This window comes from Trichosurus vulpecula, chromosome 6, assembly GCF_011100635.1.
Source record: "Trichosurus vulpecula isolate mTriVul1 chromosome 6, mTriVul1.pri, whole genome shotgun sequence".
Lineage (NCBI taxonomy): Eukaryota > Metazoa > Chordata > Mammalia > Diprotodontia > Phalangeridae > Trichosurus > Trichosurus vulpecula.
The window spans coordinates 64,272,519-64,416,697 of NC_050578.1; the positions used below are offsets into that span (position 1 = coordinate 64,272,519).

Here is a 144,179-nt window from a genome sequence, read left to right on the forward strand (position 1 = left end):
CTATCCTACTGTCTTGGTCTTCCTTCAGGTCTTCCTAGCAGCGGGATCTCTGAGTCAAAGAGTGGACATTTTAGTGACTTTTGGGAGGGAATTCTAAAATGTTTTCCAGAACAATTAGACAAATTCACAGCTCCACCAACAATGTATTAGTGTACCTGTCCTTCCACAGCTCCTCCAACACTGTTTCTATTTTTTGTAGTCTTTGCCATTTTGCTAGTTACAGCGTAAAAAGTTCAGAGTTGTTTTAATTTGCTTTTTTCTTCTCAGTGATGTTAAGAAATCTTTCATGTGTTCATTAATAGTTTGCAGTTGTTCTTTTGAGAACTGCTTGCTTATAGAGTAGCTGTATTTTGGTAAAGCAAGAATTTAATGCTGGAGACCTTATGGATTCCAATCTTATAGTAACTGGGACTCAGTGTCTTTTGATACTAACACAGTAAGAAACTCACTGTTTTTGCTTTTCTTCACCAGGCAGCCTAAGAGGACTAAGAAGATAGAATTGTGTCAGCTGTAAGTGTAGGGGACACTGTCCAGAGTGACTTCCTGCAGTTGCCCACCTCAATGACAGTCACAGTGTCTAGCCTCAAAAAATCATTGTGAGAACCTGGCTGACTTTAAACATGAAATTCCTTCACAGTATTGAAAATAGGATTTTGGATTTACCGAAAATGCAATATAAACCTTTTGAGGAATAAGTATTGCCAAAAGTGGGCTATACATGCATATTATAAATTTAAGACTATATTCAACTTCTTCAGGACAATAGGGTAGAAAGATCTTGATTCTGCATTCCAGATCCTTTCCCTGCTACCCTTATCCCAACTTGATATCATATGCCTGATTTTCTTGATCCATTTCTGCAGTTGTTATACATTCCCGTGCAAGGTTAACTCTTTTAATGGGCTAAAGTCCATTAATCTTCTAATCTAGCAAAACGTCTTACTCTTGCCAACCTCTAGTGATAAGAACAGAAGAAAAAATGTACTTTAGAATGAGTCAGCCCTCTTTAGACATTTCACTAGCTATTTACAAAACTCTCTCTAGCCTGGTAGTCCAAGAGACACTCTTCAGCACTAGTTAATACAAAAGGGAATCTCATTGCAGTGACTTCTTATGATGTATTTGCTTTTGCCTTTATGTGAACAGAATTAAATGAGTCCACAGATCTTTCTGGGGTCTTTCTGTTGAGAAACTCTGGGAGATTTGCATATTTTTCATTTTTCCCTTAGAACAGTTTTCACAAAATTATCTATTATAGTAAAAAAGAAAATCTATCAAGGACCATGCCAGTGAATGTCATTAGTGCCTTCTTCCCATCTGCCTCCAACCTTCTGCCCTCTAGCCTCCAATTCTGTTGAAAACTGAAGGCCCCACCCCTGTGACCCTGGACTTTGATTGGTGAGCATTTCACCACATCTTGCCATCACTGTCACTTCCTGGCCCTCTCGGTGCTTTGCTACCTGCATTTCTGCCCCACTCCCCACTCCCTCTCCAGCTCTGAGAAGAGCAATCAAATTAACACCACCATTCCTACCAAGTACAGGCTGGTCAATTGGCCTGTGAATCCAGTCACCATTCGGGATGACTCCCTTGTCCAAAACAATCCTCCCTGGCCACCACTGCCCTTAGAGGTGCTGTCACCTGTTAGAGTGTTAAGTTCCTCGAGGGAGGGCAGGGAATGTCTCCTTTGCTTTTATTTGTACTGCCAGCACTGAGCATAGTGACTGGAACATAGAAAATGCTTAATATTTCTTCTAAAAAAATGTATCTCTTTCCCAACTTCAAACGTGTTAATTATGGAAGGAGATAGCATTTTCACTTTTAAAGGCTGGGCAGGAATTCAGTGGGCATGTTGGGGGAAGAGAAGAGGGAGAGGTCACTCAGAGCATAGCCAACAGGGTGAAAAAAAGAGTAGAAATAGGACAGGGGAGATAGACTGTGTAGAGAGGATAGTGAGTATTCAAGTTTAACTAGAGAAGAGCTTCTTGACCTGGGGTCTGTAAATTTGCTTTCTTTCTTTTTTAAAATTTATTTTCTTTTTAATTTATGGAATAGCAAAGGATTTCCATAACATAGTACAATCTACCATGTACAATTTGCCACGTCTTTTAAATATACAACAAAGTTATCATGTAAATTTCTTTTTTTCACTTTTTTCTTCCCTCCTCTCTCCAGATGGCTACCATTAGATACAAATATATATATATATATGTAAAATTTATATATATATATGTGCATATACATACACACACACACACACACACACATATATATATATATATGTATAACTATTCTATACATACTTTTGTTTATCAGCTCTTTCTCTGGATAGCATCTTTCTTCAAATGTCCTTTATAGTTAATTTGGGTATTTATAACAATCAAAATGAGTTATTTGCTCAAGATCTTTCTTAAAACCATATAACTATTACTATGTACAATGTTCTCTTGGTTCTGCTTGTTTTGCTCTCCATTATTTCGTGTAAGACTTTCCATGTTTTTCTAAGATCATGGGGCTCATCATTCCTTATAGCACCATAGTATTCCATCACAATCATATACCACAACCTTTTCAGCCATTCACTTTCTTAATATTTTGACAACTATTTCAAAAGTAATTGGTTTCCTTTGTAATCCTATATACTTTGTGCATTTAAAAATATTATTTTGGAAAGGAATTCATAGTGTTACCAGACTACAGTACAGGACACAAAGAAGGTTAAGAACCTCTGAACTAGAGCAGAGCACATGAAAGGGAGTAAAAGAAAGAGGTTGAGCTTTCCTTGGTGGGCAGTGGGATTGTGCAGTAGAGGGAGATAATCAATCTCTACATAGGGTAGTCAAATGTGCCAGGGTGTGGATTGGAGTGAGGAGGGGTTGGAGAGGCAAGAAATGTTAGAATGTTAAGAGTCCAGACAGGTGTCCATAAGGGCTTGGACTAGGGTGGAGGTGGTGAGATTGGAGGAATGGATGAAAAATAAACTGGTTTGGGGAACTGTTTGTATATGAGAAGTAAGAGATAGAAAGAAGTCAAAGATAACACCAGGCTTCAAACATGGAAGATGAGGTGAATGATGGTACTGCCAACCAACAATGAAATTAAGAGGAACAGTTTTGCAGAAAGATAATGAGCTTGGTTTTGGACATAAGATCATAAGATTGAAAGGACCTTAAAGATCATCTTGTTCAATTGCTCATTTTACAGATGAAGAAAATGAGGGGATGAAGATGTAAAGTGGCTTGAGGTCACACAGATAGTAAGTAGCAGAGTTAGGATTCAAACCCAGGTCTTCCAATTCTAAGATTAGAACTCTTTCCACTCTGGCATATGTTGAATTTGAGGTGCCGGTGGTATATCTAGGCAGAGATGGCCCATAGGTGTTTGTCTAAAGCACTGAGAAGGGGCAGGGCTGGACATCAAGATGTGGTTATCTACATTGAGTTGATGGTTGAGTCCATGGGACCAAATGAGTTTGGCAAGGGAGAAAGTACAAAGAGAAGAGAGGAGGGCTGTAGGCAAAGCAATGGTGAACACCCAGCTTAAGGGGTCAAGAAAAGAAAGAGGGACCAGCAAAAAGAGGGAGAAACAGCGTAGTGTAGCAGAATGGAGATGGGACATAGGAGTTCTGAACCTTTTTATATCATGAGCCCCTCTGGCAATCTGGCTAATGCCATAGACCCTTTTCAGAATAATGTTTTTAAATGCATATGACAAAAATACACAGAGTGGCAGCTAGATAATACAGTGGATAGAGCACCAGCCCTGAAGCCAGGAGGACCTGAGTTCAAATCCAGCCTCAGACACTTACTAACTGTGTCACCCTGGGTAAGTCCCTTAACACTTGCCTCAAAAAAAGCCCCAGCCACACAAGATTACAAAGTGAAGCAATTATATTGAAATAAAAAATGTAATTTCTCTCATCTAGCCTCACAGACATACTAAAGTCTATCCAGAGACCCTTGGAATCCATGGACTCTAGATTAAGAACCCAAGATTTAGTCAAAAGACGAGTTCATGCCCCAGCTCTTCCAAGGATGACCTTGGAAAAGTTTCTTTCCTTTTCTGAATCTTGGTTTCCTTCTCTGTAAAATGAGGGGCTTGAGGAGATCTCTAAGGGATCTTGCTGCTTGGACATTCCATGCATTCTGTGAGGAGGAGCAATTAGAGAGGCAGGAGGAGGGTATTTCAGAAGGCAAAAGAGGAAAAAAAGTAGTAATCATCAGTTAGTCAGCAAGCATTTATTAGATGCCTACTGTGTACTTTACACAGTGCCGAGCACTGGGTAACAAAGAGAGGTGAAAGACTCTCCTTACTCAAGGAACTCACAGTCTAAGGGAACAGACAACATTGCAGATAATCAACAGAGGGAAAGTGCTAGCATTAAGGGGGATTGGGAATGATTTTTTGTAGAAGGTAGGATTTTAGCTGGGACTTGATGGAAGCCAGGCAGGAAGGATGAGGAGTGTTCCAGGTTCAGGAGACAGCCGATGAAAGTGCCCAGAGTTCAGAGATGGAATTTCTTGTTCAAGGGACCTCAAGGAGGCCAGTGCCTCTGGCTCACAGAGTAACTGGGGGTGCTGCAGAGAAGTTAAGAAGGATCAGAATTGGAAAGCATGTCTTTGGATTTGTCTGTTAGAAGCTCCTTGGTGACCTCTGAGGAAAGGCTTTCCTCAGAGCTCTAAGGCAAGAGCCAGATTTCAAGGAATTAAACAAGGGGGTGATAGGACTATTTATAGACAGCTTTTTAAAAGAAACTTCACTGTGAAGGGAGGATTGATTTGATTTCATGCTTTTCTGGGCACTTAACATCATACTTACATAGACCAGTGAATTTGGGGAGATTCCTATATCGCTTGGTATAATGGCATTGTGCAAGATTTGTTATATGCCTCTCTGGGAACACTGAACTCCTGGAGAGGATGATAAGCAGGGGAGTGGGTTTAATTTGAAATAAATACTGCTCCTTTTGTAACTGAAAAAAAAATGACTTGCACATTGGGGATAATGAAAGTCTGGTTTATAGCACCTGGGCATTGGGCAAGCACTCTGCCAAGCTATGCCTGGGTGATCTATCACCTCCATGGAGGGGTGATCAGCCCCTCCCATCTTCAAGAGCTGCTCAGTGGAGAAAAGCTATGCTTGACTTCACATAGGAATAAATGTCTCACACATGTCTGGGTCATTGGTACCACTTCAGTGATAATTCTAAGGATATGCGCCTGAGCCAGCTGGATGAGACATGACTGTCTTTCACTGTTCCTTTCTCAAATATGTGCCAGTTCAGTTTCCCAGGAAGTATATTACTCAGGCCTCTGTACTTTCATGAGGCTGCCCAATTCTGTGTCTATCAGTAGAGTGGCAGCATATATTTAATTGTTCATGCCCTTCTGGCATGCTGTCTCTAGTTTTCATTTCTCACAGCCCCCACTCTGTATTTCCTAGCATTTTAATTCAGTGGCAGACAAAACACTGTGTCTGGTCCCCTGCTCCTTAATTTCTACTTTGAGATATTTTGCCTTTTGATTGATTTTGACCACACTAGTGGAATGGCCCCTTGTCACATAGCCCAGATCTGTAAGGACTCTTTAGGACAGAAATATTGCTAAGCAAGCGAAAACTTTATAAATGTACATTTTTCACTGGAGAAGGAAGGGGAAAAACTTCCATGCTGGGATTTGTCTCTGTGATATCATCAGATATAGAACATTTCTCTTAAATTTTGGTGTGGAATTAATGTTAGCATTTATAGGAATCCTGAAGGGGGCTTATTGGCCAAAAATGCTCACCTGGAGTTACATATTTAAACAAGTTTAATTAACTGCATCTGAGATCACAAAGCACTGGACTCTGATTGGGAAGGCCCCCAATTTTTTATTCTTACTTTATCGTTGGGTTTTTCTTGTGGACTTAAAAAACCACCCTACTGAACCTCTTTGTAAAACCAGGGTAGGTGACCACAACATTTGTTTCCATCAAAAGTAACTATGGGGAAGATTCTCACATCCGTTTTGAAATACCTCTCCATTCAGTGGAATGACTAATAGGAATCTTTTATTGAAGAGCAAATGTCCGAAAGACACATCATTAGTTTGATTAGGCAATAAGGATATGCCCTTTATTTGTTGGACTCTGGAAAATGCATGACAAGTGGGAGTACTTTAACCAGAGGGACACGTATTCTATACCACATAGTTTAACATAAAGTACATTAAAGAATAGTGCTATTGAGATAAAGAGTCAGCAAAGGATTCTAGAGTTTTCAATAAGTGAACCAGGTTTACAAAGTCCTACTCCCCTAGGATGTCTAGTATCTGTTTTAGTGTTATGTAATTCAAGAGTCTGAAATAACTTCACAAAAAATGTGGTCAAATTTAACAACCAATAGGCCATAGTCATCTGGGGAAGGGATAAGGGCTGAATCTGTGATTTCATTGGTAAAAGGACCTCCCAAATGAAGAAACTGCCTCTACCAATACAAGTCAACACTTTCTTTGCAATTGATTGTTAGAGAGGTGTGCAAGGTAATTAGAGCTGAAGTGACTTGCCCAGAGTCATACAACTATCATGAGTCCAAGCTGGCACTTTAACTCAGGTCTTTCTGGCTTCAAGGTTGGCTTTCTGTCTCCTATGTCATGCTGTTCCTTGGGAAAAACAAATTTTACTACTGGCATTTCAGTAGGAACATTATTTTTGAAGGTTTGGCCTTTTTGCTTAACCTCATTGACCTTAGGACATTTCAGAGCAATCACACCAGCAATGGTTTGTTTGAACGTAGCATCTACCTCTACAATTTGTATGTAAAACTTGAGAGCACATTTTCCAGTTTTCATAAGAGTGCTAAAGACAAACAATTATCTTCTTTTAGTGTTTTACATGATACATGTGAAGATGGTTATATTCATATTCTTGTACTATGAGATAATTCTATGTCATGCTTTGTCCAGATTATTCTGGACATCTGCTGATCAGAGCCCCAGATGGTGTCTGGAGTAACTGATCAATAGGGAGACCCCTCTCAAGACTGAGATTCTGGAAAAAGGGACGAAAGTAGCTAGTGAAGATCTCTCTTTAAATCTGGATAGATAGATAGATAGACAGACAGATAGATTGATAGGTAGATAGATATATACATATATATGTATATGTGTGTATATATATATATGTGTGTGTGTGTATATTTTAAAATTTTTTTCTCTCCTATTTTTAATGTAGGGAGCTCTGAGTAGTCCTTTGGTTCCTCTTGCTTATAGGAAACTTAAACCAAAACATTTTAAGAGTCTTTTCTTGGAACTTTTCATTTTAGTCTCAATCACCTATGACTGAGTAGGCCAGGGTCCAAGCACTATTCTTTGGGTTGGGTCAGTGGGTTGATGTCAGCCTTCTCTCTATTCATTCATCCATCTAATAAACATTTATTGAGCTCTTGCTATGTGCAAGGTCCTAGGAGGGTTACAAAAGATCAGTGAAACTCTAAGGGGAATAGCAGAGGAAGGCAAGGTGGTAAATAACTTTAGGTCAGTAGAAGAATAGAATTTAAGGATCATGAGAGAGATATGAACAAAGTGCTATGGAATTTCATTGGAGGGAGAGTTCACTTCTAAATGGGATGGGGCCTGTAAGCAGAATGGCCTTTGTTTTCTTTGAGTGACTCAGTTTATCTCATTGAGCCTTGCTGGGTGCTGGACCCTAGGCCCAGAGCCCTGTTAGGTGTGGAACCTTGGTGGTGTAAGGCTAACTCCAGGGAGGGCCTATGTTAGATTAAAGTAAGCTTGTCAACCCCTTTACCTTGCTTCCCTTGGTGAAGCAGATCGAAAGAACCTGTGCTTTCCCAGTCAACCCCTTCACCTTGCTTCCCTTGGTTAAGTAGATCGAAAGAACCTGTGCTTTCCCAGCATGCCGGCAGAAGCTGTGGGTGGATCTTACACCCCCACAGAAGCTGCTAGCCAGATTGTTAAAAACAGCTTCCATTGGAGCCAGAGACAGCTACAGCCGAAGCTGAAGCAGGAGCTGCCAGTAGCAGAGCTGACCCATGTGTGGACCGAGAAGTGCTGAGCAAGGACTTGAGGCCAGTGGGTAATCTTTTTACCGTAGAGGGGAAGCATGTATATGATTTTGCTTTATACCATCATGCTTCTCTGTGGCCTCCTGATTACTCTTGTGAGGCAGACTTATTGAGCCTGGAAGCTTTCGATCAAAATATCAAAATGGGGATGCTGGTTCGTGGGTCTGTTACTTTGGAGCTTAAATACATGCTTTGATTCTTCTGCCTCCTACCTAGAGAATTCCTTATATCCTGCAGTTCTGAACCTTTCAGACATATATATGATTCTCTTTGAAATCATAAATTCTGCCTTCATTATACAGGGCCCCAAAGATCAAGAAGTCTTCGAAAGAAGATGGCATCCAAGTGGAGTCTTGAATGGTGGGCAGAATGGAGATGAATGGCAGGTCATTACAGCGGGGAGGAAGGAGGAAGAGAGAGAGGGAAGTGCATAGTTTGACCTCACTCTGGGACTTATCAAGACAGCTGCAAAGGTCCCTGGCCTAGCTTAGGGTGGTAAAAGTCATTCTGGAGATGCCTAAAAGCCCTAGGTATGTTACCTAGGTAACTCTGCCTTAGGGACAATTGGTCATTGTTGGCATTTTCCTGCACACTGACTGCCGGAGAGAGAATTCAGGTGGCACTGGGATCCTTCAGTCAGTTTTGGTACCAGCCACATGCCATGATAAGGATGTGTGTGTGTGTGTGTGTGTGTGTGTGTGTGTGTGTGTGTGTGTGAGAGAGAGAGAGAGAGAGTGTATGTGAGTGCATGTGTATATAATTGTTTTTTCACAGATATAGTATCCCACTATTGTATAATTGAGACTGCTTCAAAAATTATGGAGCTCATATTACAGACAATATCTCAAAGATACGTAGGATTCTCTCTCCCTCTTCCCCTCCCTCTCCTCTCTCTGTCCTTTCCCAGTCCTCCTCTCCCTCCTCCCATTTTTCCCTCTTTTTTTTTACTTCTCTCCTCTTCCCTTTCCCACCAGGCATTTAAGAGGTGTCCTGGATAGAGCAATAGGCTAGAAGTCAGGAAGACCTGAGCTGGATCCTTTCTCAGACATGTGCTTTGTGACCCTGGGAAAGTCACTTAACCTCTCTGTGCCCCGGTTTCCTCACCTATAAAATAAAGAGCTTGGACTCAATGGCCTTGAAGATTGCTTCCAGCTCTGATACTGTGATTCCCCCAAATTTCTGAAGTGGATTCACTTAGAATTGCTTATTATCCCTGGGTTTCCTGGTCAGCCTCAGTTTTTGTAGAGTCTTACCAAAAGATTCAAATTAAAGCCTACTCTGGCTGCCTTTGGAACTGCTTCTTTTTTCACCATATTGACACCATTTTCTCTCCAGGGAGAGAAACTTGGCATCTGTGACCTTTTAAGTACACATATATACATACATACATATATATATACACATACATATGTTTGATAACTGTATTTCAATATAATTGGTTTGTGAGACTTTTCACCAGCTGGTCCTGATCCCTGGAAGTCTCTCCCTCTTCGTCTCTGCTTCTTGTCTTCCTTCAAGTCTCAGCTAAAATCCCTCCTTTTATAAGAAGCCTTTCTTGGTCCCCCTTAGTGCTAGTAGTGCCTTCCCTGGGTTTATTACTTCCATTTATCATGTATATGTAGGTATGTATATATAAATATACACGTGTAGATATATGTGTGTCTCTCTCTAGAGACACACACACATATATGTAAGTATGTGTAGTTCAGACATTTGCATATTTTCTTCCCCATTAGGATGTAACTTCTTGAGAGAAAGAGACAGTCTTTTGCCTCTTCCTTAGTATTCTTAGTAGGTACCTGACACATAATAAATGTTTGTTGACTGACTGATTGACTTTGTAATACTATGTTATTTTATTCACTTAAATATATGATTCTGAAAGGGGTCCGTGGGTTTCCAAAGGAATCTGGGAGACCAAAAAAGTGAAGGGACCCCTGCTCTAGAGCGAGGCTGCTCTGGCCTAGTTCCCCAAAATGAAAGGAGAAAAAAGGGAAACTGTAAAAAGGGGGTAAAATCTGCAACCCCCCTGTGCTTAATGATTAATGGAAAGTACTTTATTAACCTTAGGCCCTGAGGATGGAATTTGGAATCTGCCCTTTGCCTGGAGATAAACCTGGTTGTCTCAGGTGCTGACGTTTTTTTTCCTCCTGCTCGGTTGCAGTCAGAGCAGCTCCCTGGTGGGTGCAGGCCGGCCTGCCCCGAAGCTCCATGCACTGCTGTGGACCCGACCAGAGTCAACCATGATTCATCTGGCAGTGTTTTTCCTTTGCTTCATCTCCTCATACTCTGCGTCTGTTAAAGGTAAGTTTGTGCTGCCCATTGATTTTTGAAAACTGAATCACTGGGGAGTAAAAATGGCATATTTTAGTTTTAAAAAAGGACCAAGAAAAGTCTTGCATAAAGCCTTTTTCCAGAATGGTTATGAAGACAGAACTGGGGATGGGTGGGGGGATGGAAAACACACTTGAAACCTGACGTTCACTGAACAAAACTGAGCTTTTTTGGAGTTTTTAGTCTGCCAAACCAAATTGCTTTTTTGCTTGAATCACCCATTCATACTTGCCTTGGGGCGGGGTGGGGGGGGAAGAAGCCTGCTCCTGTTTCAAGGAGCTGTTCATTCACAGAATGTTTCTCCCTCATTTGACTTGTAAAAGGAGGTCTAGAGCCATGATTTCCTCTGGAGTTGCTTAGCAATGCCATGCTTAGTGGCACTTCTTCGCCTTCAGGAAAAATTAGACCCCAGTTTGAATGGGACTTGCAGGCCTCTCTCCCTAACTTCTCATAAAAAACCCCAGAGCCATTTTCTTACTACTGGCCAGAGAAGCATGAATGGGAACCGTGAAGAATCTATTAAATTTTGTTGTCCTTTATCAGTACCAAAACTATGACACCATGAGCAACTCACAAGAATTACAATTATGTATTATTAAGTGGGAAATTTGCCATCTTTGAAAAATCTGAATGACTAATTTACACTTTCTGTTTTCAGATACAGTTAACTGGTAGAGCCATATATGATTTAATTAAGAGTAAGAGGCATTCTTAATTTTAAAAGGTCCCTACTTAGTGTGATGTAGCTCTGGTGGGGGACAATTTTAAAATAATCTTTTGTATAAGACTCAATGGAGAAACGTTTCATAAACATTTTAATATGATAAATGGTCCTCATTCAGTTTTGAAGCAAATACTATCTAGGCTAGCCATGCTAAAACATTTAAAAGAGGCCAAGCAACTTAGAAAGTTTGTTATTAGGTAATACTACAAGCAATGCTTTCATGATGTCTTTTCTCTAGGTGGGAATTATATTTAATGTATTCATGGCTTTTAAAATTCAAAGTGTAATGTGGCCTTTTCAGTTCTTTTTATAGTAAAAATTAGTTTATGAAATTACTATTCTTGGTTGCTTGAGCAAGAGGGGATGGGTTGGAATTGATATGTGTGATTACTCTAAACTCACCACACTAAATGTTTATGTTCATAATAATTTTTCTTTAGTTCTGAGATAGTGTAAAGAATACTGGATTTGGAATCAGCAGTTCAGGGCTTGAATTATAGCTTTGCCATTTACAATTTTTGTGACCTTGACCAAGTCACTTAACCTCTTTATGCCTCATTTTAAGAAACCAGTCTAAGTCAGTCCATGCTTGGGCAACACTTCAAATGTTCAGTAGAAATCCAGTAAAATGCCCATGTGGCTGAGCCTGGCAGCCTGGGGAGCATCTAGTGATCTGCCAAGAAATGGAACTACTACAGATAATAGTCTCTAACATGAAGCGCAATTATATAATTCTTTGAGAAATACTGGAGAAAGGGGTTGCTTTGAATTATCAGCTTTTTCACTTTCTGTTGATCTGGAAATGTATTTCTAGAAGCATCTAATAAAGCATTTTTAAGGCCTTTTCCCCCAGTATGAAATATCTAATGTCACAAAATATGGGAAGTATGATGTTTGGGATCGCTAAGAGTTTGAGATGCACATACTGTGCGTGCCAAGTATATTAATAAAGAGCACAGGACTTAACAGCTGTCCCTACCCAGACATTTCAACCTTCTGTGTTATACAGTATCATGATTTAATTATAGAATTGGCATGGTCTTTTTAATGACTGATACCTATTTGTTAATAGTCCACACTGAAAATCAGTCTGTGCTCAACTTTTGACCCCCATCTAATATCTCAAAATATTGGCCCTTCAGGATAAACTATTGAATTTTGAATAAAGAATCCATTAAGCCTCCTTTTGGAGGGGAGAGGGGAGGTGGGAGAAAAATGGGAGAAGATATGGGTGGTTCCTTAAGGGCAGGAGATGCTGGTGGGGTTTAGGATAGGAGAAAGAATTAAGGACTAGGGTGGATGTTGGGATATATCAAGGATACATTCCAGGGGTGAAGGAATCAAAGGCTTTAAATTATCAATCTCTTCTTATTTATACTTGTTAATAATATTCCAGCCATTTCCAGCCCAGGCCACATGCTTTCCTGATTTCATTCCTTCTAATTCTGGCTCCAAAGACCTCCTTCCCACTTTAGTGCCCTTTAGTTTCCCCTCTTTGATTCTGACAGTTCTCTGGAATAGTTGCTATGTCTCGATCATATTTTCTTTTCTTTTTAAATTTATTAATTTTTTTGGTCATGCCAGAACCAAAATTTCCCTCCTCCTAGAGAAGGCTCTGTTCAAAATTGGTCAATACATTGGAAAAAGTCTGAATATGTGCATTGTACCACACCTAAGGACCTTCTACCTCTCCAAAGGGGTGGGGGGTGGGTATATCTTTTCATATCTCTTCTATGGATCCTCGCTTGTTTTTTTTTGTAATTTTCTTGCTCACATTTTCTGTGGCTGTTCTTTTATTTGCTTCACCTTCTCGCACATTTTGAAATTGGATTCCTCCCCTGGCACCTAGTAGGTGCTTAATAAATGGTGCTGATTTATTGGTCAGTGGTAGCTTTCAGTCATGTAGGATTCTTTCTTAGTCCTTAGCATCAAATGCTGATACAGACCTTTACCTTTTCCCCTCCTTTCTGTTTTAGTCTTCACACTACTTTCTTCCCTCTTTTAAAAATTTGTTTCTCACTCTCGAGTTCTATGCCCTGCCCCTAAAGTGTGGTACTAATGCTTTTTGGATGGCCTTTCTCTATTCCAGCTCCATCTGCCTTTCCCTTAGACTTTGATGTCAAGCTTTCTTTTTCATTAACTTAATATATTTAATTAGTTAGCCTAACCTTATATAGATAATATATCATGATATAATAAACTATTTGCTTAATGCAGCCTTAACCTTAAGAGCATTTTAGCATACACTACTTTATATTCTGCTTCCTAAATCTTTTTCTTCCTACTACCATGAACTTTGATAACGTCTAGTACTTTTATACCTAAGTCTATGTAACATATCCGTACATCTTATTGCATGTAACATTGTTTTTGCTTCTTTATCCTTTATTGTTTTTAAAACTTTCCATCCCTTATCTCTCTCTTGCTCTCAGCTGTTCCTGACCTCTTCTACCCTTTATTTACACCCTCCTCTCTCATTCCCTGGAGTTTTCCCACTGATTTCTGTCTGTTTTTACTCCAAAGTTCTACCCGCTTTGCAATCATTTTGTTCTTCTCTTCAGATCTCAGTTGTGGCTTACCTTATCTTCTTGCTTAAGCCAATTACCTACTATTCCATTCATTTGAGCTTGACTAAACAGGATGGAGATTCCTTTTAAAGACATTTCCTAAGAAGGTTGCTAAAACTAAAGAGATTATACTGCTTCTAATTAAATTCTGGGGTACAAGTTGGGAATGTCTGGATTTGTACTCAAATTTCTGTTCTTCAATCAAGGAAAGTTCTGAACCTGGAATCATCCAACTTGTGTTCAAATGTCTGATCTGTCACTTAGTACCTTGGGCTAATCAGATGAGCTCTCTGGCCCTCACCTGCCTCAGTGGTAAAATGAGGGAGTTGAATTAAGAGGCCTTTGAGATCCCTTTCAACTTTAAATCTGTGATCCTATGAAATGATTTCTTTATCTACAACGTGGAACACAACCTTGCTGAATATAAAGCTAGCCATATATGAAGTAACAGAAAAGGGTTAAATGATCCTCCATATCTAGCAGGCTAAAAATAGAGATAATACAACCAGCTAAATACTGAAAGGGTAAAAGAAAAATATCAGGAAAGCAGTAATAACACACTGAGGCATCTGTTTCCCACATATATGTGTATGTGTAAATATACATATATATGTGTGCATATGTATGTGTATATATGCTATATATGTATAATATATACACACAAGACTATTGCAAGTCACTGGAAGTTTCAAATGTATGAGAAAGAAATTTGGGGAAAAAATATATTCTCTTACTGTACTTATTTTAAATAATGCTTGCTTTATGGTCAAAAGTTGTTGTTACCATGTATTATTTTCATATTATTTTGATTAGTAATAGAAAAGTTTAAAAAAAAAACCCATAGCAGAGAGTCATGATGGAATGAGAACATTTTGAACCATTATTAGAGAATACTGAAGAAAGGTGACTTTTTCTACAAATACATTTTTATAGCTAAATATAACCTAATATTTCCCCCCAAAAAAGTAGTCCTCACTTTTCTTGCTTTTAAGCTGCTTCATGCAAATGATGATGGCCAAAAGCTATTCTATTACATGGTATTGTAGTCACATCATTTTGATCAGTAGTAGGAAAATTTTCAAAACAAAATGAATTTTTAAAAAACCAAACAAACGTGTATTGGTGACATTTGGAAATCTTATTTATTTTAAAATAATATTTGTATTTATTTGTACTATTTTAATTATATTTTTATTTATTTTTAGAAACAACAGTGATTGTGTGGGCTGGAGGAGGGCCCATTTCTGTTTTTGTAGAAAGAGGGAGCGGAATCAGTACCTATGATTTCACGAGGTCTAGGGAACCCCTGGTGGGGAATCTCCTTTTCCCAAAGCAGATCAGCAGTTGCTCCACAATTTCCAGTCTTGGAGAATTGTGTGCAGCCCTGATAAAGTGACTTGTCTAGTGTGACATTGCCTACATGTGTCACAGGAAGGACTTGAACTCAGGACTCCCTTCCTAGGAGGCTAACCCTCTATCAATTCCCCTAATCTTTCTCTAAATTACTAACTGGTGAAATAATTTTCTTTTCTCTCAATTCAATTGAATTAACATTTATTAAACACCTACTATGTGCCAGGCACTATGGTAAGCACTTGGGATACAAATAAGAAAAAGAGACAGCTCCTGCCCTCAAAGAGTTTGCAATCTAATGGAGCAGTTTATGATCTAATCTTCTAATAAATTAAGCAAACTTCCATAATGACAAACCCCTAGACAAAATTTTAAGGGACAAAGTCTTTAAGGAAATAAAAAAAAATAATGATAGGTCAAAGATCCCACCACCACTGTTCACTCTTACTTTGGCATGTTCCTGGATAAAACACATAGCTCTTAGAGGAGAGAAGCAAATAGGACATGCCCCTAATTTATTTATTAAGCATTTCCTACTAGCATTATTATCAGACCATTTTGAACAGCCATGGCCTATAAATAAAGGAATGCTCTTGTAGAGAACTATCAGCTTCTATCTCCATTGTCCATCAGCATGCTTAATAAATTATAAAAAAAAACATTGCCCATCTATGATTGCCCAGTATATATTAGACACTTAGTAAATGCAACTACTCACAGACCTGATCCCACTGTTGATCAGTAAGGAAATTTTGACCTATTCTATTTCTGACAGGGACCTGTTCTCCTTTCCTTAGGCAGCCTGGTGGCCTTTTGCTCCTGGGGTTGACCACATTGATTCTAGATTTAGTTCCAATTGGCTTTAGTCCTACTGCATCTCAGAACCCACAAACACAAGCAATCCACCAGTCTTAGCCTCCCACGTTAGGAGGAATTGCAGGTGCACCACCATATTCAACAGCTTCAGTGGTTTTGTTAAGGTCTCTCTGACACACACACAAGAGCTGCTCTCCTGCCACCACTTTGCCCATGGCTGAGCAAGTTTTTTTGGGGAAAACCCCACTGTCCAGATTCAAAGTTGACATAGAGTATGATATAGCATGTACTTACAAAATTGTTCAAATGCAATCAGTTCTGTTATAATACAACATATATTTTCCTAAAAATCACCATGCCTTTAAAAATTATGCAATAAAATACAGAGTTTGTGGGGAAAATGAGATTAGTCCTGCAATACTAAAACATTTTTCAGTGATGCATTGGAAAAAAAAAAAAAGATAGGAACCTAGTAAAACTGGCAGCACAGTTTTGGATATGTTAAGTGGTTAAAAAAACATAAATATTAAAATAAATAGTGGTGTAATCTGTGGCCTTGGGCTGCTGCTCTGGCTGTGTCCTGGGATCCACTGGGCCTGGGCTAGTAAAGTGGAAGACTGTGATGGCTACAGGTGAGAAGATGGCCTCTTTGGGCCACAACTCTGAGTCTCCGAGACTAAGAATATAGTTATAGCCATGGAGGAGGGTAAGGGTGGGTAGTTACGAACTAGAAGATATGCAACAAATATGGCATCCTGCCTAGAAAAATATGTGAATTTTGCTTGTGGGTGTCAGAAGAGTTGCGTTTTCTGAGTTATTGTGAAGTAGTATGGTTTTCTGCATTCTTACTGTTTGATGCCTTGGTTGATAAATAATACAAACCTTTAAATGAACTTAAGCCTCTTCAGTATTAGAAAAAGAACTGTTTGGTGAATTATGAATATACTTCATACATGCTATGGAGCTATGGATAACTTAATATACGAAGAAACCCATCAAAACATATTTTTCAAGAGAGACTGAAATAGTGATGTTTAGAAAATAAAAATCTCCTAAAAGGGGGGGTGGCAGCTAGGTTGTGCAGTGGATAGAGCTCTAGCCCCAGAGTCAGGAAGACCTGAGCTCAAACTGAGACTCAGACACTTACTAGCTGTGTGACCCTGAGCAAGTCACTTAACCCCAATTGCCTCCAAAAATAAAAGAATAGCCTATTAAAACTGCCTCATTTGAAAAAACCCTCATATAAGAAAACTTGAAATTAAAATTATCCTGATTATTCTCTAATATATCAATCTGTTGGAACAAATTCACATTTTCAAAATAAACGTTAAGGCAGAATTGACTGTACAGGAAAGGCTCAGGCTTGCTACTCACCCATCTGACATCTAGAATTTTTCTTTCCTTTTTCCTCACATTCAGAGAAAACAAAAAATCAATATTCTATGGCTATGCTCTGCATTGTACATATCAAAAATAAAAGGAAAACTACATCTAATCATCTTCTAAACCTACAACCACTTTCCAGTCCTCCCAGCTTTCCAGAGTCATGGAAGATTGAGGGGAAAGAGTTGTATGTTTGTGACTCCTCTCGGAGTCAGGAAATCATACCGGAAGAAAGCTATCCTCCCCTAGTCTCACCAGCCATTGAGGTTTCCTAAATTTCCCAGTCTGGAATCTGCCTGTGTTTCAGGTTCCCACTCATGATACTGGTCATTATGGCTGGAAGTTTTGCATCTCTGCTTTTCTATCCATTGTTCCTAATGACCCACAGTAGAATCTTGGGGTCAGGTGGTGGCACTCGAGTAGCAGACTGGATGCTAAGGCCACCCAGTCCCTGCTAGCCACATGGTGAACAGGGGTGCAGCCTTATTCCCTGCTCCTCCCTTCAATTCTCCCAGCACTAAGCCTCTCTCAAGGGCAAAGAAAGGGAGGGAAGATCTTGTTCACCTTCATCTATCGTGAGACACTGTCTCCCTATCTTTCTTTGTTTTGTTTTTCACTGCGAGTTTGACCTACCTCACAAATACTTGGTGAATGGGAAAGGGCATGGTGACCCAAAGTACCATCACCTCAGATCCTGGGATAAATAATAAATCAAAAGTAAGAGGGCATGGAATAGGTACCAGTTATAATTATGATGTGAGAAATAGCCCTCTGGCAGGCCAAGGAAGAATTGAAGGGTTATAGGCTATCTCCCTAGCAAGCCCAAAACCGTGTTTGTAATTCTACCATCAGACTTCTTCCTTTTGGTTAATGCATTTTGACCATTTGGGGTGTGCCTTTGAAATACATAAAGGCATCAAAAGGAGAAAGTGTTTAAAATCACTTATAGAATAAAAGATTGAAAAGGCTGTCAAATTAAAGTCTAACTTTTAAAGTGTTCAATTTAACATGAGCTCAAAATTGTAGTAGAAACTTTTAGGGTGGAGGAATAGGGGTAAGGATCAGAAATGAGGGGATCATTGATTTAGAGCTGGAAGGCACCTTGGAGGTCATCCAGTCCAGTGTCCTCACTTTATAGATGTAGCGATGACCCCAGAGAACTGAAGGGATTTGCTCTGGGCTCCAGAAGGGCCTGGATTCCAGACTCTCGTCTTCCTGAGTCAGCTCTCTATCTCCTGCCTTTTATTGGCACAGCTGGACAGTTGTCCTCATTTAGTCACTCTTCAAAAGGGGACAAATTCCACTTCAGGTTTCTTTATTTTCTGTTCTTCTTTTGTACTTTAAAGGCAAGTGTCCGAGTCTGTGTCCGTGTGTGTGTGTGTGTGTGTGTGTGTGTGTGTGTGTGTGTGAGAGAGAGAGAGAGAGAGAGAGAGAGAGAGAGACAGAGAGAGAGACTTTTTTTTAAGGTAAGGGACTAAGAAGATAGACCGGTTTAATGGATAGATATACTACTGATAGTGTGACCCTGGGCAAGTCATGTCCCTTCTAGTGGTCCCCAAACAATTTTTTTAGATTGTAAATTGCAGAGTTGTTGCTGATCTGTATTGGTAGGAGTTTCCTAGGAATTTCTGATCCAGATATAATCACAGTTCTTAAATAAAAATAAAAAATTAAAAAGAGAGACAGAGGGAGATACCAAGAGGGGAAAAGAAAAACATATGTTGAGAAAGCCAGGAAAAGTCATTTTCCAAGGTTTGCATATATTTCTCCCCTACCTCTCAATTTGAAAATTTATCTCCCTTTTTTTTAATCTGAAAATTATCCTGTGGTGTGTTATTGTTTACTGGAGTCTTTGTCTTCCATGTAGCATTTTATCATGAAAGAAATATCACCTCCATGGAGACCAGTGTTTTCTGACATTAATCATAAGTGCATTTAAAAAAATCATATTAAAAGTGCTCCCTAGTGTCTCCCCGCCCCAGCCCCTGGTGTGGCATGCCCTGAATGGCTCCCTGGCTGCTGAGCCTTAATCCTAGCTCAATTGTAAAGCTGTATTGGGACTCCTTTTTTGGTCTCTGAAATCCTAGAACTTTAGAGATAAAAGGAACCTTGGTGATAAGCTGGATCACCTATCTAGTTACAACCCCTTCATTTAACATATAAGGAAACAGGGACCTAAATGGGCAAAGCAACTTGCTTGATTTCACACAACTAGTGGCACAGTATTTTAAAAATTGGTTTAATTCATGTCTTTTTCTGTAACTCTTTCTCTCCAAAGAAATCCCCTCCTGTTTCCCCTAGCCATAGAGTCATTCCATGTAACAAAGAGTAAAAAAAGAAAAAAAACACTTTAGCAAAAAAAAGTTCTGCATCCATTGTCCCCCATCTATGCAAAGAAGGGAAGATAAATTTTCTTATCTCTTCTTTGAGCCAAAGCTTGGCCATTATAATTACGTAATATTTTATTCTGTTTTGTTTTTTACATTTTTAGTTTTGTAATGTAAATTTACATTTATATTGTTGCAGTCATTGTGTATCTTGTTCTCCTGGTTCTGCTCACTTCATTCTGCATTGATTTATAACAGTCTTTCCAAGCTTCTTCCAATTCCTCATAGTCATCATTTCTTTTTTTTTTTAATTTTTTTTGAGGGAGGAAGGCAGGGCAATTGGGGTTAAGTGACTTGCCCAAGGTCTCACAGCTAGTAAGTGTGTCAAGTGTCTGAGGTCAGATTTGAACTCAGGTCCTCCTGACTCCAGGGCTGGTGCTCTACTCACTGCACCACCTGGCTGCCTCATCATTGTTTCTTATAGTTATTCACTTACCAATTTTTTAAGTTGTACCTTAATTGATGACTATCTACTCTGCTTCAAGTTCTTTGAAGAACCTTTTAAGTAAATTATTTCTAATTCTCTCTTGAAGGGAGTGGGTAAACTGTTACTCCTATTGTTTTAAGTCCTAGACTCTATGTAGCTTTTAGATAAAGCATGACATTGATTTGCTCCTGCCCAGGTACAATTGCTTCATAGTGTTAGTGCTGGAAAAGACCCGAGAGCTGTCCAGGCCAGCCCCCTTCTTTTACTGAGAAGAAAAATGAGGCCCAGAGTTGGAAAGTAACTTTGTCCAAGAGCCCAGAGGTAGTAGGTGACAAGGAAGGGGTTCAAACCCAGCTCAGATTTCTCTACATCTCATGTTCCTGCCACTGCACAGAATTGTTTCCTTGATTTTCTGATAAGGTACTACAGGAAACCTCATTTATTTAGAACCTGCTAGTGATTCTTCAAAGGCAAGAGGCAATGAAATTAATCTTACAATGTATGAGAAGGATTTGCTCAACAAATAGGCATAGCAAATTAGATTGGAGGCATGTTTAGTTAAGAAAAGATTTTTAAACACTGAATGTTTTTATTAAGCTTTTCCCCGCAAAAAGCCCCTGTAATTACAAGTAATTGTTATTGGCTCACTAAAGTTGGCTTTGCTAGAACCTCTCCTAGGTATCATTTATTAAATTAATTTATTTTGCTGTATGTACTTGAAGCAAAGTAAGGTGCTCCCATAGAGAATGTAGTCAGGAAGACTTCGGGGCTGTCTGCTTCTGGAGCCTCATCCCTTTGTGACTATGGGGCAATCACTTGACCTCAGAAAATCTTAACCTTTTGGGTGTTAGGGACCCCTTTGGTACTCTGGTGAAGCCCTCTGAGAATCATGCATAAGGGGGATGAGAAAAGGAAGGGAGTAAGCATTTATTGAGCAGCTACTACATGCCAGGCATCGTGCTAAGTGCTTTATAAATGTTGTCTCATTGGATCCTCACAACAACCTTGGGAGATAGGAGCTATTATTATCCCCACTCCATAAAGGAGAAGACTGCGACTGAGAAAGGTTAAGTGCCTTTCCCAGGGTCATATAGGAAAGTAAGTGTCTGAGGCGGGTTTTGAACTCAGGTCATTATAATTGCTGGAGTCAGTCCCTAGGGATCCCAAAAACTGATTGTTAAATTTTCAGTGTAAGCATTTCTAGCTAGGAAATTGGCAAAGGCTACAATTCAGAGCTTGATTTATTATTTTGTTAATTGTCTAGATTTAAGAGAGTGATAGGGAAAAGACAACAATGAAGATTAGATTTTAAAGTGTGTCCTGTGTACTTCCTCCCCCCCCCCCCCACCACACCCTCATAAAACTGGTTGTTAAACATTTCACCCTGAACTCAGGTCTCCCTGATTCCAAGTCCATTGCACTGGACACCTAATTGCCTAGAAATAAAATGCAGACATAAGAAAGGATATTATTAAAGAAGAAAATTGTTAAATAAATTTAATAATAATAATAAATTTAAAAATAATAATAATAAATTTAAATAAAATAAATTTAGAGAATGGCAAACTTACGGTGGGAAATTAAAAAAATTAAAAAATGCTTTTTTATGTCTTAATTTACGTTCCTCATCTAGGACACACCACTGGACTCTCCCTGAACAATGACAGGCTGTATAAGCTCACATACTCCACTGAAGTGTTTGTTAACCAGGTTGGAGAATCACTCCAGGATGGCGCGGGCTACAAAATTTCTTCCAATGTGGATGTTGTCCTGCTGTGGAGGAATCCAGATGGAGATGATGACCAGCTGATTAAAATCACAGTGAGCATTTTCCCTTATTCAGGCAGAAAACCTGCATGTCAGTGAAAAACCTGGAGATGGGCATCTAGACAGAGGGAGGGGCTGTGTTCTTATGTGTTTGTAACCAATCGCTGAAGTGGACCCATGGGTTTTATCTGCCATGGAACTTGGGTAACCATATTCTGCGCCACCAAGAAAGGTGTCTACTCCTGGGCACCACACTTTAAGGAAAACTGACAAACTAGAGAATGTGCAAGGGAGAGTGACCAGGTAAATGAGGGAAGGACTGTCACAGGAAGAAGATTTAGGGGATCTGGAAGTGTTTAGTCTGGAAAAGAGCAGGTCTGAGGGGTAAAGTAGGACATAACAACCATCTTCAAATGTTTGTGAAATAGTTCTGTAAAGAAGCTTACCAGAGGATCACTGAGCTTAGAGGAAAGAATCTTAGAGGCCAATGAGTGCAACCCTGTCATTTTACAGATGAGGAAACTGAGACTGAGAGAGGGTTAAGTGAGTAACCCAAGGTCACACAGCTAAGCAAGCGTCTGAAGCAAGACTTGAGTTCAGATATTCCTCATTCCCAAGCTCAGAATTCAGCACTACCTAGCGGCTTCTGTTAAGAATTATTGATGCTGTCTTTTACTGATCACTCCACACACTCACACTGTACAACCCTCTCTCGTAGCCATTAAGTACAGTACAGGCAAGCAAACAAATCAACAAATTGACCATGCCGTTTCATATATGCCTCCTCAGGCACCTTAGGTCCACCACCCCTCTATGAGAAGCAGCAGATACACTCTACCATCCATTTTCTAACTTCTTCACTCCATCAATCAGAGTTCCAATGGCTTTTAGCAGTGTTTTCCTTTACATTATTGTGTCAAATGTATAACTTGTTTACTTGGTTCTACTTATTTTGCTTGTATCAGTTCATATAAGTCTTTTTAAGTTTCTCTGAATTCTTCATTTTCATCATTCCTTATGATACAACATTCATGTATCACAATTTGCTCAGCCCTTCCACAAATGATATGAACCCACTTTGTTTCTAGTTCTTTGCTATTATAAAAAGTATTAGTATATTTTTTAATATATTGGACTTTCTCCTCTTTTTGAACCTCCTTGAGGTGTCTTACATTTACTCATTATAATTTAGTGTGTTGCTTCAGAGGTCAGGAGCAGGATTTACTGGATAGAAGTTATAAGGAAGCAGATATTCTCTCAAAATAAAGAACATTTTAACAATTGGAGCTGTCCAGAAATAAAATGAACAGGGCTTCACATCACAAGAAGCATTTGAACCAGTGCTGAATGACCAGCTGTCTAGCATGTTGTAGAAGGAACTTGGGCACAAATTAGAGTTGTTGCATGACTGCTAACATACTTTTCAGCTTTAAAAATCTATGGCTTTCTGAGTCATTTTCTAGAACTATAGTTTCCTGTTTCCTAAATACAATAGAGTCCTATCAAATCCTTGATGAGTATCGCTTTGGTGGCATGAAGGGCTAAGGAAAACACCCCTGTGATAGGCACATTTTTGTTATATGGAGAGAGATATATGATATTACATGGAAAATTATCTGATCCAATGCAAGTAAATCTGTGGAATATTAAAATACTTTAAAATGGGATTTATTCTCAGATACATGGTCTAAGTCACTTTTGTTTTCTTATTCTTCTTGTAATAGAATGCTTATGTCTAACATCTATATATCTTTCTAGCCTAGTTAAAAAGTGAGTAGTCCTTTGAACTGTTTGAGTTGTTTCTCATTGGGTTATTATACTCTATATAAAAGATTGTTCTTATTTATTCACTCACTCGTTTATTCAATAAGCATTTATTTAGCACTGATTAGTTGCAGATCCTGGTGCTAATCACTGGAAGAAAGGCAAAGTTTGAATGAGATCTCATACCTGTCTTTATGGATTTTACAGTCTAGTATAGGGATGGCATACAGGCAGGTAATTATTCCACCCAGTATTATGTGAGAGCTACATTAGAGAGCTACTCTAGGCCACTGAGACCGTGGTCTAATAACATGAGTTCTAAGAGGGAAGGATTTTACTGACCCAAGGGATCAGGGTAAGCTCCATGGAGAAGAGGACCCTGAGACGGGCTTTAAAGGGGAATGTTGGGGCAGCTAGGTGGCACAGTGAGTAGAGCACTGACCCTGGAGCCAGGAGGACCTGAGTTCAAATCTGGCCTCAGACACTTGATACACTTACTAGCTGTGTGACCTTGGGCAAGTCCCTTAACCCCAATTGCCTTGCCTTCCCTCCTCCAAAAAAAAAATAAAGGGGGAATATTCACGGCTTAGGGAACATCATGAACAAAGCCTGAGAGAGGGCTAGAGAGCAAGAGTATATGCAGGGACACTGCTTAATCAAGTTTGGCTTGAGCAGCAAGTCCACACAGGGGATGAGATGAGATAAGTCTAGAAGAATAAGGTGGTGCCAGATTGGGAAGGGTCTTGAATGCCAAGCAAAGGAATTTGCACTTGTGTTTCTCTTATGGAAAAGATGTAAAGGTATAGACTTGATGATAGTACAATTGTAAGGATTCAGAATTGACTGAATGACTCTATTCAAAAATAATTATTAATAGTCTGATGTCAACTCTGAAGGAACTCTCCAGGGAGTAATTATGCTTGGTCTTGTGTTTTCAAACATTTCGATCAGTGACTTGGATAAAGACATAAATGGCATGCTTATCAGTTCTGCAGATGACACGAAGCTGGGTAGAATAGCTAACACACTGGATGACAGTCAGAATTCTAAGAGATCTGGACATGAAAGAAGATTGGGACAAATTGGATAACATTAAATATAACGGGGACCATTGTACAGCCTTATGTGAATTCAAAAGCTTGACCTTGCAAGTACAGGATGAGGAAAGCATGGCTAGATAACAATTCATCTTTTTTTTTTAGCAGGGGACGGCAGGACAATTGGGGTTAAGTGACTTGCCCAACGTCACACAGCTACTGTGTCAAGTGCCTGAGGCAGGATTTGAACTCAGGTCCTCCTGACTGCAGGACCAGTGCTCTACTCACTATGCCACCTAGCTGCCCCAATAACAATTCATCTGATACAAATCTGGGGGTTTTAGTGGACTGCATGCTCAGTAGGAGCCAATAGTGTAATATGGCATTCTATGGGCGGCAATGGCATCATCACTTCCAGGAATAAGGAGATGATAGTATCTCTATACTCTGATCTGAAGCACTATATTCAGTTCTGGACAACACATTTTAGGAACACTGTTGATAGGGTGTAGAAGATCCAGAGAAGAACAACCAGGATGGAGAAGGGTCTCATATACAGTTATCGAAGGGACTGGAATGCTTTGCATGGAGTAAAGACTTGGGGAAACATGATAGCTGACTCCAGGTATTTGAATGGTGCTATAGAAAAGAGAATAGATTTGTTCTCCCTAGCAGTAACAAGTAGAACTAGGAGCAATGAATGGAAAGAAACAAATTATTTAGTCTCGATGGGAAGAAAAACTTTCTAACAATTAAGGCTATACACAAATGAAATGGGCTGCATTTGGAGTAGTGACTTCTGTCCTCCATTGGATGGCTTTAAGCAAAGGCTCCATGCTACTTTGAAGTGTACAGTATAGAGGGAGCTCTTTTCACATATAGGTTGGACTAGATGTCCCTTGAAGGGACATAAGAGTCCTTTCTCTGAAATTCTCTGATTCCATATGATATTATAGTTTTCTGAATTATGTACAATAAGAATCAAGAAGGTTTTGGGGAGGTAGTGTGGGAATCTACCTGAATTAATCAAGAAATTGAAAATAGCATATTAATTTTACTAAAGTCTCTGACATATTAAAAATATGCCCCCAATCAAATAGATATTTGATCTCAGGTGACCATCTTAACCATCTCCTTAAACCTTATAATCTTTGGTGAAGCCAAATCTTGGGGATGGGGGGGGGTGGTAAAAACCCAAAGAGTTTACTTCCATTCTTGTTTACCTTATAATAGCTTGTCCCATCTCACTTCCCATAGTTCTTTGGGGATAGAGGTACAGGATGTTTTCCTAATGTACTTCTTACTTGGTTACAGATAAAAGATGTTAATGTTGAAAATGCAAATCAAAGAGAAGGAGGAAAGAACATCTTCAATGGGAAAAAAGTCTCTCAAATCATAGGAAGAAACAATTTGGCAGCTTTGCAGACACCTGTGCTTCTCCATTTGACTCGAGGAAAGGTAAGAAGCAGTTTTAAAAGTACCACATCTTCTTTTTTCCATCCTCACCTTTGCTTCCCTTCTACAGAGAGAGGACCCTGTGATGTCAATAGAAATGGAAAAGGTTGTCCACAAATAGATGTTTTAGTGACCTCTGTGAGGACATAGAGAATCATAGACAAAGCTAATAAAGCAAGGTCCACAAGTTGATCTGCTAGAAAACAATGTGATTAATCAGGGCACTGGATTTCTTTTTATTTTCTATCCACTTATGATTGCTATTTCTATGAAAATATTTATAAAGAAGGGTACATGAATAAAGAAAGAGATGTTATTCACCAATGACAGATAAGCATTAGGAGAAGTTGTATTAAATAGCAAATGAAGAGAGTTTGCAAAGATGGTGGAATGTGGTGTTCACAAAAGTTTAGAGAAATGAACAGAATAATAAGGATTATATGTGATTTAAAAAACCAATCTGATTACAAATGACTTATATCAAGCAAACATATACTTTCAAAGGGTACAGTATTGCCAAGATAGCTCTAGTTTTAAAAATTAAGAACATTCAGAAATTAAATCTAAATTTGAAAATATTTTGACCTAAAAATAATAATAATGATAATGATAGTTGGTATTTATAGAACCTTTTCAGGTTTGCAAAGTGCCATATGTACATTATCTTTCTTATTCCTCACAACAACCCTGTGAGGTAAATATGACAGGGAAGAAACTGAGGCTTAAAAAAGTTATATGACTTATGCACGGTCGTACAGCTGACAAGTGTCAGAAGTGGGTTTTTTAATACAGGGCTCTTCTGATTTAAAGTCCAGTACTCTTTTCACAGGAAAAAAAGAACAATTTGTACTGTTGTAGTATTGAAGGTTAAGTGCGAAGGTGGGTAGAGTGCTGAGCTTAGAGCTCAAATCCTGACACAAATGCTCACTAGCTTCGGCGACCCTGGGCAAGTCACTTAGCCACTCTCAGCCTCGGGTTCCTCATCTGTAAAAGGGGGATAATGATAACACCCACCTCATAGAGTTGTTGTGAGGAGTAAATGAGATGAGATATATCAAGGGCTGTTATTAGTAGTAATAGTAAATTAATTCCTTCAAAGAGTTAGTTAATGCACTCATTTGCAAGCATCTCCTAAATTATATTCTGAGTCTGTATTCCAGAAAATGGTCTTAACACAATGGAGTCTAGAAAGTATAGCCATCAATATTTTTTTAGCCACAGTTTATATGATGATATTAGAATATCCAAAGAAAGTAAATCAAAGAAGATATGATGCCCCTTTATGGAACCGAATTGAAGAAAAACATTTTTTTAAGAAACTGAACTTCACATAATCTCTATATTTAAATGTGTGATCCAGTGTGGCATGGAGGATAGAAGTCAGGTCTCAGAGTCATTAAGGCCTGGGTTCAAGTCCTCTACCTTTCCGCCTCTCAATGCCTTAGGAAGTTCTCCACAGCCATCAACAGCAGACAGGTGCTGATTTGCATTGGTAAGAGGAAGTTTCAGTCTTGAGAGTTCCCAATGTCAATGAAATCACAGTCCTGGTTCAAAAAAAGGAAGCAGTTTTCCCAAATATTAAAAAGGGATGATGGGGCAGCTAGGTGGCACAGTGAGTAGAACACCAGCCCAGGAGTCAGGAGGACCTGAGTTCAAATGCAGCCTCAGACACCTGATGCATTACTAGCTGTGTGACCTTGGGCAAGTCATTTAACCCCAATTGCCCTGCCTTCCCCCCCTCCAAAAAAAACAACAAAAAAGGGGTGAGCCAGAAACAATGCAGCTTAACATCTACCTCAATAGCATTGAAGGAATGATCATCTTCTACCATAATTAAGATGGGAAGTCGAGATTTGTACAAACCTTCGGTTAGCTGAAATTTCTCCTGTAACAAAAAGCAGTAGACTAGGAAGTACATGGGGACCTGGAAAGGCTATCGGGAAAATCCATGCTCATTGGTGGAGTTGTGATATCCTCCCTTCTGATTCACCTCAAAGATCTGGTGACCCAACTGCCATGCCCTTGATGACATGGAACTGTCTATTTTTCTCCTCTGCCTCTTCCAACCTAGCAAGACACGTGTGCCAGTACAATAATGATTGGCTTTATAATCTTAAGTGGCACCTGAGAGCAAAGTCTTTTGTTACTCACAAAAACAGATCAGCCCATCCAGGTCAAAGGCTGCAGGATGCTTGCCACATCATTATTTCAGCAACTCAAAACCCTCGATTCCAGGGGAATTTCTTGTTGTAGCCTCAGGTTAAAGTACATGATAATATCTTCTAGGCATATAATGCAATAATTACGGGAGGAAATGTGACGTTGAAGCCTGGTATAATTGTTAGCCACGTCAGCGTCCTCGGGAACGCTTGCTTGGGCATCTCATTTTGATGTGAATGTGGCAATATTACCTAGGTAGATTCACTAAGTCCCAGCTCCTCAGAGGTTTGTAAAAATTGTTTAAAATTCCCCATGGATGCTTCAGATCTCCCTTAACTCTTGGACACTGTGATAAACTCAGTCCCTACTCATCAGGCTTTGGTGTTCACCATCGCAGGACTGGGCTTCCAGGACAGAATGTGTTCATGGTCCATCCCTCTCTGTCCCTGTGCGAAGTGTGGCCAAGTGGAAATATAGCTTTGGTCATGCAGCCTAAACCTCAAAATTCATTTGATTTTGATGTGACATTTTCCAGTTTGGCTATCTGTGATGATCAAATTGATTGTATAGTGACTGGTTTTTCATCTCACGCCAAAGAATCCACCCTGGAAATTGGCTATCTCATCTCACCTTCTACCACTGATGAAGTCACATAGAATCACCAGTTCATTTTGTTTTAGTGGAAATTCACTCTCCTGCCGGCAACATATGTTGTATGTTTATTTTTTAAAAAAACTCTCAGCATAATCTGAGTACCTACACTGGACCCCTAAGAACACGTTAAAGTGTCAAGGTCAAGTCAAATCAACAATCATTTATCACATGGTGCTGGGCACTGTGGATACAAAGAAAGGCCAAAGAAGCTCCCGGTCTAACAGGGAAGTCAACATGCAAACAACTATGTATAAATAAATTACAGACAGGGTAAATGAAAAATAATCTTAGAAGAAAGGCACCAGAATTAAGGGGGCATCAGGAAAGGCTTCTTTTAAAAGGTGCAAATTTAATTGGGAAACCAGAACTTGGGCACTTGTCCAACCAGATTAACACGTCTTAGGAAATATTTAACAAAAGAAATAAAAATATAATAGAACAAAGAAAATGTTAATTTGTGGCTTTATAAGGCAATGTGCAGCCTGCAAGGATCCATTTCTATTTGAGTTTGACACCACAGGTAGAGCATGGAGGGATGTTAGTGACTTGCCCAGCATGGCTGAGCCAGTATGTGTCTGAGCCAGCTCTCTAACTGTTATGTCATGCTGAATTGTCATTTAAATATGCAGATGTATTCGCACTTCGGTTCCCTTTGAGTTTTTCTGCTTCCTGCCAGGTTTTTACCTCTTACTTGAAAAGTTTCTCCCTCCCCCTTTCCCCTTCCCACCACCCCAGAATCCCCTCCCTCCCCCATTCAAATGGTTGGAAGAACTGGTTCATGTTTACTAGGCCATTTCCTATTGTTGTTTTGAGTCTTTTTATTAGCTAGTAAGGGTTTCTTAGTGATGGGGACTTGATTTTTGTTCTCTTTAAAGATGATATAAGCCTAGAGAATCCAAGCGGAGGCATGTTCTTCCTGGGGAAAGCCCATACACAATTCCCATTGAGTTCAATGGTGTGTAATTCCATCAGATATAGCCTGAAAGCTTCCTCTCAGCCCCTCCTCCCATCTGTGGACACCCCTTCCCCCTCTCCCTATATATGGGGTCAGTAACAAAGTGCCCCTGATGGTCTAAAGACCCAGGGGGGTGTCTTCAGACAACCATTCTAGGCTCTTATCTGGCCAGCCCTCATTTCAAGATGGAATGAAGTTGTCATCCATGGCCAGAGTGTGACTGAGCAAACCCACCTCCTGTTGTGAAACTGTGACCTTCATCCTGCTACAGCAATGCAGCCTGCTGACTAACAGCTGCTGGGATGCAACTGCACGCTGTTCCAAGAGCTAGGAGAAAGAACACTGACTTTGAATTCAGAGGACTGGCCTTCAAATCCTAGCTGCTCCTACCTGAGCAAGCCCTTACCCTCTTAGGGCCTCAGATTCCTCAGCTGCAAAGAATGAGAGTTGGACAAATGTCTTCTAAGATCTCCTTCAGTTCTAAATCTGTGTTCCCGTAATTCTACCACAGACAAGCAAAACCCAGGCACTCGCAGAGCTTCCACACCTTGCCAGTCCCATTGTAATAATAGAAACTGACATGAAGGATGGAAAGAAGTATGAATTCTCCCTTAAGATCTCATCTGAAAGATAGGATTTTTGATTTAGAGCTGAAAGCACCCTTTGAGGCCTTCTCGTCTGGCCCATCACTTTATAGATAAAGAGTCTGGAGCTTAGGGAGGTGAAGGGGAACCCCCCCCCAGCCCTCCACTGAGGTAACTAAAACAGGAAGTGTCAGGATTGGGATTGAAGCCTGGCTCTTTGGACTCCAGAGCCAATGTGCTTTTCCATTCTGCCATGCAGACTCTCCGTCATTTTCCAGCTTGAAAGAAAAGTCACAACTAAATAGTGTTTTCTGAAATCGCCTAGATAAAAATCAAATCTCAGATCTACCAGTGGGCATAAAAGAAGAGTATACAGTAGATGTATAACTTAAGTCAATCAATGAATAAGCATTTATTAAGTACCTGCTGTATCCCGGATACTGGGTGCAAGGTGCTGGGAATATAAAGACAAAAATAAAAGTCTTTACATTCCATGTATTACATTTTATAGGGAGAAGTACTGAAAAGCATGTACATGAGTGTATGTATATATGTATGCATTTATATATGTATATGTTTTATATATATGTACATACAAACACATGCAGATAAATGTGTGTGTAGGCATGTAGATACATAGTATCCCAAAAGTTTTAGGGCAGTTTTAAACTATTAAAGACTTTTGAGATACCTCATGTATAAAACAGGTTTGTACTAGAGGGGATTTCAGTCAGAATGAGTTCTAGGACCATTCCTGACCCCATCCCAATAACCCCAACATAACCCTGGAAGGTTGATATTAAGCTTAAGATCTAGGCATACGAGCCTAAGAAATCTCAGCTCTGAGGATAACTAATTGCAAATACACCATGGTTGTTTAACAGGAAATACGGCCTATGGACACCTTGTATGGGGCCATCAGAATATATGGACAATCTGCCTTAAAATTGGCAAACATTTGTTATCCAAAGGTTGAATCAGAGAACCAAGTTGCAATTAATGTAAGGTTAACTATATAAAAATAAAAGGCATGTTTTGTAGGTTGGAAGGTTGTGCTGTATAATGATAGTACTCCAGGATTTTTTCCTACCAGATCCCAACACTTGCCCTTTGAAACATCTAGGAAGGAAGCCCAGCCAGTGATCTCATGGTCAGTCGTAATCTGTGCTCCATCATGTGAGAAATCAATCATGCTCTGTTTCCTAACACAGGTGCAGTAGTAGTAGACCTTAGATTCACTTTACTTCTGGACATTATCCTAACCTACCCTTGGCTTGGGAAATAGGACCATCTGCCAGTCATGCTGTTGAAAAATGGAGAAAGACCCAGTTTATGATATGATCTATTGGAAGCTCATATTTGGGGCTGATAGATTGCCAGTGGTTTGTTCGAAAATATGATACCACGCATTTTCAGACACTGAGGTCATTGTTCCAATTTCCTTTTAACTGGGGCAAACACTTGCCTGACATGCATGGGTTCAATCACTGTAGTAACTAAGAAAAGTGGCTATTTAAGTGACCATTAAATGTCAATTAGTAAATTTGTTACTAAGCTTGGGTCTGCACAGGCAAAGAGAAGTGGAACCTTGATGTAATGATCTGAATGGGCAGGGGAAAAGATCCTGTGCTCCCCAGCAAAGTTATAAATTACTTTTGTAAGTTGTGTGTGTCCATCCAATTCTTTGGATAATTGCTCAACTTTCTCCTTTACTTTGTGAAGCCACAGTTTATATTAGGGAGAAAGCAACGAGGAAGGGTGCAGGTATTTCTATGGGAATACCATCAAATAAAATTAGGTGATTTTTGTTAATGAGTGTGTGTCTTGTTCCATCCTTTCCCCTAACTGTGCATTTGCCCATACCTAGTATACACTTTGGAGCTCACAGCTCTAGCAAGTCAGCTTTATCTAAGGGATGCACTTATGATAAAGGGCAGTCAGGGAGACTTAAATAAGTCTGCTGCTGCCCTAAGTGGAATTAAGCACACTGCTGGGTCCCTCAAAGGAATTAGGCACCAAGACAGGTAAAATAGGTTTTTATAGGGTTCTTATTAGGGTCAAGCAGATCCAGGCTTTGTGGGAACAGAACCTGGACCTGGGAACTGGTTCTGATCATGCTAGTGGCATTCCTGGGTGACTGGTGGTTAGTAAATATTCAAATCCTCTGCCAGTGGGAAAGGGACCTTCAGCTGTTACTGCTTAACAGGTTGACTTGGGGTTTTTGAGCTTCCCTGAAACATCTTCATTTAGTGCAATGGGATCATTATAGGTCCCCAAACAATAGATTGGGATCAACCACTCGGTCTCAAAGATTGATCTCTTAGCCAGTCACTTTAACCACATCTAGGATTTATAGCAGGAAAGGGGTACAACCTGCAGCAGTGCTCGTCCTCTCTCTAGAAAGGAACTTTGCTTTCAGCATTTCCCCCTCCCGTTATCCTTCTGATCTCAAGTTTTCTGTGGAATGAAAATTAGCTCCTCTTCACCAAAAACATAAAGCCTTAGCACTAGAATAACAGAGATGAAGGGAAAGAATTTGACTCTTTCTGCTATTGATTTAATGAGATCTGATTGATAATGCTTGTTTTTCTTTTGGATTGTTTCAATTACCCCAGGTTACAGACTACTACTCATATCCAAGTGAACCAGTGGGTATACAAAATCTCAAGAGAGGACTGGCCAGCCTGTTTCAGATGCAGCTAACTTCTGGAACCGCCAACGAGGTATGAGCTATAGAGGGATATCATAAAACAGCTATAACATCTCATTCAGCAACAGGAAAACTGAAATTGGTGCCCTGGATTATAATATAGTCAAATTTTTTTTCAATGAACAAGCTCCCTGTCATTTCATGAAAAAACCCTCATAATAAATGTGTATTGTCAAGCTAAACAGATTTCCCCATTGGTCACATCCAAAAATGTATGTCTCGTTCTGCATCTTAAATCCATCATCACTCTGTTGGGAGGTAGGTAGCATGCTTCATTATCAGTCCTCTGGGATTTTGGTTGGTCTTGTACTGATCAGAGTTTTAACATCATTATTTTATTTCTAACGTTATTATTTATTTATTTTTAACTTTTTAAAAATTCAAGTTCCAAATTTTCTTCCTCCCTCCCACTGAAAAGGCAAGCAGTATATCAGTTATACATGTGAAATCATGCAAAAGATATTTCCATATTGGCCATATCACAAAAAGGGGAAGAAAAATAAAGTGAAAATTTTTACTTGAATTTACACTCATAGAAAGTTAACATTTTTTCATCATGAGTCCTTTCAGAGCAGCGAAGTCCTTCCTGGTTGATCATCATTATAATATTGCTGTTACTGTATGCAGTGACTTCCTATTTCTGCTCACTTCACTTTGCAACAGTTCATACAGGTCTTCCCATGATTTTCTGAAACCATTGCCCTGGTCATTTCTGTAGTACAGTAGTACTCCACCACAATCCTATGTGACATCTTGTTCAGCCACTCCGCAATTGATGAGCATCCCCTCAGTTTCCATTTCCTTACCATCACAAAAAAGAGATGCTATAAATATTTTTGTGCATATAAGTCCTTTTTCTTTTTCTTTGATCTCTTTGGAATACAGACCTAGTAATAGTATTACTGATCAAAGGGAATGCACAGTTTGATAGCTCTTTGGGCAGTTACAAATTGTTCTCTAGAATGGTTGGACAAATTTAATTCTCTACCACCATTTATTAGTGCACCTATTTACCCTCATCCCCTCCAGCATTTGTCGTTTCTGTGTGAGGTGGCACTGCAGAGTTGTTTTAACTTGCATCTCTCTAATCATTTGTAATGTAGAGCATTTCTTCGTATGATTATAGATAGCTTTGATTTCTTCCTCTGAAAACTGCCTGTTTTTATTCTTTGACCATTTGTCAATGGGGAAATGGCTCTTATTTTTATAAATTTAGCTCAATTCCCTATGTATTTGAGAAATGCGGCCTTTATCAGAGATATTTGCTGTAAAAAATTTTATATCATTTCATCGTATACGTTACCTTTCAGTAAAATGTAGTTTTCCTGATTATCTCTTTTAATTGTTTGTTTTTGCTTTTGCTTTCTCAGAGATTATAATTGCTACATCTGCCTTTTTTACTTCAGCTGAAGCATAACTAATTCTGCTCCAGCACCTTATTTTAACTGTGTGTCTTTCTGTTTCAAGTGTGTCTCTTTTAAACAATATATTGTTCGATTCTAGTTCGTAATCTGTTTTGCTATCCACTTCTATTTTGTGGGTGAGCTCATATCATTGACAATCAAAGTTATGGTTATTAAACTGTGTATTCCCTGCCATCTCATTTTCTTCTGTCTACCCTTCTCTCTTTTTATCCTGTCCTTTCTCAAAAGTCTTTTTTGCTTCTAACCACTGCTTCCCTTAATTCATGCTCACTTTTATCATTCCACCTTTCCCACTCCTTTCTCTTATCCTCTTCCTCTCCTGTTTCCCTATTGGGTAAGACAGATTTCGATACCTAACTGAATGTGTATATATAATCTCCCCTCTTTGAACCAATTCCAATGAGAGTGAGGTTCATGCATTTTCTGCCACCACCCTCCATTTTTCCCCTTCACTTTAAAAGCTGTTTCTGGTGAACTTCTTCTATGTGAGAAAGTTTTCTCCATTCTACCTCTCCCTTCCTCCTTCTCTCAGTATATCCTTCTTCCTCATCCCTTCATTTTTTTGAGATCATCTCAATACAATTGACCCACACCTATGTTGTCTGTCTGTGTGGACTCCTAAGTGCCCTAATAATGATAAATATCTTAGGAGTTACATGTACTATCTTCCCATAAAAGAATGTAAACAGGTTAAGCTCATTGAGACCCTTAAGATTTTTTTTCCGTGTTTACCTTTTTAAGCTTCTCTTGAGTCCTCTATTCAGCTCTGGTCTTTTCATCAGGAGTGCTCAAAAGTTCTCTATTTCATTAGATATCCATTTTTTTTGCCCTATAGAATTATGTTCAGTTTTGCTGGGTAGGTTATTTTTAGTTGCAGTCCTAGCTTCTTTGCCTGCTAGAATATCATATTCCAAACCCTTTGCTCCTCTCATGTGGAAACTGCTAAATCTTGTGTGATCCTGACTGTGACTCCATAATATTTAAATTGTTTCTTTCTGACTGCTCACAATAGTTTTTCCTTGACGTGAGAGCTCTGGAATTTGGCCATAACATTCCTGGAAGTTTTCATTTGGGGATCTCTTTTAGGAGGTGATCAGTGACTTATTTTGATTTCTATTTTACCCTCTAGTTCTAGGATATTATAGCAGTTTTCCTTGATAATTTCTTGAAATATGATGTCTAGGCTCTTTTTTTGATCATGACTTTAAGATAGTCTAGTAAAATTTCTTAAATTATCTCTCCTTGATCTGTTTTCTAGGTCAGTTTTTCCAATGTGATATTTCACATTTTCTTCTATTTTTTCATTCTTTTGACTTTGTTTTATTGTTTTTAATATCTCATGGAGTCATTAGCTTGACCAGTTCTAATTTTTAAGGCATTATTTTCACTGAGCTTTTGTACTTCCTTTTTCATTTGGCCAATTCTACTTTTTAAGGTGTTATTTTTTCAGTATTTTTGTGCCCCTTTTTACCAAGTTGTTAGTTCTCTTTTCAGAATTTTTTTGCATCACTCTCATTTCTTCTCTTATTTTTTCCTCTACCCTTCTTATTTCTTTCTTTAACTCTCCTAGGAATTTTTGTTGGATTTGTGTCCAATTAGCATTTTTTTTTCCTTTAAGGTTTTTCTTGTAGCTGTTTTCACATTGTTGTCTTCTGAGTTTGCGTTTTGTTCTTCCCTGCCACTACGATACTTTTCATAGTTGTTCTTTATTTTTTTGGTTTGCTCATTTTCCTAGCCTATTTCTTGACTTTGAAATTAATGTTAAAATTGGGCTTTATTCACCTGGGGCGTGGGAAGGCACTGTCCTAAGCTTCAGACTTTTTCATGCTGCTTTTTTCAGAGCTAGCTCTGGGGATCTGCAGGTTTTCAGTGCTTCCACAGCGGTGTGATCTGGGAAGAGGCATGGTCACTGCCCTTCTGGTCTGTGCTCTGGTCTTTAACCAGGAACAGCTCCTGCTGTCTTGCAGCCACAAATGCTAGTACTCCACTCTGCCTTGGAGCTGTGACCAGGGCCCCCACTCCCTTGTGACCAATCACAAATCCTCCTCTCCACCCTGGAACTGTGACCCAGAAGGCTTATGGGCAAGAGAGTTGCCAATTAGCACCAGCTGTACCCAGTGCCAGCAGAGGTTCTTCTGCAGTCTCTTTCTGACCCATTGTTTGACCTCCTTACCATCTCTGGGCTGTGAGCTCCCAAAGCTGCTGCTGTTGCTGCTGCTGTCACAGCCACCTTCAAAAGTCTTTTAAAGTTGTTTGTTGTTACAGTGTGATCGATATTGTATAAATTGTTCTCCTGGTTCTGCGCACTTTACTTTGTAACAGTCCATACATGTTTTCTAAGGTTTCTCTGAAACTATTCCTTGAATCATTTCTTTGGACACAACAGTATCCCTGTTGTGATTTATAGACATTCAATGAAGGCAGTTAGGCAGATAGACCATTGATTAGGACTGCTTTATCCTGGTAAAACTCAGGGGAAAGAAGCACTTTATGAAGTGGGAGTTGTTTGGGTAGCATAATTTAATTTTGATGGAAATACACATATCTATCTCCAGAAGGACTAAAGTCCAGGTTATTTGAAGGAACAGTCAAGAAGTTTAGCTGGTTTGCTGCCCTTGAGCCAAGTGTAGACTGGGGTAACTTAAAGAATCCTAGGACTTTAGAGTTGTAAAAACTCTTGAATTCTCATAAGATCACAGCTCTAGAACTGGATAGGACTTTAGATCTTATTGAGTGCAGCCCCTCTCATTTTACAGTTGAGGAAACTGAGGCCCAGAGATGTGACATGACTTCTCCAAGGTCACACAGAGAACAAATGACAAAGCCGGGGTTGGAATTCCAGGTTCAACATCCCAGGTTCGTGTTCCAGACAAGGAAACATAGTCAGGAGATCAAGTGGGTTTCCCAAAGTTAGTAACTGGAAGTACTAGAGCCTTTTCTGGCCATCATACATTTCAAATAGATCCATTACATAGAGGAGAAATATATTCAGACAAAGAGAGCTATTATGAAGACTAGCCAAGGGGTTGAGGCCCAGACAAAGGAAAAAAGCCAAGATAGCCCAACCTAGGTAGGGCAGGTGGAGCCCAGGTATGAGTCAAGGTCCAAACAAATCCAAAAAGCTTTGGGGCCACCATTAAAAGCTAGTAACAGAGCCCTTCAGGCCTGTAGTCCCATAACTTCTAGCAACCTCAGCTCTCAGAAGTTGACATGAAGGCAAAGTCTCACCTATAGCCAGCCCATTTTCCTAAGCCCTGTTATGGGCAGGTATCAAGGAGTGGGAACACATTTTGTTATTCCTGAGTTTATTGTTGGGGCATGGTAAGATTCAACTGAAAAGCATGGAAAAAATAACCATTTGCTAGAAGAAATGCACACTTTCATTCCCTCCTCCCATTTCAGTTGACCTAGAGAAGAATGTGATTGGCTAGTAGTAAGTAGGAGTGACCTTTCTCAAGGCCCTTCTCTTAGAATCAAGTAATAAATGAGTTCATTCCAAGTGACGTTTCCTTTTCTTAAAAAAATTTAGGTGGACATTTCTGGGAATTGCAAAGTCACTTATCAGGCCCATCAAGATAAAGTGACCAAAATTAAGGCCCTGGATACCTGCAAAATTGAAAGGCCTGGATTTATCACCCAGAACAAGGTATGACCCAGCCCTCTTAATTCAGAGTGTCTAGAAAGCTGTGCTTTTGGAAGAAATGGGAAAGGAGCAAGTATTCATTTAGCATCTCCTATGTGCCAGGCACTGTGCTAAGGACTTTATAAATATTATCTCATCTGATATTGATTTGGTAGAATAAGTGTGAAAAGGGAAGGTAGAAAATAAACTATGGGAGTATACTTAAAATAGAGGTGGGGAACCCGTGGCTTCGAGGCCACATGTGGCCTTCTAGGTCCTTGGGTGTAGCCCAAGTGAGTCCAACAAATTTGTTCTGTAAAACTTGCACTCAGTGGAAAGGCTGCACCCAAGGACCTAGAAGGCCACATGTGGCCTCAGGGACACAGGTTCCCCACCCCTGACTTAGAATCTTTAGTCAATGGAGATTCCATTGCAGATGTGCCAGCCATATAAGCTAAATGGATGGCTTTTTTTTTCCTTAAGTTGATCCAGAAATAAATTACTGAATCTTGCTTTTTTTTTTTACAAAGTGCTTTTTCTCTCCTTCTTTCCCCTATTCACCCAGGCTTTAGGAGTCAGTTCCAAAGCAGTATCTATGACCACTTACAAGATAGAAGACAGTTTTGTCACAGCGGTCCTGGCAGAAGAGACCTATGCTTATGGTCTCAATTTCCAGAGACTGGCTACGGGCAAGATAGTATCTCGGTAAGATGAAGAAGTAAATATTTGGAATTTAAAATTTTCTTTGCTGTTCCTTAATTCATTTCATTTCTCTCATTGGCACATTTTTTTAAAGTAAAAGCTAAAAAACAACAACAACAAAAAAAAACCCCTTGTACTTTTCTGTTATTTGATTATGAGAGAGTATCTTATACTGAAGAACGGCAAGGACTCCAGAAGAAGCCTGGCCTGGTTGAGAGCTGGCCTTGGAATCAGCAGGGCCTAGGTTTAGGTCCTTCCTCTGATGCACTGGTTGTGTGACCTTGGACACATCCTTTAATCTTGCAGTGATGGGTTGCTCCCTTCTTGGCAGAGCAGATGCTGCTCTGATTGGCTGAGAAAGTTTCTCCCCTGGAAATTTCCCATTTCTGTGAAATCACAGGTGCTGTAAAAAAAAGGAAAAAAAAAGGAGAAGAAATTATTTGTAAAGGAAACATGGCAGATACACTGTCAGGTCTACATTACTTAAACCTATATTTATACATGTTATTTTGATTTTTAGGTTGGGTTCAGTAGCAATTCCCTTGATTCTGGGTCATAGAAGACAGCACATCACTATTAGGGTTTAGTTAAGAAATGAGAAATCTTGACCATTGAATGCTGAAATATTTCCTTCGCATTTTTTGATTGAGTCTCTTCCTACATGCTTGGATGTGAATGCTGACCATGAAGACTTTTTCCTTGGTTGTTAATACAGGCAGAAACTGGAGCTGAAGACAACAGCAGCCGGCCCAGGACTGATGGCTGGAAAAAAGGTCGCTGCAGTGGTTAAGGCTGTGGATTCAAAATACACGTCCATGCACCTGGTCGGGCAGGTCTTCCAGAGCAAGTGCAAACGGTGTCCTTCAGTAAGTGCTCACAGCTCTTTCTGCTGCTTCGGAGTAGAGTGACAAATCAATCACTTCGCTTCCATTCAATTCCATAAACATTTATTAAGCATCTGCTGAATGCCTGATACTGTGCTATACGAGTCTCTTCTCAGGGAACTTCCATCCAGCTGGGGGGATAGAGCATGTACAGTATGTATAAAGTATGTGGGCTAGGGCCAGAGACTGGACCTGTCCTCTCAGTGGTATAAAGAATTGCTGGAGGAAGAAGCTCTTCCTGTCAATACGAGTCAGTGCCTTCTCTGCAGCTTAAAATCTTAAAGCAGAGATTCTTAACCTGGGTTTCATAGATGGGAGGAAAATTACATCTTTATGCTTCCATAATTGGTGTCTTTCGTAATCCTATTTATTTTATTTTATGCATTTAAAAGTATTGTTTTGTCCGTAAATTTTACTAGACTGCTCAAGGGGTCCAATACACAAAAAAGTCAAGAACTCCTCCCTTAGAGCAGTGACAGACCAAGTAACTTGTCCAGGGGCAGTATGTTCCAGAAGTGAGACTTGGACTTAGACCTTCCTGGCTCTGAAAATAGCGTTCTAGTATATATAAACTGTACGCAGAAGAGAGAGAAAGTGCTAAAAACTGAGGGAATCAGGAAATGTCTCATGGAAAAGGTAGCAACAGTCTGCTCCTTTATAGTAATGAATCAGTCATTCTTTGAAGGAAGTCAGGGAGGTGAGGATGGGATGCATTCCAGATATGCAAAGTCACAGAGGTGGGAGATAAAATAGATAGGAACATCCAGTAGACCAATTTGACTGCAATGGGGCATATATGAAATAAGATTCAAAAAGCAAATGGGAACCAGATTATGGGAGTCTTTAAATATCAGGCTGAAGGATTGTAGTTTCTCCTAGAAATAATGGGGATGGGGAGGTTGGCATTGAATATTGTTGAGAAAAGGTATGGGACCCGATCACATCTATATTTCAGGAATATCAGTTTGTTGGGTCTCAAGACCAGTTAGGAGAGTGTTCTAATTGTCTAGGTGAGAATACTGAGTACTGAGTGAGGACAGAAAAGTAAAAGAAATGGATAGGTGGGAAAGATGCTGTGGAGGATGGGTGTAAGGCTCGTCAACTGATTGGATGCGAATGTTGAGGAAGAAGGAACAGTCAAAGATAGACTCCCAGGTCAAAATATGGAAACTTGGAGGAGGAATAGGCTTTGGCCAACATATGATTGAAATGCCTACAGGGAGAGATTTCTAGCAGTCAGCTGGTAATGTAGGACTAGAGTTCAGGAGAAAAATGGGAGCTGGATATCAAGATGAGAGTAGTCTACACAGAGATAATAATTAAACCAATGTTAGATGATGAAATCACTAAGGTAGAGTATATGGAGACTATGACCTAAAACTTCTGTATTTTCACTAGGTCTGCACTAGAAGCTCTTAGACATATTCCCTACAGTTTATAGAGAATGCCTGGCCACCCCTGAGTTGTAAAGACTAAAGATGAATGGTTTGTATCTCAACAGTGGTATCTAATATACTCAGGCTAAAATTCAGAAGCTAAGAGCCATCTTTTAGAACAGTACTGAGAATATAAAGGTCCAAATCAAGCCATGCTTTCTCGCCACGGATTGACCTGGGCTACTGTACTCCCAAGGCAAAAGACAATTTAACTTTTGACCTTCTTATCCAGCTCTAACTGTTCATAACTCTCAAAACAGCTGAACTTGTATTGATGTGCTTTTCACCACAGAAACAAAGCTTCAACCAAAAGCAGTTACAACTACATTATGGAACAATCTAGATAATTAATACTGCAAGAAGTTTTGTAGGACAGAAAATAATCTAGGGTCTTTTGTTTACTAGAAGTCATAAAGGACCAATATGGAATATTTTGATTACCTATTTGTAGAGAATTAGAATTAGGGCACTGAATTGAAAATTATGCTGATTCATAGCATGGAAAATACTTGGAGGCATGAGGATTCTCATTTCAGAGTCAAGATCTGTCACTCTTATAAAATTGCTGTCATTTAAAAAGCCTTGGAGCAACTGTGCAAAGTCACCTCTAAAAAAAGTCAATCATGAAGTAGAACATAGTAGAACATAAAAACCTCATAAAGAAATGCTGAAAAGCAGAACTATTGCATAATTCTTTATTGATCACAACCCAATAAAAATTGTAATCAGTACAATTTGAAGAAATATTCAAACTTAAATAGAGGCTGAATAATTTAACCCTAAAGAACATGTAGCTCATATAAGCTCTGAGGCATTCTTATCTCAACTCACAAATGAGTCAGGTCACCATAGCTTAGCTATATTCTCCCTTCAGGGCTCTAGGGGTAAGTAACCCTGAGGGGTCAGGGGTAATTTTATGATGTCATTGGTTCAAGCTCCCCTTGGTGTACTTTCCCCTTGACCAGATTATAAATTGAGGATCCATTTAGTAAATAGTTTTAAAAAAGAGATGTTTACTGAAATGGTACAATGAAATCAGTTGGTACAAAACAACTTTCTGTCTGGTACATACAAAATTCAGAGGAAAGTGGGCTTGGGCTTAGCTTGCACATGTTACAAAAGGGTGCATTGCTAGAAGTTTTTCTCCTTTTCATTAAGTTCTCAACAACTTCCCCTTAGGGAGGGTGTAGTCTCTTTTCTGGGCCCTTTGTACAGCCAGGAGCCCAGTCTGACTGTGGCTCCTGGTGACAAAGACACTGCCAGTCCATCCACGGATGCCATTTAGGACTTGGATTGGAAGCTCAGCTACTTTCCAGGGCATACCATGCCAAGACAGCAATGCGAAGATGGGTGGTCTAACAAAATCCTCCTCCAGCTAAAGAGGGGAAGGGAGATACAACTTGGACAGGGCCTTTTCTTCCCCACCAGGCAGGCTCTTGCAAGGAGTCTCAGTTAGAACTCTACACACATTCCAATTTCTAGAGTCCCTTCCCTTCTCAACTATTCAGTGGTTTGTAGACAATCCCTGGAGCTTGTCCATGTTTCTTTGACTCATCTATCTGTGATTCTTGTGCAAATACATTGTAGCACTTGTTCTAAGACCTCTTTCTGATTGTTACAAACTATGACCCTAGCTTTACAAACAAGTCACCGAAAAAATAGGTCATTTCAACAAAGAAAATGACAACAAAGAGACAATTTAGAAAAAAAAAACCTTTAGGGTTATAGCCAAAGCCACATTTTAGGAGAAAATGTATATCTGTTAAGAACAGTTCAGTGAATTAGGCAAACAAAAAAAATTGCAGTTCTGAAAATCAAAAAAAAGATTAAAAATCTATCAAATTGAAAAGTAAAACTAGGAGCTAGTTTTTTAATTAATAAAATAGACAAAACATTAGCTACTCTTATTTTTATAAAGGAATAGAAAATCAGTTTTGCTGAATCAAAAATGAAAAAGGAGAATTCATAATAAATGAAGAGTACATATACTTCTCCCACCCTCTGCCCCATGCTTTAAAAACATCAGGGCCCCAGTAAAGTGACTGCAGACACTTGTGAAAACTTTAAGTTAATTGAGAAAAACAAAAATATTTTGTATTTTTCTTACCTCTCAAATCATCTAGGAATGAATATAAATTCCACCCTTTGTCTACTTTAATAGTAAAGCCCTGGCCTCAGTTTAAAACGCCATGAAACAACAAGGTAATGAGTGATTCCTATATCGGGTCTATTAGGTTCAGTAATACTGGCTATGCGTGATCATTTCTGTGACCTGGTAAGGAGATAAGATAACCCAATGTCTATGGTCACCATAACTGTGGACAAAAACAAAAATGTGTCATGGAGTGTAGAGATTTTGCTGCCATATTGGCTTATATTACTTGGAAGTTATTTTAAAATAGGGTTTATTCTAGGGAAAAATAATCAGCCCTTTGTACATGGTTCTGAGAAAGAGACATCACATTGAAGGCACTGGATGTGAACTGGTGGTCATGTTTTTCAGCTTTCTGAGTTCTGGCAGACCACAAGGAATCAACTTCAGCCTGACAACCTGGCCAAAGCTGACTCCGCCAGAAGCTTCTTAGACCTCATCCATCACTTCAGGACAGCTAAGAAAGAAGAGCTTCTTCAGATTCTTAAAAGTGAAAAAAAAGAAGTCCTGTAAGTCTCTAAAGCCATCATATGGTGCTTTCCTAAGGTCAAAATGAAACTGGGACAGAAGCTTTTTATTTAGATGATTGTTCAACAGAGAATTAGACCAACAGCAAAGCTAACAGAATTGACTGTTTTGTTCCGCTTGACACTTTTATCATAATCTTCTGTCACAAGGTAAAAACATAGAAACACTTGACCAGAAAAGGATTTCATCGTAACTGTGCTTAATAGCAATGAAATCTTGATGAGAAACATGTGACTGTATTCAAATCATTTACCTCTCTGAGAAATGGAGATTATTGTCCCTGCCCATTCTTCCTAGCTGGGTTCTTCTAAGGAATCACTGTACGTGAAAGCTCTTTGAAAACATCAAAGTCTTCTGTATATGTTTGGAATTATGCAAACTTACATATACAAGTGCATATACCAAAAACACATTATGTGACTGTTTCTTGATAGAGTGATTAGTGTTAAATACATCTATTTATCCAGAGATTTTCCCCAGGACTGAACCACTGGAGAAGTTTTTGTGTCTAGGCCATACAACCCATGCTGAGTGACATCCCCATATCCCAGGTCCTCAGTATACTGGAGTCAAGTCAACAAGCATTGATTAAGAGCCTATTATGGGCTACACATTGTGCTCAGTGCTGAAATATGCACATATGATGTAATGGTCTTCATAAGATAGTTGATTATAAAGCGAATACTAACTCCTTCTGAATTTTAGGGACTTTTCCTTCATCTTTCTACTTCTATATGTACAGACTCAGTTAAATATTTAGGCATCTGAGGCATGGACACTTAGTTATTTGAAAAGGCAATGAGCAAGGCCAAGAGTGTCCGCTTTCAGTTGTCAGCATTCCATGCATTTGTAACAGTGGAATAAGGGAGTGCAGATAATCCTTAATAATGATAATAATGGCCAACATTTATACAATGCCTTAAGGTTGGCAAAGTGCTTTACATGTGTCTCTCTTCATGAAATAGCTTGTATTCATAAGGTTTACAAAGCACTTTAGATTGTCACATTTGATCCTCACATCAACCTTGTTAGGTAGGGATATTATTATCCCCATTTTGCAAATGTGGAAACTGAGTCTGAAAGAGGTATAAGCTAGTAAGGGACTGACTGGATTCAAATACCGTCTTCCAGACTCCATATCAAGAGTTATAATTATACCACCTAATCACCTTATCTTGATGTTAATACATTTCTTTAGCACTGGAATTCATTTGTGATTTTTTTCAATGGATTTGCTTTTCTAATTATAATTAGCTTTGGTTAATATTAGTTTATATTCTTCTGAAGACACATTATTTAGAATAAGTACTGCAGGAAAGAGAACCTAAAAGGAGGAAATGTCCTAAGATTAAGAAATTTGCTGTGACAAATCCATGAAGCAGAAAACCAATCAATAGAATAAAGACTACAACTAAAGTTTGTTGGTTTTTTTTGTTTTTTTTTGTTTTTTTATCGAAGACCACATGTAATAGTGTTGGTAGAAAAGGGTGAACATTAGTTTCTTTTTTCTCATGGCATCTGTTCTTTCTCTGGAAAGAAAAAAATTCAAAGTCTGTGTGTAGCTAAACTTTCAAACACTTTCTCAAGGGTTCAGATTAATATTCATGACTGTTATCCTTCATTTATTTGGCAAGCATTTGTCATTCTACTCCTATGTGGCCAGCAGGCACTGTGCTAGGCACTGGGGATACAAATATAGTGAGTGGTTTTCTCTTACAGGCCTCAACTGGTAGATGCTGTAACATCTGCTCAGACCTCGGATTCTTTGGAAGCCATCCTGGAGTTTTTGAATTTCAAAAGTGAAAGTGATATTATTCTCCAGGAGAGGTTTCTTTATGCCTGTGGTTTTGCCTCCCATCCCAACGAGAAGCTCTTGAAAGCCTTGCTCGTGAGTACAGAGGGACAGTGTGAATTTGTGGGGGTGGGGAAGGGGAGTGGGGAAACGGTTGACTTAATACAACAAACAGGATTAATGCAAATATTGAAGGATGAAAATAGGCCTGAATTACTGCAAGGATTATGAGAAGTGACGTGATAATTGCTCTGACTGCTTATTTTCTATAACTTATAACTTCTCATTAAAGCTTCTGGGACTGTTTCATAGGGTTAGGGACTGGATCTGTGATTTCAGGCTTGTGAGATCCTTTGGGTGATGAAACCTCCCTCTACAAGTTCAGGTTAGCACTTTCTCAGCAACTTATGTCTTGGAGATTTAACCCTAAGAGGTTAAGTGAGGAGAGGACCTGAGTTTGAAATCTGCCTCTGGAGGTGGAGTCAGGATGGCAGACTGATAGTCAGCATTTTTGCCCAGTCACCCAACACATCTCCTCTACAACAACCTAGAAAACACAACAGACTGAATTCTTATGGGGAAAGCGAAGGGAAAAAAATCATGGTGAGTCATTTTTTTTTCCAGCCCTGGGCAGCATAAGAAGATAGAGAGGCCTGTGGACACAGGTTGGCCAGGACCATGGCATGGGGGCAGCAGCGGCAGTGGTAGGAAGCGTTCTAATGCCTAGGGATTGTAAATGAGCTAAGAAGGAATGCTAGGGCTGGAGGCACCAGAGCAGAAAGGGATCCCCGAACCAACACTGGAAACGGGAACAGGTAGGTGCCAACTGGCAGTTCTGTCACCCATTACCCAGGTCTAGGTCACAGTTCAGGGCAGAGAGGGTGAGTGAAAGTTCTTAGCTGTGGACAGAGCAAGGAACATTTCTAAAAACTTGGCTGTGTGGCACTAAGCCCAAGAGTAGGGTGGAGATGTAATTCTAACCTTTAGCCTTGCACATAAGCCTGCAGTGGAATAATCATGGCAGGAAACCAAGACCAAAGGGGCATCAAGAAGTTCATTGTCTCTGAACCCACAGAACTTCCCAGTGGGCTAACAACAAACTAAGTCCAGCAATAGCCTACTGAAACTCAACCACACACAATCCAACGGATCCAGACCTGGGATTGGAATTTGCGGAGCTCATACTAGTAGGGCAGTGAACAAATCTCTCCTCAGATTACACCACCTTAGAAGCATCAAAAACTTGCAGGCACCAGGAGTAAGCTGTGAAAATAGCAGAAGGATGTAGAAAGACAGAAGGTCAGGCCAGACATTCTCCCAGAAGGGAGCAGAGCCCAACATTAACATGAAGCTTAAAGTCAAGAACCAAGCTGGAAGAATGAACAAACAAACAAAAGAACCTGACCATAAAAAGCTACTATGGTGACAAGGAAGCTAAAGATATAAACACAGAAGAAGACAATTATTTGAAAACATCTGCAAAGTCTCAAAGAAAAGTGCAAATTGACCATAAGCCCAACCAGAATTCTTAGAAGAGTTTAAAAAAGAGCAAAAAATTAATTTTAAAAACAAAATAAGAGTGGTAGGGGAAAATGGGGGGGATGAGAACTACGCAATAAAGTTATTAAAAGAGAATTAGAAGCTTTGTAAAAGCAGTATTAAACATTTCTAAAGATAATTCCTTAAAAATTGGAACTTTGCCAAAAGAGGCACAAAACCTTGCTGAAAAAAATTGAATAAGTTTTAAATTAGAATTGGTCAAAGGGAAGCTAATAGCTTTATGAGACAGCAAGAAAAACAACACAAAGTCAAAAGACTGAAAAGGTAGAAGAAAGTATGAAATAATTTCATCAGGAAAACAACTGATCTAGAAAATAGATTGAAGAAAGATCATTTAAAAATTACTGGACTACCTGAAAGCTATAATCAAGAGCCTAGATATTGTTTCAAGAAATTATATGGGAAAATTCACAGATATCTTAGAACCAGAAGATGAAGAAAAAATTGAAAGAATCCACCAGTTACCTCCTTAAAAAACCCCAAGATGAACACTCTCAGGGGGGTCGAGTTGTGGTGGAGAGGCAGGGAAGGTTAGGCACTTCTCTGCTTTTAGCAGAGCACCCAGGCTTATCTCTTTCTCTTGCCACATGGCCAGCCCATTTACTGAATCACTCATACATCCTTTGATGACATCTTTTGTTCTTCTTCTCCTTCCTAATTCCTACCCTGCAAGTGCAAGATGCCCTTGATCACCATTCAATTTCAGTTTTTCAGGAACGATAGTATTCCTTCACTGACCACCACAAATGGCACAATTAAGGAGAAGAGATAGACTTAATTCAGTAAAATCAGCTCAATTCACAATAGAAAAATTGAGTTCTTTATTGGGGAACATACTTGGTCCTTGTGTTCCTGAAAATGGTACTGTCAGATAAGTTAAATTATCTTATCCCTGTTCAGTTCAAAGGTGTGTAATAAATTTCAGGGCCATATCTAGCAATTCTGGTGCCCAGGGCAAGCCCACAAAATGTGTACTTTCATGTATCAGCAAAAAAGGTGCCCTCAGATAAACTTTTAAAAGCAGATTAGGTTGGGGTGAGAGATAACTTGTACCTTGGGACATAAATTCCTCTGGGGGGGGGAGGCGGTGGGTAAGGTCCTAGGATACCAGTCCATTGGGAGAGAGAGAAACCTGAGGACATTGGCTGTTACTATGGGAGGGAACAGGGAAGTGTTGGGTCAGGAAGAAGCTCAACTTGGTGGGCCACCACAGAGAGGAAAATATACATCATCTGGTATTGTATTTTAACCAGTTTTTCTGTCTAACTGGGTGCTAATCTCAGCTATTTCTACCTCCTGAAGAAATTTGAGGGCTCTGCTATCATCAGTGACTTCCAAATTATGGGGCCCTAGAGCAAAGCACCAGATACTCCCACCTTAGTTTTGGCTCTGGAAAATGTGTTTGGGTCCTAAAGCATGAAACTGAGTATTTTAGGAGGATTAAAAACATTTTACTTGGACTACAAAATATGTATTTCTCTACCGGTTGATACACTGCAGAAAAATTTAAATGTATCAGTAACATCTATTTCTATTTGGCTAACAGAAGACATTTAAGAACCCCATTGGAAGCAATGACATCAGAGAAACAGTCGTCATCATCATTGGTGCACTTATCAGGAAGTTGTGCCAGAATGAAGCCTGCAAAGCCCCGGTAAGTGACAATCATTTTGGTGATTTCTTTTATAATCGGTCAATCATCCAACTAGTGTTTGTTTTATGCCTAGCGTCATAGGGTCTTAAGTACAGTTTTGTTCTTGGATATAGACCAGGCTTCATGAGAGCCCATGAGGACAGAAGTCAGCCACCTGTAAATTCAGTTTTACAATGAACTTTTATTTAATCACTTCTAATTACTTAGAAGTTACATGCATCTTTGATCTGTACATTTTGGTTTCGTATGATAAAAGTCTCTCCGTTTGCTTGGGAAATCTGCCAGCTTCCTGCATGTTTATTATTTGGAAATTAAAGTTTTATTGATTCCTCTTGTTTTTCAATCATACTCATTTCTGAATACAGTGTATCCTTCCTCCAACCCCACCTACACATGCTTATCCAGTGAGCCTCTCTCCTTAAGGAAACAAAGGAAAACACTTAGCAAAGCTAAATGACATAGTGATTATGTCTGATAGCCTTGTCTCTCCACCATAACCCCACTGGTTCAACAAAAGGAGAGAGGTTCATTTCCTTTTCTCCTCTTAAGAGACAAGATTAGTCAGGACATTTATATGGTGTTTGGGTTTTTTGTTTATTGTACATCTTATTATTGGGTTTTTGTCATTGTACAACTTGCTATCCTGGTCCTGATTATTTCATTATGCATCAATCCATTCAAGTATTCCTATGTTATCAGAATTCCTCATGTTCACTTTTTATTTTGTTCTAATAATATTCCACTTTATTTATTTGCCAAAATTTGTTTAGCCATTCTCCAATTGATGGGGACCCACCTTCTAGTTATTTTTGCTAACAGAAAAAAATGTGCCATGAATATTTAATTACATATGGAATTTTCTTTCTGTCTTTGTCTCCCTTGGGACATATGCCATGTTGTGGGATCAAGGGATATGGACAGTTCAATAATTTTTCTCACATAAATACAAATTGTTTTCCAGAACGTTCAGAATGATTCACAGCTCCACCAGTAATATATGATCAGACTAGTCTTTTCACAATCCTCCAACACTGACTCTTTCTGTCTTTTTTTCTTCTTTGACAATTTGCTGGGTGTAAGATGAAACCTCAGAGCTGTTTTCATTTGTATCTTTCTGATTATTACTGATGACACATTGGGGGATAGCTCTCGGTCTTATATGTTTATGTTAGTTCTCTACATCTGGGATATCAGACTTTTATTAGCAATACAAAGATATTCTTCCCCTATTTGCCAGTATTACAAATCTTTGCTACATCAATCTTTTTAATGTAAAAGTTTTTATAAATTTTTTGCATTTTAAAATGGCCTATATCCTTTATGAGTTGCCCCAATCCTTGGCTAAGAACTCTCCACCTATCAGTAGTGGAGTGGAGGAAGCAAGATGCTGTCTTCGCTTCTCCCTTTTTTTTTTTAAGATGAGAACTTTTGTATTCAAATCTCTGTGTTCTTTTTAAGAAAACACACACATACACCACACACACACACACACACACACACACACACACACACACACACACACACACACACACGCTCGCAGCTACCTTCCAAGGATGAGTGAAAGAGAGAAAGGCCAGGTTGATCAACATCAAACAAAAAGCTTCTCTTCCTGCCATGAAGATACTGAGCTTATGAAAACAGACGCCTTTTCCCCCTGCCAATGTTAAAATTTCAAAGCCAGTTTCAACTGTGTTTTGTCCTTCCCCTCTCAGACAGACATCACTACGAGGTTTCACTTACTAAGGGAGTTTTGAAAGAAAGACACAAACAGGTGTGGCTTTAATTGCAAGTGGAGTTAAGAGTTCATCAAATCGGGATCCAAGTCCCATTTGCCTTTTGCATATTACCTTATGTCCTCTAGCCCCCTAGTCCCCATCCATCTGAAGGATGTTAGTGAATGACCTAAATTCTGGCTTCCTTGTAGTTTAGACCTGATTTCCTTTAGCTTAGACTGGTTTTCTTTCTCCTTAGAATGAGGCAGTAATGAGGCCTGAGCCTAGAGGTAGAAAGACTCAAGTTTAAATCTGGCCTTAGACACTTACTAGCTGAGTAACCTTGGGCAAGTCACTTAATCTCTATTTGATTCAGTTTCCTCAACTGGGAAATGAATATTGTAACGATCAAATGAGATGGTAATTGTAAAGCACTTAATATAGCACCTGGCACATAGTAAGCAATATATGTATGTGTATGTGTGTGTATATGTATATGTACACGTATACGTATACATATATGTATATGTATGTTAGCTATTAGCATTGTTATGAAGCTGATGACTATACATATTTGTAATGGGTTTTGTTTTTCTTGCTTTCTCAGTGTGTGTTGGGATGGAGAGGGTGAGAGGAAGAGAATACAATCCTGAAAATAAAATAAAATTGAATTAAAAAATATAAAACTGATATACATGATATCTGTACTAACCACACTTGAAGCCAGGTTGAGCTTCCAAAGCACTACTTAGTTTTGGAGGCATTCTGTATGCATCTATTGATGATAGAATGTAAGACCCTTGGCTGCAGGTTTTGTTTCATTTTTTTGTATTTGCATCCTCAGCCCCTAATGTGGTACCTGGCACACAGTAGGTGCTTAATAAATGCTTGTTGATTGATTGATGATATCATTAAAATGTTGTATAATTAGCCACTTAGGCGCTTATGACAATTTCTGATTTAGGAATAGTTTTCCATTCAGTAAACATTTGCTAAACATTCACCATGTGACAGGGACAATAAAAATACACTTGTGAAAAAAATTCCCTGCCCTAAAGGAGCTTACATTCTACCTGATTTTGAGCATGAAAAATATGACTTTGCACATTCAGAATATGCCAAACCATTAGTAGACCTATTACCAATGACATTGCTTGCTTCTAAAAATGCCTCAGGATATTGTTTTAAAACAGTGAGCTTAATTTAGATTTAGTTCACCAGGGGCTGTTGTGTCTGGGAGAAATGTCCTAGTTGGCTCATTCAAGTGAAGTGTTGCAAAGGATATCATCAAAGAAATAAATGATTGAAAATGAAGTGGGACATGAGCTTTTCTGGGAATCTGGCAGGTGGGGGTAGGGGGAGGAAGCTTACACAGCTCATGCCTCCCCTAACCCACTGTATGCATTCTTAAAATGGTGCCCATGTTCTCTTTAGGCAGTGGTTGAAGCCAAGAAGCTGATCCTGGGAGGCCTTGAAAAAACAGACAAAAAGGAAGACATTAAGATGTATTTGTTAGCTCTGAAGAACGCTCTTCTTCCTGAAGGGATCCCACTGCTACTGAAGTATGTGGAGTCAGGAGATGGACCCATCAGCCACCTGGCTGCAACAACTCTTCAGAGATACGACAGCTCTTTCATCACCAAAGAGGTAAGAAGATTTACTGGATGGCTCCCCAAAATTTCCAAAAGCTGTAGCTAACCAATAAATTCCTATGGCTTCCACTTACATTTGGGATCAAATACCAACTGCTTTGTCATTTAAAGTCCTTTTCAATGTGGCTCTAGCCCACTTTATTTCTTATTATTTCCCTCTACACACTGTAGTACATCCCAACTGTCCTTCTCTCTTCTTCACGTCTCCTCTCTCCATGCCCTTGAGTAGGCTTATGCCTCATGCCTGGAATGCCCTCCCTCTCTTTTAAACTCTGCCCCTTCCTTCAAAGCTGGGCCCACATGCCACCTCCTACATTAGGCCTTTCCTGATACTGCCAGCAATTTGTGACCTCCTCAAGTACCTTGTATTAGTTTGCACTTATTTTATGTACATTTATTTCTGTACATATTGTTTCCCTGAGTAGCATGTAAGCTTTTTGAGAACAAAACCTGTTTCATTTTTGTCTTTGTATCACCAACACCTAGCATGTTGTCTGGTGCTTTATAAATGCTTGTGAATCGGTTGAATTTAAGTGAAATGCAAACCACTCTCATTGAGTTCAACTGAATATTACTCAAAATAATAATCTATCATATGCATTATAGACAGCTCTAACAGAGACAGATCTGCCCTGACTAAAACTGACCTTTGTGTGCCCAGGTGAAGACCGTCCTGAACAGGATTTACCACCAGAACCGAAAGATCCATGAAAAGACAGTGCGCACCACTGCAGCCGCCATCATCCTGAATAATAACCCGTCTTACATAGAAGTCAAAAACCTCCTGCTTTCTATTGGCGAGCTCTCCCAAGAAATGAACAAATACATGCTCTCTGTGGTCCAGGACATTCTACGCTTTCAGATGCCTGCAAGGTAAAGTATCCCTCCAGCTTGTCTGTCTGGGACCAGTCCAAGGTCGGTGGTGTCCCACTGCCCAGAGCTGAGGTTCTGCTGAAGATTGTACATAGCACACACACACACACACAGTATTAGTACTGTGCTGGTGCTTTGGGGACAGCCAGGAAAGCAGTCTGGTAGAGAAGTAACTCCCAACGGTGTTCATATTTTTAAACCACCCCTTCTCTCTGCTTTCTTTCTAATCTTGGGGAGGTGGAGACCCTAAAACATGAACACTATTCATTTCCTTAGGTCTTTTGTATGTTAGCCAAGGGACCTCAGGATTTATGGAGTCCAATGCCCTAGAAGAAAAAAAGCAAAACTCAGAGAAGGCATGATGAAATTCCCGTGATCTCTCAGTGAGTCAGTGGCAGAGCCAAGGCTTCTTCTGCCCAATGACCCAGTACTCTGGTCCCCATCATGATGCTGTGTTTTACATTTTCTACCAGGACTGGCTATAAAGAGGGGCAGTGTTGTGTGGTGGGTAGAGAACTTGCCTCATTATCAGAAAGACCTACTTTTGGCTTTGTGGGTGGTTTGGGGGATGGGAGGGTCCAGTGGAGGGAGCATGGCAAGAACCACATCTGTGGTTTTGTTGGTATAGAGAACCACCAGGGAGGAACCTCCTTCTACCAATGTAGACTGACACCTATTCTTTAATGTTTTTCTTAGAGAGTGGCCTGAGTCACGTGGTCCGGGGCTTTGATGGAGCCAGCTAGAGGCGATTGTTAAATTTTCTGTGTAAACACCTCGGAAATCTCAAATGTTACAAAGTAGGGCTCAGTTTATTCTGTTGATTGTCTAGCCTTATGAGAATGATGAAGGAAGTGTTCATAATGAAGATTAAACTGAAACGTGTCCTGCATTCTCAGTTGTTAAACATTTCCCAGCAGACCCTTCCCAGGGTCATGAAGCCAATACTCTGTATTAGAGGAAGCACTTGGACCCAGGTCTTCCTGGCTCCAAGTCCAGTCTTTATCTACTACACCACACTGCCTGTCTTCATTGTCAGTCCTAGTGTAACATTTTACAAATTCAAAGTAAGGCCATGTAGTGAGATGCAAAGAGCATAGGACGGAGCAGGTCACAAGGGTCCCTGGCTCTGCGCCTAACTCACTGAGGGACCTTGGGCAAATTGCGGCCTCTCTGAGCTTCAGTTTCTTCTTCTACTTTGCAATTCCATTAACTCGATCTAGATCCTCCTAAGAAGATCTAGAAAAAACCTGTAGAGGTGTGTAAGTCATAGATTTAGTCTGGCCTAGGACCTTCTACCAGTGCTCTCATTTTACAGATGGGGAAACTGAGGTCCATGGTAGTTAAGTTACTTGCCCAAGGTCATACCAATAGCATGTGCCAGAGGCAGGATTTAAACTCGGGTCCTCCAGGCTTTAAAGGCTATTCGCTTTCACTTTACCAATATCCTAGACCATCTTTGCTTTGGTACATCTTCCACACCAAGGGCTCAGTAATCTGACAGCCATTTTCTTCCTATTAATGAGATGCAGCCACCAAATCAGCCTCAGCAGGCTCTGCTTCTACTGGATCCCCTCTCACAACTCTCACTTTTGCATTGAATTAATTTCCAGATGTCGAAGGAATAGAAGAGGTGAGCTCTAACATGGTCTTCTCCCCAGTCTCTTCTTTAGTCTTAGAATAGCATTAGGAAGATTTGGTTTGTCTTTTCCTCTGCCTGCTCTGCCTCCTCCAAGCCCAGCCAATTTTAACTTGGAAAAGAGCCATTTTGTTACCACTAAAATGCAGACTTTCTCTTTTTGTCTATTGCAGCAAAATGGTCCGTCGAGTCCTAAAGGAAATGGTTGTTCACAATTATGACCGTTTCTCCAAGAGTGGCTCCTCCTCCTCCTACACCGGCTATGTGGAACGTATGTAACTGGACAAATGGCCCCACACTCCCTGGCTTGTGTGTTTGCTTTGGTATGCTTGTCGGGCATCATTACTAACTTACAACCTGGATTTTTGTTGACATCAGGTGATTCTCATTCAGCATCCACTTACAGCCTCGATATTCTCTACTCGGGCTCTGGTATTTTAAGGAGAAGTAACTTGAACATCCTTCAGTACTTGGAGGATACTCATCTCCATGCTAGCCAGGTAATTCTCATTCAATGTAGAGAATTCTCATTTTCACCAAACAAACAAAAAAAATTGGTCTGAGGTCAAAATTTACCAAAGACTAAGGTTAGTAATGATTTTGGTTTAAGCCATGGTAAAATTTTCTATAAGAGAATGATGATAACATCAGGAAAAGTACCAGATATATGTTTGCTATTTTAAAAAATGAACCTATGAAACTATGCATGACCAGACTCACATTGTCACAGAATATAATTTGTGCCCTTTATTCCTTCACCTTTCTCGCAAAAGTTTGACTTGATCTACTAATGTAATTCCCTAGAACCCCAAGTAATAATTATTTGGGTGTTTCCTCTACCAGTGTCATGTTACAAGGAGTACCAGACTTTCCCAGACTGACTCATTTAATGTGACAAGTCTAAAAAGTTAGTTGTGTCCTTTTTGTGGTATTTCTAGAGATGGAAAGAATAGAACATAGCACTCAATGGATAGCAAGTTTCCAGATCTTTAGACTCATCCAAAAAAGATACGGTTCTTTTCATTGTCCACGATAATATTGATGAAAAATACCTCCTTGTGAAGTTAAGCATTTATTGTCCCCTGCAAATCAAACCCGAGTGCTTTTCACAAAGTCCATGTGGCACCGTTTTTGCAAAGAATCTTGAAACCAGCATTTCTTCACAAGGATGTGGGCCTACCATGGCAAAGGGCTGAAGGAGGACACTCGTTCCCAAATATGAGGTGATACAGCTTTAGCAAGCAGACAGCATTTTGCAAATGCTCTTCATGTCTCAGTCTTTCCTCTACGGTATAGATTAAAACACTTTCTCAACCTACCCAGTTCTTTTCTTTGTCCTTCTCTAAAGTTCTTTGTGGGGAGAAGGGAATCTCCCTCATATACAAGAGACCTTTCTTTATTTCAGGTGTTCTTAACCTGCAGTCTACAGACCCCAGGATAGATTTCAGGGAGTCCATGAGGTTGGATAGAAAAAAATACATCTTTATTTTTACTAATCTCCAACCAAAATTTAGCATTTTTTCAATTATTTAAGCAGGTTTTTCTGAAAAGGGTTCCAGGATGCCCAGGGGTCACAGATAAGGCCAAGATCCTCTGCTCCAGATGCTTGACCTTTCAGGTGGCCACTTGAGCTGTCCAGCTGCTAACTGCCGTGGCCCATGTCACCTATCTACTGAGCTGTGTTCTCCTTGGGCAATCAAGCCGTGGAGGTTATGGTAGTCTTTCTCTTTCTAGGTGGTTATTGAAGCTCAAGGATTAGAAGCCTTAATTGCAGCCACTCCTGATGAGGGTGAGGAGAACCTTGATTCCTTTGCCGGCATGTCTCCCATCCTGTTTGATGTCCAGCTCAGACCTGTTACCTTTTTCAACGGATACAGTGACCTGATGGCCAAAATGTTGTCAGCATCGGGGGACCCTATCAGTGTTGTGAAAGGGCTTATCCTTCTGACGGATTATTCACAGGTAACAACTGAGGCTGTTATCACTCACCCCCCAACTCTACTTGGTTCTTACCTACTGCCTTTTCTCTTTTGGTCATTAGGGAGCACCAAGGAGCCTCTTGCCCATTTATACATTTACTAAGAAATATCCTTCTCATTCTTCAGCACAAAGGGAAAATATTGGTACTAATGGGACAAAGGAAATATGGAGGAGGCTATGGAGGAAACAGTTGTGGTATTGTCCTGTCCTCTTGGCTTTGCCAAGCAAAAAACACTTAGAGCAAATTCTGGCCTGAAGGCAGATACCTGGACAAGATGGCACCAAAATGCACATGTGCTGCAGCCGCCAATCTTTACACTTGCTAGACTAGTGACTTTGCTGATACAGTGGAAAAATCACTAACTATAGCGTCAGGATCTGGATTCAAATTCCGCCTCTCTCTGAATCTGTGTGTATTTGGACAAGCCACTTAACCACTGTGGGGCCTCAGTTTCCTCATTTGTATATTTGGGATTAGACCAGGTAGTCTCAAGACTCCTAGTTCAAGATTGGTGGTTCTAAAATTAACCCCAGGATCACCTTTCATGAAGGCTTTAACGGAAATTTACTCCAACACTTGTGGAGAATGGGGTTCCTTTTCTTATTTACTTGATTTCATCTTCTTCATAAAGGACTTTACAAACATTCCTACCTAGCTCACAATCTGATAATATGGTGCTTCAACAATAGGGCAAAAAACCTCATGGTAAAACCTCAGTTACTCAAGATGCTTGGGGAATGGATATTTTAATGATTAAAGAAGATTAAGGAAGGTTTTCAGAAAATCTTTTAGGTTTAAACCTTTTACCAAAAATATTTTTTAAGTGTGTCAGTCTAGTTTTATGGCTCTTTTAGTATGACAATTTGAAGAACTACCATATCATAGATATAGGCAAGGATGTGATAGTAAATATTTAACAACTGGCTGTGGTGGAGAGTGTGTGTGTACATAAGATACTCTTTAACATTACTAACAGTTTTTTCTATCACTTTATTAAGTCTAGACAATCAACGGAATCATAAATTAAGCCCTGATTTGTAGGGTTGACAATTTCTGAGGTATAAATACTCACATTGAAAAGTTAACAATAGGCTCTTGTGATCTAGTATGAGTTGGATCCAATACATGGCTGGGTGTAGATGGAGAATGTTATTGAGTTGTATACTTAGGAACTCTAAGCCTTACTCTTTTTGTTGGTTGGACATTTGTGTTGTTAACTTAACAAAATAAATGCAAAGCTCTGGACTGGGAATCAGAAAAGCATAGTTCTATTCTCAGTCAGTAATTGTGCCTACCTCATGGGATTGTGATGAGGCTCAAAAGAAACAATATTTGTAAAGCATTTAGCACAGTCCTCGGCACACAGTAGGGGCTTAATAAATGCTTGTTACTCCCTCCCCCACTCCCTATATCTCTCTCTTCATGACCTTAGTTCAATCCAATCTCTGAGTCTTCCTTTCCTCACCTGTTAAGTGAGAGGCAGCATTACTCTTTCACTTTCGTTTGTTTTGTTACCACTTGTTTCTTTCAGTTAAACGTTATACAGCGACGACTCTTATTATAGACTCATAGGATTTGGAAGCTAGAAAAGCGAAGAGATTGTTTTACTATAGCTCCCCTGAGATTAATTCTTTCATCACATCAGAATTTCACACTGTAACCCAGCCTCTGTGAGAATGTTGTACTGATGATAGATGTCTCTTAAAGAGAACCTAAAATGTATTTAGGCATTTCTCGTGTTGAATGGTCACTCAACAAACATTTATGAAGTGTTTCTATACACCAGGCATTTTCCTAAGTGCTGGAGATACAAAGAGAGACAAAAAATGGGCCCTCTCTCAAGGACATCAGAGACTAATGAAAGAGACAGTTTGAAGACAATTATGTATAAGCAAGATATTACAGGATAAATAGGAGAAAATGCACAGAAGCATGAATGGAGATGGAGGGGACCACACTGGAGAAAATGAGCCTCCAGACAGTTCCCACTAAGCATCATCCGTCCATGGAGTTCAGTCAGTCAGTACGGCCGGATGAGCCGAATCCAGATAGAACCAGTCACATCCCGGCCACAATCCAGTGTATAAATCGGTCGGGAAGAAAGATGGGCATATTCCCCTTCCTTTAAACCAGAGCATAAGTCGACTTTCCCCAGGGCAAGCTTGGACTCCTCTGGCAGGACTGGAGTGATTGTAAGGCAAGCCGTCGCTTGAGACCCCATTGACTTTGAAGAACGCACCAGTAATGGATCGATTCATGGCTCCCGGGAGCAGGGGCACATAGCACTTTAGGTCAAGTGCTGACATTGAAGGAAAGTTTGGCGGCAAATGCCCTGCTGTACCAAGCTGGGTAGATGCAATTACTCTGTGCTTGCCCTCCTGGGCTAGGAGTATTGCTACTCAAAGTAAGCCATCTGGCTGGTAAAAGCAGCTTAGCGGACAGCTTCTCCTTATCCAGGAGAGAGCCGGCTCCCCAAATGTCAGCCGGGCAGGGAGCTGTCCAAAGTGCAGTAGTGAAGCGTGCCCAAGGGAAGTTTCCTGTCGCCGAATTGCTTACGCTTGTGATGTACGTCATGGTGCCGTACACGCATTCCTTTGCTGGGTCTGCACAACAACCTCATGAGGTCCGTAGTGGGTCTGTTATCGTGCCCATTTTAGATCAGAGGAAACCAAAGCTCAGGCAGGCTGAGAGACTTGTCCAAGATCACACAGCTAGTGAGTAGCTGAGCCGGAAAGTGGACCAAATCTTCTGGTACTCAATCGAATAAAGGGAAATATATGAAACAAAAACATGATCGTGTCCTCTGTATCATATAGTTCTCAGAAAAAGGTTTGAGGCATTGTCTCAAATACAATAATACTTTGATGTTTCCCTTTCAGCATCTTCCAAAGCCATAACTCTAGGCACTCCCTATGTGCTAGATGGCACAGTGCTGGGCCTGAAGTCAGGAAGACCTGAGTTCAAATCTCAGACACTCACTTAGCTGTGTGACCCTGGGCAAGTCACTTAACCTTTGCTTGCCCCCATTTCCTCATATGTAAGATGGCAATGATAATTGTACCTACCTCCTAGGCTTGTGAGGATCAGATGAGATAATATTATTAAAATGCTTTGCAAACCTTCCAGCACTCGATAAATCCTGTATAAATACTGCTGCTCTCTATATGAAAGAACTTTCTCTCAATTCAGGAGATAAAGGGGAATTACTTTGTACTACAATACAATACATCACAATCTCTTTCATCAGGAAATAGTCCTCTGGCAGCCCCACCACAGGGATCCAGGCCAGGACTCTGAATTCTGTAATGAAGCCGTTTTTCCAGCACTTAGCACAGTGCCTGGTAGTAGGAACCCTACTCTTCAAGGATCCATTATATTTCCTATAAGCTTAAAACATCCATCAAAAGCCACAATGAAACCAGACTATCTCTCCTTGGAAAGGGCACACTGGCTTATAGGAAGAGTGTGGCCATAATCAATATAGTCAATGAAGTCAGCAAGAACAGCCTTCAAATCCCACCCCTGACACTGTGTGACCGCAAGCAAGATGCTTACCCTCTCTGATCCACAATCTTCTCATCGGTAAAATGGGGATTCTAATGCCTGGTAGTACCTGCCTCACAAGGTCTTTATGTGGCTTAAGTGACATAAGAGCTTTGTGAAATTTAAAGCGTTAGGTCAATACCAGGTTGATAGCCATGGGTAGAGCTTTTCTTGAATCTTGGGGTCTGGTTCAGCATTCAATATTTACCAAATGTGAGCACTATTATTACAGACTTAGGATACCCAGCAAGATGAATTTTAAGCTCGATAAATCAATAAGCTTTTATTAAGCACCTACTGTGTGTCAGGCACTATACCAGCATAGGGTTACAAAGAGAACAAAGATACAGGCCTTGCCTTCAGAAAGCTTCAGAGTGGGATAAAATATATATTAGGGAGGAAGGAACAAGGACAAAAGCTTTGGTCCCGGGCAGTTACAGGGATTATAAGTGGACTTACAAGGTAGTAGATGGCTGTGCCCTGTCATTAGCAATGTTAATGCCAAATTAAATATTATTCCCAAAGCAAGAGCTAAGAGAGGGGCAGGAGAGGAGAGAGTTCACATCAGGGCAAATGGCTAGATGCCCACAGCTGTCTAGGCCTGGTGTCCTGGTAGATGACTAGATTGATAGTTTGAGGAAAGAGAAAGTGTGTGACCTCAGGAAAATCACTCAATCTGCCCAAGTCTCAGTTTCTCCTTCTATAAAATAAAGGGATTGATCTAGGCAGCCTCTGAGGTCCCTTCCAGCTCTGGATCTGTGATCCAATAAACACCATCTGGGGTGTGACACCCCTGAATATAAAACAGTGAGGTAAGAATCAGCTCATTTTCCAGTCTAGGCAGTTCAACCCTGAGAAATGAAGGAAAAAAATGGATTCTATGAGCCAGGGATGACATGATTTTGAAGCACCTTTAATTAGAAGTGACTGAGAGAATATATTATTTAAAATTTTCTCTGGCTATTATCATTCATATTCCTTTAATTGTAATTAATTAAGCTCCAGCCATCATAATAGTGTAGATCAGGCATAGACAGGGATTTTCACTTCTCTCAAATGCTTAACTTGGTACAGGCAAATGCACTGAGAAGCTTGGACTTTCATGAGAAATTATCTTTTAAACTGAAATTAGGTGCAAGCCTTAATTATACTTTTTGAGTTCCTCGATGATTAGGTTTCTATCGTCTTTGCTTAAGATTTCCTGCCTCATTTATTGGAAGTCCTGGTAGATTGCCATCTATCTGTTCCTTTAGAGAATAAAATATGGGCTATTTGTGTGGAGGGAAGGGGTGATTTTGTTTTGTAGTGGATGAAAAGATAATCGATTTAGTCCGAGTAGGTCAGTTATCTAAAGAAGTTGGTCACCTTAATGGTAGCAGTGCTGTTCTAAGTCTTAGATGACGATCTAAACTCAGGCTGGTGTTGCTCAGCCCTGGGGCTGTTGTCCCTTCTAAAACTGACCCTCATATCACGTGGGAGTCCAGCCACCTCCCTGACCTGTACTTCCTGAAAATGTCAAGAATCAGAGGCAAATACCACCACAGACCCTGGTCAGAGGGCTTGGGCCTCTCACTGCCCTGTCCAGCTCGGGCAAGGCCAGCATCGGTCTAGAAGATGCCTGTGAGGCCAGGGACTCTTTGCTACTGACTTGATGCCGGGCCAAATGTCAAACAGCAAGCTCTAATTGTGGCTTTATTTTAAATCGCCCGGCCGTCCCTTTCCTAACTTGATCATCATTTTAAAACTTTCCATGCAGCAAGTCAGCCAATGAGAATTCAAAGGAGAGATGCTGGATATTATATAAGGAAGCCATCATTTAGATCATTCAAATTAAAAGTGATCTATTCCTGGAGAGAGCGTGTACTTTACCCCAGCCAAAGTCACCCCGTGGGAGCGAGGCTGTACATGGCATCAGTGGCTAGACTTCCTCCTCCCCAAATTACTTTGTACTTACTTTGAATCTATTTTGTATATACTCATATGTGAATTCAAGCTCCTTGAGAGGAGGGACTGTTTCATTTTTGTCTTTGTATCCCTAGCGCCTAGCACAGGGCATGGCGCATTAATGCTTGTTAATTGATTAATTCTTCATAATGTATCTTTTTGTGTTTCCATCAGTAACGTTTTTTAAAATCTGATAATACTTCCCAAATCCTGGACTTGTTTAAATAACTCATTCATTTGTCAAATATTGATTAAGCTTGACTTATGAAGGTACTGGGGTATATGCAAAGTTTAGGTATGGCAGTTGGTCTCTACCTCTCCTAGCTTGTAATCTTAATGACAATTGTGGAAAAGAATACAATGAAATGGGAATAGATCACTTGTTAGTCTTAGCTTTCTTGGCACTCAAATAAAGAAAATATCACAGTTCTCAAAATAAAGTTATTTGATCACCTGTATTTGAAACATTATTTTCATCCCTCTTTGAGTGAAAGAATATGACCTTTTCCCGTGAACTCAGAAATGTACATCCTAAATGGCATCCTGATGGAAACTTAACATTTTGCCATGTTCTGAAAATTGACTCTGAGTGTTTCCAAGGGCAACTTTCCATTCTGAATTTCCATTGGGGGTGGGGTGAGGAGAAGATGGAGGACTGATGCAAATGTGCCTTTGGTAAGTGTCTGTGTTAACAGGCGGCTTCTTCTCTGCCTCTAGGAGATCCAGTTGCAGTCCGGGCTGAAAGCCAATGTGGAGTTCCAGGGAGGTCTGGCTATTGATATTTCAGGTTCAATGGAGTTCAGCCTGTGGTATCGTGAGTCTAAAACTCGAGTGAAAAATCGGTGAGCATGCTAACATTTACTGTGATCTGAGAACCATGGAGATTAAATATTAACTTTTTCTCAGGATTTTAAGCACACGTAGCTATGCTTTTTTTTTTAAATAGATCAATAGTTTTAGCATAATTCCCAGTTTAAGAAAAAAAATGTAGATGTTTAAAACCAAAAGATTAAATAAACTTTTAAGAAATAAGACTTCTTACCTCTTATCTGCCCCTTCCCAGACTCCTTTGCTGGATCTTCATCCAAGTCACACCCAGTAATTGAGTCCTGTGAAACTCTGCCCTGTCGTCTTTTTTCCCCACTTTTTCCTGCATTTCACTTGGTGATCTTATCAACTCCCATGCATTCAATTACTTTCTCTATCCTGATGATACTGAGATCTGCTTATCTATCTCACCCTAGCTTCCAGACTCCTATTTCCAACTGACTACCAGACATGTCTGAAACTGACCTTACTGTTCTCTTCAGTCCTTCCCCTTGTTACTATGGAGAGTGCCATTACCTGCCTTGTCACCCAGGCTTAAAACCTAGGCACTATCCTTTGTAATGTCTCTCTCAGGCACCTTCTTCTCTCCTCGTCCATGGCTATCACCCTAGCGAAGGTCTTTGTCAGCTCATACCTGGACAATTGCAATGGCCTTTCAGTTGGTTTCCCTGTCTCAGATTTCTCCCCCTTGTAGATTGCTAATTGATTTTCCTAAAATACAGCCCTAGCCATGTCAACTCCACCCCTCCTTTCAGTAAACTCCAGTGACTCCTTATCATTCCCAGGATCAAATGTAAAATTTTCTATTTTTTCACTTAAAGTCCTTCATAACCTCGAACCTTCCTGACTTCTCAGTCTTCTCACACCTTACCCCAACCCCCACATAATCTATAACTCACTAGCCCTGGCATCCTTGTTTCTTGCACTAAACATTCTAATTCTTGCCTCTATACATTTTCTTTCTTAAAAAAATTAATTTATTACTTATTTTAAACATTTTTCTTTCAAAATCTTGAGTTTCAAATCTTCTTCCTCCTTCAAAATCCTCCCCAACCCACTGAAAGACAAGCAAATAGTATCAATTATATGTATGAAATATTTCCATATTATCCATATTACCCCCCAAAAGCAAAAAAAAGAATTAAGAAAATGAGAAAATTATACTTCTATTTGCACTTAGGAATTTTTCATCATGAGTCCTATGGAATTATCTTGGATCAGAGTAGCCAAGTCTTTCATAGTTGATCATCCTTAGAACATTGCCGTTACTGAGCTCCATGATCTCCCTGTTCTTCTCACTTCATTTTGCATCAGTCCATATAGGTCTCACCATTTTTTTTTCTGAAACCACCCCCTTCATTATTTCTTAGAGCACAATAGTACTCCATCACAGTCATATGTCACAGCTTGTTCAGATATTCCCCAACTGATGGCCATCCCCTCAATTTTCAATTCTTTGCCACCAAAAATAGAGCTGCTGTAATATTTTTGTACATTTGGTACTTTTCCTTTTCCTTTGATCTCTTTGGGGTACAGACTTAGCAGTGGTATTGCTGAGTCAAAGGGTATGAAGAATCTTTTATGTTTTTTGGGAATAATTCCCAATTGTTCTCCAGAATATTTGAGCCAGTTCACAACTCCACTAACAGTTTGTTAGTATATCTATTTTTCCTCATACCCTCCAGCCTTTGTCATTTCTGATGGGTGTTTTAATTTTCATTTTTCTAATCAGTAATGATTTAATCAGTCACATTTTTCTATGTGACTACTGATAGTTTTGATTTCTTCTTTCAAAAACTACCTGTTTATACCATTTTTGACCATTTTATCAGGGTCATAGTGTGCTATAATATAAGTTGATGCCCACCCTGGTATCACAGATCTCTCCTGCAGACCTCCTAAGTTGACTCTTGTTGGCTCTGCTGCTCCTAACTTTGATTTGAGGAGTTATTTGAAAGTTGTTTGGAGGAGAAGGTTGGGAGAGCTCAGCTGGGTTGCTGCCTATACTCTGCCATCTTGGCTCCACCCACTATGCTTTGTAATTATAAATTTCAATATCACAGAGCTATATGTGAACCAGGAAAAATCATGTTGTCCACATTCCTGCTGTTAGTTATGACAATATATAATCCATCTCAGTCAGCTGAGAATATATTCTAGTTCTAAAGCTCTTTGTAGAATGATTCAATAAATATTTTTTAAGCATCTGTGTGTGCAGGGAAAGACTAACTTGTGTTCCATTAGGGGAGACCACATGCACACATTTAAGGAGATACACAATATATACAAAAACAAATGTACAAGGCAGTTGCAGGGAGGAGGGATCTGGAAAGGCCTTATTTAAAAGGTCTTGCTCGAACTGAATTTTGATGGAAACCAGAACTTCTAAGTGGTAGAGGTGAGAAAAGGATTGCAGCACAGGTCTGGGGGACAGTGTACAAAGATGGAGGGCTAGGAGATGGGGTCATTTCAGAGGTGCTGCAGGTTAGGTCACTTTGGCTCCACCACCGAATGAAAGAATAGGGGTCACATGGAGTAGAAGAGGGTTTGTTTCAACCTCCCTTAGAAACTGATTGTAGTGTTTAACAACTCCCTGCCATGAAATTCCCCTACACAGCTAAACATATCATTCATATTATATATTACCCACTCCTCTCTCACTTCCTTATTCAAAATTGGTAACTTTTAGTCTCTTCTTGCTATGGACTTTCATAGTTTTAAAGACATCCATCAACCTTCCCTTTTCCAGGCAAAATGATCCCAGTTCCTTTACCTTTTGCTTTGTGGGAAGGTAGATTCATTTGATTGGATTCCAATGAGATTTTTATTCTGGATTTTAAATGACATATATATATGAGATCATTAGTATGATTATTTTTCACATTAGTTTTTGGAATGGAAGACTTGCAGTTAGAATGGAACCTAGAAGTCATCTAATCTAACATGTACCTAAACTACCAACTCTGTCTACAAAATTCCCGACAAGTAAATTTTACCAAGAATAAATAAAGAACTCATTCATTTTTTTTAATCTTCCCTGACTTTTAAACCTATGGATGGCGTGAGATAGATAGGGGTAGTAGACTCTGAAGTTATATCTATTTTAGACCATGGGCCTAGGGATTGATAACTATCCTAAAGCAAAATATTTACTCTTAAAAGAAATACTGTGATTGGGGTGGCCAAAAGGGGTCACTACCACTCCAGCTTTCTCCCAAAATGATTAGAAATGAGATATGAGAAAGAAACAGGCCACCAGAGGGCACAAAATTGAATTAAGACCTTCACTGAAGATACATCCTCTTTTTTCAAAATATTTTCTATGCAGAGCTTTCCAAAGCTCTTTGCTTTGGGGGGATGCAGAGCCAAGATGGTGGAGAAGATATAGGACATTTCCTGAGCACTCCCAATTTCTCCTAAAGCCCTTTGCTTAGGAAGTAATCACTGAAATATAATAAAAGACAACAGAATATTTGGCCTACATTATTAGAATTTACCAGGCTTATGCATTTTCTTTAAAGTGGTCTATTCTGCCCCCTACTTTAGGAAGTTTAAAAAATAAATGATATTTTATACCTATTAAAATATCAATTGTTACTCTACCTTTAAAAAAAATAGATCCAGGTGACTGTTTCCAAGAAGCAATTTTATATTGACTTTAAATACACACTTACTAGAGAAGGTGCTGACTAAAAAAAGCTTACCTCACCATGACCTTGGTCTAATCCTAGCTTTGCTGAAAGGCAGAAAGCCAAAATGGCTAAAAGGCTTTGTGAGCTCCCATTGATAGGTTAGCACAAAGAACAGCCTGTCCCACAAGAGTATGAGTAAACCATTCTTCTTTTTTAAAAATGTATTTATTTATTTTTAGTTTTCAACATTTGCTTTTATAAGATTTTGAGTTCTAAATTTTTCCCCCTTCCTTCCCTCCCCCCTTCCCAAAATGGCATTCAATCTGATACAGGCTATACATGTACGATCATATTATGCATATTTCCACATTAGTCATGTTGTAAAAGAATAATCAGAACAAAAGGGAAAAACACATGAGAAAGAAAAAACAAAAACCAGTGAAAACAGTATGCTTTGATCTGGATTCAGATTCCCTAGGTCTTTCTCTGTATGTGGATAGCATTTTCCATCATGTCTTTTGGAACTGTCTTAGAGCCTTGCATTGCTGAGAACAGTTAAGTCTAACAAAGTCAGCCATTGCACAATGTTGCTGTTACTGTATATAATGTTCTCTTGATTCTGCTCACTTCACTCAGAATCAGTTCACACAGGTCTTTCCAGGTTTTTCTGAAATCATCCTGCTTGTCATTTCTTATAGCACAATAGTATTTCATCACAATCATGTACCACAACTTGTTCAGCCATTCCCCAACTGATGCGCATCCCTTCAATTTCCAATTCTTTGCCACCACAAAACGAGCTGCTATAAATATTTTTGTTCATGCAGCTCTTTTTCCTTTTTATGATCTCTTGGAATACAGACCTAGAAGCAGTATTGCTGGATCAAAGGGTACACAGTTTTATAGCCCTTTGTGCATAGTTCCAAATTGTTCTTCAGAATGGTTGGATCAGTTCACAATTCCACCAACAATACATTAGTGTTTCAATTTTCCCACATCTTCTCCAACATTTATTATTTTCCTGTTTTGTCATGTTAGCCAATCTGATAGGTGTAATGTGGTACCTCAGAGCTGTTTTAATTTGCATTTCTCTAATAAATAGTGATCCAGAGCTTTTCTTCCTATGACTATAGATAGCTTGAATTTGTTTGTCTGAAAATTGCCTGTTCACATCCTTTGACCATTTATCAATTGGGGAATGACTTGTATTCTTATAGATTTGACTCAGTTCTCTATATATTTTAGAAATGAGGCCTTTATCAGAGACACTGACTATAAAAAATTGTTTCCCAGCTTTCTGCTTCCTTTCTAATCTTGGTTACATTGGCTTTGTGCAAAAACGTTTAAATTTAATGTAACCAAAATTATCCATTTTGTATTTCATAATGTTCTCTCTCTCTTGTTTGGTCATAAATTCTTCCCTTCTCCATAGATCTGGACAGTAAACTATTGCTTGCTCTTCTAATTTGCTTATGGTTTTACCCTTTATGTCTAAATTGTGTACCCATTTTGACCTTATCTTGGTATATGGTGTAAGACGTTGCAAACCAATTCTTGCAGCAATCCCCCATTAAAGATACCAGTAAACATTGTTCTAGGAGAGACCAAGGGACTTGTCCTTTTGTACCACAGGAAGATACAATCAAAGGTCCAAGTAAATGATCAGCTGATCAGGGAACCCCTTTTATTAGCTTTCCTACACAAATGTTGTCTGTCCTTTTCTTGAGTTCAGTAAATGAACCCCTCATTATGGATAGAGAGCTTTCCTCAGAATCAGTAATCAGTCAACAAACAGGCAATAAGTGCCTGTTATGTGGGAGGCGCTGTGCTAAGCACTGGGGACACAGAAAACAATTCCTGCCCTCAAGGACCTTACATTCTATCAGATTAATAACACTGTCTCTGAAAAATACTAGTTGTATGACCCTAGGCAAGTCCCTCAACCTCTCTCACTGCTCCAAGAAACTCTAACACTAAGATGCCAAAAGCGCTGATGTACATTGGCAGGGGGTGTTCCTTACCGGGAATTTCCTAAATCTACGATGAACTCAACCAACAAGCATTTATTAAGCACCTATTATATGACACACTGTGCTAGAGTCTGGGATACAAACACCAACTCTAAAGGAACTTACATTCTCTTTAAATCACAGGTCTGGTCAATAACAATTCTTGAGCCTATGGTAAGAATGAGATACATAGGCTGTCACATACTCTTTGTTTTCCAATACTCAGCAATTAGTTCCCTTTCCCTGACAGTTCCCACATCTGGGATTTGGGCCATTTTTAAATGCTTGGAATTGAGACCTTGTCAGGGGCAGGGGAGGAGAAGCCCCACATTTATTTTTATAGCCCTTTTCCCCATTTTCAATGAGCATTGATTACAGTCACCATGGTACACTTTTATCATAGCTCTATAAGATACCAGCCTTCAACTTAAACCTTTCCTTCTGGCCATCACTCTGAATTTTTCAGGTTCAGACTAAGAAATTATAGCTGCTTGTTGGGAAAGATTGAAGGCAAAAGGAAAAGGGAATGGCAGAGAATGAGATGGAGAGATGATGTCGTGGAGGTAATGACCACAAGCTAGGACAGACTTTGGGAGATAGCAGAGAATAGAAGGGCCTGGCATGCTATGGTCCGTGGGGCCATGAAGGGTCAGACACAACTGAATGACACAACAACAACAAACAAACAACTAGATTTGCTCAGTGTTAACTCCTATTTTACCTTAATCTGCAGCGTGGCTCTAGTAGTGACTGGAGACATCACAGTGGACTCCTCCTTTGCGAATGTGGGCCAAGAAGTCAGTTTCGAAACTGAAGCAGGCCTGGAGTTCATATCCACAGTGCAGTTTTCACAGTATCCCTTCTTGGTCTGCATGCAAATGGACAGACAAGACGCACCCTTCAGGTAAGAAGCAAGGGAGATTTTTCTTTCCTTTGGTCCATACCTGTGAATTCAGCAGTGTACGGGATATTGTACAAAGAAAGTCCCTCAAACAACGCAGATCTCATCATTGCCTGCTTGGCAACTTACGTTCTTCATGAGTTGTCTAGAGCAAAGAAAGGCTAAGTGAGCTTTACCCTGGCTTGCACAGCCAGGACGGTGGGTCAGTCAGGACTTGACTTTGGGTCTTCCTGAGTGAGAAGCCAGCTCTCTATTCAGTACACCACACTGAGATTCACACAGGAAATTTCCATTGTTTTGAACACTTGATTTTGGAACTAAGGGTTAAGTGGGGGTCTACCCAAAATATCACATAACTCCTCTAAGAAACGTGCCTCACTATAGAAAGGAAGAAGGTCACGGCTACTGCTATGGTTTAATTTCTTTGAGGATGTTAAAAAACAGAAAGGAGATAAATGGCAGTGGCCAACCCAGCCATGAGGCTGGTACTGGTTCAGAATTCTGCCCAAGAATCTCCAGTGCTATCTTGGAACAGCATTCTTGAGGGGCTCTCTGACCCACTTGGGCTGGTCAGCATGAACACCCAGCTAAAGGTGGGGAGCTTAAGAAATGGGGGCCTGGAAATATGAGAAAGGTCTCAAAGCTTTGAGGCATCCCAACACTTGCAGAGTGCATGTGTTTGCATACCTTGTCAAGGGAGATGAAGGAAAAACCAGTCCTTTCCTGATGATTTATTTCATATGTGGATATATTGAGAGGTGGCACGGTACAGTGGGTAGAGTCAGGAGGACCTAGGTTTCCTGCCAATCTACAGTAGCTGAGGGAGTTTCTTACATATGTACATGCATATGTATGTGTGCACACATGTGCATACATGAGAAGTGATTGATTATATGTGTATAACTGTGTGAATATATGTACATGTATGCACACTTACATATATTACATATATGCATACATGTACAGCACTTTTTACTGATGATATAACTGAGACAGAGAGAAGTTTTATGACTTGCTCAGGGTCAACATAGCTAGTGTCTGAGGCAGGATTCAAACTCAGCTCTTCCTCTCTCAAAACCACCCCAACTCTGTCCACTTCAAGATCCCAATCCAAAGGGGAAAAAAAGATAATCTATCTCAAATCACTTTAGAGACTAAGCTTTAGGTCTGAGCTCTCTAACCTAAATCCTTATGTGGTGGGGGTGAAGAGGAGCCATTTATATGGCATGCTGGCAAGGGAATGTAACTTTAATGTGAATTTTGCAGGCGGTACGTGACTAAGTATGAAAGACTTTCGACGGGCAAGGGCTATGTCTCCCAAAAAGGAAAAGAAAAGCTGTCCCCAGGATCCGAACTCCCTCTTCATCAAGAGAACTCTGACATGTGCAAGTTGGTCTTTGCCCCTCAGGCTGAGAGCTCTTCAGATGGCTGGTTTTGAACCCGATGCCTGATCGGTTTCACTTGAATCTGTGTGTCCCTGTGGGAGACACGGGGTAGCATGGCCCAGTACCTGCTCACAGAGAGCACAGTGTTTACATGTTTATGTGTATTTAAGATTTTTGTAAAAAGCTATGGGAGAAAAAAATAACTGAGTTAGTCAATTCTGGTGGCCCCTCAGTGTTGTTTTGGGTCAAACAACCACCAAAAGGATGAGGCTTTCCACATCGCTTCTGGTTTTCCAGAAATTTTCCTTGTACTCATTTGCTCTTGGCCTTCTGTAAGAAGAGCTCTGCTAACAAGCAGATGTGCTATTTGTAAATGCACTTACAAGGAGTCAATTTTTCAAGCAATTTTCAATTAAGATATCGCAAAGCATTTTCTTAACAACATGTTAAATTCACAACTCTTTTTTTTGCCAACTAAATCGTCTAATGAAGAAGAAAACAGGTTGCTGTTTTTTATGAGACTTTTTATGGCCTGTCTCACTAAGTAATATTTATCTGTTTGGTTCTTAAGTTTATTTTTTATTTTAAGCATTATGGGTAATAGGCGTGCAGAGCTAAATGATGAAATCTTGTATCTCTGCAGACCGTGGGTGATTTTTTTCTCAGAAGAGCCCTTTGATGGTCATCCTTCACCCCCTCCATAAAACAGTGGGACTTAGCATATAGGTACTAGAAAATCCCTTTACACTGTCCTCTTCAAAGGAAATCCTTTTAAGTTTGTCCTTTTGATTTCATTGCTTCACTTGGTTTGGTCTACAATATCCCTTGCAACTGTCTGCTCCTCTCCACTCACATAGCCACCACACTGGTTTGGACCCTCATCAGCCCTCACCTGGATTGTACCAACAGTCCCCTAATTGGACTCCCACTTCTAGTCTTTCCCTTCTCCAACATCAACTATCCCAATAATCTTACTAAGGCCCAGGTCTGCCCATGATCATAAAATTCTACTCCTCCCTCAGGTCTTCAGTGGCTCTCTAGGATAAAATGAAAATCATTCAGCTTGACACATAATGCCCTTTGCAGCCTAGCTCTGACCTGACCTTCCAAACATCCCACATTACTCTACTTCATGTGCTAGTTTCTAGCCAAAATGGCTTGTTATTTTCTCAGCTTGGCATCCCCTCTTCCTGTCCTATGCCTTTGCATAGCTCACCACCCCACCCCCAGCCCCATGCCTGGATTGCACTCCCTCCTAGCCTTTGCCTCATCTTGCTAAGGATTCTTAGTCTCCTTCCAGGCTTATCTCATGTGCCTTCTCCTATGGAATAAAATTCCTCATTCCCCTACCTGTTAGGGCCAGCTCCTTCTTCAGGCTTGCTTATCTTTACTTCTGTGTTTCCCAGTAGAATGGAAGCTCTTTGAAAGCAGGGCCCAGTATTCATTTCTGTCTTTAGCTCCCCAATGTCCCAGCACAGTGCCTTACATGTACTAAGTGTTTATTAAGTGTTTGTTGAATTTCAATGAATTGACAGCAGTTTGCTGTCACAAGGTGCAGACTTACAGAAGTGGTCAGAGAATTCGCTTTAATATGCAGGCATGAACTACAGACCTAAGAAACTGAGGAATCTGGATTTCTGGACAATGAGACCATAAAATGAATTATCTGTCTCTACAAGAATAAAAAGGAAACATTCATTGGTGTCTTTTTTAAAAATAAACTCTCCATGTATGAGTGATAGAGAAGCACAGCCCCACCACCAGCATCATCTGGGGCTTTCAAAAGTGGTAACAGGAAGCAATCCTTGGCAGCCAGTGGCATTCTGCGTATGTTAGTGGACGTGTTTTTAACCACCAGGTGGCTCTGGGAGCTAATAAGCTGATTTACTCATCAGGACAGAGTTCCCAGCTCTCTATGCTTCTCAGCAAGCAAATGACCCTAGCTCTGCCTCTGGCTCAGCAGCTAAGCCAGTTTATCAGTCTAAAGGGTGTGTTTCTTGGGGGGTTATCGAATCAGAATGAGTTCTGCCATAAAACCTGCATCTTCTCTGAACCTTCTCAGCATCACTGAATGCTATCCATCTTGGTCAGTCTTGGTACAGTGGAACCACCTCCCCAGGAACAGACAAACCCACTTAACTATACACAATGCTTCATAAACTCATCAGTTTAGAGTTGGAAGGGCCCTCAAAGCTCACCTAGTCCATTTTACAGGTGAGGAAACTGAGGCTCAGAGAAGTAATTTGTCACAGATCATGCAGGACCAGGATTCAAATTTAGCTACTCTGCCTAGGAATCCTTCACAAAGGAACAATAAAAATGGGGGAAACATCTATTTACTGTGCAGGTGTGTGCCTTCAGTCTCACCCAGACCCAGGCAGCATCCAGATAAAATAGGGACCACTCAAGGAAATCACAGTCCTGTCTATTCAACCCCTTCCTTCCATCCACATGCCTTGCACGAAGATGAAGGTAGTTAGTTCCCAGCCAACTTTTGACTCATCTTATCTAGTAGGGCCAGTCATTATGTGAAGACTAGGAACTCATTCTGAGATTCAGTTTCTCCTTCTTAAAGTAGGGGAATGGGCTCTAGACCAGGTGAAAACGAACACTCCTAAAAGTGGTATTTTTACATTCAGCGTCCTGTTGCTGTCAGGCTACGCTCACTGTTTCTTCTAACAGCTGGCTGGGGCAAAACCTGAGGCAAAAACTCTCTGCCCCCCTCTCTTCCTGTTCCCTTCTCCCCCTTGAGTCCTCTAGGGTAGGTTCCAACCCCTTTCTCAGGCTCTGAGACCTTATCTGGGCATCCTTGTTGGTTCCATTAGCCCACTTCCTCTCTTGCTCCCCACAAACAGAAGAAGTCTCCTTATCTGTGCAACGGAGAGGCGGGGGGGGGGGGGGGGGGGTGGGGGGGCGGGAATAGGAGCGGGAGCAAACAAAACAAAGGGAGAGTGGCTACCCTAGGATGTTTTCAGTGCCTATCGTACAGCAGGCATTTAATAAATGCTTACCGATTGATCCAATCATACATTTAGATTGAGATGTGATGTAACATACATGAAAACCCTTTTGTATTCTTTTTTTTTTTAATTTTGAGTCTCTCGTTTCTATTAAGAGATGAAATGCAGTCACTAACCATTTGAATTCCTGCCAGTCCATAGAAGTCTTAGTAGCAACAGAATCCAATCCACAAAGCACTTTTCCTCTGGCTAAATGAGATCCTGGACGAAACAGAAGCTGGGAACAAGTCCTTCCCAGGGTTGGATGCACTTGAAAGGGCATTACAATCCCAGTTATCACTGGGCTTTGTGACTGCCAACCCCACTGCTGAAATAATGCAGAAGAAGGAATGTGGTTTTTAAAAATGAAAGAAAAAAAAGGAAGTGGTGGTTGGGAATGTGTGCGTGTGCGTGCGTGTGTGTGTGTGTGTGTGTGTGTGTGTGTGTGTGTGTGTGTGTGTATTGGGGGTGGGAGAGGCAGGGAAGTGGGGAGAGCAATTGGAGAAAAATGTTATTTTTTCCCTCACCTAGAATTAGAAACCAGAGGATTCAGGGTAATGAGAAAACTGTGTGCTTTGGGGGAGGGAAGGTTTCTCATGTTTCTGTATCTTTAAAATAGGAATAATGAGAACTTAATTCAAAATCACAGTGGCTGTGTTCTCAAACACTCCTGTAGGCTATCCAGGGAGCAGCCTAGAGGAGCTGAGGCAGGGCCCCCAGAATGCTGATCTAGCACTGAGGGTGGGGGCGTGGGGAAGCATTAAATTACTCCTTGGAAGAATTTAGATCAACAAATGATACTTAGCATTTATTTATAAGGTACTCTGGGAAACAGGATCCCTGGAGTCTAGTGTGAGCCTTACCTCCATTTTAATGGGAAAAAGCAAGGAGCAAGGAGAGATGAGGTGGTCTTACCAAGGGCAAGGGCAAAGCTAGAGATGGTCATTCTGGACCTGGCCCACGGTCCTCTCAGCTCTGCCCACTGGATGGGCATTAGGGCCTCTGCATTAGGGCCAATTCATTTCATTCTATTTCATGTGAAGTTGCTTTGGGACACTTAGAACTAGAGAGGGGTGTGGTCAAGCCAGCTCAAATCAGCCCATTTGTTAGAATTAGAATTCTCAGTGTGAGCACTTATATCTCAGGTATCAGCAAAATTTGATCTTAATTTATGTTTATTGATTTCTAGATAGTAAATGATTAGACCCACATATAACCACTACAGAGAAGGCATAGAGTAGTATAGCTGAAAGCAGGAAGACCCGAGTTCAAATTCTGCCTCTGACACAAACTAGTAGTGTGGTCCAGGCAGTCCCCTGATGTCAGTGCCCCTTGTGGTTTGTCCTTTGTTCTCAAAGAGGACTATGACGTCAGGGAGATGATGACACGACTTGCAGTTGACTTTGATTTGAATGAGTGAGGGCTGTGCAAGGTCACCGGTCTCATTTTCTCCTCCAGAACCATCTGGGTCCAGTGGCCTGATATATATCAGGAGGACTGGAAATGGCCTTTTTAAGCTAAGCTCTTTTCAGGTTCTCACTTTGAGTGAGGCAATGCCCATTCAGTGAATAGGCCTCTTTAAGAAGTGAGTCAAGAGATGGCCCCTTTAATAAAAAAAATCAAACTGGGAGGGGAAAACCCTCAGGGTTGCTGGCCAAAAAAGAAATAGTTAATATTTACATTCACTCTGAGACTAGAGAGCCCAAACAACAACCATCAAGTGGTGCTTGGGCTGGGACCTACTGTTGTCTGATCCAAGAGATTCAGAGTGAGTTGGGTTTAAGGCTTGGTCTTCGAGAAAGAAACCTAGCCAATAAACCTCAAGTTAACTAGGTAGTTTTTGCCCATTTACCTTCATTTGGGCAGAGTGCCCTCAGGTAAGGGCATGGGAGAGGAGAAGAGAGGAGATGAGAGGAGACAAGAGGAGATGTCAAGCTGGAACTGGCGAGCTGGGTCCTCATTCAGGCAGCTTGGACTACTCACAGGTTATGGTTTGTTCTTCATTCTCGAAGAGGACCATGATATCAGGGAGATGATAACTCTCAGAGTAGTTGCAGATCTGCAAAGTTTCCTTGGTAATAGTTCCTTCTACCAGTGAAATTATAGTTCTAAGAAAGAAAGAAAAAAGAAAGAGGAAGGAAGGAAGGTGAAAGAAAGAAAAGAAGAGAGAAAGAAATAAAGAGAAAGAAAAGGAAGGAAAGAGAGAGAATGAATGAAAGAAAGAAAAGAAAAGAAGAAAAGAAAAGAAGAGAACCCAGGACATCCACTTCTGGAAACTCCAACATTGAAATAAGGGGGGTTTCCTTAATGAACAAGGTAATAAGTAATAATGAATTATTCAGAGTATCTTCATAGCTATATAGTTCCATCTCCTTATCTTAATAAAATCATATGAAGAAATATCATGTCATATCAAAATCATATGACCACCCAAGGCCATATTTGATGAACATAGGGTCATAAGCCGAGAACTGGAAAGCACCAGAGAGGCCAACCCCTTCATTTTGTAGATAATAAAACTGAGACCTGGAAAGATTTAAGTGACTCACTAAACATATAGCAGGTAGCAGGATGTCATGGGAATCCAGGTTTCCTGATCCTACATTCAACACTCTCTCTCCACTACACCCTGATACCTCCTCCATATTCTTTCCTTCCTACAACCTACTTCTCAATGAATCTCTTCCTTTAACCTTCAACTGAGAGTAATTTACTACTTTCCAATCTGTTTAAGATTTTGTTTTCTGGGTAGTCCCTGACCTAGAGGATTTACAACAGCATGAAGGCTTGGCCCACACTTCTCCAAATCCTACTTATCCACCATGTACACTTACCCCGCTTCCTGATAGAATGCCTGCCCCAGGTCCCAGAAACTTACAGAGTCTCTCTCTATTCCTATTTCTAGTCCTTTAACCTATCCCGACCCCCATTCTCATCTCTACAGGTGAAGAAAAAGGTGAGTGGACAGATGAATGGAAGCCACTTCCTACGTAGTGGGGACATGTAGGTGAAATCATTCTTCAGCAAACTGGATATCAGAAAGCATTGTCTCATAAAAATATGTTTTACACATGGTGGTTAAATTCTATATTACTAGACTTACATGGCTTTTGTGAACTGCTTTGGGAACTCAAATAGCACTTCTGTTATTTCTACTAGAAAATGTGTTACAAGTTCCAGGCCACAGACTTAGAAATTAACTTTTGGATAGGGCCTATTTGTAAGCTGGGGACTTCCTGTATAAAAACTTTTTTGCTACTAAGTTTTGGGTTTTTTTTGTCCAACATTATGATTATTAACCATTGACTTTAGACACTTGGTATTACTTTTGTAGAGTGAGACTCAAACATATGGTCTCCCTCATACTCAGTAGGAAATAGGGACTACTGAAAATATGTCGGCAGATATGATGAGGTCTGTGAATAACAAAGGTTTTTCTGGCAATAGTATGAAGGAGGGTTCAGTGGGAAGAGAGAGGGAAAAACACTGGAATTAAGATGGTGGGATTTGGGTTGGGAAGCCAGGGAGGTCAGTAGTCAGAACAGAGGAGAGAGAGTGTTCCAGGCATGGGGGAAAACCAGAGGGAATGCCTGGAGACAAGGGATAGAGTGTCTTGTTTGTCGAACAGACAAGAGGCCAGTGTTGCTGGATGAAAAAGGACATTGTAGATTGTAAGGTGTAAGAAGACTGGAAAGGTAGGAGGGGGCTAGTTTATGAAGGGCTTTGAATAGCAAACAGAGCATTTTGTATTTGATCCTGAAATGATAGGGAGCCACGGGAGATCAGACCTACAGTTTAGGAAAGTCATTTTATTGGTTGAATGGAGGATGGATTGGAAAGGAAAGAGATTTGAGGCATTGGACTCACTAGCAGACTCTAGCAATGATCTAGGCATGAGGTGATGAGGGTCTGCACTAGAGTGGTGGCAGTACCAGAGGAGAGAAAGAAGTATATTAGAGAGACATCAAAAAGGCAAAATCAACAGACTTTGGCAAGAGATCGGGGGATGAGAGAGAGTGAGGGACTGCAAACCTGAGGGACTGGAAAGATGGTGTTGCCCTCTACATCCATAGGGAAGGCAGGAGGGAGGAAGGGTTTAAGGGGGAAAGATAATGAATTCCATTCTGGACATGTTGAATTTAGGATGTCTACTGGACATCCAGTTTGAGATGTCTGAAAGGCATTTGGAGATGCAAGATCAGAGGTAGATTTGAGATCATCAAAACAGAATAAGTGGTCATCTTGTCTTTGCTTGGAGAACTCCAGTGAGGGGAAGCCCATTCACCTCTGAAGGCAGCCTTTCATTCCCCTGGATAGCTCTCATTGCTGGGAAGTCAGATTTTTACTCCTAACATCAAACCCAAATGTGCCTCTTTGCAGCTAACACCCATTACTCCAACTACCATCTTCTGAGGTCAAGCAGAAGTCTCTTCCACATGAAATCCAGGCAAATATTTAAGGGCTGCTCTGACATCATCCCCACAGCTTTCTTTTCCTCTCTGGAAAGAAAACAGAGGCACAAGAATTCAGCAGGCCTGCCTCTGTATGGGATGGTTTAAGGACTATACTGAAGAGAGTTAGAGGAATAGGGAAGCCATTGCCACCTGGGACCACAACTGAGAGAATGAGAATGAATCTCAGAAAGAGAATTTTGTAAATCGTTTACTGCCTGTGTGACTTAGGCAAAGCATGTCTTTCTCTGAGCTACAGTTTTCTTATGTGTCAAATGAAGGAATTGTGTGAGATATCATCTGCGGTCCTTTCTAACCGGACATCTAAGAGCCTCTTATCCTAGGTACCACTCTCAGGTATGTAGATGTGGTTCCCCTTTCCATTTCCATTCTCACTGCAAATCAGGGGGATATAAGTGTCCTGAAAGCTCACAGTTGCCTCTTACTCATTGGATTTTCTCCAACACCTCTGGAGATAACTTCTGGTGTACTCCTCTGCCCTGAGAGCCTTGAAAGACATCCTGCCACGGAAGAAAGAGGACTAGACTTGGAGATAAGATTCGAACCCAGCACTGACATCTATTAACTCGGAATTTGAATATGAAACCATAAAATTTCCCTAAGCCTTTATGGATTAGCAGACCAAGGGAATGATAACATTTTAGTTTACCTAGTTTTAACAAAGCATTTGACAAAATCTCTCATATTATCCTTATGGAAAAGCAAGAAAGATGTGGACTAAACATTATAGTTAGATGAATGCAGTACAGTTAGGTGAATTCAAAATTGATTGAACGACAAGAACCAAAGGGTAATCATTGACAGTGACAATATCCTTGTGGAAGATGATCAGCAGTGGACCCTTGTGGATCTGTGCTAGACTCTGTGCAGTTTAACATTTTATCAGTAGCTTGGATGAAGGTATAAATGGAATGCTTGTCATATTGGCCAATGAAACCAACCTTGGAAGGACAGCTATCACATTGGATGACAGAATCAGGGTCCAACAAGACTGAGAAATTAGAACATTGGGATGGATTGCATAAGATGAAATTTTATAGAGATACTAATACTTGGCTTCAAAAAAAATCAACTTCAAAAGAACAAGATGAGAAAGGCAAGGTTAGACAACATGTATAAAAAAAAGACTGGGGAGTTTAGTGGTCTACAAGCTTAGTATGAATTGACAGTACAATATGACAGCCAAAAAAGTGAATTCAATCTTCAACTGTATTAAAAGGGAGGCAGAAGTCCAGGACTGGGGAAGTGATCATCTCACTGTTCCCTACTCAGGTCAAGCCACATTTGGTATACTATATTCAGCTCTGGGCATGACATTTCAGGAAGCACAATAATAAACTGGAGGATGTCCAGAGGAGAGAGAAAGAATGGGGAAGAGCCTTCAGCATGCCATATAAGGCTTCATTGGAAGGACTAAGCATGTCTTGGGTTTTTTTTTTTATCACTACAATCATTCCCCCATACTTCCATCCTGGTCCTTCCTTCCATTAAATACTCCTATAACAAAAAAAAGTATTTGTGTAAAATCAACAGACCCAGAAACCTTATCAGATAATGTATATACCCCATTCATAGTGGTCTCTACTGAGGTTTCATCATCAAGAAATGGGGATGTTGGGATTATAGAAAATAACATTTCAGAGATGTGACAGCTGTCTTTAAATACTTGAAGGACTGCAGAATGGAAGGGAATTGGTTTGTTCTGCTAGACTCCAGAGGACAGAAATAGGAGCAAAGAGATAAATTTTGACTTGCTGTATAGAAAAACTCCATAATAGGGTGCTTCAGGAGAGACTGGATTCTGCTCCCTGAAAATCCTAACTCAAAGGGAGGTGCTACAAAGAGGCTTCTTATATATGTGTGACTTGGACTATATGGTCTTTGAGGTCTCTTCCAGCTCTAAGATTCCATGATTCTATAAATATGGAGATAATAACCCATAAGCCACCTCATCAGGTTATTATAGTGTAGCAAAAATCTTGCTAGCAGCTGCTGTAGGGTGTAAGACCCACCAACATCCAGCACACAGAAAGCTGCCAACACAGGTTCTTTGATCTGCTTTGCTAAGGAAAGCAACTTTAAGGGGTTAGCAATCTCAGTTTAATCAAACATACATATATCATTCACTTAGTTCTGGGGGAAAAGATCAGCCCCCTGAACTTCAAAGCAAATATAAACAGAAATTACAAACATCAACAACAGACCTTGTCTGATTCAAATCACAATTCATAGTTACCGGAGAAGCACCAATATTTGTCTGGATTATCAAAGCCAGGGGGCACTTACGGCTTGCCCAGAGTCTCAACACTTCTTCCATCGGTGAGCCCCCAAAGTCAAACACCAAGCTCCCCTCAATTATATCCTATTTAGAGCCCTGAGGGCTCTGACCCCACCCAGGCTGGGCGTGTGAAAGTTCCTCACCCCCAGCATCACATCACATACAAGTCAATGACTCCTGATTGCCTCAGTGCTGAGAAATATGCCAAGACAAAGACAGCAAAAGGTTTCCCACCAATTCAAACAAAGGGGAGACTTGATAGTCTTAGCATCCCAAAATGGAAGAACTGGGAAAAGTCTGATTGTTGTTACATGTGGGGAAAGCACTTTGCAAACAGTAGTGATATTATTTGACAATTGTCATATAGGGCTATTCTGTGATTGCAATGGTAAATGAAGGGGTGACTTAATAAAGTTCTGCCCACTTTCCCTAAATAAGAGAAATTCTCTAAGTAAGTGTCTCTTGAAATGGCTGCCTCTCTAGCAGGAATGAGTCACTGAGGATCCAGAGATTTGTACTCTTCTTAGTCTGAAAAGAGACTCTACTGAATTTGAGCTAGAGGCAGAGCTTCTGCCATGGCAGAAACTTTGGCTTTTGTTTTTGTTTATAATTCAATTTTATTTCATTTTCAAACAAAGATCTTCCTTCTCTCTCTCCTCTCCCCATTGAGAAAACAAGAAATACAAAAGCTCCTGATAAAAATATATATAGGCCATGGAAAACAAATGTCCACATTGGTCACATCTAAAAAAATGTTTCAATCTGCATTTTGAGTCCACCATTCCTCTACTGGGGGGTGAGTGGCCTGTTTTCTGGAATCCTGGTTGATTGTTGTGTTGGTCAGAATTTCTGAGATTTTTCATAGTTGATTGTCCATATGATAGTGTTGCTGTGTATAAATTCTTCTTCTAGTTCTGTTTCCTTTGTGCTATATCAGTTCATTATAACAGTTCATTAGATTTTCCCAGGATTCTCTGGAACAATTTTCTTCATCATTTCTTACAGCACAATAGTATTCCATCACATTCATTACATTTCAGATACTGGGTGCTTTTATTTTCCTTCTAAGTTTTGCCCTTCCTTACTTCTCAGACTTCCTTACTGATGCTTGGGGGAGAGGAGGTTCTGGGCTTGGGGCCCAGGGTGTTCAGATGCTTATGCTGAGTCATAAGACAAGGAACTACTGCTCTGGAAGGACCAGCAATCTGGGAGGAGACCAAGTTTCAAAAGCCTGGGTTGGAAATCAAGAGACCTAGTCTAGTCCTTGCTCTGACACTAACTCTTGGCCTCTGTCTCCACCCATATGAAAAGAGGGAGGGGGACAAGGTTGTCTCTAAGTTCTCTTTCAGCCCCAATAGTCTATAAGAATATGAAATCTGGGCTCCATCAGACTTCACGTCAGATCAGCCTTGATTTTCATGAGTCTTTAATTTGCCATCTTCTGTGACCTTGGGCGAGTTTCTTCCTTTTGTTAAAGGTCTCAGGTTCTCACTCTACAAGATAAAGAAGCTTGATTTGATGATTCCCATAGTTACTTTCACCTCCAGCATGATTCTGAGAACTTTGAGGAGGAAAAGCATTACTTTAAGCAATCTTTCAGACCTTTCCCTCAAAGCATCTGTTTATTGTAAGAGTGACAGCCCCACCACCCGGGATCCCCAGTAGTCAGGATTCAAGTGTAAAGAAGCAATTTACCTTAGCACCTAGTGGTCATGAATAATTAACATATAAGATTACAGATTTAAAATTGGGAGGAAACTTAGAGGCCATGTTCATTTTGCAAATGAGGAAACTGGGGAACAGAGCCATCAAGTAGTCTACATGTCCAAAGTCTCATGAGGTAAGATTTGAACTGAATTTTTACTGATTCCAAGTCCAGTTCTGCATTTATTGGTATGTATGTATCTCTTCTGCAGATGGGCCAGAAATGGGGGTGAAGGCAAACTCCCAAAGAAAAGCTTCCCATGATGAGGCATGGCCTCTTCACTCTTGTTATGGTAATTAGGGTGGGAGTTTTTTGTTTTCTCTTTTAGAATGCTAAGGTAATCAAGTACCTTTTATGAGTCTTGCCTTTCAAATGTAATGATAAGCGAAGTGGACTTTTGTTTCTTTGATTGAATCAAGAATCTTTGACCTGCTTAAGAAACAAGAAAGCCTAGTTCACATAGGTTTGAGTCTCATGGTTGAGACGCCTTCGGACCCTGAGAAGGATATATAAGATCCGAGGTTAGCATTTTTGTTTTGGGGAGCTCACTCACTGGAAGAGTGTTGTGTGATTTGACCAGATGAGACTCTGGGTAGCTGTTGTTAAGAGCCCCCTGGCTTTGAAAATCCAGATGTGGGTGCTTCTCTTTTTGGTAACTATATATGTGATGTCTTGATCAGACAAAGCCTGTCTGTTGATCTGTTTGTATTTGCTCTGAAGTTCAGGGTGCTGACTTTTTCCCCTGAACTAAGTGAATGATATATGTATGTTTAATTAAAGTGAGAGTATTAACCCTTTAAAGTTGACTTACTTAGAAAAGCAGATCAAAGAACCTGTGCAAGCAGCCCTTTTGTGTGCTGGTGTTATTGGCCTTATACAGCCACAGTAGAGGCAAATAGTATTTGTTGTTACAACTCTGCAGAAGAAAATGCCTTCCATAATCATATCCCTGGGCATCTCTTGTGGCCCTTTCTAAAAGTATAGAAAAGTGTAGCTATGGCTCTGTTTACAACTACCCTCTGAGTAAGGCAATGTAAACATTTTTCATATGTAAAGACTTAGTCTTAGAAAGCCTAAATGATCCAATCATGGTCACATAACTAGTAAATTTCAAAGCTTGGCCTCAACCACAGATGTTCAGACTTTAATCTGGACCTTCAGAGAGTATGCCTTCTCTTATCCCCACTCAGACAGAGTTAATCCACCCAGCTCTGGCACTCAACTCAGAGTTGAGTGCCAAATGAATGATCCTCATTGGTGAGTGAACCCCACGGAGTGGAAACTCACCTATGACACCATATCTAGATGGGCACAGGCCATGATTAAAATCCCATCTGTCCATCTGCCAGGAAACCTGGGCCTGCCCACTTCTACTGGAATCTTGGCCTGCTACCACACATATAAACCCCTATGCCTTCTCTGCAGATTTTCACTTGTTGCTCTGGGAACAGTAATCAACTCAATATTACCATTGTTACTGGAAAGGTTATGATCTTATTGATCATGGTTCTTACAACTTTCAAAATGGTTTGTTTTTCATACTGTTGTTATTGTATAAGTTATTCTCCTGGTTTTACTCATTTCATTCTTCATCAGTCTATGAAAATCCTCAAAATTGTCCTTTTTTTGTTATATCGATATTATCCAGACAACTGATGATGAAAAACACTATCCATTATAGAGATGTAGCACATTTAGGGTACAGAATGAAACATATATATATTTTTGAATATGGCTATTGAGGAAATTTGTTTTGCTTAACTAAGCATATTTATTATAAAATTTTCTTTTTCTTTTTTAATTGGAGTGAATGGTGGAAGGAAGAGAAAGTGAATTTTTGTTCACTTTTAAAAATAGAGGGTTGGGGAGCCCTCAAGATGTGAAATGTTGGTTTTACTTAATTGTTACTTAATTATTTTACTTTATTGTGAGAAACTTCTCGTGAAGTGGGAATAATCTTTCACAGTATAAAAATAGAAAACATGAAGAAAAAAGTTTTTAAAGGAAGGAAAGAATGAGGGGAGAGAGGGAGGGAGGAAAGAAGTAAGGAAGGGAGGGAGGGAGGAAGGAAGAAAGAAAGAAGATGGAGGAGGGAAGGGAGGGAGGAAGAGAGGAAGGGAGGAAGGAAAGAAGGAAGGAAGGGAAGGAGGGAGGAGGGAGGGGGGAGGGATGAAGGGAGAAAGAAAGAAAAGAAGTGGGAGGAAAAAAGAAGAAAGGGAGGGAGGAAGAAAGAAAAGAAGGAGGAAGGAAGGAAAAAAGGAAGGAATGAAGGAATGAACAAATGAAGGGATGAAGGAAGGAAGGAAAGAAGGAATGAAGGGAGGAAGGAAGGAAAAAAGGAAGGAAAGTAGGGAGGGAGGGATGTTCATGTTCACATAGAAGTATTTACTGAGAGAAATCTCTCATATATTAATAACCAATCATTGAATTACCTTAAACTGAAGGACACTGTTGATGGATAAGATTGCTCAAAGCACCTGGGTAAGTGCCTTTTGATCCTGGGTGGAGAACCCACCCAACTAGAGAACTTAATTTAATCTAAGGTGTATTCTGGCCCATTATGTTCCACTCAACTAGATCTGAGCAGAAGTGAACCCATTTTTATCTAGATTGCCCTAAGTGGGGGTAGTTTAGATAAGAGATAAGTATTCTTGTCCAAGACTGAATGATTATAGAGTCACCTCTCCCAGCCCCTCATTAGAATAGGTCCACCTCTCATCATAATATTCATTCTTCTCATTAATTGTTAACCAATCAGAGTTAATTGACACCCTCAGGAATACTTACTGTTCCAAGGGCATATAAGCATTAAGTACTTTAGCACTTGAGAGTGTCACTGACCCCTTTAATTAATTATTGCTAGCATGATCAATGAAATGATTAATCACCCAGAAACCATGTCTCTTGAACTTTTTATATGTCACATACCAAAACAGAAACAATATAAGTACAAGGCACTGAAGCAAATAGGGGGGGAAGAGAGGAGATGCACTAGCAGCTGTAGCTTATCAGAAGAGGCTTCTGAAGGAGATGGGTCTTGAGCTGAGCTTCAGGCAGCTGGGGGTTCTAAGAAGTGGGGGTGCTAAGGAACTGCATTCAGGCATGAGAAATGGAATGGCCAATGAAACAATAGAAGATGGAATGTCATGTATAGGGATTGACAGGAAGGCTGGTCTTGGTGCATTGTAGAGTACGTGAAGAAGAGCAATATATACTAAGTGTGGACAGGTAGACTAGAGGCAATGGGGAGCCAATGGAGTAGGCCATTAAACATGGTCAGACCTGTGCTTTAGGGACATCAATTGTGCAGCCATGGGGAGGCTTGATTAGTTAAGGAAGAGACTAGAGGTAGGGAGACCAATTTAGGCTATTGCTATGGTTGAGGAAAGAGTTAACAGGGGCCTGAACTAGAATAATAGCCATGTGAGTGGAGAGAAGGAAATGTATGTGAGAAATGTCAAATAGAATCAACAAAACTTGGAGCCTGATTGGCCGTGTGGAGTGAGGGAGGGTAAGGAGCCAAGGATAACTCCAAGGTTGTGAACCTAGATAGGAAATGGTGGTCCCTCAACCAAAATAGTCAAGTATGTCTTTGTGTTTATTTTCTGGAGTCTCATGTCTCTTCAAGTAGATTTTAAGGTCTTCTAAAGCAGATACTAATAAGATCATAGACTGAGAACTAGAAGGGAAAGTAAAGGTCATCTAGTCCACCCCTTTTATACAGATAAGGAAACTGAGACCCAGAGATGCTGAGGGACTTGCCTAAGGTCACTCAGATGGCAGAGCCAGGATTTGAACCCAGATCCAGAGCTCTTTTTTCACTTCACTTTTCAAGTGATTTGATGGATAAATTCCTTTGCTGGCCCCCCCTTCCTCCCACCTCCTCTGCCTGGCACAATGTTCTACACAGAGGAGAATTTCACTGAATGTTGGTGGTTGACTATGAATCGTACAAAACTACCCACTGATCCCTACAGAGTACATTTTGCCCCCTCAGTTCCTCAAAGGCATTCACGAACACCCTTCAAGCCTCCCAGTTCTCCCAAAACTTTAGACCAATGTTGTTTGCTCATAATAGGAGGGTTGTAGACTGAGCTAACAGACCTTGAAATCAGAAATAGAAAGCTGAAATCCAGAAACCCCAAGTTCCAATTTCCTGTGCCTCAGTTGTTTCTAGAACATAATTCCCAAAATACACAAGTCAATTTATAGACAATAAACCACTCTGACGTTGGTTTTTTCTTTTTTGGTTTTTTTTTTTAATTACAAGTCTATCATACTGGCTTTTTTCTTCTTCTATAAATTCAAAGAAAGAATTCTAGGTGGGAAATTTAATGAGTCTGCACCATAATTTTTTCCTCCTACGATAGCTTTTTTTTCTTCAGTTTTACGTATGTGGTTTTCAAATCCTAATTATAAATTTGCATGAAAGCTCCTGTGAACTTCCATGAAGAGGGCGATATGAATAAAGAGCTGTATGGGCTGTTTGACATACTGGCCAAGGTTTAACACACAGCCCCTCTGGAAACTGCGGCTGCTGTAGTTGATAACACAATAAATAACTGTAGTAAACGGGCTTGCCATGAATGGTAGTAGGATGTGACGATTTAGCAATAACAAAGCAGTGGCAAGACTTTCAACCTACAGCTATTGCTGCTCTGTCCTTCTGTCCTCCCTCAATTTAAAACTTTTAAATGGCATTAATATAATGGTGTGTTGCCTGTAGGGAACTGGATTATGTGAGAGTAAGCAAGATCTGCCTCATAGCAAAGCCATAATTGAGATAGGCCTTGTAAAGGCTGTGGTGCCCCATGGAGAAAATGCAGGTAGGTCTCCTCAGATGTTAAATAGGCAGTGCAGTGTCCCACCTAAGTGAGTCAGGGCTCCTACTCAAAAAAATCCTGTGTCTTCCTAGTGCCTCCAGAAGCAGAAACTAAATCCTCTGTTTGGTATCCAAACTCCTTCAAAAACTAGCCCCCTCCTACTTTTCCAGTCTTTCCTTACTTCCCAACATGTACTCTTTGGTCCAGTGACACTGGCTTCCTAGCTGTTCCACAAACAAGACACTCCATCTCTTGGCTCCAACCATTCTTTTTGGCTATCCCCCGTGCCTGGAATGCTCTCCCTCCTCCAAGCTGACCACTGACCTCCCTGGCTACCTTGAAGTCCCAACTAAAATCCCACCTCCTACAAAAAGCCTTCCCCAAGCCCTCTTAATTCCGGTATCTTCCCTCTGTTAATTATTTCTTGTTTATCCTGTTTATAGCTTGCTTTTTCCATGTCTGTTTATATGTTGTCTCCCCCATTCAATGATTAGCTCCTTGAAGGCAGGGACTGTCTTTTGCCTTCTTTTATACCACCAGCACTTAGCACAGTGCCTAGCACGTAGTAGGTGCTTAATATTTATTTTAAAAATAAAAAAGGAGCTAAAACAGAAGTAGCTCTCCTCAACCATAGTGTCTGGTTTCTACTAATGGCCATCAGTCACTTTTGCATGCTCTAGAGAAGGTACCTAATAGCAACTACAGCATCTCAGTCAATTAACTTTGATTTAGATTTCTGATATTAAATGTAACACGCACCTTTAAATCCAAAAAAGATTTATTTCAGACATGAAAAGATCAGTATATATAGGTTCATATTAAAATGTTTGCCACCTGAGGCACTGAGAAAAATGGAAGGAAAGGAGGTTAGAGAAATTTAGATCAGACAGAGAAATTTCAGAGTTTTGGATTGTGGATCAGAGATCCCGAGCTGGAAGAGACTGTAGTGGCCTCTAGTCAAAGCTTCTCATTTTACAAGATGGAAAACTAAGTCCCAAAGAGATTGATTCATTCGTACAATTTCCCACAGATAGTAAGCATCAGGGACAGGATTCAACTCCACATCCTCTGATGTCAGAACCAATGTTCTTTCTACTTTATCATTAAGCTTGCTCAAACATTTGAAAAAGTAACCCATGAAAAATAATATGTAACCTTGGGCCATGGACTTCTGTGTTGAGGGACAGTGATTTTATAACATATATCAAATTCAAAAGCAGAAATACAGTGGTCCGAATGGAGTTCAGAGAGCAGAGAGGAAATTGACCCAGATGGTGAAAGGTCTTGAAGCCATGTCATAAGAAGAAGAATGCCAGGGAAAGGAGTCAGCAAGAAACTGACCCACAGTCCATGTGTTAAAGCGTAGTGGGGAAGGTGAGAGGAAGAGAAATTAAATAGTAAGAAGTGAAGAAAAGAGGGGAAGGAAAAGAAGGGAAGGAAGAAAGGAAGGAAGGAAGGAAGGGAGGGAGGGAGGGAGGGAGGGAGGAAGAGAGGAAGGAAGAAAAAGGAAGGAAAGAAAAAGGAAGATTCCTATAATAATGGGAATAATATTTCTTTGATTACCTACCTAATAAGGTGATTGGGAAAATACATTAAAATAATATATGTATAGGGTATTGTAAACCACCATGTGCAACATCAACGAGAGCCAATATCTAGCAAAGTTTTACTAAGGGACACTATTTATAATAGGCAAGAAACCAGACACTATGGTTGAGGAGAACTACTTCTACTTTAGCTCCTTTTTTATTTTTAAAATAAATATTAAGCATCTACTATGTGCTAGGCACTGTGCTAAGTGCTGGTTGTATAAAAGGAGGCAAAAGACAGTCTCTGCCTTCAAGGAGTTAACCATTGAATGGGGAAGACAATATATAAACAGACATGGAAAAGCAAGCTATAAACAGGAAATAATTAACAGAGGGGAAACACTGGAATTAAGAGGGCTTGGGGAAGGCTTCTTGCAGGAGGTGGGATTTTAGTTGGGACTTCAAGGTAGCCAGGGAGGTCAGTGTTCATCGTGGAGGAGGGAGAGCATTCCAGGCATGGGGGATAGGCAAATTAGAGATGTAGAAAGAAGTGAAGGAAATGGTCTTTCATAATTTTTTGTTGTTGTTGTTCAATCATTTCAGTTGTGTCTGAGTCTTCATGATCTCATTTAGAGTTTTCATGGCAGATTCTGGGGTGTTTCGTGTTTCCTTCTCCAGATCATTCCGCAGATGAGGAAACTGAGGCAGACAGGGTTAAGTGACTTGCCCAGGGTCACACAGCTAGTAAGTGTCTGAGGCCACATTTGAACTCAGGTCTTCCTGACTCCGGACCAGGTATTCTATCCACTGCACCGCTTAGCTTCCCCATAATAAATAGCCCATTGAAATTAATTTTCCAGAGCCAAAGTGATATAATGGGAAACACCCTGGATTGCAAGTCACAAGACCAAGGTTCAAATCTTGGCTCTGCTGCTTACTACCTGTATGACCTCAGGCAAGTCACACAGTCCCTGTGTCTCAGTTTCATCATCTGTAAAATGAAACAGTTGGACTAGGTAGCCTTTGAGAAACCTTCCAATTCTGAATGCAATCAGCCTAAAAATCAGAAAAGCTTGTGAGCCACTTATCAGAATGGAAGGATGGGCTGCATGCTTTTAGAATAATCCATTGGCCATATGAGTTGTATTTCTAAAGGGCAAAATGTGTGTGTGTGTGTGTGTGTGTGTGTGTGTGTGCACTCATGTGTGTGTTTATGTGTATGTGTAATCTATTGCCTGGAATCTTCTGACTATAGTCCAAGTTTTCTTTTTCCCAACCAGCAGATCTCTTGTTTTTATGGCAAAGACTCCATGTCAAATGACTTTTGATCATGCTACTGTCACCATTTGGGCAAGTCATTTCAATCTTCAATCCTCTGTCTCAGCTTCCTCAGCTGTGAAATGAGAATAATACTGCTTTGATTACCTACTTCATAAAATGACTGGGAAAATCAATTAAAATAATATATGCAAAGGGCATTGTAAACTACCAATTGCAACATCAATGAGAGCCAAGATCCCAGATCTGGAGCTGGAAAGGACCCTAGAGGCATATATTCCAACCCCTCCTTTCAGATGGAAAAACTGGGATTTGGAGAGGTTTGTTACCCAAAGCCAGCAAGTAGCAGGACTAGAATTTGAACTCAGCTCTTTTGCTTCTAAATCCAGTGCACTTCCCACTGCATCACATTGTCATCATCATCATCACCATCATCATATCAATTAGTGGTGGTAGGTCAGGGTGAATACTTAATTCACTGATATTAATAAGGAAAGGCAGCTAAGTGGTGCATTGAATAGAGCATTGGACATGGAGTCAGGAATACCTGAGTTCAAATTTGGCTTCAGACTCTAACTATATCACCCTGGGCAAGTCATTTAACCTGTCTGCCTCAGTTTCCTCTTCTGTAAAATAGGGGTAGTAATAGCACCTGCCTCTGTAATAGCACCAAGCTGCCGTAATTATAGCAATATGTTTTTCCTAGGTTGGCTATACTACTTGAAATATTCTTTGGAAAGACTGCAAGCTCACTATTAGTAAACAATGATTCAATAGGATGAAGTGTTTAGAGTTTTTTTTTTCCAAAGTAAAGAAATGAAATTATAACAGATGTGCATTGGGGGTTGAAATAAACACCTAATATACATTTCTTTGCAGTTTCTTTTATTGAAAAATACATTTTTTTTTAAAATTCATTAAGAACATTCACAAAACAACACAGTACAAATGGTACCACAACCAATCTCAGGTGTTGGTAATTAAAGGTAAGTAGTCTATTCCCACACAATCCTTTCCTAAAGTAGTTTCCTCCATGTGCAACACACCATTAGTGCAACTCTCAGACTGGACCTGAAGTCCTTCTGTCCCATGCTCACTGCAGACCATGATCTGATCACACCAGCTTTCAGCGAGGAAGGAGCTGTCCGCCATGTCTGTGCTGAAAGCAGATTACATGTTCACATTCTTTCCATTTTCCTCACTTCCCCCCCATCACCAGGGGAACCATATGTCGATAGCCAATGCCTTAGTTTCTTTTGTCACGATCAATAGCCAATGCCTTAGTTTCTTTTGTCATGCCATCTACGTTGCTCTCACTGTATATAACTTCCACAGTCCTCACATTCTGTTTTAGCCATAAGGACACAAGCAGAGCCAAAGAAATATTGGCACCAATCTCAGAGGAGGAAAGAGAGAAAGAATCACCTATCAGAGCATAGATACAAGCACTGAAGATGTTCTCAGGACATTTTGGCAATCCACTTATCAAAGCAGATGCAGGAGAAAGGGGAATGAAAGCTTATCAGACCTTGCACTGTTATAGAGCAGCTCTCATATTATACCGTGGCTGCAATATAAAAACAAAATCCTAGCAGCTTATGACTGCTGGTATTCCTGAGGCAAATGTAATTGTTCGATCTCAAAACCCTGTCCTAGACCCCACAATCACAAGTATCCAAAGATGGGAAGGACCCCTACTATTCTTAAACCTTTCATATTAGATTCAAATCTAAGGCACCGACTCATTGTCAATATTTGTACCACTTAGCAGACTGAAGTCTGCTTAATGATACCAGAAACTCAACTCAGCATACATGTTGGGAGACTATCAGATCTACCTCCCCTAAGAAATGAAGTTAACAAGTAGTCTTGTTTTAGTCACTTCATACTTACAGGCAGTTTCACAAAACAAGGACAAGTGACAGATACATAGATATTGTTTTTCTTAGCAGTGCTATTGAGATTCAGGGCACCTCAGTATGGGGTTTGGTTTGTTTATTTGTTTGTTTTTCAAGTACATTTGGGCAAACTGCAAACCCTGAGAGTGATTGTGTGCATACCTCTATCTTGTAAACTGTAAAATGAGATTCCTCCTTGAGCACCAAATAGAAGAAAGTATGCCATTGGTATTTTCAAATGCAGATGAAAGTATCCTAATGTATTTGCTAAGCACAAGTAGGTTTTTCTGAAATGATCACAATCAGGCTGCTTAGATATCAGTACTGTCCTACAATCCAAAACATAATTCCTGGTACCAAAAACTTTCAGCAAGCATGGCCTTTTATCTCTAACAAATCTGAAGATACCTAAGAAATATCTCTTTGCTTTGTAAGGCATTGATGAAAGAAAGAAAATCTGAAGGTAAGAAAAAGGAAGTCCAGAGTGCCAATTTCTGGTCACAGAGGAGTGAACTTTTCATGAAAGCTAACTTGAACATTTGAGAGTTAGGATAAATACACCAGTGTGTAGTTTGTTCTTTTCCCCTATCTACATGGTCATGCCCACAAGTGTTTATAATATATTTCATCCAGAAGTGTGTGCCTGGAAGAAAAATACATTCTGGTGAGTTAAAATTTTACATTGGCAGTGACCATGACCAAGACCAAAGTCTTGCTCTTGAATGGGCACCTTGGTGGGGTGGTTCTCAAGCAGAGGTCAGCAGAGGGCAGGCTCTGCCAAGTCAACCAATCATCAATAGGTCTCTCAATCCATAGGCATTTAGTAAGTGGCTATTAGGTGCCAGGGACTGTACTAGGGGCTTTGGGAAACAAATTAAAAAATAAAATAAAAAAAGAGTCCCTTGCCCTCAAGGAGCTTCCATTCTATCAATAGGTTCTAACAAGTAGTGAAGGCTTTGAATATAGACCCTTTGATCGGCTATTATCTAGATACCAGCCTGGCTAAGGATGGAGACACTTCTCACCAAGGAGATGACTATAGGTTGATTTTTTTATGTTGGCTACAGCAACTAATGAAGCCCTCTACTAAGGCAGGGAAGAGTTGGGTTCTACTGTGGAGATGTGAAGAAATGACTCTTCTTTGGAAGTACCATTAGCAAATGAGCCAGGCCATCCAGAACCCCTTAAAATGGGGCTAATTGAAGCCTGGCCATTTTGCCAACAGGAAAAGAAAGTATATCAAAGTTAAGAAAGAGTAGGCCAAATGGTACACACACTCTGTGGAAAACTCCAAGTTACATATAAACACAGAGTAATGGAAAAGGTTTCAAGTCAGAGGATCTGACCCCATATCTACCCATAATACCTTTGTGATCTTCCTTTGCCTCAGCTTCCCCATCTAAAACATGAAAGAGCTGGATTAGGCCTTAGCATTCTTTGGAAATGACTGAGAATTAAAGAAAGTTTACATAATGGAAGAGGGATGCCTTAATGACTGCCCTGGTGTTAACTGGGTTTGGTGTCAGAAGGTCTCACACACTCTTACTTTATTCAACATAAAGGAAGGAAATTAAATTCCAATTAATCAATAGGGCTTCTTGTCCATCAACATTTCATACAGTGTCAAGAAATGACAAAATAGTACATCCAGAATAGCTTTATATTTAATTTTTTTAAAAAAACTCTCTTCTACCCTCTGACTTGAGGTAGAGAATTGTGTAGCAACTCTGGCATGAGGCATTTATTTTATTAAAATCAGAGCATTGGAATTAACAATAGCTGGTGTAAAATCAACTTCAGAGGCCAGTGGATCTGTTTTCATCTCTTTGCCTCTCATTATGCATCTCATTCTACAGCTTATAGAACTCAGTAAAGTGCTCAAGCACCTGGTGTCTGTCTGGATCAAAAACCAAGAAGCAATATTTCTTATATTCTCATTTCCTACAGAACTCAAATCTTTCCCTATGTGAGGAGCTAAGGCTTAAATCTGCCATGAAGAGTTTCTGAGGGTATTAGTCCCACTGAAGGCCACATCTTTGTTCCCCAGGGGCTTAAGATTCTTTACCAGACACCTGGGTGATGCTGGTCAAATCACTCATGACCTCTGGACTTCATTTTCCACCTCAGTGGATGGAATCAGATTATATGAGACTCCATGGTCCCTACTAGTGTTAACATCCTTCTATGCTCTTCTGGGTTCTCAGGAGAATTTCTCTTTTCCTAGAGAATTTAATGATGGACAGAGAATGGGGCTCAGAGCTTGGCAGACCAGGTTAAAATTCTATCCCTGACACTTGCCTTCTGCGTGACCCTAGGTGAGTGATCAAATCACTCTGGGTGAGGCTCAGTTATCTGTAAAATGCAGGAGATAGACTAGATATCCCTTCCCATATTAAACCTATGATCATATAAAGTTTTCAACACAGTAATCACATTCTCCAAAGCTGTATTTGTGACTTTTCATTGAACTTATCAGTTTTTCTCCCATCAGGTCAGCATCTGGTCTCTGGCAAACAATGAGGAATTTCACTGGGCAAGCTCCGGATGCTTAGTACCTTCCCACTAATGTTTCATGAGAAGAAGGGTCTGGATATAGCAAGGTGACTCACCCAAGGAGCCTTGGGCAAATCACTTATGACCTCAGAGTCAGTCACTGCCATCAGCAAGAGGTCTAAGTCACGTAAGAACAGGCGTAGCTCAGCATGACTGAATTAAATGATGCTTTCAGACAGGACTTAAAAGCAAAAGACAAAAAAAGGTCTAGTGGCCTTTACACCCTAACACATCCCAGCTGTATTTCCAGAGGATTCCTGAGAGCAAGCCGCAACCACATTCTAAACCTTGTTTCTCTGATAGTCAGATTCTCAGCCAAGGAGAGTTGGCTCCCACTTCTTCCATGCTCAGTGGAACTTATTTCTAGATTAGGATCTCTCAAGGGAGCCCCCACATTTACACAGTGGGATCCTTTTCACTAATGATTAGCAGGTCTAACAGATAAGAGGTGTGACTATAGTGGGAAAAGACCAGTGGCCATGAGCCACACAACATTACATCCTATGCCAAAAAAAAGGTTGTTGTTCTCAGAAGCAATTCTAAAGAGAAGGCAATATTTCTGGGTCATATTCTTAAGCCAAGGGTAATATTTTAAATCACCGGGTTTTTTATTCTGAAAAAACCAGAACAGAAAAAGAAATTCATTGGAAGAAACATATGGGAATATGTGTTTTGTCATCTCAAAAAGCAGATTAGGAAGAATTTAAATTCATTTTTTTCTCAATAAGGTATTTAATGCTATCTCAGATAGGGCAAGCAATCTGTGTTCAACTGTTCAAGATTTGCTGGATAGTCTTCCTTAAGTTTCCCTCAGAAGATTGAAGTGACCAAGGCAGTGTCTGTACAACCAAATCAACATTAGACAGTAATGGAAAGATTCAGCAGGTCTGATAATGCTGTTTAGAAAAGCAGTTTTGCAAGCATCGGGAACCGGACTCTTCTGCCATGTTGGTAGCCATGTAGACTGGCCACAGTGAATTAGATCCACCCGAGTTCCTAGTAACATCTCATTCTGTTCCCCCAAACTTTCTTTTGTTCAGTGTACCAGAGAAGCAAGCAGCTCTAGAGGAGAATCATTAAAACGGGAAGGGGGAAAAAAACCAACAACCCAGACATCACAAACATATCATAAACCTGCATTCTGAAAGAAAAATGCCCCCTTATGGGACAAAGAACTTAATTTCAAATTCACTCATTGACTTTCTAGTACGTTCAACCTGTCACATTTTCAAGTGACATAGCACAGTACAAAGGAGAAAAATAAAACCCTTATTTCTTTTCATAATCACTTTTGAGATCATACCAAATCCTTTCAAATAACTCATGAAACAAATCCTAGAGAGTAACTATGCATTGTAGCAGTGCTATCCAGAATACTTCCTTATCACATCTGAAATCCAGATGTGTTCCGACTCCACCAGAGAATCCCAGAAGATTCCAAGTACCAGTAAGAACGCTCTGATATTTTGTCTGATTGGCTGAGTTCTTTCATAAGCCCCGGGGCAGGACTAGCACCTTTCATTTATAAGTTTTAATTGAACCCTGTGAACAATTCAAGGATTTTTACCTCGGGGACAAATATGAAGCTTACATTCTGCATTCAATATAAAAAGAAAAAATTTTACAGAAAAAAAAAGTTTAGCATTATTTCAACTCACTTTGTAAAACCATAATGATGTATATTGCTTGGAAAACAAGAAACTTACACACTTGGTTTGTATGGAGCAAAAAATGAGAGAAAAAAAGGTAGAAGCTGTTTTACAGATGAATTCTTAGTACTGCTGCAAGGCGAGTTCCAGATTAAATGAGGAGAGTCCTTCCACCTTGCTCCTATAAAAACATATCCAAAGAAAACAATATTAATTTTTAAAATACATCTTAATTCTTTAAAAATTATAAAAGGCCCCCCAAATATTGATTTAAAAACTTTGCTAAAGGGTTGATTCTGGTGTTCGTTGCAATAAAGTTCAACATTTTAAGCATTTACTTTGGCACAATTAGTAATAGAAAGTTAGGGATTCAAATCTCACCTTTGGCACTGATTACCTATGTGACCTTGGGTAGGTCACTAATCTCCTTGGGCTGAAGTTTGCTCAGGAAATAAAAGAGCTGGACTAAATGGTCTTCTTTCCAGATCAGTATAAGAACCTATGCTTTGTTGAGTAAAATGTTCAAAGCAAAGACTCCCTTCTCAGTCAATCACCAAACCTCAAGTGTCCTGGGTTCAAATCAAAGTCAGTCAGCATGGTGTGGTGGAAAAAGCAATGGTCTTAGTCAGAAGACCTGGTTTCCAGCACCAGTTTGGGTGCTTACTGGCTGTGTGACTATAAGCAAATAGTTTAACCTCTCTGAGCCTCAGAAGTACACTAATCTAGTAAAAAAAAAAAAGCATGATAATATTTAAGCATCCAGGGTTTTTGCAAGAAATTTGCAAATTTGTTTGATATAAATATGAACTATTTTTTATTATCATAATAATTCAAAGTTTTGTGAGGTTAGGTCCAAAGTATAAGAGTGGAGTAGAGGCTTAGGAATTGTCAGGTGCCTATGTATGTAGTTAAAGGGCCAAACTGAACTATTCTAATATTCCACCTAGGCCTGGAGTCAGAAAGACATGAGTCCAAATCCAGCCTCAGACATTTACTAGCTATATAAACTTGGCTAAGTCATTTAACCTTTTTGTCCGCCTCAGTTTCCTCATCTGTAATATGGGGATGATTATAGCGCCTACCTCCTAGGGTAGTTGTGAGGATAAAATGAAATAACGTTTGTAAAGCATTTTTGCAAATCTTAAAGTGATATACAAATGCTAGTTACTATCGTTATCATTATCATTTATTTTAGAACCAAAGGCATACTTCGGCCTTGACGTAATCACACGACCAATTCAAGGACCACGTTCATAATGAGACATTTAAATAGACTAAGATAATTCATACTAGAGGCACATAGAAAGGGTAACCGAGGTATTTCACTGTGTGGTAGCTGTCATCACAGAAACAGAAAATGTCAATCTGAAGGATTTATTAAGTGCCTACTGTGTTCCAGGTATCATACTAGGTACTGACAATAGAAACCCAAAGTTGAAACACTTCCAGCCTTCAAGCAGCTTAAATTCTGTCAGGGGAGATATATATACGTATGTGTGTGTGCATATATATCCATACTTATATACATACACACGCATATATATTTTTATATACATATATGTATATTCAGAATGTCCCAAAACTTTTAGCGCAATTTTAAGCCATTAAAGCTTAAGAATTACTATTACTATTATTCAGACCAGAGACATACTTCATCCTTAACATAATCACATAGCCAGTTAACGTATTTAAAAAAAAAATTTAAGCTGCTCTAGGACTTTTGGGACACCTGTATATGTATATGCAAGATGTGTGTAAAGTAAAATACAAGGTATTTGGGGGAATCAGAAAAGGCTTCCTGTAGGGGTAGTATTTGAGCTGAGCTTTGAAGGTAAGTAGGCATTCCAAGAAGTCATTCCAGCCATGGGCGACCAGGAAGAACTTAGAGATCATTTAGCCCACTTTCCGCCCTTCCTCCCCAACCAATTTTACAGATGAGGAAATTAAAGCTTGACATGGGAGGAAAATGGCTTGCCCAAAGTCACCCACTCACTATACATAGGTAGTAGACCTGAAAAGTTTCATTAAAATTAAATTTTTCTAAATTGAATAACTATGGAGTTTGATATTTAATGATATTTAATTATCTGTAGAGAATGTTCTTATAAACTATATTTAATTAACACACGCTTTTTACAAACCTAGATTTCCATATGCCTCCAAATGAGGCACACACAAGTAGCAGTGAGCACCACTTCTGAGTCTGTTCTAAGATTGGCATGAATGTGGCAAAGCGTAACTTGAAACCATTTCTAGCAACTGAAAATAAACCTCTTCTATGTCTATGTGCACTTTTCCTAAAAAGGAATTTTTTTTCTTATTTGAAAGGAAGCAGATTTGGATTGAACTCAATATAAAGACCATCCTAACAACTATAAATCCCAAAATGGAATAGGTTGCCCCCAGAAGGGAGTTTTCCAGAAATGGAGGCTTCAAAGTTGGGGCTGCATTCTCCCTTATCTAGAATATTGTAGAGGGGATTTGTGCTTCAGCTAAGGATTGGACCAAATGAGTGGCCCTTCAGAAAAAAAGTTTCAGAGATCAAAATTTACATTCCTTTGGGCCAATGAGTCCTGTTACACCTGCCAACTCTAGGCAGCTAGGTGGTACAGTGGATAGAGCTCTGGGTATGGGGTCAGGAAGACCTGAATTCAAACCCTACCTCAGGCACTTACATGCTATGTGACCTTGGGCGGTCATAACCTGTTTGCCTCACTACCTGTTTTACCTTCACTACATGACCTCCTCTCCATGAAATGAGGGGATTGTATTGAATGGTCTCTTCCTTCCATTTCTCAGTCTGTAATATGTATGTAATTCTATAAAACTATGAAGAAACAGAAACCTACAAGCTGTCTTGGTAGATGTAATCTCATTTCACATACAAGTGGCCTCCAAATTATACTGTAATAGCAGTCCATTGGCAGTACTGATAATGGCAGCAGTTTCTTCTTTAGTAGAAAAACAAGGGGTTCAAGATAATAGTGAAGCTGTTTAAAAATTGAAATGTGTGTTTAAAAAGACTGTGAGAAGGTCTATAGCGTAATAGTTTGTATTTGTATTTTTTTTTACATTTCAATTCTTTGATATAGGTTGTGCTGATAATAGCATTTCCAGTTACAGAGAGACCATTCTGTTTTGCAGGGAGCTCTCACTGTGCCATAAATAGAGCTGTTCAGGTGTGTGTGTGTGTGTGTGTGTGTGTGTGTGTGTGTGTTTAAGCAAAAAATTACTTCATTTAAGGGACAGGTCATTTTCCAAATTTTACATGGTATCTATCTCATAAACTTGTCAGAAAATGAATACATTTCTAATTATTTCATTTCTCTTTTTATATATATACAGATTTTTTTTAACCAATGCCAGTCCAATCATTTCATCAACTATTTCCAAGAAAGTGGAAATTCTTTTTCTTTTGGAAAAGGAAATCCCTACTCTTTTTCATATCAAAATCTTTTTCCTCCTACTCTGTCCTCCTTTCCCTCAGTCTCCGACAATGAGGTGGCCCTTCCCCTTCCTAAGGCCAACCCTTCTACATGTGCACTTGATGCCTTCTCCTCCTGTCTTCTCCAACAGATCAAATCCTAACTCCCCCTCCCCTTCTAATGTTCAACCTCTCCCTAGCAACTTCCTTCAAACATTCTCCAGTCTCCCCAATCCTTAAAATCCTTCACTAGACCTCACAATTCCTTTGAGCTCTCGTTCCATATCTCTACTCCCTTCCTCAACCATATTCCACCAAAAAGCTATATACATTCACTGCTTTCATTTCCTTTCTTTTCAGTCACTCTTTAACTCTGCAATCTGACTCCAAAGCTTATCACTCAACTGAAATTTCTTTTTCCAAAATTTTCAATTATCACAGTTGCCAGCACTGATGGTCTTTTCTCAGGCTTAATCCTTCTGGACCCAGGTGCTACATTTGACCACTCTCTTCTGTATAGTCTCTCCTCTTTATTGCCATGAAACTACTCTCTCTTACTTAACCATCTTCCTGTCTGACTGCCATTTCTCAGTCTTCTTCACTGAATAATCTAGCATCGATCATCTCACTAACTGTCAATGCTCCCCAAGGTTCTCTCCCATCTTCTTTTTGCAGATTTATCTATCCAACCACAGAATTTCCCCTGAGCCTTAGTCTCACATCACCAACTACCTATTGGCCATTGCAAACTGGATGTCCTGAAATCATCTTTAAATCAACATGTCAAAAAGTGAACTCTTTCCCCTTAAATCCTCCCCTCTTCCAAACTTTTCTATTTCTGTCTAAGGCATCAACATCCTTCCAGTCTTCCAGGTTCATAACCTTGGCATTTTCTGTGACTGCTCACTCTCCCTCATCCCACAAATCCAACCAAGTTGCCAAATCTTACCTTTTATACCTTTACTACATGGCCTCCTCTCTGACTCACATCCTCTCATTTCAGGCCCTTGTCACCTCTCACCTAGATTATAGCAACATTCTCATAATTGGTACCCAAGCCTAACTAAGCCTCCCTCCCTCCATTACAGTCCAGTCTACACACTGCCAAAGTGCAATTCTGTAAGTGCAGATCTGACCTTGCCTCTCCCCTGCTTAATTAACTCCAGGGGCTTAATTAACTCCAAGGGCTTTCTTTTGCCTCTAGAATAAAATATAAACTCTGTTTATCTCTCAAAGCCCCACACAACCTGGCTCTAAGCTATCTTTCTAGCCTCATTGGACATGGCTCTCCTTGCTCTCTACCATCTGGCCAAATGAGCCTTCTCTTTGTTTCTCCACACACAACTCTTGACCTCCCCCTTCCATCCCACGTGCCTGAAATGTACTCCCTCCTCCTCATGCCTCTGAGAATTCCTGTCTTCCTTTAAAACACCGTTCAAGCACCATCTTTCCTTAGGAAGCCTTCCCTGATCTGCCTTCATTGCCAGTCCCCTCCCAAATTACCTTGTAATCGACTACTTTGGATTTGTTTTTATTCACTTTGTAATTATGCTGTATGCATTCTCATATGTAATTGTCTCCTCCACTAGTAAGCATGCTCTTGATAAGCAGGGATTATTTCAGTCTTTGTACTTTCTCCCCAGTGCCCGGTACTTAGTAAGAGCTTAATAAATACTTGCCGATTTATTGCCTTTAAAACAACCTAAACAGAAGAGAAAGATGAGTTCTATGGATGAAGACTCCAAAGAATACCCAAATTCTTCCCATTATTTCCCAGTTTATCTCCTTTTGGTCTTATTATCTTAAGGACCAAATGCTTTGGCAACCCATGTGTTGTATGCCATTCAGTATGCTGAATCTTTGTATTAATAGCTGGTTTGTTGTGGTGGAAAGAACACTAGCCTGGGAAATCAGCCTGGGCTCTATATCTGGCTCCATCAGCAATGAACTAACTCTATTTCTATGGACAAGTCACTTAGCTTGTATAACTCCGAGCCTCAATGAAGTTATATTTAAAATAAGGAAATTGAACAAGATAACATGGTCTCTTCCAGATTTAGAAGGAAATTGTTTGATTAATTGGCATTCTCCTCACCCTAAAATTATGGTTGTAAAAATGCAACCAGAGGAAATTGTAGAAGTAATATATTAGAACTAAGTGAGATAAGGATTTTTCCCAAGAAAGTAAACTATTTAAGATTCAAAAAGAGCTCTCCTTCCCCATCCCTTCCTTTTGTCCAGTAGTAAGTCACTGTAGGTGTTAGGTGTTTTATTCCCCTCGGTTGAAAGAGCCGAAGAATAATATTAATACTAATAATAAATATTATTAAGAATATCTGCACCGGGAGTGCCAAGTTCACATTTTTCACATTTTTTTTTATTACAAGTTCTGGTTAATGTTTTAGATTTCATTTTGTTTTCACTGTCATAAGCAATTCCTTCCCTCAAGTAAATTAGCATTGTCTCTATCACTTCTTAAAACCTTAGAGAGTTAAGTGACTTGCCTAGCGTCACACAGCCAAGATGTGTCAGAAATTGGGCTGGAACCTAGGCCTTCCTGACTCCAAGGACAATTCGCTATCACTGTGCCAGTTGTCTCACGTAGCTACCTAGTCAGGCTTCTCCAGTTTTATTTTTATAGAACACCAAAATCAATGATAGTAACAACAATAGCTTGCCTTTATCTGGCACCTCACACTCTACAACGTACTTTCCTCAAAGCATCCTGGGAAGTAGGTAGGTACAAGGGTAATGCTTATTATCACATTATTAATAATTATTACAGGTGAAGATCTGGAGTTCTCTCTGCTGAGGATATTCCCGTTCTTTAGGTCACCCAGGTTTGTAACTTCCAAGGCATCCTCTCCTCTTCCCTCTTCCTGTCCTTCAACATCCAGGCATTGGTCAAGTCTTTTCATTCCATCCTCAGAACATCTCTGATACCCATCCTCTTCCCTCTACTCATAAGTCAACACCCCAGTACAGGCTGTCATTGCCTCTCGGGTAGAATACTCACCTGGAGTGTTCTCTCTATTTTCAGTCTCATCTCTCTGCTGCTCCCAAGTCTTGTCTTCACTCAAGCCTCAACTCACGTATCTCCTCCTATAAAAAACACCCCTCGTACCCTCCTCAATTCTTGGGGTTCTTTCCTGCATCAGTTTTCATTGTACTATATCTATGTACGTGCTGTGTCACCTTCTTCTAGTAGACTGTAAGCCCCTTGAGGGCAGGGAAGGTTTCATTTTTGTCTTTGTATCTCCAATGTCTCATACATCGCCTGGTACCTGAGGGTACTTAATAAATGTTTGTTGATTGGTTCATACATCCTCCCGTTGGAGAGGTATGGAGATGCAATGCATAGAGACTTGGCCTTGGAGTCGGAAAGTCTTGGCTTCAAGTCCCATGGCTGAAACATATTATTTGTATGACCCTAGACTAGTTATTTATCTTCTCAGGGTCCTCAGTGATTCTATAAGATAATAATTTGAAGAGCCAATTTGCATTGGTTAGAAGGAATTTCCTCAAAGGCAGTTCCTTATGCACAGGTCTAGTTTTAAAGAAAAGTCACTTCCTACCTCTGTCTACTTAGAATTATACCCAAATAGAGGAGAGAATTGCCACATGTAGCCTACAGCCCATGCTTTGGGTTATATGATATTTTGGAAGTCCCCAGGGGATATCAGAATAGCCTGGCATTCAACCAACTAGCCACTATGAGGAAATCTGTCATCCAGAATGGCCACTATAGGCATTCCTGCTAGTTTTAGGTCTTACTCCACCCCAGGGCAACCCCAGGGTAAATACTTCCAGCCTGGGTTGGGTTCAGATAACTTGGTGCTTCCCCTGGAGTTCTGTTCTAGGGATGGACAGACTCTGGTGATCTAGAAAGGCTCTTTGGCAAAGAACCCTACCTGAAGCATAAACCTCCTCTATGGCGTCCCCAGTAAGAGGTTATCAGCCTTTCCTTGAACTCCTGCAATGACAGGGACCTCATTACCTCATAAGGTATCCCAGTTCATTAACAGTTAGCTCTAATTGCTAAGAAGTACTTACTTATACTGAACAGAAATCTTTTTCCCAGTAATTTCCATCTGTGGTTTGATTATAGGGCTTTCTTGGTAAACTAACCCTTCAAGGGAGGTTTTAAGGAGTCTAACCTAAACAGGCAGGCATCTCTTGGATGGGTACTCCTCAAGAGGAGTAGACCCACCATGACTGACTAATGATCTTATGTATAGAAGCTTAGCCAACAGATTTAGGAGTGAGCTTCCCAGGGCAAACCTACTTGGAAGGATTTGACATCATGGATGTCAGGAAGGATATATGACATCATGGCCCTAAGTTTTGGGTGCTCCCTGGCCCTCTCCCAGAGCAGTGATATGGAGGTCCAGCTGCCTGATGAGGGAGTGGGGTTGGCTCCTAGGTTGGAACAGCTTTAGGGAAAGGGGGAGAGAGGAGGCAATACAAATTACAAGCTAACTCATTAGCTACAGAAGGAGAGTTTCTGTGGACATTAGCCTTCCTGATTGGTCCTGTAGCCTCATCTCTTCTCCCTCCAACCCATTGTCCACACAGCTGCCAAGAAGATGTTCCCAAAGCACCCTCTGACCATCTGTCTCTCTCTCCTGCTCAAGGGAGAGAGTCCCAAAACAATAAATATTAATCACTTAGAGGAAAAAATACAAGGTTTTTTTTTCCTTGCTTTTATTGGATCTGTGATTTCCTCAGGGTGGGGAGCTCCCAACAAGGAACGTTCTCTACCAGTTCAGATTGTCACCTGCTCTGCAGCAACTGAGAGGCTTGGCAAGTTGCCAGTGACCCAGAGATGTTAAAGCAACAACTCGCCTAGGATCACACAGATCAGAGGCAGGACTGGAACCTAAGTCTTCCCAACTGTGACACCGTCTCTCTAGCCCCAATACCATGATGTACTCAGGAGAAATTGCAAGGAGGGGGAAAAGCACAACAGGGTGGGAGGGGAGGCAGGATAATAAGAGTTTAATTAAGCACAGAAATACCTGAAACTGAGGAGGGAGGATAGATTCAAACAACTGAGTCAGAAACAGTCAGGGGATGGATTGAAAATGGCTCCTTAACCTCGGGAGCCAAGCAATCAGCAGTTGTTCCCCATTCCTGAAATGCTCTCCCACCTTATTTCCACCTTCTGGCTTCTTTTAAGCCTCAGCTCAAATCCCACCTTCTTCAAGAGATCTTTGTCAGCTTGCAGTAATATGAATGCCTTTCCTCTGAGATCTTCTTTAATTAATCCCATCTGTATCTTGTTTGTATACAGTTGTACGCATGTTGTCTCCCATATTGGACATTGAGCTCCTAGCTCACTAGCACTCAGGAACACACTGATTGGAATTTTAGGCCAGGGGTTCTTACACATTTTTGATGTCACAGACCCTTTCTCAGAATAATGACAACTAGATGGCCTGGTGAATAGAGCACTGGACCCGGAATCAGAAAAGCCTAAGTTCAAATCTGCCTTCGGTGTCTTCTTTAGCTATGTGACGCTAAATAAGTCATTTAACGTCTGTCTGCCTCAGTTTCCACCTTATGCATGTGCATATGTGTACCTCTCTCTCTCTCTCTCTCTCTCTCTCTCTCTCTCTCTCTCTCTCTCTCTCTCTCTCTCTCTTTTTTAAAGAAGTTAACAGCCTCCTGGGTAAGAACCCTGCTTTAGGCTGTGCCTAACCCCTCTTCCTTCCTGTCAAGATGCCAATGTTACATACAGGCCTTACTTGATAGGAAACAGACTATTAGAAGTTAGGAGAAGAGCAGTCACTATTCAGGACGTTGTTCCAGACTAGACAGTCAGTGGTGATGGGAGACAAGAACACAGTTAGAAGCACAGCATAGACGGGAGACCATGAAGGCAAAGTCTACGAGCCTATGGCTCATTTCCTTCTGTACAGTGCTTTTATCCAGAATCCTTTTCTCTTTTCTCCATGATCACTATTCTCCTTTTGCATGAGTGGAAGGAGAATTTCAGGGAGGTAGAGGAACTTGCTTTTGCTGTAGCCCACATGTGACAGAATGGGGAGCTGAGTTCAGTTCTCCTGACTCCAAGACCAGGGCATGTTCCATTATAACCGGCGGCCAAGAAGGTATGTAACCAAACTCAGCAGGCAGAAGAATGGACAAGCTGACCATGACTGTCTGCTCTGACCTCTCCCCTGCTCATTAAGCCTATCTGGCTTGTTACAAATAGACAGCACTGGGTTCTTTGGCCTTTACTGACCATCATCACTGCCTTTGCCCATAAGATTACCACTCTGATCCTGAAACCATTTATGACCTTTCCTCAATGGTAACTGTTTCTCTTTGGAAGAGCAACCCTGAGGGTCTTCCCCTCCCAGCTTGATTTTTTTTTCCTTTTTTTCTAATTAAAGGGGACATCCCTTGACTCACTTCTTAAAGAGGCCTATTCACTGAATGGGTGTTACCTCACTGAAAGTGAGAACCTGAAAAGGCCTTAGCCTAAAAGGGCCAGGGTCTCCTATTGCATCCTGGGTCATCTCCAGTCATCCTGATGAATATCCTGGACCCAGATGGCTCTGGAAGAGAAAGTGAGGCTGGTGACCTTGCACAGCCTTCCCTCACTCAAATCAAAGTCAACTGCAAGTGATGTCATCATTTCCCTGGTGCCATGGTCCTCTTCAAAAACCAAGAACAAACACAATTCAACAAGTGTCCAGTGCATGCCAGGCAGCTAGGTGGTGCCATAATACACAGAGCGCTGGGCCTGGAATCAGGAAGACCTGAGGTCAAATGTGACCTCCGACACTTATTAGCTGTGTGACCCTGGACAAGTCACTTAACCCTATCTGCCTCAGTTTCCTCATCTGTAAAATGAGCTGGAGGAGGAAATGGCAAGCCACTCCAGTATTTTTGCCAAGAAAACCCCAACTGGCGTCATGAAGAGTCAGACACAACTGAAAATTAATAAACAACAAAACTATGTACCAGGCACTGTAACTAGTGCTGGGGACACACACAGAAAAAGGCAAAAACAGCCTCTTGCTCTCAAGAAGCTCACTGTCTAACATGGGAGACAACGCGGGAACAACTGCATACAAACAAGATACAGATGGGATTGATTAAAGATGATCCCAGAGGAAAGGCATTTGTATTAATGCAAGCTGGCAAAGATCTCTTGAAGAAGGTGGGATTTGAGTTGAGACTTAAAAGAAGCCAGAAGGTAGAGATAAGGTGGGAGAGCATTTCAGGAATGGGGAACAACTGGTGAAAATGCACAGGGCTGGGAAATGGTTAGTAGTGTTTGAGGAATAGCAAATAGGCCAGTGCCACCAGATCATAGAGTACCCATCATTACCCCACCTCCCAAACTGCTAAAGAATGTAAGGTCCTAGGGGGCAGGGACTACCCCATTTTGGACTTTGGATCTCAAGAACCTAGCACACAGTAAGCACTTAATAACTGTTGAATAGAAGTTGTTGGATTCATGACATTATGAATCCACTTGTTCATTCTGAATGTATACCCTTTACATAATTGTTTGTTTGAAAACTGTGAATTCAATTGCCCCAAATTAACTAGGACTCAAACCAAACTTTCCTCTCTTTAATTTATGGTAAATATTAAAAGCCTGAGAATCATCATGGTACACTGTATAGAAAGCCAGCCTCAAAGTCTGAAAGATCAGAGTTCACATAAAAACTGTGTGACCTTGAAAAGGTCCCTCAACCTCTCTGTACCTCAAGCAACTTTCTAAGACCTAAGTAAAGAGTCAGCATAGAATGGCACTAGACTTGGAGTCAGAAAGATCTGGGTTCAGACACAGGTTACGTGACTCTGGACATGTCGATTAAACCCCTCTGTGCCAGTTTCCTGATTTGTAAAATTAAGAAGTTGTACCTGATGGCTTTTAAGGTCCCATCTAAAGAGCCTAAATTCCAAAGTCATTATTAGGGTTGACCCTCATCATTTGGTGTCCCAGCCTCAAGCCTCTCCCTACACCAATTCATCCTTCACAGAACTCCTAAACTAATTTTCCTAAAGCGTAGGTCTCACCATGCCATCCCATTCCCCTCTCCCTCCCCTGCTGAATAAACTCTAATGGCTCCCTATTGCTCTTACTGATAGGATATAGTAGAATATTGATTCCCCTGTTTGACCTTAAACTGGCCTCTCCTTACTTTTCTAGCTGTCTTACACATTTCTCCTCTCCATGACCTGTCCATCCATCCTGGGCTTTTGCTCTCCCTCCTCACTAGTTTCTCTTCAAATCTCAGCTCAAGTGCCACCTTCAATCACAAAAACCCTTAGTTGTTGCACTCCACCTCCCCTTCGTGGTACTCCATTTTGTATTTATACTTTGTGTATACCTATGCACCAGATCTTGGAAGACAGAGGTCTTCCTGTCATTAGACATCATAACAGGGTTTTTGAGATGGATCTCTGCAGGTAAAGGAGGTCTCCAAAAGCCTACTCCACTTCTACACGTCCATGAGGTCTCCCTAGCTATAAGATGGTAAACTCCTTGAGGCCAGGCTTTATTTCAATTTTGTCTTTGTATCCGTAGTAATCAACCTGTGCTGTAGCAAGTACTTTATAAATGCTAATTGATTGTGTTTGATTCTCACCAAGACCAAGGTAGCTAGGTGGGAAGGGGTATTATTTTGCTCATTTCACAGATGACAAAATGGAGGCCCAGAGAGATTGACAAGTTTTGCTCAATATCACATGTCTATTATTCAGCACAGTTTTGACTCTGGTCTCCAATTCACAAGTCTTCTGGTTACTAATCCACGGCTTTCCCCACACTATATGGAGAAACATTCATATTGTTTAGTACCTTTCCCTATTCCTCAGTTTACAGGAGGTAAGAACTCACATGTATGTATCAATCAACAAGAATTTGTTTAATGTGAGCTATGTGTCAGGCATTTTATTATGCCCTAGGTATACAAAGAAACCATAATAATGATAGTAATAACTTTGTATAGACTTGATAATATTTATTAAAAGTTTATATATTCTATCTGTCATATCTAATCTATTACGATATATTAGATTGCATTATAAAATATTATATATTCGATGTAATATATATGATATATCAAATGTGGTATATTATATTATTGTCTATTATTATAATAAACATATTAATAAGATTTAATAATAATATAATTATTATGATATGTCATATTATATCTAATATATCATACTCAATATATGATATATTAGATATAATATAATCTATTAGATACAATATATAATAGGTATAATATATTGTGTGTTGCATATATTAATTGTTAATAACCTATCAAATTAATTATCTCATTTGGTCCCCACAGCATTATAAATGAGGAAACTGCAAATGAGAGGTTGGGCGACTTGCCCGCCCAGGGTCACTCATCTAGGCAGTGTCTGAGATGTTATTCGAATTCAGGAAATCCAAGGAGTTTGCATTCTATCATCAGTGATGACATACAGGTAGCTCTTTATATAATAAGTACAAATGAAATAAAATCAGTATGGCTCTTTAAGGTTTGCAAAATACCTTCCTCCCAATAACCCTGTGAAGTTGCTAGTGGATGGAGGTTAAGAAAAACGCCATAGTTTAGGTGTTTGTCCAGGGTTGTGCACTTATCGTCAGCCTTAAGGCAGGGGAAAGGGTCAGGGAAAACATTTGGGAATGGAGGTGATGTAAAACCAAAAGATATTAACATATTTTTATTAAAAAATACAAGTGCCAGAGCCAGTATTCAAACACAGGCCTTGTAGCACTAAACCTTGCTCACACAGAATAAGCCACATGGTGCCATTTACTCAGGCCCACCCATAAGCCAAAAATCTGCCCCTCTTAGGATCATAGAATCATATATTAGAGTTGCACATCTAATCTAAACCTCTCATTTTATTTACAAATGAGGAATATTCAGGCCCAGAGACTTCAAGTGACTTGTCTGGTTAATGGCAGAATCAGAATTTAAACTCAAATTCTGGTGATTCCAACTTTCATTTTAGCAATGCCTGTTTCCTTCCCTTCTGGAGAACTGATCTTTCTTCAGTTTCTAACTGGTCACCAGGAGTGAGAAAAAGCTACAGGTATGAGTCATTTAAAGCCACCTATAATTTGTAGATGACATGTACAAGAATTGGACAAAACAGAAATAAATTATCTATGAAAAACTAATGATGGGGATGGAGAGGGAGGAGAAGGGATTATATATTTCTCCAAAATGCCCACAGGGCAAAGACAACCTCCTCCCCCTCCCCCAGCCCCTCCGCATACACACTTCCCACCATGCCCCCTGGAAATCAGGTTTGGAGATTGGTGTTTTCGTAGAGGTGTTTTAGATTCGAACAAAAGAGTAACTTGTGTGTAATGCTCCCTTTGCTTTCTGCAGAGTCCTGGATGCTCTTCTAAGTGTCTGGCTGAACAAGAAGCATTAGCACTGTTCCCTAGCAAGCTCGGGCAGACTACGTTTGCACGGGCTATGCCTTGTGTCTAAGAGGATAAACAAAGGAGAAAGTGAGCGTTTTTATTTTATCCGATTGCCTTTTCTAATGAAAGACAGACGGTATTTCTTCTCCTGAAATCAACAGAATGCCAGTCCTGAAAAGAGTAGTTACTAGTATCCCAGAGTACACAAAATCCCAGGTTAGGATCATAGCACAGTCATCCCTGGGTCTCTTCATGCACAGCCAAAAGATGGCTACTCAGCCAGTAAGTGGGCGTATGTTGCAACACTGGCATCTTCAGCTTTCAGAAAGGTCAAGTTGTGTGAGGTAGCTGCTGTGAGAGAATGAGTGTGCCTGCGTGTGTGCGAGATGCCTTTAATGGTAGCCAATAAAGACATAAATGGAACTTACAGTCAAACATCAGAGCTAAAGACCAAGAGTTAAAGAAATGGCACTTCAGTTAAGAATATTCTCAAATTCAAACAGGAAAGAAAGACAAGGGGGAGGGAAGATAAGGGCTGTGTGGTTTCTAATAACCACCTTTAAAAAGAAAAACAAATTGCCTTTGGCACCCATTGAAAAGCAATCAAACTTACGATGTTCCTCAATTTGGTTGTCAACAAATGCGTACTTGGTGCTAGGAACAGTTCTAGGTGCTGGAAATAAAAAAATGAGTGCGAAGCAACCCTTCAAATTACTGCAAAAAAGCCAGCTACTTTATTTATGTTATTTGTGCCACAGTGGGGGTTGGGAGTGGGGAGTTGATAGAGAGAAAAGGGTTGGGGTGGGGGTGGCGACTCAGAGAGGCCAGGAGAGAAGGCTAGAGAGAGTGTGGATAAATAAAACCCACAGCCAATCCATAGATCTCTTTTTCATCTCTTCCCCGATTTCACTGTTTTTCAGAGCTTTAGCAATTAACTAAAACATCTTGTCATCTCTCCTTGCTCCTGCCCTTAGGTTCTAAGGAAAAGTAAAGTGATTGAAATCAGAGAGGGGGTGAGAGGCACATGAAGTGTTGGAGGGTAATGTAACAGAAGAAGCAGATGGCATGGATGATGCAGAAACTTGAAGGGGGGAAGGGGAAGAACCTGGGTTATAACTCCCAATAAGGAACTCCGACTGCCAATGCAGATTGGCCCCTTTAGTCTTAGAGAGGTGACCGCTAGAAAGTTAGCTCCTGAGTAATTAGAATGGGATAGAATCTAACCTCTCTGAAATGCCCACCTGGCAAAGATAGGACTCTCTCCCTCCGCCTTGTGAACCCTAGCATCCTAGCAATGGATTGTGTGTATGCTTATTTATATATACACACACATATACCACATATATATAAAATATATGTGTATGTATAACTATTTCAATATAATTGGTTTCTTTTGTAATTTTTAAAATTTTACTTCATACCTTTAAAAACACTATACTGGGAAGTGTTTTACCAAACTCCCAAAGGGTCATGACACATAATAAGAGGCTGAGAACCCCTACTTTACAGTTTATGACTTCAAACAAATGAAATTTAAAACTTACCAGGCGCTGCTTCTGTTTGTTTTCCCACAAATATTTTTGCTCATCATCTGTGTTCCACCACGAAGCTCATGGTGGTACCATCAAAGGACGGGGGCGTGATGATCCTTGGCCCCAGTGGCTGTGAGGTGATACTGATGACAGGCTTTCCATGCACCTGGGCAAACCCCTTGGCGCCCACAAGCTGGGACGTTGCAGCAGGGCCAGAGGATGAAGTAGAGGAGGGAGGCTGGCCCATGGCAATAAAATATGGGGACTCAGCAAAAGCCATATCTCTGGGAGCTACTGCATCTTTGCCAGAGGGATCTCTAGTCATGGGAGAGAGCTCACTTCCTCCAGGAGTATGGGTGAGGGTCGTTGGCTGGAGAGCACTGGGGGGCAGCATTGCAGGCAGGAAGCCAGGGTAGATCATGTAGGTGGGGCCATAGGCACCAGGGCTCAAAGCTAAAGGAGGGACAGGGATGGACATGGGAGTCACTGCCTGCTGCTGGGGGGTCACGGGAACATCTACATACTGCCCAGTCTCTGGATCAAATAGCCGCCTCGTCATGGGTTGAACTGGTGTGTCTACCAGGTAGTATTGGCCAGTGGCCAGGTCTAGTAGCATCTTTCTCTGGGTTTGCTGAGGCTGTGGCTGCTGGAAGGGGTCCGTTGGGCCTGGAGCTGTTGCTGCAGGGGGTGGAGCAGAGATGCTGGGAGGGGAGAAGCACAGTACCTGTGGTTGGGCCCCATGAAGGGTGAAAGGCAGGGCCTGCTGGTGATAGACAGCCGTGGGGGGATGCTCAGGGGTCTGGGGTATGGCTGGGGCCGTGGTGGCCGGGTCTCGAGCATTGTCTGTTTTATTGCGCCAGCTAGGCCGACTGACCCCACTGCTCTGGGCACCCTTGGCACTGTTGGGGACCTGGCTGCGGGCACTTAGAGGTGGCAAGCTGCAGAGAGTGGCAGCAGAGGAAGCCACTGCTCCTGCTCTTCCAGGTACCTCGGAACCCCCCACGTTCCCTTTGAGAGGGCTGCTCAGGTAGCTCCCGCTATCACTGCTGGCTGAGTCCAAGCCCTTCTCCCCATCACTGCTACTTTTCTTGCTAGTGCTTTCAGTGGGCAGTGCTCGGGTAGCTGGAGAGATCTTTAGGGACCGGAGCCCCTGGGATTTGATCCCCTTTGCTGTTGAAGAGCTTTCCTGGGCAGGCCCCTGAGGGAATTTGCCTGCGATCCCACCTGCCACTACAGCTGTTTTCTGGGTACTTACTGTGAAGGTATTTCGGTTGCTAGGTAAGGGAGGTAAAGGCTGCAGAGGCTGGGTCCTCTCCACATCTTTGTGGGCTGGGGGAATGTAGAGAGATCGTGGCCTTTCCCTAGCCATGTTCTCAAAGGCTGCAGCCCTGGCTGACACACTCTCAGCATTGGGGTTGGAGTTTCTTCGCTGAAGGCGTTCTGGGGCCACCCCCCTCATGACCACTCCGCTCTTCCCCGCTGGCCCTCGTTCTTCTACCTCGACCAATCTCTTGGCTGGCTTGCCTCCTTCCCCTCCAAGGCCTTCACGTTCTTCACTCTCAATGAGGGACAGCACGTGACTGTCAGTCATCATGGGCAGTGGGTCGCTCTTGCGCTTCCATTCATACCTATTGAAGCTATACAGCTCCTCCATGGATCTCACAGCAGCCGTGAGCTTCTCCAGGGCATTGCGTGTTGGCTTGGGGGCTTTCACCTCCTCCTTGGCCTCTTCTTCTTTAGGCTTTTCTGGTGTCTTCTGTGCAGATGTCTTGGAGACGATCTTAAGTACAGGCAGGTGGGAACCCTGTTCAGTCTTATTGGGAGCAATGGTGGCCACAGGCAGCCGACCAGATGCTCTGTGAACTAAGACTGTACCTTCTGGAGAAGATGAGGGAAGGGTCCTAGTGGCAGCTTTCCCCATGCTCTCCCTTAGATCTCGGTCCATGCCTTCTTCTCTGTAGTTCGCTACGGCTTGGCACGTGATCACCATTGGGGACAGGGACTTGGGCGCGCTGCCTCCTGCAGAGAGCTGCCTGGGTTTCGGTCCCGAGGTTCCCTGTTCAGGGGTCACACTTCCTTTGTCACTGCTTTCCCCAGAGCCTTTGATCAATTTCCTGACGTCTCTCACCTGGTGTAGCGGCCCTTGAGTTTTGGATTTGTCTCTCACATCCCGTACCTGGAACTGGGGCACCTTTTCCAAGCTGTCTCCCCTGAAAAGTTTCTGCTGCGCTCTGTTGTTGTCCTCAGTGGTCTTGAAAAGGGTGGAAGTGCTGCTGCCTGCCAGCTTTGGGGTGAGTAATTTGGCTATATTAAAGTCGGCACTGGGCTCCTGCACACTGCCCAGGCGGATCTTGATTTCAGGGACCTTGGGTTTGATCACAGCTGTGGAGGCAGCCTGGATTGTAGGATATTTAGTGGCCTGTTTTCCTGGCTGCTTGTCTTTGGGAGTTTGCTGGATGTTGGGGACGAAGAGTCGGGACATGATCGTTGACTTGTCCGCCGATATCTCCCCAAAGTCAGCCTTCCAGTCCCCACCTTTGGAGAGCTTCAGTTTCCTGATGGGGGCCTTCTCCTCCAGTTTCTCAGCCTCCCTCTCCTTCCAGGACCTAAACGCGCTGTTCTGGCTGCGAAGGAAGATGCCCTTGACAGTTTCAGAGGCGCTCTTCTTAATTCCACACACCTCTTGTGGCCGGTGGTCAGTAAAGGATCTGTTGGATCCAGCACTGCTTTCCCGGGGAGCACTTGCTTGAAAAACTGGAGATTTATCTTCAGACACTGGAGTGTCCCCTCCAGCATCTGAGACACTGACCACTGTGTACTCAGAACTGGCCTCTGAGTAGTGAGAACTCTGTCTTTGCAGGCCTTTCTCAGGAGGCTTCTCCCAACTCGAGGAGTCCTCTGGCTCCCTGGAGGAGCCAGGAGGCTTCTTGTGAGATGTGTCTGAGACTTGCCCCCGCTCCATTTTGAACTCCTGTTCCCGCTGCATCTTCTTGGAGATGACATTTTTGAGAAGACTGGAAGCAAATTTGGACTTTTTCTGTGTCCCTTCTGCCCGAGAGGAAGGCTTGCTGCTTTCCGAGGTCTCTGAGCCATCATCTGTGTAAACTGACCCCGGGGCCTTGGCACCTTTTTTCACGGACCCAGCAGCAGAACTTGCTTTGCTCTCGCTGCGTAAATTTAGTGTCTCCAAAAGGGTGACGACCCGCGAGCCACTTTGGACCTGTTTCTGGAAGCACAGAGGTGTCTCCACGTGGGTGATCTCCCCATCTACCTTGCTGACCACAAACTCCAGGGCCTTGGTCTGAGATTTCTTGGACTGGATGTAGAGTTGGTCTGCGGAGGTCCTGGCCCCGGTACCCTTCCGCAGCCCTGCTGCTGCAGACGCAGCGCTGTTCTTCAGCAGGCTCTGCTCCACCTTGGCCCCGAGACCCCCACATTTTAAATCCAAAAAGGTCGACCAGCGGCCAAAGTTGGCATCGGAGAGGGCTGTGGAGGAAGCTCTGGAGCTAATGTTAAGGGCCTCAAAGTAAGGGTAAGCCAGGCTCCGGAAGGCTCGGGATGTCAGGTTACGCACCTCCTTATCTGCATCGTCCAGCTCACTGACCGCACTGGACGCCCCACTCGAGTAATCCACGAGCTCCTTCGCCCGGATGGCCCCACACCTGGTCTGCAGGCGGGCAGGTACCGCAATAAACTTCTTTGCATGGTCTTGAGCTGTTGCTGCAGCTGGGTGCGGCTTGGGCAAACTTGAATTGTGTTCAGCAGCTGAGGAGACTCGGAGGCTCATTTCGCCTTCATGCTTGGCAGCGTGAATAATGTTTTGCTTTGCCCGCACGTTGCTAGGCTCATTTATAGCCCGGGAAGTTGGTTTGATTGATAGGCGGATCTGGCCTGGAGCGTTCCCACAGCTGCTTGGAGCTGCTGCTGCTGCTGCTGCTGCTGCTCCTGCTGCTGCTGGAGCTGCCTTCTGGGGCTCGCCTGGGGGCTCACATGGGGGGGTGGCAGCAGCCGCAGTATCAGTGTCACTTTCAGAGAGGGTGCTGCCCACTTCAGTGCTGCTGGTGTCACGGCCATCGCTGGCCATGGTTGCGTGCCCTGGCTCGCTACTGATGGGGGTGGGAGACCTGGTGGCACTGGTGCTCGGGCCAGTGCTTAGGTAGCAGCTGTCTTCGGTCGGGGTGGTGTTGTCCCCGGGGGTCTCATCACTACCACCGAAAGAAGCGTAGTCAACGAATGAATAGATCACGTTGTTGTCTTCGAAGTCCCAGCGAGAGGCCAATCCGAGGTCAAAGTCTGTGTCCTGTTCGACTTCACTCAGCTGGATCTCATGGGTGGTGATGTAGTGAGCCTCCTCATTCGGTGGGGGGTGGCCGCAGCCCTGGGACTTGGCAGGGGTGGCCCTGAACCCTGCTGGGCCTCCTCTTCCTGCTCCTCCTCTTGTTTTTCCTCCTTCTCCCCCTCTGGGCTGGTGGGCTGGGTTGTAATCCTCAGGGCAGCTGGGCTCACGGTCACTGCCCTCACCGCTCTCACTCTCGAAACCTAAGGAAGAAGAGGATGAGGCTGGACCACCAATGGATGTAGTCGTGTCGTCCAGGTGGGGGGAGCAGGCTTCTCCTACCTTGTCTGCTGGGGAAGAGGAGGCAGAGGGGGAGAGAGAAGAAAAGGTCTTGGGACCCCCATGGCTGCAGGAGAGCTTGAAGGCAGAGAGTTCCAAGGAGGTAGGAGTCTGGGGAGTGGGGACAGTGGGCTCATCCAGGGGACTGCTAGTTCTGCTCTGGGGGCTTCCAGGGTCACCCACTAGAGTTAAGTTCAAAGTCCCAGGGCTTTCTCGGGCTGCTCCAGCGGGGCCACAGATCTCCACATATTTTGCTTCCCCCGATAGCTTTGGAAGCGTCAGCTGCTGCTGTTGCTTGAGATCTTGACTGCCTTGGCTGCTGCCCTCCCCATCCCCGATCTCACTCAGTTTGGGCTGCTTCACTAGGTCAGGAGTGGTCACTTCCATAATGATCCCTTCCTCAGGCCGAAGTGACAGGAGAAGACAGTGGTGAGAGCTGAAGGTGTCTTGGATCCTCCTCTGGCCCCCTCTAGGACGAAGAGTTGCCTGGAGAAGGGACCCACGTGCCTGGACTGGCCCCCCAGCTGGGGACGTTTCTGCCACTGATACCAGCTTCAACTTCTTCAGCCCCTGTGGCGGGGCCTGGGCAAACCCAAAGGAAATGGGAAGGCCCCTGGATGGGGTGGCGGAGGTGGCCGCAGTGGTCTGTGCTGGGGGGGGCTGCTGTTCCTGCCGTGATAGCTGCCAGGGTCTTGTAGCTGAGCTTTCCCGTACAGTTGTTGGCTTGGCACTGTCTGCAGCTATGAGACCGAATGCCATTGGTAACAGAAGGAGCAGCATCTGTAGTCCGACCGGGAGACACCCAGAAATGAAGGGAAAGCATGTGTTGGTTCTTGTGTAGCCTTGTCCAGGTCCTGAATGGGTTGAGAGAGGTTCACGTCATTCCAGAAATATTTTTAGTGTCCAGTCTCCAGGCATACTGAAACCAAACTTCTGGATGGAGAGGAGAGGTTCCACAAAGAATTGAGAGAGAGAGAGACAGAGAGAGAGAGAGACAAAGACAGAGACAGAGACAGAGACAGACAGAGAGACAGAGATAGAGATAGCGAGAGAGATAATAGAGATTTGGGAGTGGGGAGGTGTGATGGAGGGGAATCATATGTTTTTAGATCAGAACAAGCTATAACCTCTACTTTAGATGGGTTGAGGAAATAGTATATTATCCTTTAATTTCTCCACCTCTTTCATCCCTCAAAGTCCCAAATTAACAGGACTTTTCTCTTTCTCTCTCCAAATTTTTCATTGCATTGCTTTAACGTCACATTCTTTATGCATAGAAATCCTGGAAAAGTTTCAAGATTTCCCTTGTGCTGAGAAGTGGCTTAAGTTTCTCTTGGAAAGTCATCCAATTCCTCTTAAGAGCAGCTGAAGAGGATGTGTTCTGGCAATACAATTGTTAATGGGGGAAAGGATCCTTTTCCACATACCCCAAAGTTACCCTCTCTAACCCTCCCCCTTCAATTCCTGATGCTTTTTGGAAGGTCTCATCTAGAATTTTCTTAAAGCCCACAAAAAGGACAAAGGTGTATTTTTCACAGAACATGAAAGTGAGGTTTTATAAAACTTTACAAATACAGTTACTTAGGTAGAGAAATTAGAAAGGGTTGAGGACAGAAATCGGTTTGCCACTTCCATTCCCCCCACAAAAGTTTCCAAAGGTCTCCAAATTTGTGAAACCATGGCCAGACAATAAGCCCCTAATTAAATATAGCCTCAGCTGCAGTCCCTGATTAGATTACACTGGCCTTCCTCCAGTGTTTCAGGGCACGGAGTCAAAAGACACTCCAGAACAACGAAGTTTACCCTTTGTCAGTCCCATGCAGCTTGGAGGGAGGTTCAAAGAGGAAACACAACCCAGTAGCATACCCTCCGGAAGTGAAGCCCAAATCCCAGCTCACTGGCTTTGAGGTTCATCCATTCAGTCCATCCGGTGGTCTGGGAAGAAAGATGGGTCAGCCGGAGATTTGGGCTCTTTGCTGGTGATCCCTGAAGCAGCTCCCCTGGTTGTGATCTGTAAACATCCACATCTCTTGTATTTTGTCCAGATCAAACCCTCTTCATCTGCCAGGACCTTACTTCCCCACTATACATAGGCTATGTGTCACTTATGCCGATGGAATAAAGCCCTATTTTAAACATCCCCATTTGTGGGAAGCAAAAATAACATCATCGACCATTCCCTTGAAACAAGAATGTCACCCCCCCACACAAAAATGTTCTTCCCTCTGGATCCAGGCGTGGGCAGACAGGGAGTGGGGTGCCTAACACCACCTGAAGGATATACTTTCCAAAGTAGGTGTCTAAAAGCACAACCTTAATGGTCTCTCCCACACTGGCTTTTTGCCAAAAGCATAATGATAGATCAAGAAAATAAACAATCCCAGTGTGATACAAAGCTATTAAAGATGCTTCTTCCAAATGTCAATGTCCATTTTTCAGCCTCTTGTGTACAGACATTAATATTTATTGATGCATAGTCTCCCACCAGGGCTGGAACTAGAATAGAAAGACCTGAATTCTGTCCCAGGGTATCAACGTTTAGAAGGAGCAAAATAAAATAATGATTTTTAAGTTGGGCAATTAAAATTATTATAGCTACAGCTTAAGAGTACTTTCACTCCTTCAGCACCACAGAAACTAGTTAACTAGCAGTTGAACCCTGCTTCTCCCCAAATGGAAGCCTCCCCTGGTCTTCCCACATTCCGGGGCCTCCCTCAACATTGACTGGCATGGCGGGGCCTCTGTATTGCTATTAGCAGGTTTTGTCCAAAACCCTCCCCACCCAGGGAGCTGGTGTCCTAGGCTCTCCCTCTATGCTTGTTTTGAGGATAGAAATGTAAGACTCTTGTACCAGTTGCCAAAATGGTATTTACAAATCTGAGCCCCACAGAGGAAAATACACACATTTACACCAAAACAACTGATTAACAATGAAACTTTTTGTCAGCTTGTTTGACTACAAACAACGAACAACTAACTGGATTGATTTTTTTCTTCATTGATCAAATTAATCATTTGTTTAAGTGTCAGATACAGTGCAGATTAAGAGTTTAGGGAAACACTTTGTTTCCTTAGGGCCAATGAGGTATATTCAATGTTTGGTTTCCCCTGTAAGGGTTCCCCTTCTCCCCATCCAAGGGTATTATTACACTTGGGCTCTGAGGCACATACTACTTTTTTTAACAGATGAAAATTTTTAATTTTATTTTTAATTTATGGAATAAAACAAATATTTCCACAACATAGTACAATACAAAAGATGATTGTCCATGAAACTGCAAATCTCCTATGTTCAACTTGGAATCGTCCTTTTAAATATACAATAAATTTCTCATGTAAATTTCATTTTTTTCTTCCTTCCCCCTCTCTTCCCACTCCTTGCCTAAGAGATTCTTAGTGAGTTTTCTTGTTCTTCAGCTGAAAAGTACTTAAAAAAACCAGGACTGCTGTTCTTCAGTGTCCAAAGAAGAATTTGTCTTCTCACTTTCCACTTCTCACTGCCTAGCATTAGATCATTGAATTACAGCCAAAAGGGGCCTTAAAGGTCATTTAGTCCACTTGCTTCATTTTCTAGATGATGGAAATGAAGCCCAAATAGGTTAAATGACCTGCCTGAGGTCACAAAGCTAATCAAGGCTTGAACGTTAGGTCCTCTAGCTCTTTCTCCATTACTTCCCAACATTTCAACATGTTTTACTGGCACACTATGTGACAAATAGATCAGATTCCCTGATCTGTAGTTGAAGACATAAATGCTTCATCTTTGAACCTCACAAAGCCATCATCCAGAGCTTGTTCTAAGCTCTGACCAAGGTTGCCCCACACAGCAGACATCATAAAAAAAGGAAGACACAACTTGCCTCCAATAGATTCTTACCTTCATGTCTCTAACTAGCTCCTTATTTGGTTGACTATGATTCTTCATGACCCTGTGGACCATAACATGTCAATGTTGTCCATGGGGTTTTCTTGGCAAAGATAATGGAGTGGCTTACTCTTTCCTTCTCCAGCGAATTAAGACAAAAGAGGTTAGGTGACTTGCTCAAGATCAGGAAGTATCTAAGGTCTGATTTGAACTCCACTTTTCCTGACTTGGGGCCAGAACTCTATCCAGCCACTCCTTTCTCACACCGGTCTAAATATATTACCAGAAAATAAAAACAAATCTTGAGTAGAAATCTTCTTGTGAATGGAAGCAGCTTCCAGACATAGTTTTTAATAAAAACATGAAACCTATTAAAAGTGACAACAAATAAACAAAACTGGGTGATTAACAAATGACAGTAAAATTAAATGAGACTGTCCAGTGAAAAAAAGTCACACCCAACTCACTTCCCATCCATGTTAGAAGTCAGTGGCCACGTAAGTTTCTCTATTGATATATCCTGGAATACTTCCCGGTCACTCAGGGCAGTGAGAGCGCACTCTTCTTTGGCATTCCTACGGTCATTTTTGACAGATGAGCTCAATGATTGCTTACCTGATCTCAACTCTTGAGCAATTAGTAGTGACAAATGTCACTAATGTTAACTGATGTTGCATAGACTCTCTTCGGGAACTAAGCAAAATTCACTCCTTGGATAGCTCTATATGGGAACTGAAAGAGGGTAACAAAGGGGGTGATTCAGATATATTATTTTTAACTGCACATGGAATATTCTGTGCTATTACCTGTTAACCTTGTATGACACATCAGAATGTGTAAACAGTGAAGTGATTAAAATAATTAAGAATGACAGCTGGGCCATCATCTAATAAAAGATGATGAGTGTACCTGTAATTTAGAATTTGGAGCTTGAAGGTCATTTAATCCAATCCTTTACACTTTTACTGATGGGGAAACTAAGGTACAAAGAAGGGCAGCTAGGTGTCAAAAGAGAGGGCAAAACCTGGAGTCAGAAAGACTTGAGTTCAAATTTTACCTCAGTCACTTACTAGTGACTCTGAGCAGATCCTTTTTTACCTCAGTTTCCTCATTTGTAAATTGGGGATAATAATAGCCATATGCCTAACTCCAGGGTTGTTGTGAGGATAAAATGAGATGATATTTGAAAGGTGCTTTGCAAACCTTAAAGCTCTATATAAATGCTAATTATTGTTATTATTATTGTTGTTGTTGTGGTTGTTGTTGTTCAAGATCGCACACAACTAGTAAGTAGAACCATAGAACTAGAAGGTACCTCAGAGGCCACCTAGTCCAGCTCCTGCATTGCGCAGATGAAGAAACTTAGACCCAAGGAGCTTGGGTGACCTGTCCATTACCACATAGGGGCATAATTTCAGATCTCCGTGTTCCTCTGACTCCAGAGCATTTTTCCCATTGTGCTGGGAGAACCAGGATTTGAAAACATTTTCTCTGACTCTAAATTCAGAAATTATTTCACCTCACCAAAAAGGGGCTGCAATGTGAAAGGCATGTTGGATTCCATAGCTCCCATTCATTTTCTCCATTAGCAAGTCTCCAATCTTGGCTTGCTGGTCAACCCTTTTGGGCCCGGGGTAGGGGCACCCCTTTGTGCCTGGAGCCCCAGAATTCAGTCTTCTTTTGCACCCTAACTCTCTGAAAGTAGCACATATGCATTCTCAGTTTTTAAAGGGTTTTATTACTAGATAATTCAGGAAAACACAAGACATTAAAGTAACAAATGTAGTAAAAGAACTCTGATAATTAATTAACCCTGAGCTTCTAAGCAAACATACAGAGAAGTTTTGACTTCTATTTGACTAATAAACTGAGTCTAGGTGACAGGTTCTCCTTCAACTGCCTTCCTTCATTCCTTAAAACTCCTCAGCAATGGTCTACTTTAAACCTCTAGTCACAAGCATCAGGCTCCTATATCCACCTGCACCCTTGATCCCCTTCCTGCTTTCCCCAGGACTCTGATCCAGCAGTCATCCCTTCCCTTTCAAAATGCCAACTAGTCAACAGCGACTCATCAAGCTTTCCTTAAATACCTACTCAGTTGCCAGGCTCAGTGACAGGGCCTGGGGAATACAGATTTAAACAAAACCAGTCTCTGTCCTCCAAGGTCTTTTATTCTATCGAGAGGGATTCATTTTATTGTCCTTAAGGATCTTGCTTGATTTACATAGTTAATACCAAATGCATACAAAGTCAATTCACAGTCATTTGGGGGTCGAGGGGAGCGTGCTAACAACTGTGGGGAATCAGGAAAAGCTTGCTTTTGGAGGTGGCATTTGAGCTGCACTTTGAAAGGAACTGGAGATTCCAAAAACTGAAGGTGAGGAGAATTTGCATTTCAGGCAAAAATACAGAGATAGGAGGTGGGAGCAGTGATGAAACCAGCTGGCTCAAATATAGACTGTGTTGAGAGGGGTATAATGTAAAATAAGTTTGGAAAGATAGGTTGGAGCCAGAACACAGTAGACTTAAAAGACCTGTTGAAAGTTGTGTTGACTCAGTGTCCCCTTGTTCTGGCCCTGCTTATCAACCAGTGTGGAGGGAGGCCCTTGTGGGGAAGGAGACACCAAATCTGCAACTTTCTGTATCATTTGCTCTTTCTCACCTGTTCTCGCTGAGGTGGACCTATCTGAATTGTCTTCAAGTTACCTATAAAAGGCAGCCCCAGTGCTTGATCTTCAGTGATCAGCCCATTGATGTGCTGCTACCTTGACTTACTTATAATAAAATACTTTAAATTCTCTTTGTCCTGAGTTTTGCCTCATTAATCAGAGTGAAAGCCCAAATGAAGAATTTTCCTTTCAACAGACCAAACAAATAAATGTATGTTTTGTTCTAACGGCAAAAGATGGTGGTGGAAGCTTTTCAAGGAGGAAACAGACATGGTGGGCTTATGCTTTAGGAGTGTCAATTTTGGATTTCCATTGAGAATGAATCAGAGAGGAGTGAACCTAGATTCAGGCAGATCAATTAGGGGGCTGTTTCAGTGGCTTAATAAAACCAGCCCTGAGGCTTGCTAAGGGAGGAGGATAAATGAGAATTGTGATATCCTCCTGTAGGTATCGCTTGGAGTAGATGACCTCCTAAGTGATCTTCAAATTCTGATATTCTGTGACTTTTTTTGAGGTGGATGTAGGTAGTAAGTGAAGACATCAATTAAATAACTTTATCCAGTGAAAGAGGAAGACCAAGGTAGGATGGTTGACATACAGAGAAGAGGGGATTTTTTTCAGGATAGAGGAGACTGGAAAGGAGTCCCAGGAGAGGGAAAGACATATAGTAGTGTTATGAATGAATGAAAATGCATTTATTAAACAGCACTACATGTGAGGGGAGAGAAAGGAGCAGATGACAAGTATGTTATGGAGAGAAAAATCAACAAATCTTAGCAGTTCACTGGATGTGGGGGGTTAGGGAAAGTGAAGCTATCTTTAGTACAGTTGTCCAGGCCACTGCTCCTATTCTCAAGCCCTGGAGGTTTTAACCCTTTCATAACTAGAATTCCACTCTTGGGCCCCATAATCTTAAATGGCACCTGCCTCTCCTGTCCCATTATTTCAGGCAGGCCCTAGTCATGGTTTACCTTACTCCCTATTCCCTGTCATCTTTTGCATGAACACACACATACAGACAAACACACACACACACACACATACACACACACACACACATACACTTCTACCGAATGGGACTCAAAAAGTGCTGATTAAATGGCCATTGAAAATGGGTTACTGGGATGCAAGGAGACTTGAAGTTAGCTAACGTTGGTGACAGCGGTTGTATTGCTTTGCATGGTTTGTTTATTTATTTTAAAAATTTTGACTAGGTAAAGAGCTGTTCTCTGCCTCAACTCTTATGAAGCCTTAATTACTGAATGGGGGTGGCCTCAGTCAAACTGAGACCTGGTAAAGACCTTAGCTTGAAAAGGCCAAGGTCTCCCTCTACATCCGGGCCATCTCCAGTCATCATGATCTTTATCTGGCCACTGGACTCAGATGGCTCCAGAGGAGAAAGTGAGGCTGGTGACCTTGCACAGCCCTGCCTCACTTAAATCCAATTCACTTGCAAGTCATGGCATCATCTTCCTGATGCCATGGTCCTCTTTGAGAGCAAAGGGCAAACAACAACTGACATTGATCCTGGAAGGGATGTATTAATCTATTCCCTGGTGTTCTCATTCATCATCCTGGTGACTTTCTGGATCAAAATACCCCTCCCTGGCCAGATCTATGATATCATTTGTGTGGGCCCTCCAAGTATGGGAACTCTTCCCACTTGAAGGCATGTGGTCTCCCTTCTCCACCCCCTTAGAATGTAAATTTCTTAAGGGTAGAGATTGACTTTGCTTTTGTATTTCTATCCTCAGGAATTAGGCATAGTGCTTGGCACATTGTACATACTTTTTCATTTGTTCATTCATAGTACTACTGCATGTGTCCACCTCTCTAGGGGCTCATTCTCATCTATCTGCAAACAGGTTGCCTCCTCTAACCTAAAAAAACCTTCCCTCCCACTTCTATCTCCCAAGTCACTCCCAAATTTATGGACAAAGTTGTCAAACTTGAAGCTTAGTTTCTCCTCACAAAACTATAAAATCACACAATGTCAGAATTTTTTAGAAGGTCATCAAATTCAACCAACACCTAAACAGAATATCCTCTGTGACATGACAAAATGGTCAGCTAGGTTTTGCTTTAAGGGGGCTCTAGACCATTACCTCCTAGGGCAACTAAAGCCAAAATCTGCCTCTTGGCAGCTGCCACCCACAAGGTGGAAAAGTCAAGGACCTTTCTATCTCAATTCTTTACAGCCTGGCTTTGAACTTACACAACTCTCTCAAATGACTCCCTAATGGTCAAATCCAATATTTTGGTTTTTTTTTTAATTTCTCATCTTTTTTGACTTCTCAGTAACATAAGACCTGGATGATAACCCTCTACTCTTGGAAACTCACTCCTGCCTTGTATCAGATCAGACTACTTCACGAACATAAGGGGAAAAGAGCACTGCTGATGTATATGACATTCTTGCTACTTCAAGGAGCAGCTGAAGTGAGGAGCAGCTGGTTTAACCATCATTTTGACAATGAATGATGCCAGAGAGTGGGAAGGGAACAGTTGAATGGTGGTTTGATGGTATATGGAGAACAGTCTATACTTGGAGGGGAAAGTATGTGATGTAAGTCAGTGGACATTGTGGTGAGAAGCAACAAAAAGCTTTCACAACAGAAAATTCTGGTCAATAGCCCTCTTAGCATCAGATCAAGGGAGGTAGAAAAGAGGGAGATGGATGCTCACTAAGATATTTGCTACAGTCATAAAAGATTCAAGTCAGAGTCCAAGGTAAAATGCAGATTCTCTAGAGATGGTGGGGTTGTTTTACAACCTGATGAAGATACCTAGATCTTATAGACCTACCTGGATGTCTGACAATGGTTTTAATAAAGCCTTAAACGATAAAGTGAGTTTTCTCAGTAAAAATTACCCTTTTTCCAATCTTCAGTCCTCTAGTACTGTCTTCCCCACAACAAACATTTTTTCTTCATTAGCTAGTTGTTTTTTTTTAATTGGTCTTTTTTTCCCATGCCTATGTGGCATTGTAGAGGAACTAAAAACAACTTTTCCAGGGGCCAGATCCTTCTGAGGATCTCTACTTGTTCTCGTGAGATCAATTTGGCCATTTTGCAATGAGAGTTTGTCAGTTTTTGGTCTTATTTTTCATTATCTACTGCACTATCCTTGGAGTTTTGGGGAAAGAGATCCTGTTTCATTGTGGGCTAGAATGATTCTTGAAATGCTTGTCTTTCCCATACTAACAGCCATTGCAATATCTCCAATGGTTTCTGAATTCTGCTCTTTAATAATTAAACATTTTCATGTTTTTCAGAGTGATTTTCTTCCTTTAAAAGCCACATAGAGCAAGCCCCAAATCCAGGGTTTCAAGTCCTTCCTCAGCCATGTACATCTATGCATGATGAAAGCATTTAAGCTTTCATCACTAAGACTATCAATTATGCAGAAGAAACCAACTTGGGTCAGTAAAAAGTTTCCTCACTCAGGAGATTTTATAATGATGAAATCATAGGATTAATCCCTATCCCTGTCTCTAAAAACCACACAATTAAAAATACGACCAAAGAGAGCTATGAAACACATGTGTATGTCATGAAATCTGGTTGTCAGTGGGCAAAGAATCAATCAATCAATAAACATTTATTAATCTCTTACTGTTGCCAGGCACTGGGCTAAGCAACAGGGATACAAAAAGAAGCAAAAAAACCCCAGTCTTTGCCTCCAAGGAGTTTATAACCTAATGGGAACTAAGTAAAGGAAGCAATCAGCTAAAGGAAGGAAATCAGCTCAATCTAGTTTTCTTTGGTCAAAGTCGGACTTTACAAGTCAGCCTAATATCAATAGAAACACATGTCCATGACCACTGCTATCACAGCCTGAAACCATGTAAAGAAAGAGAGAGGCACACAGACAGACACAGAGAACCCAGATGGACAATAAGTTGTGATGATGAGAGTAGGGATGTTTTAATTCATTGTATTTGTATACACGGTGTCTAGCACATAATAAGAAATTAATAAATACTTTATTGATTAATGATCTAGAATTAAGCAGGAGGACTGTGACCTGGATCTAGATCTAATACGTTGAACTGATCTTTCTGATAGCAATATTTCCCACCCAACCTTTGATCCATCCCCTACACAGCTGCCAAAGGGATTTTCCCGAAGCTCAGGTGTGTAAATGTTAGCCATGCTACTGAATAAAGTCCAGTCAGCTGCTATTATTGCTAGCGTTTATATTACACTTAAAGGTTTCTAAAGTGATTTACAATTACTATCTCATTTGATCTTCACAATAACCCTGGGAGGTAAGTGTTTTACAGTTGAGGAAACTGAGGAAATTAGAGGTTAAGTGGTCTTGCCCTAGGGTCAGACAGCTAGTAAGTGTCTGAGGCCAGACTGGAACTCAGGTCTTCCTGATTCCAGGCCTGGGGCCAAGTACGGCAGTAAGAGTAGCCATCCATATGGTTACTCCTAGACTCCTAGGTATCAGCTGCCTTCTGAGAACTCACCCTACCAACTGGAAGAGTAGCTTAGAGGGGGTACTAGATGAGGAAAAGCTTCCTAAAAATGATAACTAACTTAAAATGGAAAAGATTGTCTGAAGCTCTTTGAGAAAAGATTAATCAGTCACTGTGTGGTAGAGGGAATTCTTACTCAGTTATGAGTTGGAATAAAAAGCTTTTGAGATCCTCTCTAAATCTGCAATTCTATGATTCACTTTTGTGACAGGGACACATGGAAATTTCTACATATGGGTCCAAAAAATGGATTTCACAAGTATATGAGGTAGATCCATGTTTAGGAAGTAGTTCCAGGGAAAAAGACATGCTGAGCAAATTCAAATTGAGTCAACCATGTGGCACAACAGCCAGCTGATCCTCTCCTGGGCTTCATTAAAAAGCACCATAGGATGGAGAACAAGGAAGATGATAGCTCAACTGTATGACTCTGTGTGGGTGAGAGCTCACCTGAAGCACTTCAGATGGAACATGGATCATAGAATCCTATATCCAGAGATGGGAAGGAACTCAGAGGCCATGTAGTCCAAACTTATAGATAAGGAAACTGAAGCTCAAGGATGTTGATAAAAGCTAATTGATCTATGGGGTGACAGTTAACAAGACTCATACCTGTAGGGAGCTATGAACCATAGTAATAATAATAGAGTAATATACCCAAGGTCATACATACTACTAACCTAGAACTGGGAGGGCCAAGAGCTATTGCTAGAAAAGGGACAACACCAGTGCTGATCACCGCCCAATTCTTCTCCGTGCCAAAGGGACTCCCTTTTTCCAACCATATCATGGCTGAAGGCTGGGGATGGGGGCACTGTCTACCTGCAAAGGCCTCTGGATCAGGATTTCCCAATATATACAAAATATAGGTGAAAGGTCCATTCTGCAAGCCCCTGCTACGCAGTAGGCATTGGCCTATCACTCTCCATCTGATATACTAAGTATATACTAAGAGCAGCTGGTCATGCCCTGTGTTAAAGAAGTTAAGTTATGGTTTCAGTTTTTGCATTGACTGGTCATCAACGGATAGCACAGAGCAACATGCTGACCCCTTCATCCAGGCCAGTTGTCTTACAAATCATATGCCATTGGTCACAAGGGTCCCCAAGTATGAGGGTGGATGGATTAGTGTAAAACTATCCCCACAGTTGGAAAAACAGCTCACAGCATGTACAGCACTGAGGGTGAGTAAGTAGCACCATCTTTATAAAACATGCCAAGTACATCATAGGAACTACTGAGTATTATTTGTTTTCCAATGTCTTCACTGGAACAGAATTCAGATAACTGAATTAGAAAGCCACTCAAATTGTAGTATTACACAGAGGGCCATGCATTTGACTTTATAATTGCTAGCTGTCTCGTTTTTTTCCTATGATATTAGTCATTTCTATTTTTTTTATTTTTATACTCCCTGGAGAGTTATCTTCAAATCCTTTCTTTTTCTTTTTATGGTCTGTGTGCATGCAGACCTATGATATCATCTGTGTGAAGGCCTCCAAGTATGGAAACTCTTTCCACTTGTAGGGATGGGCAAGTGGTTGGTAATTTATTGTTGCAAAGAGTTACCTGGGGACACTGAGAAGTTTAAATGATTTGCCAATGGTTTCACAGCCAGTATGTGTCTAATGGAATTATTCAGATGTTAGCTTAGAAATTACTTTTTCTAAATCGCAACTTGAAAAAAATCATGCAAATTAATCCCATCTCCTTTGTCCTCATTTCATCTCTTTGGGTCTTGGGTTCCTTCTCTCCAAAATAGCAGCTAACGGGCATCTACGTTTTAAGGTTACAAAATGCTTTACCTAAGTTATCTCATTTTATCCCCAAAATGCCCTTATGTAATAGGTGCTATTAATATTCCCTTTTTATAGATAAAGAAACTGAGGCTGCCACTTATTGTCTGAGGCCAGATTTGAACCCAACTCCAACACTATTGTCTACTCCACCTAAGATGGGAGGTCTCTTCTTACTCTCAAGATGTGACCCTCAGAGCCTCCTGGTATGACTCAAAACTCATTTCCTCTGGGAAACCATTCTAGACAAAGCCCACTCCACTCTATCCACCCACCCTAGAATCTTTATATTTACCTTTTCAAGGTATGTGATCAAATACCTTTTATATGTCTGTTCTTCTCTGAAAAAAAGAGTTTCATCTCACACACACACACAGTCTTCAGCTGGTGACCAGAAAACTTTCACTATTGGCAGGGGAGAGAAATTTACCTAAGATCCCCAAGAAATCAGGCAGCAGATAGATAGTTGTTTGGATATACTTTGCTTCCTCACCTAACCTCTGTGAGGCATTCTGGGTCTTTTTCTACTGTGGCTGTGAAGTTAAGACAGATCCATTATCACCCTCCCTAACCCAACCCCTCCAATGCACTCACCACTTAAGGGTATGTCATTTTTTTTCGGTATATATTAATGCCGGTCTACTTTCTAGGAAGTGAGTTGGGTTGACCATATAGACAGTAGATTATATAAATGGAGATGCCCCAAATCAGGTCTAATCAGCCAAAAAAGAATCAAGTAAAGGAATGCATTGGCCAAACCAGTTGCTTAAAGTCACAGGCTGAGTTTTCTACTCTTTAGCTGTTTGTTTTGGTATTGTGCATACATAATCAGAATTGGCACTTTTTATGTTATGGGGAATCATTTGCAACTCTGCAGGAGAGGGGAAGTCATTAGCTTGGAGCAATTTTTGTAGGTGAGAGGAATATTAGGATCTCAGAATTGATAAGAAGGCTCTAGACCTCAAATTATACAGCACAGCATGAAAACATGAATGGAGTTAGGATAAAGGAGAATCAATTAAATATGATCCTTGAGGATGGAGGGAAAGAACTAGTTACAGGAAATATCCAGTAGGAATAAAGAGCATTTCCTCACAACTGTACAGCATTTGAAGATAACAGAAGTATTCAAATAATAATTTGAAGATAATAGAAGTATTGGGAGATAATAGGAAGCAAAAGAGATATCAAGATATTTCTTGTTTCAGAAAAATAGTAATAAATGCTTGTTGACTTCAATAGGCCCATAGAATTTAGAGGTGGACGTGTCCTTAGAGGTCATCTGATCTAACTGGGCCCAAAGAAATTAAGTGATAAATTCAAGATCAAGAGATAGCAATCTAGAATTGAATTCAGGTCCTCTTACTCCAAATCTAGCACTTAGCACTACATAGCATTGAGTAATACCTGTTGTACATATGGGCTTTCACAGGTTAAGGAAATTTCAAGCAAAATATGAGTCAAATCCAAGTCTAAAGTGTTGGGCACATTTTATCAGGAGCTGGGAGTGGACCAAGGGTCCTTGGAGGCGCTCCAACTTTCACTCCACATCTAAGTGAAATGAAAAAGGAGGAAAGAATATTGACCTGATACATTGCAGACCTGTAGATGCTTCTGTTTTCTGACAACATTTTTTTTAGTTGCAGAATATTTTGTTTAAAACATTTAAATTAAAACTAATGAACTTTAGCGAGAGAAAAACTTTGCACTCCCTGTTGAGATAAATGCCTGACTTTAATGTCCACACTATTTTGGTCCCTGTAAGCATATACTCTTTCCATAATGCTTGAGTTGGTATCTGCATATTTACACACACACTGATCTATGAATAGAAATAGGTGCCGAGAATTTTCTGGCTCACTTCAGTAACTGTCTCTATATTACTAACAACTAGGGAAGCAGGTCCAGGGCAAGGAAGCCATTTCTAATCTAACTATATCCACATTTTTACGGGAATAGCCTACAGACTTTCCACAGTGAGGAGGAGACAATCGTAAAACACTTTGCCACTCACTTTAGAAATATGATCATCCAGCTTTGAAGATTACTCCCTGCTGCTCCTTTCCCTCATCATCTCAGGATGAATATAAAAGTCATTGGAAGATCCAAGTTATAACTAGGATCAAGTGGCTGGAGTTTTGCCCTAGGCTACTAAAATTCAGAGGGTGCAAAGATTCAAATAATGATTTTAAAAGATTAAACAACTTTGTCGCATCAATATTTTGACAATACTTTCATTCCTTGAGGAGCATAGAAGCTAGATAGCAAGAATGATTAGATTCATGGCCAGTGGATAGATAGATATTAAGGAGCTTGTAAGTTCAAATCTGGCTCCAGACACTTACAAGCAATGTGATCCTGCCCAAGTCACTTACCTTCTTTCTGCCTCAGTTTCCTCACCTCTTACATGAGGATAATAACAGCACCCACCTCCCAGGGTTGTTGTGATGCTCAAATGAGATAATATTTGTAAAGCACTCTTCAAACTTTAAAGTGCTATAAAATGCTAGCTATAACTACAGCTATAACTTCCAATCATGAAAACACAAATTTTAATCCTGACTCACTAGCCTAAAGCTCTATTTAGATGTAATATTATTATTAAATATAGAAATATGAATTAACATAGTAAAAAGAAAAGCAAACTGTACATAATAAAGGTCCCTAGTTTTGTGCAGAATTCTATTTTTTCTGTTATATGTACGGAAATGCAGCACTATTTGGTGTTCAGGTCAGAATAAAAACAAATCATCTTTTTTAAACAAACCCTCTCTGGGCTTCCATTTCTTCATCCATAAAATGGTCCCTCCCAGCTCTAAATTGAAGATCTTAAGTTATTCATTTAAACAGCTTCTATCTGGCAAAGTTCAGTGACTTGGCATTCACTGCTTCCTAAGGAAACTCATTTCATTCTTGGAAAACCCTAAATTTTAGGATTTTTTTTCCTTAGATCTCCATAGATACTCTTTCTTTTTATGCTTTATGCAAGAGTCCCAACTAGGTAAAGTAAATCAGATGGCTGATTCCTAGGGTTATCTTATCCTTTCCTCTCTGATGCTGAACCATAAGACTTTGCAACTCTCCTTGAATCTGAAAGGGAAAAGGTGGGTTTTTTTTATTGTGGGGATCTTAGACTGAAAACTCCGTCTAGGCTTAGTGTACAGACAGAATGAAACCTATATGGAAGTGGGGGTCATATTTGTGTGTGTTGTGAGGAGGGGAGGGAGGATGGTAGGTATACAATACACTAAAGGCGTTCATCATTGGCTTGGGACCAAACTGCATGCTCTTTAAAAGTCTTTTTCTAAGATTTACTTTACCTAGTTGGGACTCTTGCCAAACTTTCTTTAGTCCTGTTTTTCTCTCCATTGCTTATTAGTGTTTTATGAAACTATATAGCTCAGTCTTCCACTATCCTTCTCCATAAGATTTTACAAAGGACTTTATATTCTAAAAGTGTTGCCCATGGCTACTATACCTCTCTGGCAAGAAGATCAAGTATTTACTACCTGGGGCAATTATAAGACTCTTTTGCCTCATTTTGGCAATTGTTTACTACCTGATAAACTTCAGTATGAGACTGTCATGATCTGTGTTGACATCCATTTCCCATTTATTTCTCATTTTCTAGTTCAACGGTTCATTTAAATATGTCAGGTTGCATCTTTTTCTTATTTTTTTATTATTCCTTTTAGTTTTATATTTACTCTTAACAAGTCAGTGGTCTGATGGTCCATAGAACCAATTAAGACCGACTCCCACATTAGTAATGAGTGATATCCTGTCCATTAAAATACAATCGATTTTTGGATGTAACTATATCTAATCCTTCTTGATTCTTTTCTTGAAGAAAACATTGTGTAGTCTACATATCTTTAGCCTCTTTCATTTCTTATACCTGAGCCTTATTTTCCAACATATTTTAAACATTTCCATTATATTTGCCTCTGCACTGATATCACAGAATATCAAAGTGTACATTGTCTTAATTTGGAGAATCTTACTTATATCTTCATAGGATTTCTTAACTCCTTTTCCCTAGTAACAGAGAGATAGTGGCACATATGTTGCAATTATTTTCATACTAATATTTTTGCAAATACTTATGATGGGTATTTCAATATGAGATGACAAACTGTCTCATGAAAAGATGTTTCTTGTTGCATTTGGGTGATGAGTGAAAACCGACTCTTCCAACTCCTTTATTTGCTTCCTCAAGGAGAACTTTGGGGTTACCTTCATTCTCCTTTTTAGTTTCCTTTAGAGTAAGAATGTCAAGATTGCTGCAGTTTACTTGCTCTAGTAATACAACTACTTGTAAGTGATTAGACAAGAATTTCACACTTAAGAGGGCTAAAGATTAAGTTAATGTTTTTGGATAGCCTAAAAACAGTGTGATTCTTAGCACCCTTTGTATCTCTCTGGACTCTCTGCTGCTGTCACTGCAGAGGCAGAAAGGGGTCCTATAGAACTGAGGACCATTTTAAATTTTTCATTCTTTCATTGATTTCTACAGCCAAAGAATTTGACATTGAGTGTCCAATGTGCTGGTGATGAATCTCCTCACAATTAGGTAAGCTGGTCCTCAGAAAACAGTCTGTTGCTGGGACCACGTACTCAAAGCCTTTTGATTCAGGCATAACTTAGACTAGTTTGTACTTTGCCACACAGCTTTTGAAAGCCTCTGGTCAGCTTGGTAATACACGGAAGCAATGGACCACAGAAAGAATTAGTCAATGGCCTTTTAATTCTAACGCAGGCCAATGAAAGAGGGACATTTTCGGTTTTATATACTGTTCTAATCTAAAAGTGTTGTGGAAACAGGAACAGATATTCTTTCCCAAGAGGGTATGTGTCATAGATAGATAGATAGATAGATAGATAGATAGATAGATAGATAGATAGACAGAGATAGGTAGATAGATAGATAGATAGATAGATAGATAGATAGAGATAGGTAGATAGATAGATAGATAGATAGATAGATAGATAGATAGATAGAGATAGGTAGATAGATAGATAGATAGATAGATAGATAGACAGAGATAGGTAGATATATAGATAGATAGACATATATAGATATATATAGGTGTGTATATGTATACATGTGTGTGTAAGTATGTATGTATTGTGTGTATGTATGTATGTACACGCACACACAAACACAAATATTATAAGAAATGGCAAGGCTCAGTGAATTTGTAAATGTTTGGTTGATCACTGTGGCTATGTGTTTAATAGAAGAGGACTCTGGATTGTAGATTCTTTTTTTTGTCAAAATCCTAGGCTGGACCATGAAAGTGTAAGCAAGATTGCAGCCCCCAAGTCATTGGTAGGCCAATTGTGCTGTGAACTTGAAATATGGAATTGCTGTCATTTGGAAAGTGTTCATTTGCTCTAGGACACATTCTCTCTCCCTCTCTCTCTCTCTCTCTCTCTCTCTCTCTCTCTCTCTCTCTGTTTCTCTTTCTCTCTCTCTGTTTCTCTGTCTCCCTGTTTCTCCCTCTCTTTCTGTCTCTCTCTGTCTCAGTCCCTCTCTGTCTCTGTCTCTATCTCTCATTCTGTCTTGCTCTGTCTCCCTCCCTCCCTTTCTTTGTCCCTCCTCTCCATCTCTTTCTCTCCCTTTCTTTCTACTTTTCTCTCCTTCTTTGCTTCAGTCTTCTCCCTCTTTCTTACTCTCTTTCTAGCCTTCTTTCTGCTCGCCAAGTTCATTGAGTCTATTTGCAGGACCAAGTGAAAATCAATCCCCTTCTTAGGCAAACCTTCCTGTAGCAGAAGGCTCTATGTTTGGGCACAAGAGCTGAAGTCTATGATGTGAAAGTCCAGTGGTTATTTCTCCCTTACTCTGAGCTTAGGGCCAGCCAAAGTGTTTTCTACCACACAGCGACGAAAGGAAGGATCAAACAGCTCTCAGAGTAAAGCCTCTATCAGACTTGGCTTTTCTATATATAGAGCCGTGCAATAAACACCATTGTGTGCTATTTGCAATTTGCGTGCTGGGTATTATGTGTGCATATAAATATATATATATACATATATATGTATGTATGTGTGTATATAAATGTGCACACATATATATATATATGCTCATACACATACAAAATTCACATTTATATAATGTTTTGTTTACTTTTTTATTTTTATTTTATTTATTTATTTTCTTTATAGGACTTAGACACATGGATTCCTAGCTATAATTTATAAACTTTTAAAAAAATTAAGTTAACAAGTTGACATTTTTATCTTTTAATCTGTTGCCAATGTCTAATCGTCCAGATGAAGTTACCTGGAAGGACCCTCAGATTTAGGGTACCTTAAATAAATGAGATTTGGATGAAAGAAAAGGTGAAGCCACTAAATGTAGTGGGAAAATATGTTTTAGTTCAGCTTCTTAATGTTTTGAATTCCTTCCTAGGAATGGGACTCTTCAAAGAATCAGAAAAGAACACCTTTGCCAAAGAGTATCAGATCTATCAGTGGCATTGACTTCTGAAGACTTTCCTTAGTGGTGTGGGAGATGGCATTTCTAAATTTTTGCTCTCTAACACTGCTGATTGAATGTCATTTGTTCCCATAAAAACTTATTTTCTTGAAGCTGATTGCATCCTCCAAAGTGATGATTCTGATGATCAAGAAAAAGCATACAATCTTCCTTTGAGTCTCCCTTTCTTTGTTTTAATTTTGAACTGAAGCATCCCCCAAAAAGAACATTTCTACAAACATGATAGAACACAGAAGAACATTGTATGTGAATCTCCACTTCATACCATTTTGTTTTGATATATGTTAGACATTTTTTTCAAAACTGTCTTTCCTATCTATGCTTCCTTTTGAATTTCCTTCTCTTCTGATCTCTTTATTTTAAAAACTGTTTCAATCATCCTCTTTTCAAAATCAATTTCTATTCCCTTTTCTCCCAACTCTACCAATTAGAAAAGAAAAAGAAAAAAATTGTAACAAATAAACATAGTTAAGTAAAGCAAATCACTTGTGCTCCCCCTCGCATCACAAGAGGAATAATTATTTTTCAGTTCTGTATCTGAGAGTTTCCCCTATCCATCCTGAAAAATAGGGATAAAGCCCCAGTTGTGTGTAAACCTACAGCAGTTGAGGACAGGAAATCAGTAACATGAGCTCCAATTGAAACCACAGAGGAATTGTAGGGAGGGAGGATATGATTGGCAGAGTTGAAATGTTGCCAGATCCTGGGGTTTAGCACCCCCTACTCAGATGGAGAGCCACATGGAAACCTGAATCACCACAAGTGGTCAGGATCTGAGTTTTGTGGTTGCTCCGAAAGATGACACCTGCAAAAGCTTACTTCCCCCAAAACCACTTGGGAGCCAAGGGAATCAGTACCGACTGTGAAGAGACTCTGGGTAGATGGCCATCACCTCTCTGGCCTCCAGAATTTCTTCCTGCTCAACCAATTTCTCCCTTTTGGCTCATGAAGACGATCCAAAGAGCTAGGATTATAAATCCTTGCCTTGAAGGAGAGAGAAAGAGAAAGACAGAGACACAGAGACAGAGAAAGACAGAGAGACAGAGACAGACAAAGAGACAGAGAGAGATATAGATACAGAGACAGCAACAGAGAGTGAGAAGAGAAAGCCTAATATGGCATAATGTTGAGAAAATAGGAGAGAAGCCACATAACCCAAATCAACAAAATGATCGTCAAGAGGCTTGGTTTTGCTTTTAAATTTTTAAAGAATTATTGTAGTTTTTGCTTTTCCTTGCCAAAAGTAGGTGACCTCCAGGAATTAATTCAGTGAAAAATATCTGTATGCCTGTTTTTCTATATGCAATGATGAGCAATAGAGTGTCTCTCTAGGCACATATTTATTTGTACAGATGTATCCCTCTTTCAGAATATTGTAATGTGAAAATTTAAACTTACAAAATGCACCAATAAGACAAGGATTAGGTTCACACAGCAAGATCAGAAATTTGCAGTTGGAAGGGACCATAAAGACCATTGAGTTCACCCTCCTCATTTCACAAATTATGAAATGAGGGCCCAGAAAAGTCAAAACGATTTCTCCAGAGTCACAAAGGTATCAAATGGAAGAACTGAGATTTGAAACCACGTCACAGGATCATAGATTTATTGAAACCAAGTCCACTCCTTAATTTATAGACAATGAAAAAATTAGGGAAATGGGTAGGCAATCAGTTAGATGCATGAGAATGCCCAGTGTATTGGGCATTTTTCTCCCAAATGGGCAAGAGATGCCTGTGCATTAAGCACTGAATGACTGTGTATTCCCTAGCTGCCAGTCCACTGCTAGTATAACCCAGAGAACATGGTACTTTCCAACTCTAACAGGTGCTCCTGGTCTTTCTTAAATTTCAGCACAGACAGCAAGATAAAAAGGTTGGGAGTAAAGAGATGTAAGGGGGTTAATGGAAGGGTTGGGAGGAGGCTCTTTGCAATCAGGCTGGTTTTCAATGACTTTTCTAGATAATGCTAGAGAATAGAAAGAGAAACTCACAAAGGTGTATGATGGAACCATTGCAAAAAATTATTGATTTCTCCTTTGACTGAGTGGTCAGTTGATAAATTGCTGGATAAGAGATAGCTAAATCTTCCAAATGCGAGGGAGAGCCTATAAACTCATTTCCCCAAACCTTCCCCTCTTTGTTATATTTGTTATTATTCTAGTCGCAGTAATTTACATGTCTAGCTATAGAGAGACATAATTCAATTCAAAATTTATTAAACAGTCTATTGGGAGTATTGTCCTAGGTCCTGGGAGAAGTATAAAGTTTATATAAGATATTACAACTGACCTATGGCACTTACTGTACGGTAGTATACACAGGCACATGCACACATATACATACATACATATATGTGTGTGTATAAACATACATACATACACACATTTATATATACTTACATACTTGTATACATATACACATACATAAATATACATATCTATATGTGTATGTGCATGTACAGACACACACACACACACACACACACATATATATATATATATATGGAGAGAGAGGAAGAGAAAGAGTAGTTAGTGATATACCTGGAAATATAACTATCTTCTTGGTTGCACTCTTTACCAGCTTACTTTTTGACTTTTGCATTCATTTGCTGAGTAAGGAAATCTAGAATTTCTGATATGCATTTGTTTTCTGGAATTCTTTCTCCATGGTTCTTTTTTCTTCTTCTTTTGCCTTTAACTGGGAGGTATAGCAAGCAAGTTTTCTACTGTGCATACCAGTTAGATGTCTACATAGTCACCCAGTGCCTTCCCTTACATCTTCATTATCTCAATCATGATACTTCTGTTATAATGGTGTTTGATGCCTTTCCATCCCTAGAGGGTATTCCTAGGTAGTGCCACCTTCCTTCATGTGATTCTTACTATGTAAATCACTGCTGCTTATGCTGCTATATTTAAGGTGTGCACAGAATAAGGCTCCCAAGTTTCTCACTAATCCATTTCCCTTACTGGAATTTAGGACCATAGCTCTAAGAGAGGAAGGACCTCTGAAGCAATTTAGTAAAATTTGATAATTTTATAGATAAGAAAGAAGTTAAATGACTTACCCAGGGTCATACAGGTAGAGTCAGGTGCCGTACTTGAACCCAGGCCCTCTGACTCCGGAACCAGCGTTCTTTTGGTTTTTAACTGAGATAAGACATTACAGACACCCTCTCTAACAATATCAGCCATGATTCTTTCCTTTTGCATCTTGGGGGAACCTTTAGGGCTTAGAAAAGATAAAATCCTTCTTCTATCTCTACTCTCATTCCCTTTTTCCAGTACCCTGTAGAGACCTCTGTAAACCATGCCTAGTGGGAGATCTGGTCATTGGGCAGGAACCAAAAGCAGCACTATCAGATTACAGAATTAGATCTGCAAGGGAGCTCGGGGGCAAGCTGGTCCAAGCCCCTCACTGAACAGACAAGGAAACACTGAGGCTCAAATGTTAAATGACTTACCCATAGTTACACAAGCAGTAAATAGAAATTAGTCAATTAATGAGCAAACATTTATTAAGTGTTTACTATGTAAGCATGGGACAGGCAGGAAATGCACTAGATACAGTGTTAGGTCTGTAGTTAGAAAGACCTGAGTTAAAATTTAGATATTTACTAGCTATATGACCCTGTATGATGCTTAACCTGTTTGCTTCAGTTTTCTCAATTGTAAAGGGATAATAATACCACCTACCTCCTAGGTTTGTTGTGAGGATCAAACAAGACAATATTTGTAAAGTGTTTAGCACAGTGCCTGGCATATATACATCAGGCACTTAATAAATTCTGGTTTTCTTCTTTCCTTCCTTCCTTCTTTTTTCTCCCTTCCCCCTCCCTCCTTTTCCTTCCTTCCTTCCTTTCTTCCTTCCTTCTTCCCTCCCTTACTTCCTTTCTTCCTTCCTCCCTCCCTCCCTTCTTTCCTTCTATGTGCCAGGCATTGTACTAAGCACTGGAAATACCAACATAGTGCTTTGGGGGTATGGATGGTGGAGGTGGACATTCAGAACAGGTGTAGATGTCTGTCTATTTCCTGTTAGCCATTATTTCTCTTGTAATTGGCTGCTGAGCCAGAAATCCATAGATACACCAAAGGGGATGATTCCTACTCCTCAGTCCCCCTTCTTCCTGCTGGCCTTGAAATGTAAGCACAACTCCATGAGCTCTGGAAGATTGGGTGGGAGGATTCACTTCCCTCCACCTGGCACAAGCCATGAGCTCACAGCCTCCTAAGCCAGTCTGTGCCTGAGATGGGACTATCTCCCATTCATGTCTTCTTTCCTTTGGTACAGGATCTTGTGAAGAATAAGAATTGGCAAAGGTCCCTACCCTCTGTGTAGCCTCAGTCCATCAGTGGTACCTGGCTAACCACTGAATTAGAAAAAGAAAAAAGGAGAAACAGTCCCTGAATTCAAGAACCTTACATTCTAATAGAGGAGACAACAGGTACACAAAAAAGGTGTGTAGGAGTTATATATGGAGTAAATACAAATTAATCTTGGGAGAGGCTACCAGCAGCTGGGGGTGGGGGGAAGGAGAAAGGAACAGAACAGGCATCTTGCAGGAAGTAATACTTGGACTGAATCTTGAAGGAAGCCAGGGAGTCTAAGAGGTGAGGAAGGGGAGGTTTCTGGGTATGGAGGACAGCCAACACCAGTGTCTGGAGTCAATGAGTGAAGGAGCCAGTATAACTGGACCATGGAGTATTATATACAGGGGAGCAATATGTAAGAAGATTGGAAAAGTAGTAAGGATGCAGGCTGTAAATAGGGAAGTCTATATTTGATTCTAGAGGTTACTTGGAGTCTCTGTAGTTTATTGAGTGACAGGGTGACATGGTCAGACCTGCCTGTGCTTTTGGGAAATCACTTTGGCAGGTGTGTGAAGAATAGGCTAGAGAGGGGAGTGACCAACTGGGAGGCTATTGTCATAATGCACATGAGAAGTAATGAGTGAAAGAGGCAGGATTTGAAAACCTTTCCCAATATCATGCGCCACCTACAGAGGATAGTAGTTTAATGTTTATACAGAGTACTGATTCTCAAAGTGCGCTCTGAGGACTCCTTGGAGTACCCAAGACCTTTTCTAAGGATGTATGAGGTCAAAATTATTTTCATAAGAATGCTAAGATACATCAATTTCCAATATGGTAAATATTGAGATATAACTGAGAAGATGCCTCAGTTTACCTTTTTGTTAAATTTCAAAAGTTTTTCCCAACATATTGTTTTTGGAGATTAGGAGGGAAGTCAGCCTTTCATAGATTCCCCAAATACTGAAGGGGCTGTTCTATTTGTTTACCAACATTTTCCAAACCATTCCTCAGAACCTCAGTGTTCCACAGAATGAATGAATTCTGTAAGATATTGGCAATGCTAGTGGTATTTTCCCCTTTGAGATATTAAACATGAGCCTGTGATCTTGTCAACATGGCTATTTTCTCCATTAATGTGGGTTGCAACTCATCCAGATATCCTGGATAATTCTTGCCCATATTTTTTCATGGATCTCCCACTAAGGAGCCTTCTAAGTACAACACACACTTTTTTACAAGACTAAATGAGCATGGGAGAGACTGTTTTACCTTTTGGAAAATTATGGGACATTTACCAAATATCTTCAAATACCAACTATCATTTAAAAAGCAATTTGTTCACAATATAAATGGGAAAAAGAATTAACAACAAAAATTAGAAACTGACCACTACTTATTATGACCAGATCCACAAGATGAGAAGAGATGGGAAGTGCTACTATCATTCCTTTTTTTTTGCAAAGGTAAGGAAGAATGGAGGTAGAATATTTTATATGCTGGCAAACTTGCTTACTACATCAGTCACACTGAAAAGCTTTGTGTTGTTTTTTTTCCTTTCCTGATTTTTTTAGGGGGATGGCTCACTAACTAAGGAACTAGGAGTGATCGTTTGAATGAAGGATATCAATAAAAATTTTACATATATGTATTTACACATATTTTCCTCTTAAAAGATAATTTGTTGTAAGAGATAATTGGAGAATAATCAGCTTTAGAATGCATGACTTCTAGACTAGTTCATCCATCTAATATTGGCTATACTTGGGCATTGAGCACTTGACAGACTTTTCTCTAATGAACAGTTGCCAGGTCTGCTTCTGGGTTTCCCATTTTGTTTTTGAATGATAAAATACCTCCTAAATCATGACATGTCCATCCTCATTCCCTGGTCCTTGGAGTTTTATTAATTGACTCATGGAGATGAATAATCTCTTTACCTAGAAAGGATGGTAACGCAAGGTCATGCTGGGGAGAAGCGCTGAAGCTTTCTGTGACAGCTGCTTTGGACTATTAAGTAGTCTTTCTACTCAGAGCAGATGGCTCTGAGGCTGCTAGGCAAGACAGCCTGATAAGACACAAATAAATATACAAAGCTGCTGGGACTTTCCACAGCAAAATGTCCTGCAAAGACATTAGATTATTACTACCACATACATGCTGCTTGTGTAGCATCTACTCCGAGACTACCTCCCCAACTCCCTCTTGCATTGATGAGGCAGGTCCCCAAAGGACAGCCAACCAGTCATTCTCAGGGTCCTAGAGGTGGTCCTAAGAGACTGGGATTTTTAGTATTATCACTCATGAGCCCCAAGTTGGAGTGTTTCCCATTGATTATCAGCCAACAGCCTCAATTATCTTTTACAAAGATATTTACTAATATATTCTAGCCAAAATAATGGTTTCAAAACATTTTCCCCTAAATTATTGGGTATTCTTTCCCACAAAAACATGCAAGGTCCCTGGGAAGAGTATACTCAAACTTAGAGCATGATGGGAGAGAGGAGAAGCACATGCATAGGGAACACTTATAAATTATAAAACATAATTATAAATTTACATCTCCTAGTTAATGGAGGGGGCAGCTATGTGGTACAGTGGATAGAGTGCCAGCTCTGGAGTTAGGAGGACCTAAGTTCAAATCTGACCTCAAACATTTACTAACTATGTGACCCTGGGCAAGTCGCTTGACCCTGTTTGCCTCAGTTTCTTCATCTGTAAAATGAGCTGGGGAAGGAAATAGCAAATCACTCCAGTATCTTTGCCAATAAAACCCCAAATGGGGTCATGAAGAGTGGGGCATGGCTGAAAAAAGACTGAACAGTATCAAAAGTTAGTGGAAGTCCTTTCTTGAGTCCACTTTTCTTTGGCACAAAGATATACTGCTCATTGAAACTTCTTCCCTCTGATGGCTGTCTTGTTTTGTCTGTTTGTGTGTATGTTTCTTCATCTCTGTCCTCCATTGTCCTCTAGGTACATTGTCTGCTGTTGGTCCAGGATCTCCAATAACACAGAGGTTGGGGGTTTGGGTGGGGAGGAAAGAATACAACATTCACTATAAGCTTTTCTGTCCCCAGCCACTTTGCTGTCCTCTTGTACAGGTGCAAAGGTCGGTCTCTTCAAGGTGTTCCTAAGTCTGGAGTCCTCCACTCCTTAAGTGTCCTGCCCCTGAACTGAACAACTTCTGAAATTTCTCCCACTATTTAAAGGCTCAGGAGTGCTGTTGGCTTGTTTGGTTAGCTAAGCATGCTGTTCCTTTCTTGACCCAATTAAAAAGGCATTCATACAATATAAATGGATCACTAGGAGGGGGTGAGGGTGGGGGACAATTTTATTTTTTATTTTATTTTTAAATATATATATATATACATATATATTATTTCATTGCATATTTCCCAATTACATGTAAAAATTAACATTCATTTTTTTAAAATTCAAGTTACAAATTCTCTCTCTCCTGCTCCTCCCCCCTCCTTGAGAAGGCAAGCAATTTGATATCAATTATATATATAAAGTCATGCAAAACACTTATTTAAACATTTTAAAAATGGAATCGTGTTTGTTGATTGACTGATTAATTGAAGTAGGGGGTCTCAAAGAAGACCTCCTCCAATCTCCCAGTTTGACATTTAATGTCCCCAGCTTTGGGAAAATCCACATTCCTAAATTATTGAGAGCTCTCTAGAGACTTGGGGAGGTTCAAGCCTTTTTCTTTCCCAATTCCTTTTACTAAAGAATCCCAGCAAAGTCCACATAGAAAACCCACAGTTCACAATCAGAAAACTAATATTCTTCTATACCTTCAAATACATGGTGATACAACCTCACAGATATAATTTCATGGGATATTTCCTTTCTTGGAGATTGCAAAGGGTCTTTCCTCAGCTGCAAAAATAAAACCAAGTTTCTTTTTGCATTGAGAAAGCTTGATCCCTTCAGAGCCTCAGAACATGTAGGGCTCTCCTCTAGGGATTAGGGACCTGAAGTTGACGCTAGTCATACTTGAGTGAGAAAATAAACTGTCCTGGGTGAAAATTCTTCCATGATTGAATTCCATGATGGAATACTCTCCCTCCTCTCCTTTGACTCCTGGCTTCCTTCAGTATTCAGCTAAAATCTCACCTACAATGTTTTCTTTCACAACATTACTATTATGAATACATTTTGCATGACTATAAATGTATAACCTATATGCCTTCTCAGTGGGGGTGGGGGGTGGGGAGGAAAGGAAGGGAGAGAATTTGGAACTCAGAGTTTGCAAAATTAACGTTAAAAAAATTTTTTTTTACATGTAACTGAGGAAAAATAAAATACTAAATAAAGGCAATAAATAAATAGATAAATGAATGAAATCTCACCTGCAAGAAGCTTTTCCCAGCTTTCTTTAA

The 144,179-nt window shown here is 40.6% G+C and overlaps 2 protein-coding genes across 2 annotated transcripts; one reads left to right on the plus strand and one right to left on the minus strand.

Annotated features, from left to right (window-relative positions):
* Positions 1 to 10,180: 10,180 nt before the first annotated feature.
* On the plus strand, positions 10,181 to 72,687 carry LOC118852989 (microsomal triglyceride transfer protein). Its single transcript, XM_036762769.1, has 18 exons — positions 10,181 to 10,366; positions 21,687 to 21,874; positions 25,936 to 26,079; positions 33,045 to 33,152; positions 38,093 to 38,209; positions 38,751 to 38,890; positions 39,603 to 39,753; positions 43,711 to 43,868; positions 45,607 to 45,775; positions 48,786 to 48,893; positions 52,040 to 52,252; positions 52,919 to 53,130; positions 54,940 to 55,037; positions 55,145 to 55,266; positions 56,501 to 56,728; positions 62,952 to 63,076; positions 69,437 to 69,607; positions 70,871 to 72,687. Exons 1-18 carry the CDS (start codon positions 10,306 to 10,308, stop codon positions 71,040 to 71,042), a joined length of 2,685 nt encoding a protein of 894 aa, XP_036618664.1. The 5' UTR covers positions 10,181 to 10,305; the 3' UTR covers positions 71,043 to 72,687.
* Positions 72,688 to 111,604: 38,917 nt separating this feature from the next.
* Positions 111,605 to 116,987, minus strand: C6H4orf54 (chromosome 6 C4orf54 homolog). The gene is given in 2 exon segments (XM_036764328.1): positions 111,605 to 116,797; positions 116,799 to 116,987. Coding segments are annotated over 2 exon segments (5,382 nt in total).
* Positions 116,988 to 144,179: the final 27,192 nt, after the last annotated feature.

Coding starts and splice junctions, on each gene's coding strand:
- LOC118852989 (XM_036762769.1), top strand. CDS start 10,306: ATGATTCATCTGGCAGTGTTTTTCCTTTGCTTCATCTCCTCATACTCT. Junction 21,875..25,935: donor ACCAGCTGATTAAAATCACA/GTGAGCATTTTC, acceptor ACTTGGTTACAG/ATAAAAGATGTTAATGTTGA. Junction 63,077..69,436: donor AAAACTCGAGTGAAAAATCG/GTGAGCATGCTA, acceptor CTTAATCTGCAG/CGTGGCTCTAGTAGTGACTG.